The 144,179-nt window shown below is 34.1% G+C and overlaps 7 protein-coding genes across 8 annotated transcripts in view; 6 read left to right on the forward strand and 1 right to left on the reverse strand.

The window, feature by feature from the left end:
• Positions 1 to 9,899, forward strand: part of Smp_187350 (hypothetical protein) — a gene marked incomplete at both ends in the record, with an annotated part of 10,353 nt that extends 454 nt beyond the window's left edge. The window contains 6 exons of the mRNA XM_018792582.1: positions 1 to 4,217; positions 6,602 to 6,760; positions 7,409 to 7,567; positions 7,987 to 8,074; positions 8,210 to 8,346; positions 9,480 to 9,899. The exon at positions 1 to 4,217 is cut by the window's left edge and continues 454 nt beyond it. Of these exons, the coding sequence (XP_018644572.1) occupies positions 1 to 4,217; positions 6,602 to 6,760; positions 7,409 to 7,567; positions 7,987 to 8,074; positions 8,210 to 8,346; positions 9,480 to 9,899 (5,180 nt within the window). The remainder of the gene's footprint in view (positions 4,218 to 6,601; positions 6,761 to 7,408; positions 7,568 to 7,986; positions 8,075 to 8,209; positions 8,347 to 9,479) is intronic.
• Positions 9,900 to 12,378: 2,479 nt separating this feature from the next.
• Positions 12,379 to 12,717, forward strand: Smp_120140 (hypothetical protein; the record flags this gene model as incomplete). Its single annotated transcript, XM_018792583.1, has 1 exon — positions 12,379 to 12,717. The coding sequence occupies one exon, from the start codon at positions 12,379 to 12,381 to the stop codon at positions 12,715 to 12,717; it is 339 nt and encodes a 112-aa protein (XP_018644617.1).
• Positions 12,718 to 25,208: 12,491 nt separating this feature from the next.
• Positions 25,209 to 81,875, forward strand: Smp_138620 (hypothetical protein; the record flags this gene model as incomplete). The annotated part of the gene is made up of 27 exons (XM_018792584.1): positions 25,209 to 25,496; positions 27,227 to 27,436; positions 28,852 to 29,109; positions 29,996 to 30,214; positions 30,841 to 31,122; positions 31,940 to 32,065; positions 34,555 to 34,838; positions 35,685 to 35,928; positions 37,386 to 37,838; positions 39,520 to 39,604; positions 40,935 to 41,398; positions 42,267 to 43,001; positions 45,405 to 45,842; positions 50,532 to 51,158; positions 53,609 to 53,834; positions 54,683 to 54,945; positions 58,753 to 59,016; positions 59,432 to 59,602; positions 59,728 to 60,216; positions 61,445 to 61,746; positions 63,854 to 63,995; positions 64,437 to 64,694; positions 66,784 to 67,104; positions 70,359 to 71,259; positions 78,041 to 78,324; positions 79,827 to 79,938; positions 81,355 to 81,875. 27 exons carry the CDS (start codon positions 25,209 to 25,211, stop codon positions 81,873 to 81,875), a joined length of 8,967 nt encoding a protein of 2,988 aa, XP_018644196.1.
• A 5,271-nt stretch (positions 81,876 to 87,146) lies between these two features.
• Smp_138630 (hypothetical protein) lies at positions 87,147 to 91,071 on the forward strand (the record flags this gene model as incomplete). The annotated part of the gene is made up of 3 exons (XM_018792585.1): positions 87,147 to 87,270; positions 87,877 to 88,359; positions 90,666 to 91,071. The coding sequence occupies 3 exons, from the start codon at positions 87,147 to 87,149 to the stop codon at positions 90,986 to 90,988; spliced, it is 930 nt and encodes a 309-aa protein (XP_018644197.1). The 3' UTR covers positions 90,989 to 91,071.
• Positions 91,072 to 95,299: 4,228 nt separating this feature from the next.
• On the reverse strand, positions 95,300 to 113,059 carry Smp_138640 (chromatin regulatory protein sir2, putative; the record flags this gene model as incomplete). Its single annotated transcript, XM_018792586.1, has 7 exons — positions 95,300 to 95,707; positions 97,739 to 98,200; positions 100,463 to 100,615; positions 100,808 to 100,909; positions 103,597 to 103,744; positions 105,238 to 105,635; positions 112,813 to 113,059. 7 exons carry the CDS (start codon positions 113,057 to 113,059, stop codon positions 95,361 to 95,363), a joined length of 1,857 nt encoding a protein of 618 aa, XP_018644198.1. The 3' UTR covers positions 95,300 to 95,360.
• A 5,971-nt stretch (positions 113,060 to 119,030) lies between these two features.
• Smp_138650 (hypothetical protein) lies at positions 119,031 to 119,876 on the forward strand (the record flags this gene model as incomplete). The annotated part of the gene is made up of 1 exon (XM_018792588.1): positions 119,031 to 119,876. One exon carries the CDS (start codon positions 119,031 to 119,033, stop codon positions 119,874 to 119,876), a length of 846 nt encoding a protein of 281 aa, XP_018644199.1.
• Positions 119,877 to 128,715: 8,839 nt separating this feature from the next.
• On the forward strand, positions 128,716 to 136,237 carry Smp_030500.1 (glycerol-3-phosphate dehydrogenase, putative; the record flags this gene model as incomplete). Of its 2 annotated transcripts, XM_018792589.1 has the most annotated exons (5): positions 128,716 to 128,869; positions 128,904 to 129,158; positions 130,886 to 131,074; positions 131,541 to 131,733; positions 135,586 to 136,237. In XM_018792589.1, the coding sequence occupies 5 exons, from the start codon at positions 128,765 to 128,767 to the stop codon at positions 135,897 to 135,899; spliced, it is 1,056 nt and encodes a 351-aa protein (XP_018644200.1). In that variant the 3' UTR covers positions 135,900 to 136,237. The 2 variants fall into 2 exon arrangements, with proteins under 2 accessions (XP_018644200.1, XP_018644201.1); XM_018792590.1 differs by lacking the exon at positions 135,586 to 136,237 and having other exon boundaries at positions 128,765 to 128,869; positions 131,541 to 132,013.
• Between the last annotated feature and the right edge of the window lie 7,942 nt (positions 136,238 to 144,179).

Consider the following 144,179-nt stretch of genomic DNA (forward strand, 5'->3'; position numbering starts at 1 on the left):
AAACATCTAACAACCACAAAATAGATAAGAATATCGAAGAAGACGCACTTCCCAAAACACTAAAACGAAACATGGCCAAAGAAAGGTCGTTTAACAAAGAGGCAGATGAAATGCCTCATTACGGTGTATCTGGTGTAGATATGGACGATGTTGATGTGAAGAGGCGAGTGATGCAAACGAGTGAGGGTGTTTTGTCGTCGAGCAGAGATGGTGTTGTGATGGGTGTGGGTTCGACGAGTGTATCCGAGTTGTTGTCCGACATGACAGAGAGACGAGGTGTGGACAGTGGTTTGGATTCGGACATGCTGTCGTCAGATGGTGTTAGGTATGGAGAAGTGTCTGTTCTGCCTGAGAAGCGTGGACTTCAGTTGTGTGAGGCGATTGACATGGGTCTTGTTGACACAAAGTCTGGACTAGTTCGTGATCCGTCTAGTGGCGAGGTGTTGACGTTGTCACAGGCTGTGAACAGTGGTCTTATATCGGGTGAGCAGTCGTTGGTTCGCGATCCTAGTTCCGGACGTCTCGAGAGTCTTGGTAGAATGATGTTGACAGGTTTGTTGGCGCCTGCAGGTTTGATTGCTCTGGCGATGAAGTCGACGTCCTCGAGACCAGGAGATGTGGTGTGTCAGTCGACGAGTGCTTCGGAGCCAGTTGTAGATGTTGGTGTGGGAAGGTTGTCTGAGGTTGGATCTGTCGTTGGTACGGGTGATTCATTGTGTGTGGATGGGATTGGTGCAAGTGTGGTCGACATGAAGAGCGATCAACTGGAGTCGGCGACTCGTCCATCCGACTTGATGATGACAGATGTGAGAGTGATTGAACGTGGTGAGATGAGTTTCGATCGTGACGTGACCCCAGTGCATAGAGGCGGTGATGAATCTGAGGGTGTTGTGTCATCAGAGACAATTTCTGATTACGGTGTATCTGGTGTGGATATGGACGATGTTGATGTGAAGAGGCGAGTGATGCAAACGAGTGAGGGTGTTTTGTCGTCGAGCAGAGATGGTGTTGTGATGGGTGTGGGTTCGACGAGTGTATCCGAGTTGTTGTCCGACATGACAGAGAGACGAGGTGTGGACAGTGGTTTGGATTCGGACATGCTGTCGTCAGATGGTGTTAGGTATGGAGAAGTGTCTGTTCTGCCTGAGAAGCGTGGACTTCAGTTGTGTGAGGCGATTGACATGGGTCTTGTTGACACAAAGTCTGGACTAGTTCGTGATCCGTCTAGTGGCGAGGTGTTGACGTTGTCACAGGCTGTGAACAGTGGTCTTATATCGGGTGAGCAGTCGTTGGTTCGCGATCCTAGTTCCGGACGTCTCGAGAGTCTTGGTAGAATGATGTTGACAGGTTTGTTGGCGCCTGCAGGTTTGATTGCTCTGGCGATGAAGTCGACGTCCTCGAGACCAGGAGATGTGGTGTGTCAGTCGACGAGTGCTTCGGAGCCAGTTGTAGATGTTGGTGTGGGAAGGTTGTCTGAGGTTGGATCTGTCGTTGGTACGGGTGATTCATTGTGTGTGGATGGGATTGGTGCAAGTGTGGTCGACATGAAGAGCGATCAACTGGAGTCGGCGACTCGTCCATCCGACTTGATGATGACAGATGTGAGAGTGATTGAACGTGGTGAGATGAGTTTCGATCGTGACGTGACCCCAGTGCATAGAGGCGGTGATGAATCTGAGGGTGTTGTGTCATCAGAGACAATTTCTGATTACGGTGTATCTGGTGTGGATATGGACGATGTTGATGTGAAGAGGCGAGTGATGCAAACGAGTGAGGGTGTTTTGTCGTCGAGCAGAGATGGTGTTGTGATGGGTGTGGGTTCGACGAGTGTATCCGAGTTGTTGTCCGACATGACAGAGAGACGAGGTGTGGACAGTGGTTTGGATTCGGACATGCTGTCGTCAGATGGTGTTAGGTATGGAGAAGTGTCTGTTCTGCCTGAGAAGCGTGGACTTCAGTTGTGTGAGGCGATTGACATGGGTCTTGTTGACACAAAGTCTGGACTAGTTCGTGATCCGTCTAGTGGCGAGGTGTTGACGTTGTCACAGGCTGTGAACAGTGGTCTTATATCGGGTGAGCAGTCGTTGGTTCGCGATCCTAGTTCCGGACGTCTCGAGAGTCTTGGTAGAATGATGTTGACAGGTTTGTTGGCGCCTGCAGGTTTGATTGCTCTGGCGATGAAGTCGACGTCCTCGAGACCAGGAGATGTGGTGTGTCAGTCGACGAGTGCTTCGGAGCCAGTTGTAGATGTTGGTGTGGGAAGGTTGTCTGAGGTTGGATCTGTCGTTGGTACGGGTGATTCATTGTGTGTGGATGGGATTGGTGCAAGTGTGGTCGACATGAAGAGCGATCAACTGGAGTCGGCGACTCGTCCATCCGACTTGATGATGACAGATGTGAGAGTGATTGAACGTGGTGAGATGAGTTTCGATCGTGACGTGACCCCAGTGCATAGAGGCGGTGATGAATCTGAGGGTGTTGTGTCATCAGAGACAATTTCTGATTACGGTGTATCTGGTGTGGATATGGACGATGTTGATGTGAAGAGGCGAGTGATGCAAACGAGTGAGGGTGTTTTGTCGTCGAGCAGAGATGGTGTTGTGATGGGTGTGGGTTCGACGAGTGTATCCGAGTTGTTGTCCGACATGACAGAGAGACGAGATGTGGACAGTGGTTTGGATTCGGACATGCTGTCGTCAGATGGTGTTAGGTATGGAGAAGTGTCTGTTCTGCCTGAGAAGCGTGGACTTCAGTTGTGTGAGGCGATTGACATGGGTCTTGTTGACACAAAGTCTGGACTAGTTCGTGATCCGTCTAGTGGCGAGGTGTTGACGTTGTCACAGGCTGTGAACAGTGGTCTTATATCGGGTGAGCAGTCGTTGGTTCGCGATCCTAGTTCCGGACGTCTCGAGAGTCTTGGTAGAATGATGTTGACAGGTTTGTTGGCGCCTGCAGGTTTGATTGCTCTGGCGATGAAGTCGACGTCCTCGAGACCAGGAGATGTGGTGTGTCAGTCGACGAGTGCTTCGGAGCCAGTTGTAGATGTTGGTGTGGGAAGGTTGTCTGAGGTTGGATCTGTCGTTGGTACGGGTGATTCATTGTGTGTGGATGGGATTGGTGCAAGTGTGGTCGACATGAAGAGCGATCAACTGGAGTCGGCGACTCGTCCATCCGACTTGATGATGACAGATGTGAGAGTGATTGAACGTGGTGAGATGAGTTTCGATCGTGACGTGACCCCAGTGCATAGAGGCGGTGATGAATCTGAGGGTGTTGTGTCATCAGAGACAATTTCTGATTACGGTGTATCTGGTGTGGATATGGACGATGTTGATGTGAAGAGGCGAGTGATGCAAACGAGTGAGGGTGTTTTGTCGTCGAGCAGAGATGGTGTTGTGATGGGTGTGGGTTCGACGAGTGTATCCGAGTTGTTGTCCGACATGACAGAGAGACGAGGTGTGGACAGTGGTTTGGATTCGGACATGCTGTCGTCAGATGGTGTTAGGTATGGAGAAGTGTCTGTTCTGCCTGAGAAGCGTGGACTTCAGTTGTGTGAGGCGATTGACATGGGTCTTGTTGACACAAAGTCTGGACTAGTTCGTGATCCGTCTAGTGGCGAGGTGTTGACGTTGTCACAGGCTGTGAACAGTGGTCTTATATCGGGTGAGCAGTCGTTGGTTCGCGATCCTAGTTCCGGACGTCTCGAGAGTCTTGGTAGAATGATGTTGACAGGTTTGTTGGCGCCTGCAGGTTTGATTGCTCTGGCGATGAAGTCGACGTCCTCGAGACCAGGAGATGTGGTGTGTCAGTCGACGAGTGCTTCGGAGCCAGTTGTAGATGTTGGTGTGGGAAGGTTGTCTGAGGTTGGATCTGTCGTTGGTACGGGTGATTCATTGTGTGTGGATGGGATTGGTGCAAGTGTGGTCGACATGAAGAGCGATCAACTGGAGTCGGCGACTCGTCCATCCGACTTGATGATGACAGATGTGAGAGTGATTGAACGTGGTGAGATGAGTTTCGATCGTGACGTGACCCCAGTGCATAGAGGCGGTGATGAATCTGAGGGTGTTGTGTCATCAGAGACAATTTCTGATTACGGTGTATCTGGTGTGGATATGGACAATATTGATTTTTCTGTTTCTCCGCTCTTGTCGCTTTCTGGTTTTTCACGTCCTGCATTTGTTACTAATCGTTGTTGGCGTATGTTTGATGAATTTGTAAGTTTTTATTTACTGTTTATATTTTTTCTCTCGTGTTCAATTTGTTTTTTATATTGTTTGTGAATTACTTGTTGTATTTCATCGTTTCATCTATGGTTTCCTTCTTGGATATCACTTTTCTTTTGTTTTACTCCTGCGCGTATTCTGTCATTTTCTTCGCTGTTCTTTTCCATTATATTTTTGTTTGCTAATTTGTTTTAATATTTGCTACTTGTCTTTCTCGCTCTCATTATTATTTTTCATATTTGTTTAACATGGTTTTACGTGCTAATTTGTTGGATCGTTTTGTGCTTATAAATCTTCAGTTTTATTAGGCTTCGTTTTAACCCTTTTACTTCGTGTTAGTTAAGCATGTATAAGAGTATTTTGTGCTTGATTTGTGATTTCCATCGAAGCTGAATATATTTATGATTATATCATACTGCTTGTTTGTTTACTTTATATGTATTATTTTGTAATCATCTTCATTCTCGTAATCAAGCTCTTGAATTCAAGTCTGAAATAAATATCATTGTTGATGTCCTAAAATATGAAGTAAAACGGTTTTCTAATCCATTTTTTGAAGTGCTTCTCTGGTTAACTGTGGTTTGTGACGAAAACTGTTTTTTTTGTATCCAAATATCTTTTTTTTAATATGAGTGATTTAGAAACCACTCGTAACGCTTTGTGACCCTTGTTTACAGTGAAGAAAGATTTTCATTGACTCCGAATTATTCAGTTTTCTTATCTTATTATTGAAGTTTTAGTTAATAGTTTATAGAGAGTGTAAAAATTTACTAATCAGTACTTGAGTCCCGTGGTATGAATGACTTACAACGTCCTAATAAATCAAAGCACTTTGTATTCATTAATATCTAACCTTCATTAAGTGACAAAAATTCTATTTTTTTTCATATCCATTACATGGTTCACCCTTAATTATTTGCTGACTGGCGTATATGATTGCGTGAGTTAAACTTTCAACATGGAAGCTAACAATACTGATGAATCATTCATATTTGAATTGACTTATATAGTCTTACAATCAATCACTCAGTTCTTGGTGACACGAAGATACTTGTTTCCATGATTGGTATTCCTCTTCTTTAAAATTTATCATTCTGGATTTCGATTTTACAATTTTAATATTTAACCCTTTTTGCATTCTGGTCCTAATTATTTTTCGAGTACTGCCCTAATACTAATTCATTTAATTAGTACATCATGGTATTTCCGTTCATGAGGACTGATGAATCCATGTTATTCATAACTTGTGTACATCGTTTGCCTGCTGGTGGTGGTTATACCGCTTTACTTATCTGAAAAACTATTTGCGATTCCTTGTATCTTTTGTGAAGGCAATAACATGACTCGAATAATACATAACTAAACACAATCGGGGATTTTCAGTAAAAAAAAATATTAAAATCTCAGCATAAATTCACTGTAATCCACGTTTTAATCTCAGTGATGCGATTGTTATTGTCCGATTAGTTTTACCTACCGCTTTTGTTGATGATTTGAAAGTTCAATTCATTTTTGAACTCTACTTGATAGTTATTGGTACTAATGGATTTCCGGAGGCACATATATTACTTATTACCCTTTTTGATGAATTACATGTTTTTTGTAGACTTCATAACCTCTTTTACAGAAAACAGTTTTAGAAAAATAATGGTCTTTAAAAATCAAGTAGCACTGAGAAATCGGTGATGACCTTCAAACAAATAAATATCCTAATGTGAATAAAATGTACCAGCAGTTCAACCTAGTTAGCAACTGGTTAGAAAGTCTAGAAGTGAATAATATTGGTTTTTGACTTTACTATTATATTTCTGAACTTGCATTACAAAGATTATAATTTGTTTGAGTGCTTAAATAATTTCTGGCAAAACCCTGTCTACTTCACAAATATAAACATAACAAGAACGATAGTATTTTCAGAATACTGTGGACTCATTGTATTACGTCTCTTTCTCTTTAGAAACAGTCTGTTGGTAATGATTTAAGAAATTTCATGTCATGATTTAGTAGTTGTTAATTTCAATTGGGTGACATTTTTTAAATGCACATATCGATTACATAACCATTCGTGAAAGTATCCAGGATACAACTTTTTGTCTCATTTGATAGTTGTTCGTCTTTATTTAGCTACCTAAAGTCTATATTTCATCATAAATAATTTATTTTCCGTTGCTATATATAAACCCTCTTTTCTATATACTACGAGTATCATTATAAGTAACATTGAAATTATATTATCATACTAAACACTTATCAGCTTTGAATTTGTCATCATTTAAACAAAAATATTTTCTTCATTGTTTTGTTATACGGAACATAATGAAATTGGTTCAATTACAACATATAAATAATTCTCAATGAAAACTAAACATCTATAGTCTGCCGAATCAGAGACTACAAGAAAGCTTATATCTCAACTTTCCACTGCCTTGGATAAAGAAGTTTCATGGATAACTGGTTTAGAACTAAAACTTTTACAAATGGGGAATTTGACTTTAGACGATAATTTAAACCGCCACCTCCTGGATGATCACCAAGTAAGTTTGTACAAATTCTTATACAACTATCATTTTCTGCTATGCGTACAGTTGCTCACACGTCCTCAACAATAAAAAAAACTACTAGGTTATGCAGTTTTTTGATTCACAGCTAACTTAGAAATGGTTCTTCTTATTAACTGATATCAGTTGAAGAACCACTAAAAAATGGCAAACAAAGGGAAATATCAAAAGTAATTATTTGTACTGATTTCTAATCTGCTCTTACATTTAATTATTGTACATTTTAATTCTACTGGCTTTGTAAATTTTTAAAATCAAATGACAAGATATGCTTGAAAATGTGAAGTAACTGCTCGCAATCAAATATAATCTCACTCATGAGATAAGCTGACTCCTGAGTTACAGAACCGTTTTCGTATTTTTAGTTGGGTTTATGTCCTTATTTGTTTATTACTTTATATCAACAGTCTCGCTTATTTGTTGACTGAGTGATTTACCACAAAGGATAACCATCAGAGTATGCAACATTTGAGTAAATAACAACACGTAATTCTTAATGTATTTGTATTTGATACACATCACTTTGTATCAAGTAACTGACAGCTTTACATGTGTGATCTTTGTGATAACAATAACCATTATTTATTAATTATAAACTATATATACATATGTTTATTATTACAGGAAATTTTAGATAAAATTCGTACTCGTCAATCTTCAAGTAGATCTGTATTATTTCAAGCTGAACAAGCTATCGAAACTTCACGACATACTAAGCAACCAGAATCTATTTGGAAACAATTAGAGGTAAAATGTCAAGAATTGCGAACACATTTAGAAGATGTAAGTTGAATTTATTATTTCAGTAGATTTTGAATGATATTCTGAGTCAAGATCAGTTTTTAGAAAGCTATGTTTGTCCATGATCAGTAACACTCTAGACGTCTATTATTTATAAACGCGGGTTTGAATCTCACGGATATTACCAGTTCCTTCAAGATTGTAGATGCGATTTGAAAACAATTACCAGCTGGACCAAGCTTTTCTACTTATTGGATCCAATCATCTTAGCCAGAACTTATAGAGCATGTGATATTGAGTCATATGGTGTAGGGTCCACACTTCAATTTGATCTATAAAATTCAACTAACACAATGGTTTAAATAACTATGACATTAGTTACTATTCTATGAGTAAACAGTGTAATAAACTATTGTCCAATTTTAATGTGTATTTTTTTTCTTGTTTCTTCTCATTTCAAGCTACAAACTGAAGCTGAGGGTCGAGTTCGAATTTTACTTCATAGTTTAGATTCATTGGAACACCTTACTTATAAATTACAAAGTCTTCGTAGTCTATTAGAAAACCTAGATTCTGTTTTAATTGTTAACACACCATCCGTAAATACTACTACTACTACTACTGCTACAACTACAACTGGAGAAAATCAATTGTCGAATAAACTAAATGCAATTAATCATCCAGATGAAATAGATTCATGTATTTTACGAATAAAAGCAGCTTTAAGTGAATCAAATTCATCCCATAATAATGTTATTAGTACATTGCCAAGTGTAAAACAAAAATTCATCGCATCTGTTAATCGTTACGCCGATAGTAAGGTAAGTAGAATGTTAATTAATAAATAAAATTATTTAAAAATTCCACTTTAGTTGTGAATGGGTAGGCGGTTGAATGGTCAAAGCACTTGATATATGCCAAACATATCTTCCCATTTATCATTTCTCTAATCAAAAGCAAATTACGTAATTTAGTTAGGGAAATAATAAATTAGTCACAAAAAATGTAGGATTCGAATAAAATATGCATCAGTCCAGGTTGATATAGTTTGTATAATAACAACATGAGAAGATTAACAAGACAAAAAGCTAAAATATGAAATTAATAATATCAATTTTAGTACAAACAACCTAATAAGTTTTGATTGAAGTTAATACTTTAATTCAATGGATATCAAGTCAGTGGTCTAAAGATTAGGCGCTAGCCACGAAGCCCGAAGATCTCAGATTCGATATCTAATAAGATTATGGATGAGCATTGCCGAGAAATCGCACACTAGAATGTAACAAATGTCCAACACTTGCTGATTCTTCACTGACTACTGTCTAATTAAAGTCAGTCCGCTATGTAAATTTACAATAAAAAGTAGGATTTAAAAATAAACAAATAAGTCGTATGAAATGATAACAAAGCACAAAATTTACAATAAGATAAACTATGAATTTATCTACACCATACAATCCGATTTCAAGTCATATTATAGTGAACAGAACACTGGTTGGGGGACAATCGAATGTCTTTAGACACAAATTACAGACTATCTTACTAAATTCTGATAACCATACAGTCAACAGTTAATTTGCAAAATAACAATCAATTATCTCAATCTTAACTGTTCCTTATGTAAATATCAGTCTGTCTTCTCTGATTTCATTATTCATGCATTTTCCTACCAATTGCGCATCATTTCAGTTCTTTCCTTATCGGTCTTCTGCCAAAATACATTCTATGTCTGACCATCACCATATACTACTTATGTGGATATAAGTAGACCACACCACAATATTATTTTAATATAAAATCTGTGTTTTATAGTTATTAATCATGTAATCCATAAGTAAGAAATAGATACAATGTAATTTATTCATCAATACTACAGTATAAACTTCATCTTTTATTAACTCTTTAACTTTTCATTATTGTTTTCTCTATTATTTTTTTCTTTTAACAATAGAAAACATATAATATCAAATTGAATCATTTCACTGGTTTAGATTGTAAACAATATGAAGATAAAATTCAAAGAAACAATAAAGAATTAGAAGATAGAATAGAGTATACAGTAAAAGAAGCAAATAATCGTCTTGTACATTTAATTGGTCGTTTAGAAAGTCAATCAACATATCTTACAGAGATTAATATTATGTATAAACAATATGAAAAACATTTATCTGAATTCATTGATCAGCTGGATAAAACTAAATTACAATTAGGTACAATTCAAAAAAGTCTTCTTCGACCTGATGAATTAAATACATTAACAGTGAATAAAATTAAAAAGATTAGTCAAGAACAATTAAATAAATTATATACATTACATGGTGATCTAAACAAAATTGAAAATGATTTGAAAGTAAGATTAATAAATTTATAAGTCAGTCATTTTACATAGTAGTAAATTTATTTAACTTTCAGTAAATTAATTATTAAAAACACGAAGGGATCTCTTTTCAACGAATTTATTATCAAGCTGTACAATCGTATATATATATATATATATATATATATATATATATATATATATATATATGAAAATTACCACAAAAACCCACTTCTGATAATGATTATATGCTCAATAGGGACTGGCTCCATGAGGTATTTCTTGGAGTTCTAGTAAGAAGCAGTAGTCAGTGGAGTTAAATCAGGTCTGTTGGGAGATATCAAATCGCTGAAGACAATTGGTGAATGGTTGCTCAATTTCGTGGATTGGTGGAAGTTAGACATTAACACTGTTAGATGCCGGCCGGCTCAGTGGTCTAATGGTTAAATGCTCGCGCGCGAGACTGATAGGTTCGGGCGGGATCGTGGATGCACACTGCTGAGGAATCCCACAATAGGACGAAACGGCCGTCCAGTGCTTTCAGGTTTTCCATGTTGGTCTAGCTTCAATTGATTCATGATCCCAACTATATAAAATATATGAAAATGTTTTGTTAAAGTACCAATTCCTTGAGGAAATGTGAACACGAATAACAAAGATGACGTAATGGAAAGATTATAATACTAGATTACGTAATACGAGTAATAACAATAGATTTAGTGAATATAATAAGATGAATAAAAGGGATAATATGTTTTTGTTACAATTATTGAAGGTCATAGAGGTGTAAAAATAAATAAGGTGATACGATGAGTATTCATGAATGAAATAATGAGAATGTATGACATAAGTAATAATAATAATAATAGTTACGGTCATGGTAACGATAACGATAAGACGTACTTCTTTTGTACGCACAGTTCTGGTTTAAGCTCATGGATGGTAAGAGCTTCGGCTTTTTTTAAGAGTTGGATACGAAGAAATCTAGGTAGATTTGAACGAATCATATAAACAACCTTAAAATCAGACTGTGGATCCGTAGAATGATTACAGTCGATTAATTGTTCAAGTATAGAACTCCTAACTGCTTTCCTTTCACCCTTGTAGAACCAAACTGGGATATGTTCTCGTATCCAAGTTGAAAGCGAGCGCTGGCTACGGCCAATGTACCTTGCTCCACAAGAGCAGGTGAACTGGTAAATTCACATAGAGGTGACCAGATGCGGAAGCTTATCTTTTATGGATACAGAAAATAAGTTCTTACTAGTGAAGGTTATTCTCAGTTTAGCCGCATTAAATGTCCTTTTCGTCGTTTAATCATTTTAATAATCTTATTATATTCACTAAATCTATACGATACAGCTTGATAATAAATTCGTTGAAAAGAGATCCCTTCGCTGAATTTCGTGTTTTTAATTTTAATTTTTAAATGGGAATTATGTGTAAAATAATTATTCCCATTTAGATACTAAGAATACAATTTGGGCGAATAAATATTTCTTTTCATTTAACTCTTTCTTATTTTGTGTGGAAAATATCTTCATGTCTTAAACAAAACGCTTACATGGGAATCAAAATGAGATTCACTTATAGAATTAGTCAAGGATCAGCTGACCCTGTTAACTCGGAAACTGATGCTGAATTGGCTTGGATTGAACAATTTTGCACCATCATTTAAATCAGTCTTAATTAAAACTCTTGAAATTCCTTTAGCCACTGCTCCAATACAGATTTAAGCTGCCCTGGGTAAATTGACGTGTTTGAATATATTTCCCGCCTAGAATTAAAAGTCCGTCGCCAGAAAGTGTTATCCTTTGTAGTCATCTGAGTTCGATACTGATATATTTATTTTCTCTATTCATACCAAAAACTAGCTACATAAGTAAAAAAACAAGAACGAGTAGAAAACTTTGGTTGGCTAACCGAATCTATGATTTATCTGTATTATGAATTGACTGGAAATTCGAACCAGTAAAATTCTTACTCGATGATTTATAAGTATCCCGTGGCGTCCTAGTTACTCAACTATGAAGAACTTCAAACTGTCCTGAAACGGTATCTTAACAGTTCTCTTCAGCATACCATTCTATGCAAGAAATTAACTTTAAGGTGTACAGTCTCTACAAACCTATTCTCTCAGGTATTTAATTTTTTCGTCTATCACGATGCTTTGAAGGTCAAAGTAAGCAGAGTGCAATTAATAATCAAACTCTGATTATTACTTAAACCGAAATCGAATAATTATCACCAATCTCGTCGTTCCATTTTTACTTATTCCCCCCCTCCATCCTCTTCTAAAGGAAACGTGAGAACGAAAACATTCTCGATTAATTTATCCTATTTTATTTTCCCTTTTTGTCATTTCTTTTCTCAGAATCTGAAATTTGTTGAATTACATTTAATTGAAGAGAAATTCACAGAAGCTAATCTCATTACAAATAATTCAATTAATGCAATTAATCAACCATTAGAAAATGCATTAAGTTACCAAAAACAATTAATCGATCAATGTGAAAAATTACAAAAACAATTTATGAAATGCCTATTGACAAATCAAACTACACAAGAATGTTTAAATGAATTTTTAAATCAAACAAATCGTATCGGTGATCAATTATCAAATGATTACACCGATAACAAAGCTGGTAATGTTGCTAAGAAACAATCTATTGAATTACCTTCAGATATGATTAAATTACATGAAACTTTAGCACAAATAAATTCTATACAATCAGCTTCACAAACAATAAGAAGTCGTTTAAATCAAACAATGGAACAAGTTAAAACAACTGATCCTAATAAATTACGATTAACACAATCGGAATTGAAACAAACTGATATTTTAGATAATCGGTATGATGATTGTATTTGATTTTATCTTTCAGTATTCTATGTAATCGAATATTTTGGACGAGACTATAATTTATGGACGACCTTTGAACGAATCTTAAGTGATCTTGAGAAATGTTAGCAAATCAGTAAACAGTCAGCATAAAGGAAAAATACATTATAACAAAATCAAATAATTAAAGTGGATACACTTCTGTTATATGGTCCAAAAACTTGTCAAGGTTAGAAAAAGATACAAAGGTTCCAAAATCGTAATGCATAAGTAGAGGAACTCATCTATATGACTCCATTTTTATAATGGATATGTCCCCACAACACTCATACCACTGAACAGCCGAAGATTCATTAACATCTGCGATTATTGCAGCTTTTATTATATAGTTCGCGGCAATTATTATAATATGCCTCAGTCTCAATCTGGATAGAGCGATAAAGGTTCCTATTCTAGCAAACATCTACCTTCAACATATATTACATCGAAGGATAACATCACGGTAGTCTGCATAGGGTCTTCAAGTCATTTGATACTCGTAATTACAAATACAGGAACTTCTTGGTAGTTTCATTTGTTGTAGCCGCTTAATTGTCAAGTCTTCTCTAAAATTCCCTGTAAACCGATCGTACTTGAGCATCAGGCACTGAAATAGGCGCTGTCACCTTGAAATCCCTCAAACGCTTCTGATTGGCTCGTCCATAAATTATAGTCTCGCCATATTTTGTTTTGTGATACTATCATAAGTTACTTCAGCGTCTGATTATTAGGTTAACTAAAATTAAAAATCTGAGTCATTTCATCCTAATTTTATGATTTGAAGGTATAATTTTAGCCCGAGAACCCTAATCTCACATTACGATAAACAATAATTTTTAGTTTAGTTACTTAAAACTCAGAATACAATTTATCTCATCGAATTTCTATAGGATTGATTGTCTTTAATGACGGATGTTTCATTACTAAACTAATCATTACTTACACCAAACCGTTTTCCTACATAAGTGAGGTTTAAGAAGATTGTGATATGAAGCACACGGCTGAGGGGTCCCATACTAGGACGAAACGGCCGTCCAGTGCTTCCAGGTTTAGCCCCCGAATGCCCTGGTACTGCCGAGAGTGGGAAGAGTCCGCTCTCCCTCTCGAAATACTCTCATATGGCCACGTGCATACAACCACTGCTTGAGAAATCCTACTCACTGCCTTCTCGTGGCATTACTGTTGTTTACGAAATTCAAAGGACGAAAAGCTAATGCCCGGTGCTTTAACAGGGTTGGTGGACACGGTGAGTTCACATAAGGAAGTTGGAAAACCCTGATTCCAAACCAACGGTGTATTTGGGCTTCAGTATACTGAAGAATCAAATGGCGTATGAATCATTCGTTGTTCACCGGCTACCATGGGACTGCATCTCCTCACGATACTCCATTGCCTTGTGGATCAGACCTTTGGTTCAAAGGCTCCGGGTATGGCCCCCTAAGAAAACCACCTGCTTCAGTTTGGACATCTGGGCAGTATCACAGCCATCACACAAATCGAATGAGATTTGTGCGGTGCATATGTATCTGGTGCTTCCTTGTACCATTATTTATGTGTTTAAATAAATAAATCAAATAAATAAATAATAAATAAGAGGACTGATCAAATAAATCTCAGTGACATAACACTTACCTAACTTCTACCCTTTTATTATACCCTTTTATTTGTACTCTCAACTCTCCAGTTTTAATTAATTCCGGTCTTAATAAATTTGTTAGTGGATAAATGAACATACTACTGAACTTCAGTATGTATTTTTTTCATCTTGAATTTTAAATAATTTACATCATGTTAATTGGTTTTCCATAGTTATTCAATGACTAACAATCTCCTATTGTTAGTGTTTTTTGATAAATTTTCAAATATCAGAATTATTTGTATCTATTTAATAGAATAATAATTTTTACAGTTGTCATCTATCCTACATATTATTTCTACTATTACTTTTTTTCGGCAGACTTGAAACGTTAAAGGATGATGTTATTTCACGAATTTCACAATTGGATACATTGAGAAATCAGTTGGCACAGTGTGATAATGAAATTAATGAATTTAATATATGGCTTGATGAAGTTGGAAATCAGCTAAATTGTCAAACAACTGCTCATCTACCAGAAAACTACTTAAAGCACAAACTTCAGTCAATTAAAGTAGGCTACTAATTTCATTCTATTCTGCTCTATTTTTCAAGTTTTATGTCAGTAGATTTACTTTGTTCAGTCTTTTGCTCATATTTCACAATACTCATAGTCCTCAATTTAAAATATATATTATATAGTGGCACATAGATTAAGGTAATTCACACTACTTTATATTATAATAATTATGCGTACATATTACTCTGACCAAAATTATTATTATTGTGTACTGAGATCTAACCAAACATTTTGTCTCTATAACCAGACTTTATGAGTTAACAAATTCACCAAACGTGATAGAATCCGAAGTCAAGTTGTCAGCCTAATTACCTGCTTCACCGTTAATTGTTGGACTATATATTGATCCAGACTGTTGCTTAACCTTCAAAAGTTAAGATAGATTGTCACTTAAAATATTTAGAAAAGTGCCTTTTTTCAGCATCTTTATGTAATAACACTATTTCATTCATGCACTTCAAGTCTCTGGAATTATCTCCAGACTAAAGATCAGTTTTTAAGACGTTGCGTTTAATAACTGTTATTTCTAGAATTGCATAATAAAATTGAATCGACGAATACTAACGAATGCATATTGTTTCTTTTTTCCGAATTTTCCTTTACCAATATTGAACACGATTAGATGCACATACCAAATCGTCAGCTACATTTAGATAATATACAACAATCCGTTAGTGCTTTATTAAATAAAATCCCTGAAAACGATGCTAATGCTAAATTGATGAAAGAAAATATGGATAATTTGAATAATCGTTGGTCACAATTACTTCATTTAATAAATACACGTGAAGATGATTTAAAAGCAAGAGAATCGTTTAATAATTCCTATGCACAAGCACGTAATCAAGTACAAGAAATGTTGTTAATTGCTGATGGACGTTTAACTACTTTATCATCACCTATCACTTTAAATTTGAATTCAGTAAAACAACAAATGGACAAATTAAATGAATTATATTCACTCCGAGAGACAATCAAACAACAATTAGATGAAGTGGACCAATTAGGCTCTGCTTATGATACTTTATTACATACACCAAGTGGAATTGATAAGAATTTCGGACGTGGAACAACTTCATCAAATGATGTTCACATTTCTTCTTCTTCAGGTACTTCGAAAATGTTAATTAATTATTTATACGAATGCAATTTCAGCTCATGTTCATATTATATTTACATCGTGTGGATAGTTATAAAAAAATACTTAGATGTTTCTTGATTTACTGAATATCTAAGATAAAGTTCAAAATTTAAATCAATAAGGGTTTATCAAATGTTAAACGAAACAATTATGGCAAACGAGATGTACACCTATAGTAACAGTTCTTCACATTCAGCACGTAACAAATCAAGTGATTAAACGTCTTAACTACTGTATGGTTTATTAGGGGAGGGTTATAATAAGATGTTGGCAAGGCAAGTCACACATAGAATTACAAATTTGAAGTTTAATTATACTCCCAATGACTCATAAAAATATGGGAACATTTTTTAAATATAAATTGTAATTATATAGGCGCGACTCAACATTCTCACATGGTTAATTAGGCTAATTTTTGTGTGAGGAGGTGCAGCTTTAGTGTTTCGGGAAAATAATGAGACCTTGTAAGTAGGCTTAGTTTTATATGGGGAATCAATCAGTAGGTGTTTTCGAATTTTTCTAAGGGTATACTTTAGTGATCTAAATAGCGAACTATCAGCAAGCGAACTGCAGGCGCTAAGTCACTTCAACCACAAGCTAATAGAGACTAATTTTTATATTAGGTTCTCATAAAACGAATGTAATTTAAAGCTTACCACACTATCATAATCTATAGAATGTTTCCCAGCAAATCGTCGTTGCTTATTTGGTGTGCAAAATTTCCCTATTGGCTAAACCCTGTACTGTACTACCACAATCCCGCCAATTGATGTTTATTCAACAGCACCAAGTCAGAAATTTGGAACAGTTGTCTAACTACTTATTTATTTAGTCAATAAGCTCACTATTCTTAACTTTACCTTATTCGGTATGTTCATCATCACATAATGTGATAGCATCTGCTGTAACCTTAAAGAAACGAAGAAATTTAGTCTCCTTCACAGCTGATAGAAAGAAAAATATAAAATTTAATAATCATATTTTAAAACACATTATTATTATTATTACGAAGAATCTTTAGATAAACTAGTGCTTTTTAAAATACTCTTTTGGGGTTGTGCTCGCTAGTATGAATTTCACCGTATAATTAATATTGGAATGTTAATCGTTTCAGGGTGACGGTCTATTAAATCATTTATATTTTAAATCCTTCAGGTGTCCAGTTAAAACAATAATAGTTTGTCAAAATGACTATATGTAAATTCGTAGCTCATGTAAGCGTATCAAATTTCAATATCTAAATTGTAAATCAAATATCGGAAATCATGTCCTGATGTATATTTTTGGCTTAAAGTTCCTTTCAGTCTAAGAATTTAAATGCATAAGTTATTATCTAATTAAGAAATTAGGATGACCTGTTACGACTTCAATTAGTAAGAATAAGTAAATAAAGGATTTCATGATCTATCAATATTATTTAGTCCGGTCAAAGTTAAGTTGTGTATGTACACGCAATGGTAGTGTAAATCGAATCGTAATGAAAACAATACTGAGTATAAATTACCCGGATTCAGTACTCTGCTAGGCTTCAGTTAACGGACAAATTTCATCAGTATTGTATACGCCATACTGTTTCGTACGTCGTTCTATAGTTATCTGTCTGGTTCATCTATACACTTCATATAACCCATAATATTCTGTGGAAATTTCTTTTTTTTTAAACATTCACTTTATTGCAACATATATATGTGTGTATGTACTATAACTCAACAGCGGTACCACGTGTATCCACTTCTGCTGCCTATAAACAATCAAAAGACAATAAATTAATGAATGTATTAAGTCCATTGGCTAGTAGTGGATCAAGTGGCATCTCCAGTGCCGATCCTATGTGTAATCTACATGGTAAGCTAAGCTTTCCAAGCATTATGTATTAATATATATATGTAACCAAATATAATCAAACGAGTGTGTTGTTTGCATGTAACAAAATAATAACCCAACATTTTGTGCATGTTTGTCGCTTTGTTTCTGTTTGCATTCTACTTTATAATTGATCTTTCGGTTTCATTTTTATTCATTTATTGTCTTTTGCAACGATTTACTCAAAGCGTTAGTGTTTTTTTATTTGACTTTAAAGATGTCCATTTTTTAAAATATCTAGAAATAGAGTCAATATAGTTTATGTTGACAACCATGATAGGTCGAATAACTGTTTTAACCTAGTTCCTAGTTCATCAATAGCGTGCAACAACGACCATATACCTACGTGAACATAGGACCTTCAGTTTCGTGATGACTACCATAACTTTAAGACCTCTGAAGTGGAATCCTACGTTCCATGTTTTCTAAAAGAGTGGTGAGTGCACACCGCTGAAAAATCTCAAGCTGATCTGAAGCATTTGTTCGCCTCTCTGCGGTTTATCAGTGATGTCAGCTTATTCATTAAAATCATATTCAGGTCATACAAGGCTCTCAGGCGAACACACTGATTAATAGGGATATCTTTACGTGTCTAATTTCACTTTTTTAAAACGTACGATGTTTCACTTTAGTCATCTGAGTAATTAGATTTACTTAGAGTCAGTAGTTTGTTTTAAATCATTAACTAGGTTAAGCTCTAGCTCTAAATACTAACTTTACCATTAAAAAGTTTTCGGAGATCATAGGTTTTTATCCTCCTGGTGTAACTGAATGCTAATTGATCACGTGATAGTAGTGTGATGTGTGCTACTAATGTCAGCAGATATAATTAGTATTTATCATCAGTCAAAAGTGAAATACCTGGAGGCAGAAGGCTAAGAAGATCGAAGGAAAGAGACTGAGAACGGAGAATGATTGGTATGAAGACGAAAGAACAATAAAGTCTATGATTGATTGACATTTTGTATATGAAGTATTTACCGTATAGCTCTCAGATTTTACTAAGAGGTTCTGTAATGTTGCATTCAAATATATTCCGTTGTCCCCACTTGTGTTCTCGTTCACTACACTAGTTCACATCTTATAGCGAACATCAGTTCCCTCAAAATTAATCCTACGCTTTAATTATAATAACCAATTACTGCGAAAACTAGATTCAGGGTTTTTAGCTAACTGTCTTAAACTACCTAATATATATATGTATATGAAGAGTACAGAGTTTCCATGCATCAAAACTATGTATTGAAAACATTAAAATTGTAATTTATAGTTCCATTTTGTAAATTATGCTTATTCTATCTTCAAACAAAATAAAATAACCATTAAATTCAAATCTTTTCATAGTTAAAATCATGAGTCGATTGAAGCTAGACCACCATGGAAAACCTGGAAGCACTGGACGGCCGTTTCGTCCTATTGTGGGACTTCTCAGCAGTGCGCATCCACGATCCCGCACTCGCGAGATTCGAACCCAGGACCTACCAGTCTCGCGCCAGAGCACTTAACCGATAGACCACTGAGCCGGCCGTCATCCAACAGTGTTAATGTCTAACTTCAACCAATCCACGATTTTGAGCAACCGTTCACCAATTGTCTTCAGTGAGTTGATATCTCTACAACAGACTTGCTAGAACTCCTTTAGTCACTGCTTCTCACTAGAACTCAAGGAAATATCTCTTGAAGTCAGTCACTAGTGAGCATATGATTATTCAAATCTGGAAATTTTTACAAGTAGTAATTTTTATTGTCAACAAAATATCACACAACATTTAATATCGGTGCCTTATTGATTGAAGTGCTTGATTTCTAATGCGTATGATCATATTGTATGTGTGCATATAACATTTTTATCAGTTCAAGTGTTATTTCTTTTAATGAATGTCAAATATCATATCTCTAATATATCTGCCTATGCATGTACATTGCAGCTTTGATTCTGGTGATGAATATTATCATTAATATTATTATTTTCTATGATTTACACAATTAAATTTTTAACTTCCCGCTGTAGATTAGTTATTTATTCAAGTTTCTCTTAACTATATGATTGCAAATTTGTTTAAATATTAGTCAGTTATATTTCATTCTTTTATGTGAAACATTATCATGATTCCTATATATAACCTCTTATATCTAATCATCCTCTTTACGTTGTTATTGTTGTCATTATTATTGTTATCGTGGTCATCGATAAAAGTCTGTGATATTTATGAATAATTCAACCTTCTATTAACCAATTCCTTACACTAACAACCAAATCCCTTTGTTTAAGTAAATCGTTTCATTGTAAAACATGTGTAATGATTGTCGGTAATGGCTAAGCACACCTTATTGTAATTGGTTAAAACTTATTGACCGATATGTTAGTGATGAATTATTTTGATTATAAATATTTGATTTATATATTTTTCTCTGTATTATCACTTTTAAGCATGATAAAAAAGATATAACAATTAGCATTAGTCTGTATTTAAAGTTTGTTCAGCTATGAATTTGTAGTGAAATAGTATCCAGCTTTTCTTCAATCTATTCTTGGAAAGATCATTGCCGATCAAATGCTAAATAAGTGATTACATAATAAAAATGATAATCTATACTCATTAATTAATTAGTTAAATAGTTGTAAATAATCTTGACTATATGAACACTAAAGTCAAAAGTTCATCTAGATAATTAAGTGTTAATAGTTGAACTCATAAATCGATCTAAGCTAGACCACCATTGAAAACCCGTAAGCACTGAATGGCTGACTCATGATCTTGAGCAGCCGCTGGATGCCGGCTCGATGCTCTATAGGTTAAGCGTTCACGCGCAAGACCGAAGGTCCTGGGTTCGAGTCCCACATACAGGACCGCGGATGCGCACTGCTGAACCGCTGTACAGTGCTTCCAGGTTTTGAATGGTGGTCTAGCTTACATCGACTCATGAATTCAACTATTAAAACTACTGTAATCTCTACGATCCCACATTCTGAGAATTAAAATACATGTACAAGTATTAATTTATGTTTTAATTGTTTATTATTATTATATAATAACAAGAAGATGCCAAAAAATGTCCTTGATTAGTCAGAATTGGTTTAAATTACAGCTTACATCAGACTTGAAAACATTTTCGACTAATCAACAATGTCATCAATGATTCGGACATGAATCTCATTGATTCCAACTTTTTCTTCCTAACGAAATCCTTTACTAGAGCTGTACAATCGTACTCAATATTTTTTATACCCAATGGTATATTCACGTCGATGTGACCCAAAGCAACATTTTATCTTTGACATATCCTTGTATCAAGTGTCGGCTGATAAAACATAATTCGTAGTTCAGATAATTAAGAAAGTCTTTTTCTAAGCATTAGACAGTCGGTTTCGTAAGATTTGTAATGTTGTATCCGCATCTAGATCAATATTCATGAACGAATGATAAAGTGTTCTTTTGGTTGGGTTGAAACGTCTTCATTATGTCTAATGACCCAATGTGTTTCTCATCAGTTTCTTGGTAACAGATGAAGGAGGATTTAATTCGGTGGCTTTATCCCTAAATTTCTTTGAACATGTAATAATGTAGCTTGAAAAAAGTCACTAAGTATGTGAGCAGTTCCATCCTTTCTCAATATGCTGAAAATAAACATACAATTTATAGGATATATATATTTTCCATATAACTGTATGTACGAATGTATAGCTTAGGTAAATGATTTTGCCGAAAAGAAACTTTTCTTTGCTGAATTCTCTTTTTCATATATCATTTTCCTAAAAGTTAACCAAAGAACCTACGATTAGGTAGTCAATATACAATGGAAAGTATGATAGTCAACTCAAGGAACGATTAATATATTTATTTCCTTTAATATCCATCACAATAAAACTACTCATCTCTTAAAAAATCGAGATACAAAAATTTAAACTGAAATCTTCCACTTCTACTATTCTACCGTTTGTCTTTCCATGAAAAAAAAAATACTATAATTATGATATTAAATGATATTCTTATCTCACACAATGATATATATTTATAAATAGTTATTTTCTATCCAGAATCATGATAATAATCCATGTTACATAATCAGTTTTTATACTCTTAAACAATCAATACTTTTAATTGTGAAATAATACTTACTTACTTACGCCTGTTACTCCCAATGGAGCATAGGCTGCCGACCAACATTCTCCAACCCACTCTGTCCCGGGCCTTCCTTTCTAGTTCTATCCTATTTTTGTTCATTCTTCTCCGCCCGTAGCTCCTCCGGAGGCTACTGCCGGATAAAGGAGGAGGTTTGGGCATGGAGTTAACGACCCCAACCCGTAGAAAACCAACTCGCTAAAAAAACGCTAACGAGAAAAAATTATTCAAACCAATTGTGAAATAATACTTGTCTATTAATAGTTCCCATTAAATTTCTCATTAAATTTGCATAAATTTTCTTTAAATCAATAAAGAAAATGAGGTAATAAATCCATACACATCAGAATTTGTTTTACAATAATTAATTCATCTTAGTAAAGAAAAATCAAGAGGACTTTGTAATAAATGTGTTTTAAGGTATGACTTACAATGATATATATATATATATATATCAGAAGGGGTTTTGTGGAGATTTAGTATTTTGATAGTTGAAAGCGTGAGTCAATTGAAGCTAGATCACCAATGTAGACCTGGAAGCACTGGACGGCCGTTTCGTCCCATTGCGGGACTCCTCAGCAGCGCGCGTCCACGACCTCGCCTCACGAGATTCGAACACAGGACCTACCAGTCTCGCGCCCGAGCACTTAACCAATAGACCACTGAGCCGGCATATATATATATATATATATATATATATAAATCAGTTATTCATTTTTCTCATATTTTATTTAAACGTGACAAACTTTTATTTTTCATACTTTTTTTGTTTTCAAAATTTACACATACTGAAGAAATTAATGAAGTCAATCGTGAATTAGACGAGCTACATGAACGTTATGATCAATTAGGTAATTGTTTAAATGAACGCCGTAATGAATTTAAATCTTTAATAATAAATTTAAATAATTTTGAAGAAAAACGTTTAGAATTAATTAATTGGCTTGGAGATTATATGAAAACAATGAATAATCTTAATAGAAATATTCCTACTATACAATCTGTAAATCAAGCTATTAATGAATTAAAAAAGTAAGTTATTATTACACTTGTCGTCCTACTATCAACTTGTACTTTTATCTATTATACTCGGTGATGTATTCTATTTCATTGGGATTATTGACTCAAATTACCTTGATGAGTCCAAAAAATTTTCGTATAAATATTCATGTATATTAGAGTAAAGCCTGATGATGATCTAATTGGAAACAATTGTTCGCTTACATGTGTTCTAATTTTCACAATGGGAATCTTTAATATGTTTATTATTCATAGTTTTCTTCAACTTAACTGTATATATTTGGTAGAGATTATTGTTTTATTTTGTAGTGTACAACATTCATCCGGAGTCTATTCAAAACTGTGTCATATTCAAAGCAATTAGTCCCTTTGATAAATTTTGATAATGTAATAAGAAGACGAAGATTTTCAGAACTATGTGATATATTAGCGCAATACATTTCGAACAATCTGATCACACATAATATACTTGTTAAGAACATTTATATATAAAAATAAAAGGTCAACTAGACTAGAAATGGGGGGGTAAGAGTAGACAAGGATAATAATAATAATAATAATAATATGAAAACAATTTGTAACCTCATCACTCTGGATAATAAGCTAATATTACCAGGGTAGGTTTAAGGAGAGAACAAACTGTTTTTGAATACACAAAGGGGGTTTGAATTTTCGTATGGCTAAATCTTCAATAAACCTCAGTGTACGCCCTTTTACACATTTAAACAACACAACAAAAGCCGAGTTAAGATCAATCTTATGACCTGTTTCGATTATATGTTTGGCAATAGAGGATGATGGATGTTTGTCCTCTACTCTTATTGGGTCATTCGTTATATAATATATAGCCACCAAGTAAAAATACCTAAAAACCAAATAACTATATACTTTTATTTCTCAAACACACAACTCAGATTGTTATGTTAGTAAAACAGAAAAATATGAATTATTAAACATAAATCTCAATAGAGATGCAACCAGGATATCTTTGACACAGTTTGTACAATATTATTTTCATTTAGATCATTATCAGGCTTAACTGGAAATACAACAACAATAACTTGTGAACTGTAAATGATATAATAATAGTTAATCAACAAAAATTAGCTTGCAATTTGAACTATTTGGTAATGCTATGAAACAACTTTTTGGTAAATGCTCATTAAGAAATATGCAGACTAATTTACGAAAGAATAGTTTCTCAAGCTTCAGATTTTTCTTCAGCGTTATAGCAGTGGGACCTAGGACATATGTAATCCTTCTGAGGACTCGTCAAGAGCATACACCTGCATCACACGGTTTAGATCTTTATTCTGTGTAAATAGAACCTAAACTCCTTCGTTGTAAACACCAAGCCGTTATCTAGTAAGTTCCTAGCGTACTGTGATCGTCTCTTACTAGTAGGGTGTTGGTTACTGTTAAAAATTGTACCTTTCGCTTTTGATCTTCATAGCTCCATTGAGAAGTCTCTGTTTGCATATGAAAGCCACGTAGACATCTTTTATTATTGTTTGTACTTATTTGTTAACAAATTATTCTCCTTCCCCCGTGCTCTAGCTACATAGAAGATGAACTCAACCTTGAAAAGTAAAACTGCCATCTGATGTTTCATCATGATAATCTAACAAATGAATACTGTTTATACGCATGAATGTTCTCTGTTTCCTCATGTCATTTAGTGTCGTATTTCATACAATTTGCCTCAGATGGGATTAATAAGTACATAATTAGACTTTCACTAGGCTATTTTAAAAGAACGTTTGATCTGATAATTAGATATCGTGAGTAGTTTTCGTTGTAGATATTTGGTGAGAGATAGCTACTGCTAATACGATATAACCAAGAGATAATTGTATTGAAAAAGTGAACTTAATTTTGTTCGCCTTATACGTTAGTAGTTTCCTCTTCCTTAAATAATTATATTCCTAAGAATAATTAAACAGTGACATTTTACTAACTACACTGGAATTATTTCTAAATTTTTTACGTAAACTCGAACAAAAACTGGGATACCTCAGCTAGTCCATTTGTGTAAATAACCGCCGAATTCCTACTCTATAAACGAAATACTTAACTACATAAATTGTTGTGTTCTTCCTAACTATTATTTACGACTGCTTGGTTAATTTTAAATTTAGATATCGTGCTCAGTTCAATGAACAAATACCGAAACTTGAAATGGTTCGTCAAAGTTTTACACAAGTTTTACACAATCGTGATCATATGCCAGGTGCTGTAGAATTAAGAAATTCAATGCACTCCCTTGAACAACAGTGGAATGAAGCGGTTGTTTTAAATGATAAATCACAGCAAGATTTAAACAAGTTACAACATGATTTAAACGAATTCCGTAAACTTGAAATTGATCTCACACGAAAATTACAGCAAAAAGCGAATCGAATACATAGTGTACATGACAAATGCCTTGTGGATAATACTATGGGAAGTGAAATTCATTTGAACCAAGTCAGTTGTATTACTTGTTTATGTTTATTATAAATAATATCAAGAGATTAATCCGAAGCCGAATGTCCTGTATATACTACATGTTTCAGAATAGATGACCTGATCAATCTATATTGTTTTTTTACTAAGCTTTACTGATAGACTGACCAATTCAGTGTTTGTCTACCAGTTGACCTACTGCTGTGGAAGCAGTTATGTAGGTCGTTCGTCCAGGCCACTTTTTTATCGTATACAGCAGCATCTACCAGTACGGATTAACAAAAGAAAACACAAATCGATTGCATCATTTATACTGCATTGGGATATTTGGATTCGGATTCATCATTTGACATGGTTACTATACTTTACATTTCATATTGGTAAAAATATGACTGATGTCCTATGAAGCAGTGAATAGTTAAAACTCTTCAACAGGGAATTTAATTTACTTCTATCAGGGCACAAACTAAAAATTTTAGATATTTATTAACGATTCCTTGAGTTTGGGCAGATACACAACCATATATATATTTGCAATTTTACTTCTGGCTATCGTCGTGCAACACTCTAATTTTATCAGTTACGTGATCGAACTATTTGTAATGACCTAATCTATAACATTTGGTTCATTAAATCAATAAAGAATTGAAGTTAAGTGTTCTGGTGTTAAATATATAATTAGTAGGATATTGTTTATTTATAAAACTAATAATAAAAACGATCCTATGTAACTGATAATTACAGCTAACACCACATTCGATTATATATTCATCTACTTTCTTTCCATTAGATTTCTACACTTCGTCAAGAACTGGACAGTGTTGTTCCAGAATTAAATAAATTTAATCATTTAGTACAAAATTTCAAAAATTTACTTCCTGAATCTTTAGTAAATCAATTAGACTTCAATTCTACAAATGAACGTGTTCGAAATGATTTCAATCAATTAGTAAATGAATTATCAAAATGGGAGAATGAAACAATGGCTAAAATTGAACCTAAAAATAATTATGAACAATTAGTGCAACAATTCGATTCACAATTGAAAACAATTAAAACGAAAATGGAATGGTAAGCAAAAATACTGTGTGATTCCTTTCCTATTGTTATTGTAACAAATTATATGAAGTTACAGACAAGTTATTTACAAGATACAGAAATATTTGTGATTGGGGGGGGGCGGGGTTTGTTAATAATGTAGAATTTTCATAGTTTACACCATGAAACGATCTTAGTTAGATCACCACTGAAAACTAAAAATCACTGACCGGCTATTTCGTACTAATATAGGACTCCTCAACAATTAGTACTCATGACCTCACCGCAATTGATTGAACCCAAGACTTTCGGTCTTCGGGAAATGTTTATTCTCTAGACCACCGAGGCCTAATTCAATTACGTACACTTCTAACTTCAACCAGTTTGCGATACTGCTCTGCTATCTTATACTGTTAGATAAGTCAAGCATACTTTGTACTAGGTTCTAAATGTTATCCTTTTGTTAATGTAATTAATAGACAGTCCAACTGAAATCTATAAGTGTAGTGATAAAAAAAATCAAATTAAAGTTCAGTAAAAAGCTTATTTAACGTTGTTAGTAGTATATTTTAAGGATAGAAAGTTTAGTCTTTTAGCTCAAATGAAAATTTTAAAATGTATGTTCATCAAAAATACTGATTATTATTTAATAACAATCAATGATATATTACACTCATTAAAATTTTAGCAGTTCAGAGAGAGAACCTTTCGAGCAAACGAATGATTTGAATGAGATAAATAAGAAAATTGAAGAAATAAAACCAGTTTTGGAAAAAGCTGAACAATTATGTACACAATTATGTGAACACTCTGCAAATCCAACAGATCAGTGTAATATGAAAACGAAAGTAAGTATGATATTCCTACCTCAAATTATTATTGCTTCATATTCAATTGTCTTTCAAAATTCACATATTCATTTAGTAGGCTTTTCAGTACGTAAAGAAATAAAAAAACAGCTTATATTAGCAATTGGAGCTTACAAATTTTCATAGATTAACTTTCACTACCCAACCTGGAATATGATAAGATTCGTATAAGCTCGTTAAGTTTTATAGGGATGGCTTTGTCATCCTCCGAAATTCGAGATGATTCACTTCTACGAGATTTTTTATCCAACCAAGTGTTGAAATCTTAACCAAAATAAACTTAAACTGAAAGGATAATTCATTGTTAAATAAAGGCAACATTAAGTTGGCATTTTGTACTCTTTAATTTATTATTTAAATTGATTATCAGGTTGGCATTCAATTTCTTATTACTTTCGTCATCTTTTTAACTTCCTCTAAACAGATATAAAATTCAGTTGAGATTCTGTCAGATGAATAGTGAACACATATATTGCTAGAGCTTAAAATTTCCAAATGTTAGCATTTAAATAGACGAGTGTTATGTTCTATTCTCAGCCAGAATAGCAATGCTAGTTTAGATCCTAACACTTCAATATAAAAACCTAAACATAGGCTGAGATTTTGCTAATCATTAACATACATTATCAGGAATGTACATTTTTAGCTTAGGACTTGTAAGGCCAACTGTTTACCTATTCATTTACTAAACCTAGGGGCTACAACTATTTTTCCGAATCGTACTAACATTCGTAAAATTTAAGCCAATGGTCGACTGGTTGGAAGTTAAGTGACTAATCCAATAATGTAAGACTCTAATTATACTGCAGAAGTTTGTTAACAATATGTTTTATTTGCATAGCGTGTCTGATAACTATGCCATATATTTTAATCCTCTAAGCGTAGTTAGAACGAATAGGTGTCGTCATAGAAATTGGCAATCACAGATACACTTCATACACTTACACTTTAGTTATCTTCAGTGTAAATAAGGATTTGTTTTTAAGAATTATGTTGTTTATGATAGGCAAGTATGTATGGAATTCTTTTTGTTCAGTATCAAATTAACTATCTTACCTGTAATCAGAAATGATAAGAAGTTATTAAGATCCAGTTTATTTTTTTAAGCTTGATTAGATAAGCTGTTTTAAACTAGCTCTATCAGTAGTAGTTAAATCAAATCACCATTAACGATTATTCTTGTTTTAAGATGATTGTTCTGTAAATTTGTGAATTTCACGTTTGTTTATTTATTTATATAACTGTGTAAGGAAATGATAGATTTCACTCCAATTTATCATTGGGAAGTTATTGACCTCTTTTTTCACACACACACACACACACGCACACACAGAAATGCATTGAGCAGCATGGAAACATGAACCTTGTAATCCATGTGCCATTTAAAGTACAACCAGAATTCTAATTACTTTCAGCTGCAAACCTAAGTACTAATAACTTCTGTCCAATTTTGTTGACTGTAATTCTAGCTTTTAGATCTTCAACATTCATATGATCAATTAATTAATGAATATCATAGACGTGAAGATGGGAAGACTGAACATTCACCATCATTGCCCAGCAAATCTGAAATAAGTCCAATAAATAAACTAGGTGAATTAAATCAATGGTTATCAGTGAAGAATAAACAATTACAGAATATGTCTCATGATCTATTAAATTCCAGTGTATCACATACAAGTATACCAGAGACAAAGCAAATTGAAAGTGATTTACAAAACTTAGAAGTGAGTGATTATCATTATTGTCAGTAAAGTTTAACACTTACATTTGTGGTTTCAAACTCAAACATTTATATTTCAGTAATATAAATGTAGATCATATTATAAAATACATTGTGAAATAATAAGAAAATTGTTTAATTCGTATGTTAGAGAAACTCCAAGTTTTACCATCTAACCACATTTGTAAAGGGAAGACCCCAGGCTAGAATGTAAAACAAACAGTTTCAAATTAGATACGGTTCATTAAAAATGGTCGATGAAAAGAGAATATAAAATACAATCACTTATATTTTACATTGAACTGGGTCAGTATTCTGATTATGTCAACAACACGGTTTATTGAACAATGAGTAGTTAATGATTATGTGCATATTTATTATCTTAGCACACTTTTCATTACAAATCGAAATTAACTGGTAAATGACCCAATAATGAGGATTTACTTGACCGTTATTCCCTCCCTGTTTGAAACTCATTTGGTTACTTGACTCACTTCATACATGACCAAAGTCAATGATTTTAAGGTTCAAAACAAACTATTCAAGCAACGAGTTGGGATACAATAGTTTGAAACTGTAACAGTGTTTTATGAGATTCTGATGAGGTGATTGCAAAATTAATTTGCTAACAGACACGTAGAAATTTCAGATTGTTTCTATACAGAATGAAGATTGTGTATCTCTGAGAAGCTTTGTAGTAGAACATTTCCCTGGATATTTTCTAGTCCCTCAACTGACATCAATTTATGACGTAAGCGGCTTTCGAACTTCAAAAGTATCTACAAACTACTTTATCGTTCATATTTTTAAATAATTTCTTCTTTTCCAATATCACTCTAATTTAATCATCATCCTTCCTATCATCACTATAAATTCCCTATTGTTTATAGTCCATGTCAGAAGAATTAAAAATTAAACAAAGAGAATTACAAGATTTAAAAGAAAATAATAAATTAAATTCATCATCACTTCCAATGGATCCTAAAACTATAGATTTATGTATAAATCAAATGAATTTATTACAAAACGCTATGACAGCACAACAGCACCAATTAAAATCAAGAACCAGTAAAGAATTTCTCTTATCTGAACAGTTGGAACAATTAGAAGTAAGTGACTATATCAGTCTTTTATTGAACGTATACATATATATATATATATATATATTTGCACCTTGTATCACGATTATTAGAGATCATTTCCAATAGTTGATTTGTTGCACATAATAGAATCTGGCTAATTGTCTCCTAGATCTAGTTTGTCTAGTTAGTATTCCAAATTAATAATATAATATTAATATTGTGTTATATGATTCGTAGTGTTAACAGAATCTAATACTTAGTCAAATGCCTCATTTTATGAAGCCAGTTTATTTGATGTTATCTGATACAAATGATATGTTATAAGCTGCCCGTTATTACATGACGCTTTGAACAAAACAGTTCAACTGGCTATATCCATTCTGGTGAAAAGCTATTGAACATGAATTTAATGTTTTACGGGACCCCTCAACAAGATATTTTCACAATCTCGATATAATGAACCACACTTCATAACATTTAAACTTATGTCGATTGTCACTGGAATCACAGCTAATTACCACTGATCTATTCAAAGCAATTAGCATCTGTATCCATTTGTTATCTATCACTTTATAGCATATTTTCTTTAGTTTGAACGTGTACCAACTAACAAATGAATATATTTATATACATATATTCTATCAACAATTTAGGTATGGATAACTAATGAAGCAATTCAATTACTTAATGAACCTTTAGCAATAAATGGGCAGTATTTAGATGAAAAACCGATTCCACTAACAAATCAACAACAAACATTACAAAATCGTATACAAACTATTCATAATAAACAGAAAGAATTGAATTCATTGAAAGAAACATTGAGCAATCAATCAAACATATTAACTGAAGATCAACGAAACAAATTACAGATCAGTACAAACTGTTTACAAAATAAATTTAATAAATTGGAGAATGTTGTAAAATTAAAACTTGTAAGTTTCACTTCTTCTTTCCTTTAAAATACTTGAATATTTTAGACTACTGAAGGTGCTCGATATATAAGTAGTTGTAGACGATACAATTTTGCAAATATGCAAAATCTACTATTTTATCGATAGTAGTATATATGTTATGGGCAAAAAGTTTCTTTATTCCCAGTTATAGAAGACTAATTACCTATGTTGTTTGTTGTTCAAATTTATCAGTGGAATTAGCGAATGTCTTAGTAAAATGTTAGCAATCTTTTATTTGACACCTTCAATTGAATAGACAAGTTTATACTTTATAAATTAAATTTGATTGTAATCTGACCTCAGATTTTTAACAAATAGAAAGTATAAAACAGTCATATTGTTATAGACTTAATCATATGTGTCGTTATTAGATGTTCACTGGTGAAAAGTTTCAAACTACAAATAACTCTGGGCAGTTCCCTTCAGTTGTGGTTATTATCCAACTGAATTATATATGCTACTTCTTAAGTCTTAGTTATCGTATCGATATTATCTAGCTAGTCATACATAACTTGTATTTAGAATCATTTTCTAGATTATTATCTAGTGAATGAAAGTCAACAGTTTGATTTCTTCCCGTTGATCATATACGAAAAATCACTAAATTTGTAGGGTTTGTAATAAGAAATCATCATTCTCTCAAGATACTTTTGATAAAGTAAAATGTAGTCACAGTATGATGCATGTTGTTTTACGTTTCCTTCATTCTCTTCACAAAAACCTCATATTTATTATTTGATGATGATTATTCCTGTCCTTTATTGTACATTTTTCCTTTTGAATTTTTTATTCAAAGTCTCATATTGATAAGATTCAAAAGGCTTATTCAGCGGCACAAAATTCACTTGATAATTACAAACATTCATGTGATGATCTAGAGACTCGATGGTTAAATCTACAACAAGTTTTATCTAATATAGAAGTAAAAGATCTACTCAAATCATCATCTTCATCACCAATATCATCATCTCCACCTCCTTCACCATCCATCACAAAACCATCAAATCAAATCAAACAAATACGTGGTCAAATGATTGAATTACAAGCTGAATTATCAGAACTAACTAATCATTCACCGAAATATTTCGATTCAAAAGATAATTCATCTAATATTAGTTTAGTTCATCAATTAAATCAATTAGAATCACTCATTCAATCAAATGGTGATACAAAACCACAACAATCAATGCAAAAACTATTCGATGAGTTACAATTAACAACTAAACGATTAGAAACTATTGGACAAGCATTAGAAATGAATTTTGAAATGTTTCAAATTAAAGATATGGATCCATTTTCTATACATTTTATTAAAAAATTAAATAATATTTATGCTGAATTACAAAATATTCAGTTAAATATTAATGAAAATGAAAAAATATTTAATTTAAATTCAGAGACAACACAACAAAGAATTGGATATTTTAAAGAGTTATTAAATCAGGTACCTTTTTTGTATTGTCATGTTTTTGTATGTTCTAAATCTTGTGCAGTTGTATCAATTTTTAATTGTGGATACATTCATTTTGTCAGCTGAGTAACCAGTTAACTTCTCTACTCCAAATGCCCTGGTACGGCCGAGAGTGGGGAGAGTCCACCCTCCCTCTCGTAATGCTCTCACATGGCCAGCGAATATATAGCCTCTGCCAGGGAAGTCCTACTCATTGCCTTCTCGTGTCGGGGGTGTTATTTACGAAAGTGAGAGGACGAAAGTGAATGTCTGGCGCTGTAACTAGGTTGGTGGACACGGAAAGTCCACCTAGGGGAGTTGGAAAACCCTGATTCCAAACCAATGATGCACATGGGCTCCAGTATCCTGAGGGAACAAATGGCGTATGAATCAATCGTTGGTCACCGGCTACTATGGGACTGCATCTCCTCACGATGCTCCATTGCCTTGTGGATCAGACCTTTATGTCAAAGGCTAGGGGTGTGACCCCCTAAGAAAACCACCTGCTTCAGTTTGGGCACCTGGGCAGTATCACAGCCGTCATACAAATCAAATGAGATTTGCGAGGCGCATATGTATCTGGTGCTTCCTTGTACCAATATTTATGTGTTTAAATAAAATAAAATAAAAATATCTACTTTATCATATCACATATGTGTGGCACATATATATCTGGTGCCCCATTATACCAATATTTATGTATTTAAACAAATAAATATCACATATAATTAAAAATTTACCATAAATATTTTTGTTTCCTAAACCAATGATTAATTTCGATGTCTTATTTATAGTTCTGCTTAATTTATTTCTCTTATTTAAAATTTTCTCACTTTCAATGCATACCTTTGGAGTAATTCTTTCAGACTATCCTTTAGGAAACTAATGTTTAATTGGTTTTCCGATAAACTTAGTTCCGAGACCTTAATTTACTCAACGAATCGAAAGGTGTTCACGGTCAGTAGGACTTAGCATCAGTTTGTTTAAGATTTCACGGCGCAGATGATATTGTTTTGTTTAGAATAAATTTAAATTATTTCTGGTATTCTCAGAAGGACTCAAAATTGACAACTCTCGTTTTAAATACAAATTCATATTTACATTGATTGACCACTAAATAGTGATCACTATAATCTTTGTCTAGTCGTTAAGGCTGATTGAATTCTCTTGATCAAGTAGCAATGTAGTTACGAGTCTAAGTGACTTGATACTGTGTGTTGCTAGGTAGTGAAAAGGAAATCCTTGACCTATGTTTAGTGACGATTGGTACTCATCTGGAATTTGTGCCTACAATCTCTAGGGAATCGATGCTCCCTGTGCAATCCGAACATCTCAGACTGTAAAGCTAGATGACTATTGGGAACAATCTAAAAATAAAGTCATACTGCTTCCGTTCTGATTATTTTAACTATTTGTCCTCATTTTATTCATTTTTACTACTGTAAGCTGATAACTTTTATGCTATGAAAATCCAGCTGACCTTTCAATTCAACATACAAAATGTGACTTTGACGCCTAGAGTTGCTGACATTATCTATTTATAGTTTTACGGTAATCATGAGCTTTTATAATACTCTCAATTACATTTTGCTAATGAGTACCAGTTGTCTTTAACCACTGATTTCTGTAGAGCACAATGTGAAGTCATGTTAATCACAGGGCGTAACTTTATTAGTAGATCTTGACAATGTAATATTGGTTACTACTAGATGACCTGTTCATCCACGACTATCGTGGAGCTGATATACGCTTTAACCAAGTATTTATTGATGCTCAGTCCATTAGAAATGGTATTCTTCACAAAATGATATCAACTAGGGAACCAAGGGAGAGCAAATGATAACTCATTAAACCCACATTGAATTATATTTTTATTCCAATCTATTAATTTTCATATTATTTTCTTGTTAATTCAAAGTTCTACTACACTGTATATCAGTTTACATTGATTTACTCCACAGCTTAATGACTGCAAGCAAAATCTGAATGATGGACGAGCTGAATTGGCTGATAAAATGGTATCATTACCAGATGAAAGGAAACTTAGTCCAATTTACTCCAATTTCTTAACAACCATGAATCAATATGACACTCAGTGTAACAATATGTCGAAACAAATCAATAACATTATTAGTGCATTAAATAATCGCGTTAAACAAACGGAACAAATGGCAACACTTCGTCAAAATATTAATAGTTCATTGAAAAAAGTTAGAGAATCTCGTCAACTACCTTTAAATGAACAGTAAGTTAACATTATCTTTAGTGCTCTCTTCAAGTGACACATTGTATTCCCTTCAAAATTTGTTCATAGGACCTTCGAAAGTAAAAAATCGCCTCCAATAAGCGATACAAGGCGTACATATTTTTAAAGATAGGTAGATTTTATCCGTATGTTTGCATCTCGAAGTTTTCAGTTTCCGGAACTATTCGTTCCGTACAAAGAAAACAGCAGACGTTGGATGTTTGGATAGGATTCATGATAAACATTAGATGTGATGATTAAATTCGTACAATCTACTGACCATTTAAAGATGAACACGCTAACATATCACAACACTCACTTTTCTTGATTTCTGAATGATACGAAGTTTCATTAATCTAGATATTCGTTGTCTGTCTCTAGTCCTTGAGAGCACTTCATGGAAATACGTAATCCCCATGTCCTATTTTTGCACATTTGACCAGTTGTTCATTGATGATTGGATAATCAATAATATAATTTTGTCTAAAGCGGCATCAAGACTATCTTACATAAATCTGAAATGCGGTTACATTACAGTCCAACTCTATCTGTGATAAAGTCTTTAATTGAAGCGCTCACTAACAGTTGTTTACATTTTCAAAGGAGCATTCGTCTTCTTGATAATGAAGAGTCCCAAAAATATAAAATATTTAAAATTTATGCAGTTAGCACACACAATGAGTCAGTTAGATTAAGTCTTAAACAGGGATATTCGTTTCAATCAAGATTTATTTAGCACCTATTTGTTTTTTAATGATTATATTGTATAATATTAACTCGTAATAGTATTTTGTTATTGTATTTTGTTTCCATTAATTTCTTTTCAACTTTTTTCTCTCCTCCTAGATATCTTCAAAAAGAATTAGACTTATTAGACTCGAATATGAAATCGTTGAAAGAATTAAGTGAAGAGCTGTGTAAATCACCAAATGATTCATCTGATAAACAGATTAGTTCACATCAATTAGAATATGAAATAAAATCATTAGAGAATGTAATTCATGGAGAATTAGCCAATTCAAAATCTGTTATATCACCTGAAAAACAAGCTGAACGACTGATATCACATTTACGTGATACTCTAGTTGAGGTAGATGTTACATATCATAATCATATGTACTATTTATTGTTTGAGTATGTTTTCCGTTTTCTTTCCTTTGAGGGAATTTAACAAAATAATTTTTAGAAACTGATGAGTTGTGTATTTCTCAGTATTATGTAATTAAAACCCTTACCAAAAATTGGAAGCATGTTCTATTGATGTTACAATAAGCATTTTTCCATTCAGTTAGCGGGCTTATAACCTAACCTTCTTACTTCTTAACTAAATTAACAAACACCATGTATATTGAAGATTTACTTTCTGAGTATTGAATTAAATAAGTAAAAAAGCGGTAGAGTAATAACTTAATGTGTATTATGTTACTTTATCGCTCTGTTGATATCTTATTGATTTAAAATGACATTCCTTACTTTGTACCTTTTTTTGTTTAATTTCGCTTATCTTTCCGTTGTCTTATTTCGTCTGAATGTGACTTCAATGATGCAAGAGATATTCAATTAATGTAAATTCAACATTTTTGTTAAGTAAAATCTAGTATAGGCTATTTAATGAGGAATTATGGAGAAAAACCAACAACTGAGAAAATAAACCATTGAACCGACCAAACCTTTAATCCACTCAACTAATATGACTTTCTTGACTTCATTTTACTGCTTTTAAACACCAGTAGTATTATTATTGGATGGATCCAGGATATTCCTCGAAAAAAACCCAGAGGGGCCCTGAAAACGCTGCATTGAATAGAAGTATCTCAGAAACATCTAGGATGTGAAGAGTCAAGTGTCACATTTCTGACTGAATGATTACCTGTCCTGCTACTATGTCTAGTAGGCTTCCAGAATCTTCCAGAAGCCCAAAGCCATCTAAAATACTACAAATACCCTCGATTTTCTGTTTATAAACTAACCTTGGAGTGAAGCGTTCCTTACACAGTTCGTACCTTTTCTCTTGTTTTCAAGTTGTCGTGTAGATTTAGCCTGTTATGATATGAAGTAATTGAAATGTAAATATCAAGAAGAATATGATCTTCCTGAATGTTTCAATGTAATTGAACAATCTCCGAAATCAACCCCTTACTAATTACAAAACCTCGATTTTAACAGTTCTACATATCATGTGCTAACTAGTGACTAGCTTCAAGATGTAACTCCTGTAATTCTATTGAGAAGCCATGGGCAACGGTGTTCAATCCGTGTCAGGTGTAAAACAGTTATCGACTAAAAGGTTAAGTGTTCGCGCTCAAGACTGAAGGTTTTCAGTTGGAATCTCGCGTGAAGAATCTTGGATGTGCTCTGCTAAAGAGTTTCATACTATGACCAAACGTTCTAGAGTAGGTTAACTCGTGATTTCAACTGGAAATTCTATATATATTCCTCAAATATTTATTTTTATATTTAAATAACTTTGGAAAGTTATTTTCAAATTAATTATTTGATCATTCAAGTGTCTAATTGTCAGACGATTATTTTTGCTTACATAACTAGGTTCAACATGATCTTCATATACTTGCAAGTCAGTTATTATCACCAGATCTGTTATCATCATCTTCATCATCACCTAATCAAGAAATGATTACATCAATAATAGATGATTATCATACATTAAATAGTCGTATACTTGCAAGAAAAGATAGTTTTGAACAATTAGATAAATTAATTCAATCTACACAAAATATATCAAATCAAAATAGATTGAATTTTGAAAAACAACTAATAAAAGATGATTATGATTGTGTACGTAAAGAGATACAATTTAATTTGAATAAATTTCGTTTATGTAATGAAAGTGAAAAATTATTTAATGAACGAATTCATCAAATATTAAATTGGTTAAAACAAAAACAATTGTGTTTAAATGAACCAATACAAGTAACTAAAACAACACCAGGTAATACAACAATTTTAATGGATTTAACTGAAGAATTAAAAAAATTAAAAGTAAGTCGATTTCGTTGAATTAATCTAAGGGGGGCTTTTTTAATATTTTGTTAACATTAAAGTTTACTATGAAACAATTCTGATGTTGAATGAATTTTTACATTCACTTGTAAACTGATTGTAATAATTTACTTTTATGATTTTATTACGATAATCCCTTACTTTTGCTTAGATATATAACATTAAATATAAAGTATATTTACTTACCTAATTGTGCCTGTTACCTATCGTGGAGAAGTATAGACCGCCTATCAGGATTCAAATTAATGGCAACATGTGTTTATTCAACTGCGATCTCGAGAGAACATATTGTCTATTTAATATTTAACCATGGTGGTCTAGCTTCAATTGACTCACGCTTTCAACTATTAAACATACTAAATCTCCACAAAACCACTTCTGATAATTAATATAATCATATGCTCACTAGCGACTTCGAGAAGTACATCCAGGAGCTCTAGTGAGAAGCAGTGACCAGTGGAGTTCAAACCACGTCTGTCGTGACATAGGAACTCACTGAAGACAATTGGTGAATGGTTGCTCAACTTTGTGGATCAGTTGAAGTTAGACATTAACACCGTTGGATGCCAGCTCAGTGGTCTGTCGGTTAAGGGCTCTGGCTCGAGACTGGTAGGTCCTGGGTTCGAATCTCGCGAGTGCGGGTTCGTGGATGCGCGCTGCTGAGGAGTCCCATAATAGGACAAAACGGCCGTCCAGTGCTTCCAGGTTTTCCATGGTGGTCTAGCTCCAATTGACTCACGCTTTCAACTATGAAATATAGGAAGAGTGCTTAACAAATGTATTGCATAGCTGTACAATCGTACTCAGATATTAGGTTTTTTTCTTCCAATTATCTTACTCCATTCGCATTATAATCCGTTGTTAACTTATTAATTTTATAAGGCTTTTTTATTTTCACACACACAATCTTTTATTGTCATTATTCGTATTATGTGATCTAGTATTATAATCTTTCTATTACATCATCATGTTTATCCTTTATTCATATGTTCCCATATATATATAATATTACAAAAACAGTTTATTTAACCTTGCAGAGTCGTGTTAGAACTTCTAAAGATTTATCGTTCTATATGATGAAAATAATTTCAGGTATATTTATTTTCAACAATCTTCTTTAAATTTACCATAGATATATTGACGAAGATTACTCCGTTTATCTTCAACATTTGGCAACTAGAGATCTTGTAATCGATTTAAATTATACCGACACAAAGAATGAAATTATTTCAGTCTATATATGTTATTTCTTATTTGTTGAATAGGTGAAACAAAATATACCATATATTCTTCGAAAGTTTCCTAATATCTGTTCACGAATGATTTATTTTTGGAAACTTTAATGGAATAAATTCACCCCATTGCACAAGCAAGTGGCTATCAGGACTCAGTAGCTCAATGGATAACGCGATGGCGTTTGAAGCGAAAGGTACTAGGTTCGAGTCGCAGAGTGAACATATCAACTCTGAGATGCAGGTACATCCATCTGACGAGTCCCGAATAGGACGAAACGTGCGTCCTGGATTCCACTGCTAGCCACTATCCATCTTTTTTTTAAAATGGAATATAATAATTTATTTTAACCAAAATTTCTCTGCCATCTCATTATATACTGTTTATTCATTTTTCTACTGTTTCCTCTTTTATTTTCCATATTCAGAGTTTATCAGAAGAGATTGAAAATTATCAATCAACTATTGATGAGATTAAATTAAGCGGTGAACAGTTATGTAAATCAGGTAGATGTAAGTATTAAAATGATTGATTCTTTAACTAGTGATATTTTGTCATATTTTATAATATTTTTTTATTCATAACTTAAAATGATACTTCATATTTGATAAAATAGAGAAATTAGGTAAGATAAGATTGAAAAACGTCGCTTCAAATAATGATCTATGGTCAATTATTACACTTACCTTTATAGTAATCAAACAAAAAATAGTTCAATTAGGGAAAATCACATTCTAAAAAAGTTCCATTACATTTGTATAGATTAACGCGTGAGGCTATAAGTTCTCTATCTATTAAATAAATAATCTTACCTTAACTCACAGCTTAACGATTATACTTAATAATGTAAACTATAACATATGAATTGTGATAATCGAATTAGTACTTAAACTATTATATTCATCTGGCTATCAGAAATCATGTTGGAATATCGATTTCATGAACTAATAGTTTATCCTTCTGATGTAAACATGATTCTATAGTTAGAACACCCAACCTATAACAAATGAGTAGAAGAATCTATTCATAAACTTCCATCTATATAGTCTGGTATTGTTGTGGTTTTACATGATTGACTTTGATTGGGCAACCATCAAAGAACAGGTGAATTATTTCATCGTAGTATGGGAGTTCTGAATTGTAAATACTCATGATCTCATCAGTTATCCAACTCAAGACCCCTAGATCTTGTGATAGCATTATTGGCTCTCACACACAAAAATCGATTACTCAAAGCTGAGCACACAATGTTGTACTTAGGGTCTTAGTTATATCAATCAATATAATTTAGCTTAACCTTTAAACTATTATTCTTATAACATTGTCTAGACAGTGAAAGCAGACAACTGCATGAATTCTCACATGATAAATAGTTTAATTAAATTCTTTTATATGATGTCTAGTAGAGACTATCTGACTTCTCAAAAATTAGCAGGTGAAGTGAACAGGAAGTCCATACTATTCTATGTTTAAAATTTAACTCATCTAACCACTTGGCTTTTATCTACACATAAAGAAATAAGGCATAAATTAAAACTGAATCTTTTAGAGTAAATAGATTGTGATCACTAGTAATAATAATAATAATAATAATAATAATAATAATAATAATAATGACAGTGGAATCCAGGACACATATTTCTTTCTATTTACCTACATTCCGGTGTTAATGTTTACGCCGGAACTCAAATGAAATGGAATTTATCTACTCAAGAAAGATGTTATTAGATGTAAAAATCAAAGTTATTAAGTAGTTTAAAATTAACTTATATGTCGGTATCAGCAAATCATGAGCGAATACTATCATTATAAACTTTATTCCATGTTTTCTTTCCACCATAGATTTTGTAAATGAAGATTCTATACAAAATCGTTTAGTAAATCTAAGTGATATTTATGAAGAACTGCAATCAGATACAAAACGAAAATTGTTTATTTTAGAATCTAGTTTGCCTGTAGCTCAATCTTTAACATCCTCTGTGAATACACTCAGTTCACGTTTGCTTAGTGTTGAATCCCGGCTTAATGGATTACTAGAAAACAATACAAAAGAAGTTTATTCAACCCAAATAGAGAAGTCATTGATAGATCAATTAGAATATGAAATGATCAATGGATTAGAACCACAATATCAACAAGTTCATAATTTTTGGAATCAATTAAAACAAATTTGTAAACCTATTGATTTGTTTACTAATCCTTCGACATTGACAACAACACATTTCCCTAATCATTCAGATGGTAAACTTGGACATGTAGAACAAATAGATAATGAATTAAAACGATATGATGAATTCAATGAAAAGGTTAGTTTAAATTAGTATTATATTTCGCAATTCATTCTATCAAAGACGTTATGGAATTCATGAATGCAATATTGTTCGTCAGTTACAGTAGAATGCCAGAGGTCATCAACATAACTTATTAAACATAACTTTCACCTCTAATTGACCCAGTAGCAGAAATATTGGAAATCAAGAGCTATGAACAGTTGTGTCGTCTTAAGTTGGCATCGTCAAACGTCATACATTTATAACCCTACACAAGATGGAAATAATGTGCTTCAGGTCTCGGAGCTACCAAAAGGTGTTTAAATCACTGATTCAGAATCTACTGGTCTGCATTTTGAAATTCAGTCAATTTTTACCATAAAGTTATTATCACTTAATACTTTTGTTTGGCTCCTCTCTCACTCACGACCCAGGTAAATCCGTAAGTAATTGTCTCTCATTTGGAAATTCATCGAAAAGCTACTCATCAATGGCCGCACGATCATTGCTCACTTTCAAATACAACGTGATACGATCGAGCCAAGCAACACTGAATGTTCTACTTGGGTAACATGTCCTAATCCGACCGTTGATTAACGAAAAAAAATAATATTAATGAGGAGAAATATTATTTGATAGTGCTTGCAAAGGTGGACGAATGTGAAAATGCTAGATTAGCTATCGAACAGATAGTCGAAAAACTACTCAGACTAATGAAGTCAACATCAATTTTCCAAGTATCTTGAACTGTTCTCTTTTGTCACTAAAATATCCTATAAGTAGCAAGTAGTTTTCATCATCACTGTACTATGTAAAGCTCAGTGCATGTCATAAAATCTCACACTGTATCTCACTTGTTTATTCTACATTGATTTGTTTATTTTTATCTTTTATTTGTTTATAGCTTACCGATTTAGCTAAAATTGTTGGTAGTAATCGTCAAAAAGCTAAACAATTAATGCATAAATTAGAAATCAAGGCGCAATGGTTAGATTTAGCGTTGAAACGTTTTGATCCAAAAATATCCGCTGCACCATCATTAGATTGGGATAATTATTCTGATGAAAATCATTTTACAATTAATGAATCATCGGTAAAAATGCCAACTATACATTCACTTGGTACTGAATTTCCTTATTTAGCTGTTCTACCATATCAACCTGTTATGTTAGATAAACTACATGAAAGAATAGAACAATTTCAAGGGAATTGGAAAAAACATCAAATTTATTTAACTCAATTATGCGATCAAATTCATGACATAATACAATCATCTGCATTATCAACAAGTTCGGGTAATCAGAATAGTGCCATAAAATCATCATTATCATCATCGCCTATAAAAACAAACAAATCTTTCGTACCATTTACAACAGATAAATTTTATCATGAATTGAGTGATGCTGTGTCTAGTGTTTCAAAACAAATGATAACACTTGATAATCGATTAAATCAAACAGAAATTAAATTTGCTGAGGTGTATCCATTAGCTAAATGCTTTACAACTGATATGTACGAATTTCAAAACTGGCTTCAACATATTGAAGAAGCGAAGAATGAAATAGTTGACAATTTATCAGATTTCAGTGTTACAGTTGATGATTTAGGAGATAATCGTAAACGAATTGAGATGATTAAGGTAACTTCTAATGTTTTAAATTTAAATATGACTGAATAATTTTGTTGAAAGACGAATTCGTTAGTTATCTAAAGTCAATGATATGGTAGTAAAGCCTGATAATCAGGTCTCAATGTCGTTGGTTGGTAGATGACCTGATAAATTTGATTTCTCTATTTATTTCTGTGGTGAAGATTTGTATATCTGTTGACCAGTTTGCCAGAATAAAATGCCTTTTCTTCCTGACCAGTTTGATATACGTTTACTTTAGATTTTGAGATCAGTAGTTCAATTTTCGAAAGTATTGGACGCTCAGCTGTTATATTCATTGTCTGCTTGGGCGACCAGTAACATATACACTTTATCAATATAACTTTCCTCCATTACAGCGGTTAGTCTAAAAGCCTGGTTTGTAACATTTCAAACATTCAGTATGACTCTAAAATTATTGACAAAACTCTAAAATACTGATATACTATAGTCAAATCAAATCGAATTACTGAAATGAATGAGGATAATTTATTTACATGGAGCCACTCAACAAATCCCTTATTATTCATTTAATGACTGAAATGGAACTCACAGTCACACTATTTTCGTTGTATATTTCCCGTATAAATAACAACTTTAATTTGCTAATATATTCGCACATACTTAGTCAACCAGTTTAGTCACCTTATCCATTTCATTCATTTGTACACACCATAAAAAATTCATTTCTCTCAGTCACTTAAAATATCCTCCACTGTTCCATGATATTTTGAAGTGTCGAACCACTAGATATCATCACATTGAGGCTGTTTGTACATGAAGTCTATTTTACCAAGAATAAGCTGGTAAAATGCAACTTTATTTTTATCGTCACTTTAAATTGTATATATTTCTTCAGGTCTCTCTATTTTCTTACTGATTTCTTAAAGGACCAATTTAATGTCATGAGTTAGCAACCAATGACCATTTTAATGATTGATTTCGCATTATAACCTATCACCTAAGGTGTTTAATTAGAGGGGAGCGATAAAAGAGTCATAATTACATTGGTTTACTTCTTATGGGATTAGAACTATCAACTGGACAAACACTTAGCTACTAAAACTTGACTATCTATTTTTTTCTTTTTTAACCACTATTGATGTTTTTTATAAAAGGCTCTTCAGTGCGTTGTTGTTTCATCGCCATTGGATATACATGTGAATCTAGGCGTAATCCTTTTTCCCGAATGATTGGTTTATAAGAATTTGTATAAAATACTTATTTTCAGTTCATGATATAATTAATCTATACCTTACGTTCATCTCTTATTTTGTAATAGACAATTTTCGGATAACTGTTAAGTATAGGTTTTCAGGTTATTAAATTATTTAACTGAATATCATCAATATCAGATATTTTTATAATTTAGATATCTGCTTGTTCAGGTTTAAGAAATCTTGTTAACATAAACTACCTACATTACAGCATTCTATTCTTTAAGTCTTATAATATGCATGTTATTAGCTGGCTATGTACATCAAAGTGTAGATGTAATAAGTTTGAAAAGAAAGTCCGGAAGATGATATAAATCATTGAACTACACTTCTTGAAACTTTTTCTCCATATCAACACAAGAAATATCACTAAACAATCAAAATATACGAACTAATTCATTATCACCTAACATCTGACCGAAATGGACCCTATATGAAACCACTTAGACTAGTGGTTATATTGGTCAATGATATGTGATCAGCGTTGAATACCAATGAATATTCATCGTAAATAAATATCAAAATATCATTTCTTGTTAAAATATTTTCTTAAATCTTCCTAATACTTATGCATTACTGATCGTCTGTTTGTTCAGAGTTTAGATAATGAGATTGAACGCCAAAAATCTGTATTGGATAGAATTTTAAGAACAAGTGGACCATTATTATCTTTAATTGCTCCAAATGAAGCTAACACTGTTCGTTCGCAAGTTAAACAAATCTGTGATAATTATGCTAATTTACGTAAATTGATTAAAACTCGTGCAATCAAGGCAGAGGCCAATTTGAAACAATCAGATGAGGCAAGTTTATGTATTAGTTTTGTTCCATGTTGTACATCTTCATCTAATTTTACTATACACAGTAAACAGCATCTCTAATATCGTTCGAAATACATATGCTCTTGAAGGATTTATAAATGTTTCTCTTTTTTTCTTAAAGTAATATGGTTAGGGTATCTCATTTTATAATCTATCACTTCAAAATCTCTTACGTTGTTTTATCAATCATAAGTTCTAATATAGATCTAGTGTCATATCTTTCTTCGTCCATCTATGATTTTATATAGAATATTTTAAATTCGAATGAGTAGATTTGAACTTGGACAATCACGAAAACCAATAGTATTGATAATAATAATAATAATAATAATATAACCGTATACTTCCTCAAATGTATCATAATTTTCATGTTTAACAATTGCGTGAATATCTGTTCTGTAATATTTCAGTTTGTCGAGCAATTACATTCAATGTCAGACCTCTTTTCTGCTATATCAGAACAAGCTGTTCGACTAGGTGTTCCTCTGGAAGTATCCGGTACAACTGTTAAACCGTCCATATTATCTAATGTTCAAAATGAAAGTTCAAAACAGTTACTTGACCAACATCAAGCTTTAGATATGTTGGGCAGAATACATTCAATGACAAGTGTTCAACCAGATCATTTAGAAGAACATATTAATGGAACATCTGCTCTTATGGAAGCATTGGAATGTCGTTTACCGGAATTGGAAGCACTTACTATTAGTATTCGTGCTCAATTGGAATCAAAACCAACTGTTAAAGAGTCGACTACCACTCGTGAACCGGGAACAGTTGAATTAATTGAATCAGTTGATTTAGAAGCAGGTTAGTGTGATTGTTGTATTGTATTCTCCATATTCCCTACTTCAGTGTTACTCATGTCCTGTAAATAAATTAACTTATTCTTTTCTCTTTCGAATAAAAATTGGTTCACACAAGATTCATCTCAAATCACTACTGAAGAGTCCACTACCTAAACGAAATAGGTGTCCTGTGCTCCTGATATTCAGTGATTGTCTAACTAAATCCAGTCCATAATGTAAACAACAAACTGAACAACTTCCACGAACCTCCATTACTTATTCACATTATTTCCTGAATTAGTCCTCTGAAAATATGGCTGAACTCTGGGATCTTTCCTGAACGTTACATACATTTCAATAGTATCTACTGTTTATTATATCAGGATTTGAAGCACCGCTAAAGTTGAAGAACTCTAGTACTACTTACCGATTAGCTAGCTTAAAAATACTGGTTGTTACAGCTTCAAAAATTAAGAAGCTATTGACTTCCTGCAAAACACTATTCCTAGATGTACGGGATTATGTTGTAATTGTATATCAGATACTACTCGTTAATAAAACTTGTTAAAATTTAGAAATTGTTTATCCGTACAGGCCAAATTAATTTATTAAGTCAGGTTTAGTAGAAATTTTTGACTGATCTACTATTTCTCTTTCTAAACTTACGTAACGCATTTATTTTCCAGGCCAACTGTATGCTTTACATAGTTCCAGTAAGCATTTATGGTGCATGTTTTTTATCATTTAGATAGTTTTGTTTTCTGTTAGCGTTTATTTAAAGAAATCGCATATATTTATAGATATGCATATATTCTTTCTTAATAGTTATTGAATTGAATGAAAGCATGTAAAAGCATGCTTAATTGGTGATAATAATTTTATTTAATAGTTAATAATTAAATGTAAACACGTGTTATTAACACAAAACTAACTCGATGTAAAGATAGCTTTCACACCATAATGTAATTAGCTAGAAAACCGTCTGAAACCAAACTTTTCCTGGTACCGACAACAAACTGATACCTCTGTAATTCTCACATTTGCTCAGATCTCCTTTCTTTGGTATCTTGATGAGGTGTCCTTCTATCCAGTCCGTTGGCACTTGTTCTTCGTCACATATCTTCTTGAATAGAAGGTGAAGCATGTTTGCTGTCACTTCAATGTCTGATTTCAGTGCTCCAGCTGGTGTATTGTCAGGTCCCGCTGCTTTCCCGTTCTCGATTTGCCTGGTAGCCATCTTGACTTCTTCTATCGTTGATGGAGTGACAGACATAGGGAGGTCTGTGTGTGCTGCTTCGATGTCTGGTGAATTCAATGGGGCTGGTCTATCCAACAGTTCCTCGAAGTATTCTGCCCATCTTTCCCTCTGTTCTTGAGTCTCTGTGATCGTCTTCCATTCTTTGTCCGTGACTCGTCTCTCCTGATACGTTGAAGTCAATGCTTTTTTGGTCCCTTTCCAATTGTTCTCTGTCGTAATTTATCCTTTCAGTAGATCCTGTAGAGCTTGGAACCTGTTGTTGAGAGTTATCATGAATTCGTTGAGTTTGTCAGTACGTGGAAGGAAGGCTGTATTGAACCTTTGTAATGCTGATCCCCCAGTTTTCCGATGTTTCTTTAGCTTCAGTTTCATCTTGTCCATAACCAGGTGGTGATCTGAAGCTATGTCAGCTCCCCTCCTTATTCCCACATATTCCATTGTCCTTCGGAATTTTTAGTTGATTCAAATATGATCTATCTGGTTCTCCGTGGTGCGGTCCGGTGAAATGCATGTAGCTTTGTATATGCGTTTGTGTGGAAATATTGTGCCGCCTATAACCAATTTTTTGAATACACATAGATTTGCAAATCTCTCTCCATTTTCATTTCTCTCTCCCAATCCATGTCGTCGAATTATATCTTCATATCTTGCGTTGTCCACTCCGACTTTGACGTTTTGATCTCCCATCAGGATTGTGAGGTCCATTCTTGAGCACTTAGCTATGATTGATTGCAGCCTCGAGTAGAACCGATCTTTATCATCGTCGTTGCTATCATTGGTGGGTACATAACATTGAATAACATTCATTATGATCCCCTCCTTTGTTTTGAATGATGTTTTGATAATTCTGGATCCATGAGATTCCCATCCTACAAGTGCATTTCGTGCTTCTCTGGACAGCATTAGAGCAACTCCCAGAGCGTGTGGAGCATTTTCCTCTTTGTGACCGGAGTACAGCAGCATCCCTCCCGTATCTAGCCTTTGTTGTCCAGCTTGTGTCCAATGAGTTTTACTTATTATAAATACTGCCAATTTGTAACTCCTCCATTGCTATTTGACTGGTCTTCTCGGTCTCCCACATTGTCCGGACGTTCCATGTATCTATAAATAGTGTTGCTCTGGTTGTTAGAAGGGGCATCGGCCTTGTGACTTCCGAAGAATCTCGGCTTTCATCATTAGGCGTCATAACTGTTTATAGGAGTTTGTAGGTTGTTCATTGAAACAAAAATACACCAAGCGTTCTCAAACTACTGAGTATTATTAAGTAGTACTAAGTTTACTAAAATAACGCAAAAACTGCTATATAGAAAACGGACACCTACATATCATTTTAACTCAAAGTTTTCGATGTTTCATTATTGAGGATTCTGATTATTCAACTCACTATTATCGACAGAAGTCGTTTATGCCATTTCGTACACGATCGTTTCCCTACTGAAAAAAGTTATTGCTTTCTTATATCTATCCAGTCTGTTTTTATGTATCGAGGTTTATCAACATATAATCACTATTTTTTTTCTCTTTATTCCTGAACCAATTTATAAATATTTTGCAGTTTTAAAATTCTCCGTAATCGATCTTTTTAACGATTCAAGTGTAACATATTTCTCATTCCTACATTCAATTAAAGTCTCTGCATGTTAAATGGACTGATTACTTATCGATACCTTATAATTTGGATGGATGGGAATTTCATTTTCGTTTTAAGTTATTATTTGTTGTAATTTTTGCTTTATTAAACGTTTTGTTTTTGTACTGAAATGTTGTTAAAGGAATACTTTTTTATGTTTATGCACACTTTTATTTTATAAATCTGTACTTGTGAATGTGTTTGTGTGTATATATGTGTTCTACACGATTAGTTAAATAGTCTGTATGGAGTTGTGGAGATTGTTCAATTTCACTGAAGCTATGGACCGATCTAAGTTAGATCAACACCGAGAACCCGGAGGAATGGCATAAAACAACGGTACAGTGCTTCCAGGTTTTCAATCGTGGTCTAACTTAGATCGACTCATGATTTAAATGTAGTTAAACAATGTTTTCTAGTCCTTAATTGACTCCAGTTAAATAACGACGAATAGAATATAGGATTTTATTACTTCGTATACGTGCACTTACTCAGACGCATTAGTAATTACAGTATAAAATTAGTTAAATGCAATGTGTGTTCAGGATCCATATATTTCATACATCGGAACATAAGAAACAGAAACAACATAAGAGATGGCATGAATAGGGTTAATCATTGGAACTGCTAACATACACTAATTTTTATACCCAATCTACGAAATACACAAGTACTAGTGTGCACACATGTATAAAAATGCTTAGGATTACAAGTGAATAATAAGTAACTAAGTTGAATATAAGGTATATAGAATAATCAATAGGATCGAAATGATTCGCCTGTCCAGAAACTGGAATAAACTCATATAGGAGTTATTGTAAAATCACTAGAATTGTCTGGCGTATTCATGAAGACAAATAAATAATATAAATTAAGGTAAAGTTGTCCAGGTTATGCATTAGTAGTTGTAGTTTCATGTTGTTGCTACTTTACTGTCGTCCTCGCTATTTCATTGTTGTCGTCTTTGCCATTCAAATCATTAATACTTTGATCACAACCTCTCTCTACTGATGAGCCTAAAACAAGACGAAATAGGCATTGCTAATTTCTATCCCAACCAGCGATGATATAATTCAGTTTGACTTAAAAAAAGAACAATCACTCATAACTTTATATCATCATACTAATGCCGGGATTATCATGAAAATTTAACTAGTTGAAAAGAGTATATAACTAACTATTTTAATGGAAGATTACTTGAGTTCACATTATGTTGAAGCATAAAAAGTAGCCACTCCAACGGTCCATTACATTTAATAGCATGTTAGTTGATTTCCATCCTTGATGAAAGCTGAAGTGAATACTACTATCATTGTTCATGCTAATTAGTATTAAAAGAGAGGAATAATTATAGTGTGGTGTTTGCAACTGATATCGACAGATATAGGTAGTGTGTATCACCAACCGAAAGTGGAATGTCTGGGGTCAGAAGGTTGAGAAGATGGAAGAGAAGAGAACGTGAGCAGAGAGTGATTGGTATGGAAATGAAGGAACAACAAAATCAAACAATTGATTTACAATTTGCAAATAAGATATTTACTGTATAGTTCCCAGATTTTACTAAAAGATTATGTAATTTCGTGCTCTAATACATCTGTTCGTCCCCGCTTGTGTTCTTGTTCACTACGATAGCTTCTATAAAACTAATAATTACTTCCTCATGACCATTAAATAACCCACATTTGTAATATGTGTATCTTTCTGAGACTGTTATATATATAGTTTTAGGTCAACTTGTCGCAAAAATTCATTACCACATAGTAAGACAAATTTCAATATCTACAGTATTCTTTAAAAAAAAAATAAGATTCATATAGTTTTCTTTATTCTACTTCTCATTATTTATCATTATCATTTATTAGTTTTGAAAAATGCTGAAAAACTTCAAACAGATTGGATAAAATTACATAATAAATTAAATTCACGTGTAATTACACTACAATCAGCTTACAAAACATCATCAGAACAATTTTGGCCAATTATATCAGATCTAAGAAATAGATTAGATAAAATTAAAGAATCATTAGACATTATCGGATCAGGTTGTAGTTTAAATGATCCATGTATTCGACGTGATCCACTTGATTCAAATAGTTATAAAGAACAATGTAAAGATTTATTTGAATTAAGAGAAGAATTAAATGATGTAAATCAACAATTGAATGAATCCTATGAAGCTGGTCAGAAATTGATCAATTTAATTAATGGACAAATAACTGACAATTCAACACCATCATCGCTATCACAAACATCAATATTGCCAACAATAATGACTGATAGCTTTGGTTTAAGACGAGATGAAGAACAAGCTATACGTAATGAAGTTGATTATGCTTTACATGGATTAAAAGTATCACATGAACATCTGGTTGATAAATGTGAACGTTTAATTAAACAACTCAATGAACGTGAAATATGTGCCGCACAGTTTAAGGTAGGCCAATCAATAATTCTTTTCTTTTTTTAAAGAAGTAATCATATTTAGTCTATATTGATTTATTAAACTGTCTTCAATATTCTTTGTATGTGAAAGTTATATTTGAAATTATCTTGAAATTTAAATAATCCCCATCTATCTTCCAGCAAACTTGTCTGGACTTCTTCAGGGTTATAAACAAAATCACCAAAGAAATATATAGTGTGTAACAATTAGATCTATACCGTTCTAATCCAATCATATTTAGACGTTGACTTTAGTAAATAGGATAACATGAGTCAATTAAATACGAATTATGTGAAAAGTTCACGATGTGATAATAAATGACTGAGTGAATCATGTGTGTGCTTTTTATGTGTAAGATTGAGTTATTAATAGTTGAAATTAGATGTCAATATGTTGTATATGAAAGAAAAAATAAAATAAAAGTGCAAGTTGAAGGTTGGAAAATTGTTTATAAATTATTAATGTGTGTGTGTGTAAAATGTAACACTATCGCCGACTTATTCTCAAGTTTCTTTATGTCAACCGAGGATTTTGGAATATTTTTCGAACATTGTTTGTGTCCCTTCAACTTCACATTCAATTGTCTGGAAGACTATGAAACCAACTTAGTCACTTCTCCGACAGTCTGTAAACTTCTATCGTCAACTTATTACTTACATCATAAACATATTTGTGCCAATTAGCTTAGTTTCATCGATCATCTGAATATAATACTTTGAATGATGATTTTCATAAATGATTCTCAGTATTCAAAACACATCCTTTTCAAAGTTTTCAATTGTTGTGAAGAACGATCTTAACATTTTAAGCCCTCTAACTGTAAATGCTTTAAATTATGGCTTCATTGTCATAGCTTACAGCTAATTCTTTGTGCATCTCGTTAGGAAACATGAAGCATCAATCAAACTCTATTGAAAATCTACATAAAAACACATTATTCTTGCTAGGTTTCATTTTTTAGTTCCAGTGCTAAAATTATTCATCACCTGTTTTCTATAATAATGGGTGGCCTATGCTCCTCCATGAGGGGTAACAGGCGTAAGTAAGTAAGTAAGTGTTTTCTATAATCTTGCATCTTCAAAAAATAGCAAAAATAATATATTTGTTAGGTCCAAATGAGTAGAAAATTAAATTTCTGACATCTTGTGATTTAGCATAGCTCATTTCTCCATAGAATAACAATAATAAGTAACAAATTAGCACAACTTTAAGTAGTATAAAAAAAGCAAAACAAAATATTTTTAGTAAAATCAAAATTAAATCAGTTTGATCAAGTTATTTTGATCAAAGTTATTCTATGTGAGATCCAGCTGAGTGTATTTGTGTGGGTGTGAAAAATGTACTATTTGTAATGCGGATAATTAAAGTTAACAATATTTGTGTGTTTGTTAATGATGTAAGATGTGAACAGGATTAATTGTATTGATAAATGGTCCATATACGATAGATCATTAAGTGTGGTAGCATTTAATGGAATTTGAAATACTTTAGCCAATCTCATTCCCTTATAATTAGAAAACGTTTTTTGAATTATCTTGATATAATTAACATCAAGTTAATGGTTGTTAAAGATAGAATGTATTGATAGCGCTAAATTGATTTGTAGAAATTCTAGTTCTGCAATATTGTTTGGAGGTTTTTTTTGTATAGATTAAATGTTCTTTGGCACGAGTCACGAATTCATGAGAAGTCTCCAGACTATATAAATCCTTACAGTCTACACATCCTTGTCTGTAGACACATTCTATTTTGGAGAGTAATGACACTAACAAATATAATAATTTGGATGCCCTCTACAATTTACTAACAGAACATGAAGATGATATCCCCTAAAATTAGGGGTCCAAATGATGTAACTCTTCGAAGGTTTCTTCGGAAATGTTACCCCCCCCCCTAAGTACCAGTCTGTGCCATACAAAAGTCGGTACTTTCAGCATTAAAATTTTAAACAAAACCTAGTTACCTTGGCCTATGTAAATAATCATATGTATGAACTTGTGATAGCTAGGAGTATTTGAATTATAGTATAAACTAGTAATCCCAGAAACAACGCAATTTAATCAAGAAGTATCAGATGAACTCGAACGAATGTATTATATTTGGAAATCAAAATCAAGCAATCATCAATACAAGGGAATCATTGGTTCATTCAAACACCACAGAACTATGTTCACACAAAGTTTCTATCTCATAAGAGTCCTAATAATTATAACTTAGAATCATATTGTACATTCAATTCAAGTGTTTCGCTTGAGTTTTACCATATTAACAAGTCTATCCACCATGTATACACTTCAAATTTCATTATATATTCTTTAGTTACTTAAATGTTAATAAAGTAGTATACATCAAATAAACAAAACATATACGAGTGATGGAATCATTTTTCATCATTGTATATATATATACCTTTTTCCCAATTTTCTTTCTTTTTATTCCAGTCTGATTTAGTAGATTTAATGAAATGGTTGACAGAACAAGAAAATATATTCGATAATTTTCAGCCTATATCAAATGATGTTGATATTGTTACAAAACAATTAAGTGAAACAGTTCAATGGAATGATAATTTAATGAATAAACATTCTGATGTAGAAGCATTAAATTGGTTAGCTGGAAAATTGATGTCTAATACAGATAATGAACGTTTCACTTTAGATGATACAAGTAAGAAAAATTAATTAAAATTTTTACCTATGACTAATTCATATCATATTACTTGGTTTGAATAACTTTTTCTGGTTAGCGTTTTTTTTAGCGAGTAGGTTTTCTACGGGATGAGGTCGCTAACCCCATGCCCAAACCTCCTCCTTTACCCTGGCTTGGGACCGACAGAAGCACCAGGAGGAGCTACAGGCGGAGTTAATTCATATCATATACTTTGGTTTTTTTAAATAAATGGTTTCCTTTGTACTATTTAAACTTGTGTTAATTTAATGTCGGTTATCTATTTACCCTTAAGAAGTGAAAAAAACGTAATTAAATAAATCAAATACGAGAATGAATTTTTGAATTCGTATATTTTGTACAACCGTTGCTCGAAAAGCGAAGCAAAGCAAAGTGAAGCGCTATGGTGAAGGCGAGTCAACTCGATTTATCCAAGCGTGAATCAATATTTAAAGTTAAACAAAAAATAAGCTACAGACATGTGATGAGCAAGATAAGAAATGCACACACGTACGCTTACATAAAAACAGTCAAGGTTGATAAGCGAATAAGTGACAGGGAAAAATGTGGCTTGAGGAGAATGAATAGATTGGTCTGTTCAGAGGCTAGAATAACCTATGTACGCTTGACATAGTACCAGCCCATACAATCTATCCTTTTCATTCTTCTCTCCACCTTGCTGACAATGTGCGGAGTATTATTCTGTTACTGTTTGATTAATATGTGGTAGTTGTATGAAATTTGTACTCGGAAGTGAATTAGCAATTTATCCACTTCATATCCAATAGATTACTATGCACATTACATGCCCATTACATTTTATTCCATTTTACTGATTTTTTTTATAGGCGATGACGGAACAGTTCCAGTACAAAATACTACATCATTACAATCTGATCTAACTGTAGCTAATCGACGATGGGACAATTTATTAGATTCCGGCAATAGTAGACGTCATCGTTTACAAACTGTTTTACTTGGTTTAGGTGAATTTGAAAGTGCTATTGATGGATTAATTAAATGGATTGATCAAATGCAAACAGCTGTAGATCAAATACCTATACGTCGGGCAAATATTCGAGGATTAGAAGCTGATTTAGCACGCATTAAAGTAAGTCATTGGTTTCTTGAGTTCGATAACCTTTCTATAGTAAATGTTTCACCAAACTTTTACTTGTTTTGTCATGTTGCTAGTATGATGAACGGAAAGGAAAGAAACGTTAGTGCTATAAATCTTATAAGCTTATATTAATTACGGTGAAGTGTTCATTTTTCTTGTTGGGGGAATCCAGAAAACTCGAGAAAAAAGCCAAAAAGGCTCTGAAAACTCTGAGAAACATCTTATTCAACCAGCATTCAATAGAAGTTTTGCCGGAAACATCTAGAAAGTGACAAGTCACATGTCGTGTTTCTGATTAGATGATTACTTATACTGCTACTCGGTTAAGCAGCGTTTCAGAAATTTCTGGAAGCCCAAGGCCATCTAAAATATCATAAATACCCTCGATTTTCTGTACACAAACGAACATTTGGAGTAAAGCGTTCCTTCCATACTTCGCACCTACTCTCTCGTGTTCAAGTCTCTGTGTAGCCTGGGGGTTACTAGAAGAAATTGAACCAAATCTAGCGTTCAATCAGAAGAATTATCAGTTCGAAAATCATTTATTTCATTGATCAGTAGTGACGTTAGTTCTCATCAACACTTTATTTAACTATTTATACTAATCTCTCTGAAAAAACTGCTTATTTCCTTATGACAGATGGAAAAATGCTTATTAGGTTATTACGCTACTCAGTACGCTTTGGTAATACACATATCTAGTTAATAGTTCCTGTTAATTCTTTTTTGTAAAAGTGGATATCACTGGAACATACTTAAACAATTTGCTTAACTTATAAAATGTCTTCTGGAATTCATTTATATTTCTCAACTCATTCTCGTATACCTTAATTCTGTAAGCTTTCTTTATGTTTTACAATCAAAAATAGAACTATTCGTTTTGATCATTCAGACTGTTTTGATGATCAACAAGATTATAATACACGAATTAGAAAACAAAAATGGTGACAATGATTATACAAAAATCTTGGAATTGCCGATATAATCCGTTGTAATGTAAAGCCTTACCAGAAACTGTAGAAAATATTTGCCCATGTTATGTATTTAATTCATCATAACAAAAATACCCAAATTACTCTTGAATATTATAAACAGGAATTTCCAAAAAGATGCGGGACTTAATAATATATATCTTAATATTTTTAATGTAGAATCTCTATACAGTAATACACGATTGTGGTAATAAAAACCACATTGATTTATTGTCTTGATCCGGTCAATTAACGGATTCGACCATCTAAGTTGGAATTTCCTGAGTGTTTAATCAACCATTAAAATTCGATATGAACCTATGTGAACGAACAGTTGAGGATACTAACTTTTAATAGCAAAAGTGACTGAGTTTTTTCCGAGTGTTATAATTTTATCGGGCTTTTGAAACGAACGAATTCAAACTCGTAATACTGTTGTGTAGCCTTTTCTCTTAAAAGTCTCCGTGTTAAGAGAGGTAGATATCAGAGTTAATAGTGAAGTTTTGAACTACTAAGGCACAAGGTTTCTAGAGTGAGACTATGCTAACAAGCATAAAGTTGCGATTACAGTATTCCTGATTAGTTTAATGTACAGACTTAACATCTTTGTCTCCATAAACTTAAGTTCAGCATTCAGTTAAAAACCAGTTAGAATTCCTGATTTGGCGAGAAATGTGTTTCATGGCTATTTACTTTTGACTGAATGTCTTTTTAACCTCAAATAACTCATCATTTCTCACATTTCTCCCTTTTTCTACCTTTTTCATATTCTTTTGTTTATTTTGTGTGTTATCACTTGGATGTTGCATAATTTACTCTATGTGGGATGTGGTGTCAATGTGTGCCTATTTCTGTGTGTCTTTATGTATATTCTTTTATGTTTTGTGTGGTTGTGGACATAAAAATTGGCTTGAATAATAATTACAATTATTATTTTGGTCATAACTATCCATACTTAAACAGTTATTTGTCAAATTTATTACACGCTATCAGTACAATGTTATGGTCCTAAATCGTGTTGATACTGAAAACGGAGATGAAGTAATGAGTTTTGATGGTACCACATTCATTTACCAGTCTCGTAGACTTATAGACTACTCCATACGATCGTTACATAAATCTTGGACAATCCCCTTGAAAATTTCTTAAGTATATCTACACTACTTACAAGTAGTTAGATCTATTGAGACTATTTTGAGTGCAAAAAAGAGCTTTTTTCTCAAATTAATTAACAAGGGATGTTGTTAACGTTTTGTGAAACACTATTCCTTACTTTCAGGATACTAAGACTGCTTTCAGTACTTATTCAATTACAAACAAGTAGGTTATAAGTCATACAGCATGCTTTCTGTTTATAATTCAGAGATGCAAATCTGATTTACAATAATGCAGAACTTATAGGAACTCGCTAAGGAATTGGACTACATTGTTATAGACTGTTGGTCAAAAATCCCTTTGGGTTAGATATTCTTCTAGAAGCTGCAGTATGCTTTATATGTGTTAACTAAGTATCCCATACTCTAAAATATGTATATGCTAATATGGTGTGATGTTATTTTAACTCTTCTCAACACCACATTGTATAGCTTCAATAGAAGTAGGACAACATTGAATGATATATATGGAAAGGTTAACATGAAAAATCTCTAAGCATAAAAGCTTCTGAAGGAGTACTTTATTAGTAATGCAACTAACTGACCAATAATTCAGTATACTTTAGTTATGAAATAGTAATGTCTAATCATAACATTTTGTACTTTAGTGATTGTTGTCGACTCCATAACGATCGAATGACCTTGATGTTATTGAAACATATATCTAACTTAATTTCGTACATGTTATATCGACAAGTCCTGTTAATAATAACATGGATATAAAAATTCGAATGTGAATGTTTCGGATCTCTGTAATTCATGTATTCGGAAGACAGACGAAGAGATGGGAAGTGAAGAAAGCAGATCTACTTGAAATATTACTCATCACAAACGTGAATATAACAGTAGATAATGCATAATGCGATAAGGAGACAGGGATTAGATGAAGAAATAAGATTACAGATGCACACGAGCATACATGAGATGTATATGTATAGATTTACAAGGAAATGAATCTATGAAGTACAGGTACTGAAAGTCATAATTTCCTATGAAGAGAATAAGGTTAGTAAGAAGGCAAAAATGAATCAGTAGTCAAATACTATCTGAGTTATTAAAGTTTGTTCATGCCGACGTTTAATAACATAGAAGCTGTTAAAATACCATCAACACTACTAAACCTATTTAACTATAGTTACTAAAGTATAACATTTCTGTATGTGGGTTTGCGGAGATTGTATTAATTTAATAGTTGAATTCGTGAGTCGATTTAAACTAGACCACCATGGAAAACCTAGAAGAACTGGACGGCTGTTTCGTCCTATTGTTGGACTCCTCAGCAATGCTCATCCACGATCCCTCCCATACTAGGGCGAAACATCTGTCCAGTTCTTGTAGGTTTTCCATGGTGGTCTAGCTTAAATCAACTCATGAATTCAGCCATTGAAGTTTCTGTATGTGTAAAACGTTTCAGGCTGAAAATTTAAAGATTATCAATAGTATGCCCTTGATCAACTTTTAATTCTTATTTATACTCATCAACTTAGTAGATTTTTAGTCTCAGTTATCGCGATCTCAGTTTACAATGCTAACAACTGAAGCTGTTTCCACTACAGAAGTTAAAGTTATCAAGTCTGAATTTTGCCTATTAATCAATGCTTAACATTTATAAGTTATGCAGTTTTATAATTTTCTTGGCTAATTATTTTTCTCTCTCTTACTTTGTCACTAAGATAATTCATCACAATATCAACAGTCATCAGTTAGCTGTTGTAAGAATAGAAGAACAAGCAAGAAAATTAGAACGTGCTGATTGCAAGAAAATCGACAAATCCTCTGGAATAGATACTAATAAAGATGTCAAAAGAAAATCACAGACTTCAGATTTAAAAACACCAGATATCCGAGATAAAATTATTCAAATGAATAAAGCATGGGAACGTTTGAAACTGAGTGTACGCAATAAACAAGCAGCATTAGAAGAAGCATTGAGTGAGGTATGACGATCTGTACGGATAGTTTTTTTTAAAAAATAACCTGTTTCACTCAAAGCATTTACTGTTTATGGCTAATTCATATTAGTTTGAGTAAGAGAATTATTACTAATTTACATTCCACTTAGGGTTCCACGTTGTCTATAACTGATGACACTCTACCTTGGAAGTAAATTGTTGAGAACTATCATAAGCTTCATTTTTATTACTTCAACGATAATAAAAAAAGATGGGTACGAGACACGACTTTTAACTGTATAGTAGGAACCGGAAGAAGGCAATGGATTAAAATTCAGTAAATTTGACCTTACCAATAAACTGCATGGAACAAACATGTTGATTGCCTTCAGGTACAACTTTTGCAGTTTTCTTACAGACATCAATATTTTAAATGATCCCAAATGTTTTTATTTTGTAGACCTTTAATTTTCATGGTCAGTTGGATCAACTTATACGTCGCACTCGACAGTTAAAAAGTCGGATGCCCCCACCAGGTGCACGCATTATGGGTGGTTTACCAGATAGTGCACGTGAACAGTTACGTCGTTTCATGGAAGTTTATGATGAACTTGTAAAAGTTGGATCAGAGGTAAATAATGTCTTTACTTCAACTATTTGTCATATGCTTATTGTAGACAATGGTAATTACTACATTTTATTTATGCATGCTTAAGTTAACTCGTGCTTTTTTACTCTTTTTCCCTACGTAAACAGCTTGATGAACTGCGTCGAAATTCAGCTGCTTTGTTAGTTAATCAGTCTGCAGCAGAATCATCTAATCAATTAACTACTAATCTTGAACGTTTCTCTGAACATCATGCTCAATTGTTAAAACATGCTCAAGATATTCGTGACCGTATGGAATTAGGTTTAAAACAAGTCGAAGAATTACATGATCATTTATCACAAATGATGCAATGGCTTACACAAATGGAACGTATTATATTACAACAGAAACCAGTCAGTCGTATTGTAGCTCGCCTATTTCAATTAATACGTGATCACACTGAATTACGTAAAGAAATTACTGGACATCGTGATGCTTTAATTAATTTAGATCGTTTAGCAAGTCAAATACAATGTCAATCACAAAAACAAGATGTAATATTGGTAAAAAATCTTTTATCTAGTATTCATACTAGATGGGAGCAATTAGTCTCACGTAGTGCAGAACGTACACGTCAACTTAACACTGGTCTAAAGGTTAGTTTGTTGTTCTTTGCTTTCTTCCAAAATACCATAGTAACTCTTTTACTTTCTAAATAGTTTATTTCCTATAAAAGTCATTTTGTCAACTGTATATCATTTCCTTGAAAATGAATGTATGATAGTGAGTGCGGTAAATATCTCTTGACAAATATAACAGAGTATTATGTTCACATGGTTCAATTTAGCTATCTACGATGCAAATATAAGATAAGGCAGTTTTGCTCTATGTTTGTGAAACCTGGCCTCTCCAAGTTGAGAATGTTAGACGACTCTCTGTGTTTGATCATCGTTGTCTCCGAAGGATTGCTGACATCCAGTGGCAACACCATGTTAGTAATGTAGAGGTTCGGCATCGTGTGTTCGGGTACAGAGACGATAATTCAATTGGTGTCACTATCTTGAAACATCGACTTCGGTGGCTTGGATATGTTCTATGAATGTCGTCCCAGAGAATTCCACGTCGTGCGTTATTTGCCGACGCTAGGACTGCTTGGAAGAAGCAGAGAGGATGTCAGTGTATGACATGGTGTCGTGGTATGAAAGAAATCTGCAAAGGGCTGGCTTCTGTTGGTCCTTCACGACTCCCTGGCTGGGGTCCGAGAGATAGTGCAACACAGTGGCCAGAAACGTTATCAGATATGGCCCAGAATAGAAGCCAGTGGCGAACCTGTTGTAACCTTCTTTTACTTTTTTTCATAAAAAGTGGTTATAACTTCCTTAACTAAGAGAGTTCTTAGGGTTGTACATTTCTGTTTCCCCCATTATTATTATTAATATTACTATTACACTAACATACACTAACCTGTGGCTGTTATTGTTCTTTTCTTTTTTCTTTTTTTCTTATATGCACCTTACCCTCTTTTTCCCTTCCCATTCCCATTGTTTTGTGTGGCGCATATATATATATGATGCCTCCGTGTACCAATATTTATGTGTTCAAATAAATAAATAAATAAGATACTTTAACCGAAATTAACAGTAACAGCATATGACAGTTTGAACTATTCTTGCTTTTTGAACAGAAAGAAAAGAATGGATCAAAGTGTTGGCAAAAATAATCAGTTGACTAATTATTGTATAAAAGGCATGACAAAGTTTAAATGTTCTAGTACGTTTTACATTGACTGGCTACTTTTGCTTATAATGCTTGAACACTTAAGTAACAGACGAATGATTTGATATTCTACTTAAAGGAGACATGATCTTTCCGATTAATTTTTAGGAGGCCAGTAACTTTCTGGATAATTGGACATCGTTAACAGATTGGTTAAAGGAACAGTTGGCTTCATTGGAGGAAGATGGTGATCGTGTCGCTACAAGACCTGAGAAAGTCGCTTATCAATTAGCATTACATCGTGAATTACAACGAGCATTAAGCACACGTACTGTGGCTTATGATGGAGTGCGTCGTTACGCTAGACAACTACGTGACAGAGCACCAGTATGTGATCATGATGAATTAGATGATATGGTCAGTGAATTAAAGCATTTATGGCAAGCAGTGTGTACAAAAGCCTTAGCCAGGTAATTTCATAATCTCTAATCTATTAAATATCAAGTATAACTAGACCTGAAATTCCTACTTTAATCGTAAATTCAAACGAACGCATTTATGCCGTCAGTTTTTATAAACTAGTCTTTAACAAACAATGAATATAATCTAATACAAAATTTCTCATTCATAATTTATACATACATTATGATTGTTATATTCCCCGTATTATATTCACGGTCAATGATTTAAACTAATTTCAGCAGTGTTCGATCTACTCTCTGGAGGAATTAGAGGATTGGGATAAAAAACCTGAAATAGACAGCTAAAAAAATAAGGTGTTGACAATTGTATATCTTCCACTTATATAGAATGCAAGAACAGCACTCTATAAATAAAATGAAACTGAGATCTATTTAGCTGTAAGGCGTTGCGGTATAGTCAATGGAGGACTGGGTCAATTGTCCGATGACCACTTTTTTGAGTTTCGTTATCGTCGGTCTATCGGTCATGATCATTTCAAATAGTCTATGCAACTATTCATTGCTTTAATCTTCGCGATATGGTATTATAGTAACAATTGTTACAAGCAAATCCAAAAATGAAAGACCTCATATGTTGATGAACTAAGGCCAGAGAAAGGGTCAAGTTCATTAATGACCTTTCATAGTTTAAGTGAAATATGATAAATTTAGAAGGGTTCAGTCATCTTTAAGACCTAACAGTTCATATTCTTTGAAACACATACACAGTGAGTTGATTTGTAGAAATTTGCCTACGTTGAAGATACTTTTAATTGCAAACTGACATCTGAAGAACCACTAAAAACTGAGGATTACCGAACAGTTTTTTCGTTTAGATATTTTGAAGCAAATACAGTTTTCGATTTTGTGGTACATCTATCGATTTTTCGATGTAACATTACTGTAATTTATGGATCAGTAGGATTTTTATTAACGGTTGTTTGGGACCATCAAGCTGGTCTTATTCGTTTTTCGTATATATTTTTACCAAGTTGTTAAAAGCTTATATTAAACTTAATAATGCTAAGAGTTTATCGATTTGAAATTTTCAGAGTAAAGATATTGACTATTTTAGGTTCACTGCTGATGCATGGTTTGGGCAATAATCTCACGAGACACTCAATAGATGTAGTTTTGTAATCTAAATCACAAACTGACTGTTGTGACGTGTGGTGTCCAAAATCGGATACTGATACACGGTATGCTATGTGATAAACTCCAAAATGACCATTTGGGAGAGGACACAAGAGTGGACGAGAAAGTGTGTTGCAATACTGAATGAAATACTCAACTACTCACTCATATATATATACCACTATGTCCTTAGGAAATTGGCCCATTGACCCCAATGAAATGCACTTGGCCTTTAGGTCACTTACGGATGCCACCATCGATTGGTCTTTTTCTACTTCCGATTGGTTCTCCATATGATTGACCATAGTTAGGTGATCGTTGAAAGTTGAGAACCACTGAATAGCTGTTTCGTCTTATTATGGAACTCCTCGGGAGTGCACACCCACGAACCCACCGGAAATTGAACCCAGAACTCTCAAGCCTCGTGAAAAATGGCTTAGCTTTCAGACTACTGAGTTGGCATTCAGTAGTTGGCATTCAGTAGTTGGCATTTATAACTTCAATCAACTCATGGTATTTTGCAACCACTATCCATTGTTATCAATTAGTAAATACCTCTCTACTAACATGGTCGTATCCCACTGGTCACAGATTCTCACTAGAACTCCTGGATTTAGCCTTCGCAGTTAGTCACTAATGAGCTCATGATTTAGTTTCCATAAATTGTATACAATATAGGATAAGTAAAACTTTAAAACTCCTGACCTTGATTTGAACTTCTGGAATAACAAGTGATACATGATTTAGCCGCATGTTTCTAGATTTCAGAAATACAAACGAATAACGACTTGAATTGAAGCTAGCAAAATTAAATTAGTTACAGAGCATTGTACGGTTATTTTATACCGGATTAAAAAGTGACTGAATTGTCAAAATATGAACTTATGGATTCTATCCAATTAACTGACTTGACACTATTTGAATCATTGATTTTCGCTATAGATATACACTTCATCATCCAATTTTTTCCTTTCTCTTTTAGACAACGCATTTTAGAACAAGCTCTTTTGGCATCTGGTCTTTATAAAGAAGCATTGGAAGCTTTACTTGATTGGTTAAGTAAGATTGAACCACAGTTAGCTGAACAACAAACTGGAAACTATGGTGATGTGGATATTGTCGAGGTTAGCCACTTCATAGTTATAATTATTGATTTGCATCACATCCCCAGAAGATATCGAGTATGAACATTATTTAAAAGTTTTGAGCTAACTTTACTGAACTTCTTTGGCTAGTTATCAGTTGTTATTTAACCAATACCAACTTACCTAGTTCATCAGTTATGATCCAACCGTGCTGTTAAATAATTTCTGTGCTCATGGATTTGATCGATGCTAATTTCTTCATTTCACTGATAAGTTGTGTACGCTCTTCTTCAAGGTTGCACTTAGCCTTGTTAGTGATTACTAATCTAGGTGTTAGGTTTACGATTAAATTAACTACATACACGGCTATTGTTTAAAATTAATTCAACTAGGTCACATTTCCTGCAATTTCAACATTAGTTTCCTATAAAACCGTGTTATACGGATAAAAATGTAAATTATTTGTGTTTCGTATTTCAGCAATTATTAGAATCTCATCATCGTTTCAAAGCTGAGCTGGAACAACGCTCCACATCTGTGAAATTAATACATCAAGCTGCCAGTGATTTAATGAATAAGGCTTCATCTACTACTGACTCTGGAGCTGGTTCATCAACTAGCAATCAAGCTGATGTGTTTGCTATGCAAGCTCAATTAAATCATTTATCTAAAATATGGGATCGTGTACAGAATTTAACTCAACGTCGTAGTGAACGAATGGATCAAGCATTAAAAATGGTAATAATTGAGTAATCACCTTATAATATTTGCATTAACTGGTATGCAAATATTTTCTAATGATCTTAACCTACTTCACAATTTGTTTTAATTCGTTGTCACATAATCTACCAATGTAAAAGCCATGGATCGATAGGAATTTAACACACTATTCCAAGATATTTCCTTTTTCTGGAATACATTTTAGAGTTGTTTATAATAATGGTGACGTTACTATGTTTGTATAGTAGCTTGTCACGAGATCCAGTGTAATCATGATGTCACCAACACTTAATAATTATTAATAGATATTTCCGCTTGATACGCAGGTGGACTTTTAGGAACTCCTAATCAGCTCAACTATCTCGGAGAGTTCAAATCATAAAGCCAATAATGAAAAACAAATCTTTTGTGTTAAATGTTCCACTTTTCAGTTTCTTTCACTTCTACCGACTCATTATTTCATACTTATTCTCACTTACTTACACCTGTTACCCCTCGTTGAGGAGCATAGGTCCCCATAATTATTCTCAGGTTCACTTTAAATGTGAGATGTACCATATTAGGTCTATATCATCTCAGACCTCGCAAGTAGTAGCGACCTCCAACCGTAGCTATTACCTTAACTCGACGGTCTCCAGATATATTGAATACAACACTTGTTCTTTCAGATCCTACCACTACAGATATACTAGATGAAGGATACCTTGACCAAAACCAGAATGTTCCATTTTTGAGGACAAGATTGTTCTCTGGACTTTGCCATAATCCTGGAGTACTAAGTTGTTCCTCGGCGGATAACTCACATATCCATTGATGTTGATATCCTGGAACCGGAAAGGAGAGTTAGTCTTTTTTCAATAAATAGCGAACTTCTCTGTGACCCTCGACGTTTTGGTGCAGGTCGAACTGTCAACCTCTTTTTCTTCTCCGTTTCTTATATTTTCGTCTATTCTTATTGTCAATCATCCCTTTCTAGTTTCATATTCTCCCTGATTTGCAACCAGTGCTAAAGATTACCGTCTACAAAGTATCATCCATGTCTCAGACACTAAAGAATGATAACTATATATAGTAAAGCTTCAAAGTACTGACCATTTGATTACATCGTATTGGCCTAACAGTAGGGTGCTCACTATCATAACTGGAGGTTTTGGGTTTAATTCTGAGATAATTTAACTTATGTCACACTATGTAGTCATAGGGTGTTAAGAACAGCCTGTTTAGTATTTAGTGGCCCGATATCTGACTCCAATTGGATCGTACTAATGATTGTCATCGAGTTATCGAAGTATACATCCTGGCTACCCTCGTATATAGTCATCAACATAAATCAAATACGAGAATGAAGTTTGAATAAGTATATTTCATACAATCGTTGATCTAAACAGACAGTCAGGGAAACGGAGTGAAGAGGAGAGAAGCGAAAATAAATGACGCGCCATGGAGAAGGCGAATCAACTCGATATAGCCAAATATGAATCGATATTTATAATCAGACAAAAGTAAGTTACAGACATGTTTTGATTAAAATAAGAAATGCACACACATACGCTTACATAAAAACAATCGAAGTTAGTAAGCGAATAATTATCAAAGTTAAAATGTGACTCAAAAGGAACAAGTAAACTGGTCTGTCCGAAAGCTAGAGTAAGCTAAATGAGCTTGATATAGCACACGACGCTACAAGTACACCTTAAATTCCAGTAACTGCTTGTTTTTGATTAAGAAACCGTTTTTAATTTGTTCAAATTCTCAAGGTTATTTAATTCAAATTATTTATTTTTATCATACAACTTTATTACCTTTTCAGATAAACTCATCGTCATTGCACTGTATTTTAGATTACTTACAGCATTATAGCTTACGAATTGTACAGTGAAATATTAAATATTAGGTAGTTGAGGCACTCAACTTGCAATCCGTAATTCACGAGTTGAAGACTCAACACACACACATATCAGTTTGAGAAGCTTGATAGTTTTTTAGTCCACATAGAAAATTTGTATCTTAAAGCCAAATAAGTTAACTTACATTTTATTACAGACTTACATTATCAACATCCTCTAAAGTAGACACGTTTCACAAATACTGTTGTCTTCATTTACAGGCGCAGCAATTTCAGGATACATGTCGAAGTTTAATGGATTATTTTGCTGGAGCAGAACGTGTCATTCATCGTTTGGCTGCTTTACCTACCTTCGATGATGATGGTGAACTGGAAATTGAAACTGCTGGCACTAACAATCCACCAACTAATTTAACAGATGCAATTACAGCTCATCGACAAACACATTCTAATTTAATGAATCAAGCTGATCGAGTTGAAGCTGCTTTACAATTAGGCAATAAACTTTTATCTCAAGCTCATCCAGCAGCTGTGAAACGTTTACGTCAATGGGTTAATACTATTCGTACACGATGGGAGGAGGTATGCGTACTGTATATATGGTTATTATTATTATTATTATTATTATTATTATTATTATCGTTATCGGTGAGACTATAATTTATGGACGACCTTTGAACAACGCTAAAATGACATTGGAATATCGACCTACTAACTAGGACTAAATGAGGGTTATAAAACAGTTTGACGAATAAGGATTATGATTTACAGTTGATGGTTAGAATTAGGAATTTGATTTAGGATTTTCATCACGAACTGACATCAGCTATAATGCGGAAATAGTATTTAGCCAAATGAGTGGATGAATTTCGCGCTAAGATCCAAGACCTATTATCTTAAAGCTGATTGGTTCGTCCATGAATTATAGTCTTTTCGAGTAAGGGAAATTAAATCTCACCAGAAAACAGAAAATAAGCATAAATAACTATCCTGAGTTCTCTTTTTTTTTCTCTTAAATCTATCTATCTTACTGTTCATGTGTTGCAAAAGAAAACTGTAGTGTGCCCGTCTCTGGTTTTAATTTTTGATCATTAAGCATCAAGGATCAGTGGATACATTGGTTTCCATAAAGTCAATGACAACTGGACTGAACCACCTGGTTAAGATCCGCGTGATTACCATAACTAGTGTTTAAAGACTTTGAATAACATGGCTCAAAACGGTTCTCAATGGCGCATGTGCATTCATTTTTTGTCTTCTCCCAAATTCTAAACTTCTCAGTTCCTCATAGTTCTTTTTACTTCTATTTATATTTTCTTCTCTAATCGTATCTTTGATGACTAGCTTTTTTTATTACCACTAATACTGTTGCTACCTCTAGTACTCTGGGATTCGCCCTAAAGATTTGATCTCGTTGTTCTAATGGGTGTGACTACTTGGACCGATGTACATATATACCAAGTTCTACGCTACGACTGAATTCTGAATAGAAACTTACCTCTGAGTGATATGCAATAAATACCTGATAAGTCTTGATGATTGAACTCTATATTCGGATCCTAAGCTAGTTTCGTAAACCCTAAGCTAGAACTACACAGCGACTTGAACACGAGAGAAAAGGCACAAAATATGCGGGAAGCACTTTACTCCAAAGGTTCATTTATGCACAGAAAATATAGAGTTCTTATAGTATTTTAAAAGTCCCTCGGTTTTCCTGAAAATTCTAGAATACTACTAAACATAGTATCAATGTAGTAATCAGCCAATCAGAACCTCTACATATGACTTTTCATTTTCGCGATGTTTCTAGCAAAACTTCTAATCAGACGCTGATTGGATAAAATGCTCCTTAATGTTTCCTGAGCTTTTCATGTCTATTGCGAGAAATTTTCAGGATCATCCCAACAATACCCTACTTAACAACCTTGAACATTTGCAGGCTGATCTCTTATTAAATATATGGGTTTATATTTCATTACAAAATAAGATACTTTTATCTCTGTTTTCGATGTCGTTAATTCCCTTACACATTTCCCTCAAAACAATTGCTAGAGTATTGTCGATAAGAAAGCAGAAAGTAACACTAGAATCAGTTAACTACATATAATTCCATTGATAGTTTTGTGTAGTTATATACTTTTATTGTTTCCGATGTATTGGGTATTTTTATGTTGCTTGTTCAATGAAAATTTAGTTTCTTTAGTGTTACAAGTTTAATTAATTGGCAATTGAATAACTGAAGCCTGATTTCAATATCTCTGTAACCTGTTACTTATTTGCTGATTATCTTGTCATATATATGTTCTGAATTATGATAACCGTTTATAAGTACTTCACGTACTCTTAATAGATACTCTATTTTAATATTCACCTATTTAAACACGAATAGAAAACGAAATCAAACCATAGGATTAAGCAAAGATGAATAGTGGCTAGCAGTAGAATCCAGGACGCGCGTTACGTCCTATTTGAGACTCGTCAGCTGGATGTACCTGCATCTCACAGTTGATGTTCACTCTGGGATTCGAACCCAGTACCCTCGCTTCAAACGCCATCGCGTTATCCACTCAGCCACTGAGTCCTGATAGCCACTTGCTTGTGCAATGGGATGAAGTTGAAATTCACTTAGTATTGTTTGTTTGAATCTTCTCATTGATGTTTTAGGACTGCAACTGGTCAGTCTCTAATTGGCATAGGATTAAGGTTGATTGGTTTCATTTTGTACCACATATTAATAACGTATCAAGCCACCCAGTTTTATAGCCCTTAAATTCCCGTATGAAGAATAGTAGTTAAAACACATTAACAAGTGTTGACTAAGAATAACTTTTAATAACTACAAGAGACCTCATTATTAGCCAGTTATTTATCTTTTTCTTGACCTCAACAAACAAATACGGCAGATAGAGTTTATCAAGTAAAATGTCATAAATGAAATTCATTTCAATCATTGAATTTGATGTTCAAGAACTTGTTTTGATGAAAAACGATCTGCTGAAATGCTCACATCATTGAAAATCAAAACTAAAATCATTTTGTAAGACAGATTAAGTTCATTTAATCAAACCCAATTAAATAATGCCAATGTAACATAGTGTATCAATATTTCCCATAAATTAGGGAATGGTTTTGAATTTAACTTGATGCCAGTTGAGTATAGATAAAATTATGGTGAGTTGGATAGCTAAATTATCACATTTTTGTGATCTTTCTCTATAAGATAATGAAAGAGTTTTGTTTTTAATTTAGTAAATTGTCCTACAGTCAGATGAGACGTTTACTAATTTTACATCCTATTTTCAGCAGGTGTTTAACAGATATAGAAATATCATGGAGAGTTGCCTGGAAAAATTATGCCGTCTTGTTAATCAGATCGACTTAGAAAACTAATCCTTTACAACAGTAAAATGAAGACTCGTTTATTCAGCTTTAAGCCGTAGGTTTTACGTGACACTCTTCGGTGGTTCAAACTAAATCAGACAGAAACTGATTCAAGCTTGTAAACTAAAGGATTTATAATTTTAAATGATGATGCATTTGGGTATGAATCGTTGATTTTGTACTTACTTATTTCGACTAAAATAAATTCATTTCTAAAGACTTTAAATATTGTGACTTTTTATGAGTATTGAACTCACAATCTAAATGGATCAGATGACCATTTTTAATGAAAGACGGATTAAAGGAGATCTTCTTCCATTCCCTCGTGATTACTATTTTGCAATACTAACATAAATGTGTCCATAACCTAATCCAACTAGTATGTCTAATTGCATTTAAATTAATTTCACTAATTATTATTCATTAATTTTTTCCTAAACAAAAAATTTACCCAGTTAACTTCATGGTCGGAACAACGTGGAGAACGTTTGCAACAAGCTTTAGAAGAACAAAGTAAACGTAAACTTCAACGTGAAGAACTCATGCAATGGATCCATGTAAAAACTAGTGAATTAAAAAGTATTCCAACATTAATACCGATATCATCATTGTCATCTTCCTCAACTAATCTGCAATCAGCTAAGAGTAAACTAGACTCAAATGATTCAAAATCAATAGACTCCAAAGACTTATTTTCCATAACTCAAGAGCGTATTGCTATGTCACCTGTAACTTCTTTAGTTCGTCAACCTAACGTTGTTGTCAGTAGTAATGGTAATATAAATAGTAAAGATTCAAAACAACCTGAAACCCTTACTGATTTTGCAACATTTTTAAATGAAATAAACGATTCAAAAATCATTGGACAGTTACTCAATCTACATAGTCATTTAGAAGAAGAAGTGAAACAAAAACAACCTATTTATGAAAATATTATAAAACATGCTAAACGACGTACACCAGTTAAATCATCTCATAACATTAATAATAATCGCCGAAGTCGTTTACCAATACGATCCAGTGGTAATCTATCCAATCGTTCTACTAATATAACAAATCAACAACATAGTCCATCTATATCAGTTTTCACTTCACCGAATATTAATCAATTATATTTAAATTGGAAAGAATTATGGATTGCAATGTTAACACGTAAATCTCAATTAAATGAACGTTTAGCTTATTTAAATGAAGTGGAAAAAATGAAAGATTTTCATTTTGAATCATGGCGTCAACGTTATGTTTCATGGTTAAGTACAAATAAAGCACGTGTTATTGACTTATTTCATCGTAAAGATCGTGATCGAGATGGTCGACTTACAAGAGCTGAATTTATTGATGGTATTATAGAAATGAGTAAGTTTTGGATGGGAAAAATAAAATCCAACTTATTATTTCTTGATTGTGTAAATATAATGAACAATAGTTGTGCTTTTTTACAATTCTAAATGGCAGTTATTAATATTATGATATATTTTGTTGTATAGTAAGTATATTTAGCTTGCAAATAATTGTTATATATTAGGTGTTTTAGGAAAGGAAATCCAATTATTTCACATCTTTCGTAGTATATACTTAATCACTGGGCAGTGAATAATGAGGCTTTACTACATAATCTGTTTTTTTTTAAAAAACAAACTTGAAATTATAATTTTCCCGTTTCCAGTATCTAATTTTATCACTACTTGATACATCACTTGGTAACAATGTTATATCTTCAATAATCCAATCTAAAGATATTACTATTGAAGTAACACAAACTCCGACAAACTTATACAAACCCTCAGTGGTATAACTGTATCACTCTTTGTCTACGGCTTGAATGATTTTTTCTGGTTAGCGTTTTTAACAAAGCTTTTTTCTATGGGCTGGGGTTACTAACTCCATCATCAACCCTCCTCCTTTATCCGGTCTTAGGATTGATAGTAACCCCAGAAAAGCTTAGAGCTCTTCTGTTTCATCGCTGAATAGTCTAGTCAAATGGTTGTCAAACAAATACAGTATTTGACTTTCAACAGTCAGGTTTTAGGTTTGAACTCCGTACTTCTCGGTTAAAAGTGGCTCACAAGAGTAGTAAATTTTATGGTTAATACTTGCGAATTGTTTTAAACCTTTTTTAGTTCACTGAATATGGTAGTTGTAGAATAGGTCATCTTGATTCTTGGTACAATTCTCTGTGAACTGATCTACTACTTAGTGATCATTATATACACTATTTTCCCTTTAATCCTAACTTAATTTTTCTACGTTTAATACTAAATAGACAGTACGAGTCGTAAAAGTAAGTGTGTATGTGCGTGTGTAAGTATATGTATATGTATGTGTACAACTTGATCGATTTTTTTCTTTGTGTATTTTTCTATTGTGTTCAACATGAATAAGTTGTGTACTTCGATTACTTTTTTTTTCTATTCTTTTAAGTTTAAAATGTTACATTTGTGCTTGTATATTCAAATTCACTGTGTACTTTTTTTCCGCTTGCATCTTCTCGGGCAAATCTTTTAAAATGCTTTCTGCATACAACACAGTTAAATGGGTTGAATTCAAGCTAGTGTTATAGTATTATTAAATTTTTCTTTCATCTAAAGTATATGTCCTTATTCTGTTGGGCATGTTACTTTCGCTGTATTGATATATGCTTTTGCTTTCTGAAATTATTCTCATATTATTACTACTCAAAATGTTTATCATTGCATAAATAGGTTGTTGATTTCAGTTAAAATATGTGGATGGCACATAAATCTAACTCATCATTAGATATATATTACTGAGTTAATTCATAATTATCTTGTTAGTATATTTATTCTACTTATCTACTGAGCTTTTTAGGATAATTATATTGTACTCGATCTCTGTCATCAGCATATATTTTTACTGTTTGTAATGTACAAATTTGATGTCCAGGTAGCTCTTCGTAACATTGGACAGTATTCTCATTATCATACATACGAATATAACCTGTCTTACCTATAAGCTAAGTTTATTATCTAGTGTATGCACAACACACTTTTTGGAAGGTTTTGTGTTTTATGAGCTTGATGGGTTAATAGTGAAGCTTTCACTGTTGTTGCTTATTTCTGACATCATCAGTACATACTTTAAATAAATGTTAACTATCAGTATTTTTTTTCCATAGCTTGTTCTGTTGACGTTGAATTTGATATTGAAACTATCAATTTCATGTAATTGGATCTCGTAATACATATGAGATCTCATTTTCTATAAAATATCTCAGAAATTCATATCCAGGTGCATATATATGAATTCCATATAAAGATAACCCTGGTGTTCACTTACTTCTTCTGACATATCGCTGTCTTTGTTTAATCATTCAGTTTCGGCAACTAATCATCAAGTTACATATTTGACTTTTGCTTCGCTTACTAAAACTCTGTCAACCAGCTAGTATCATTGGCTCTTCTATAATAATCGTGACGAATAGCCTAGTACACTAACTTGTATATAGCTTCTGAAATGCACATGTTTACATATTAGACGGAAGTTCGTCAGATGTCACAATGTCGAAAAAACACGTCTATCTGGCAGCTGACTTCAAGGAAAACGGTGTTTCAGGGATTTAGTTCTTTTTAACAGATGGAATCAATCCGATCAACGCAATTCTAGTCTAAATACATTATAAAAAAAAACAGGTGCTTTAGAAAATATTCAGTAAACGATGTACCATTAAAAACACTTAACTAGAACATACTGAAGGTAGGTTTTTACCGCTACGAAAATTTAAGCATTCTGTTCATTTCCAGTTACATTTAGAAAGCCGAACGAAAGAATATATAATCACTTATCATGTAAATTTCGTAAGATCTCATCTACCTAATTTAAATCTCATACTCAATACTGAAAACATAAATTATGTGTGAAAACTATAGTTAAAATACTAAGCAACTTTTACTCAAAGATTTATTTGATTCTAAAACAGAAAAATATATCGTTGACGCAATTTTAATAGTGACAACAAATTAGTTTAAGAACCGTTTGGAGCCTAGAACGACTGGACAGGGTTTTCGTCCTAGTACATGGACTTCTCATCAGTACATATATATATAAATATATATATATATATATATATATATATATATATATATATATGAGTTCAATATAAGGTTTAAAATTTTAAATCCTCATAGTTCATTATAAGCAATATATCATTGATCTGTTGAGTTACAACCAAATCTCTAATTTAATTGACTCTGCAGGTCATAATAAATTACTTAACGCAAGAAATTACTACCGTACAACAAAATAAACACGCTAAATAGTATTGGTTTGAAAAAGATAGTCAACATTAAACTACTAGGTGTTCCAAGTAAACTTTCATTTACTTAGTTGCTCAGTCATAAAAAACTGATTATTTTAAACATCAAAATATTTATATTATATTATATTTATTCGTGTATTGTGCCAAAAATACTGTCACAGTTCTAAAATTAACGTAACATATTTACATGAATAATAATAATAATAATAGTAATAAAGACAAAATAACAAGAAAAGTGGACTAATGTCATTTACGTGTCACTGTTACACTAATTAGAAATATATGTTGTATTTATCGATACATTTTAGTAAGTTAATGTACATAACGTAACAGACAAAGAATGTAAGATGGTGGTTGGAGGTGGTTAACAGGAAACCCTTGATCGATAGGATTCGATCAGCACTAAGAAGGACTTGACATGCATGACATTGATCACCACCCAGTGATCAATCAATTGTGAGAAAAAGAATGTATTCGACTAAACGTTGAACAACTCATACAGAACAAAGTTCTAGGAATAAAAAATTGTAACTAATTAATTTAATTCATTGATTTACCAAATTTATTTATCAACTACAGATCATTGTATATTCGGTTTTAAGCTATATTTTAAGTGTAAGGGCTAATAACACTATCCAACTGCCCAAACTGAAGTTAGTAGAGTGTAGGGTTTAAATTTGTTTATTAGTGTAAATAGTCAACTTTTAATACAACAAAATCATAGACTCAAATATGGTCTAATCTATATTGAAAATGTAACAATATTGTAAGCTTCCATACAATACTCAACTAGTAAATTACAATTAATGTTTTTTGAAACAGTAAATTGGTAAAGTTGAATTTTTCCCATACTTTTACCATTTTAAAAGAAAAAAGTTGAAAATTTGGAATGAAGTTTATGGAATACTTTAATCCGAAACTAATATTGTATGAAAGATTACTGCATAGTAAAGAATATTCTGTATCTGTTCTGTTCCAGTTATCATTTCAGTAGTGTACACGTACTACCACACATAATATAGAAACTTATGCATTTACGTATTTCCCGTATGATTGATATATCCTACACGACACTCATCTGATGTTTTATCGATGGATATTTAGTTTCTTAATTTGACTGATTCTATAGGTCATTGACATCCACTATGGCTTATACGAATCGAAATAAATCTCTAACAAATAAACGATTATTACTTTAATGATTTTATGATGATCTGTCCACCACCATGTTTGTTACTGGTCTCTGTAGCTAAAAAGTAATCAAACAAGTTTTTAATGAGACCTTCCTTTCGATATTCAACTGTTTTTCCTACGCTACTGGAAAAAACTTAAACTTGGTAGCGTTTTATTCCTACCAAGTTTAATCTTATCGAAGTGAACTAAAGACAAGTACGATAAACAGGTTTATTTTGTGTGAAATCACACAGTGCCTTTGTAAAATATGAAAACCACACATTAAATACATTATTTGCATATCTTCCTTGAGTTGCCCTTTACATTCCCTATCATTCTTCCAGTCATGTTGTTATTTTGGTTCTTCTCTGTCTTTCTTCATCTCCTCTTTATTCCAATTTTCTGCTGGTGAGCATTCCACTTCCTATTCCTTCTATATGTTACTTATATATGTCCGCCTAAGTAGCGCATACCACAATATGCTTATGTATTATACGGTACTTTGTATCGTTGGATAAAAATGTCTCTTACTTTATTCAATCACCTTTCTCGATTTTTTCCACTATCCTGAAGAAGTCCAGATAAGATTGGAATGACCTAAATTTTGACTGCTGAGATCATTTCAAATCTACACAATATCTTTCCACTACTGTTATTATTTCAGCGCCTGAATTTCTCGCTCATCGATTTCCTCCTCTTACATAGATTTGAAATGTGACCACCAGAACTGTTACACCTTTGTATCAGGTCAAACTTTGTTTATATTTGTCTGTTTATATTGATTCTGTGACTGGTTAACATAGAAAACAATTATTTTGACCTTGACTGTATTCCAAGATTATCGATTATTCCTACTATTTTTTTGCTTTGCTCAAAGATAATGTTTAATTTATGAGCTGATCAAAGTTTTACACCAGTAATCCAGATTGAATGGCTTTCTGAGACTGGTAACTGTTTCCTTTGCTGTTTTGGTCTTTTCATAAAAACTTCCTTTGATATTTAGATAGACAGACAGGCGAAACGAACTGCAATATAGGGGCTAATAAATTAGTACACCATTGTAACTAGACAGAAATAAAATAGCGAACAATAAATTTATAAACTACAATAGTTAATTTCATTTAGTATTGTTTGTTTGAATCTTCCCATTGATGTTTAGCACTGCAACTGGTCAGTCTCTAATTGGCATATCTGCATACTGTGCGTATTGCCTCGATATAGCCTAACTTCACAAGCATTGTAAGCAAAGACGGATAGTGGCTAGCAGTGGAATCCAGTTTGACGCGCGTTACGTCCTATTTGAGACTCGTCAGCTGGATGTACCTGCATCTCACAGTTGATGTTCACTCTGGGACTCAAACCCAGTACCTTTCGCTTCAAACGCCACCGCGTTATCCACTCGACCACTGAGTCCTGATAGCCACTTGCTTGTGCAATGGGGTGAAGTTGAAATTCATTTAGTATTGTTTGTTTGAATCGTCTCATCGATGTGTTAGGACTGCAACTGGTCAGTCTCTAGTTAATGATAATAATAATGATTATCATTATATTTATGATGATAACCCAGAACTAACTCGGACGAGCAGTCAATAGTTGTAGAGTGAAAAAAAACAAAATAAGTTATTACAATCGATTTTGAAAGTTGTGTTTTTTCAAACTTTCATTTCTAATTAGTTCTTCCTGTGTTTTCTAAGTACATAAGTGGAAGAAAAAATGGTTCTAATTTTGTTTAATCTTTCAGGATATATCCGTACAAGTTAAGAAATAATCATAACTGATAATTTATCACAATGAAACTATTGAAACTATTAACATTTACGTTATTTGAATAGGATTAAAATGTGTTATATCCCGTGGAGATTTATGGATGGTAACTTTGAGAACCATTTGTGGACCAATATGATATGTATATTTCCTATTGTATAATTGTTAAGTAACTAAACTATTCATATTCGTGTCCCTCTTATTATAAGCTTTATTTTGACCTATAGACTATTATTATACGATTTACCATTCTTGAGTTATACCCAGTCTATTAATTACTGTTACCCCTATTCACAGCCACATTTGGCCAAATCTTGTACAAATGTTATTTTCCATTATATGGTACGATGTGGTCTGTTTAATTGGTATATAAACCCTGTATGTTTAAGAATAATGATTCATATATTGCAGAGGCTGTTATTGGTGTTCTGGATTTAACTGACTGGGCTAAGCAGGAAGCAGGACTGATAAGTACTCAAGACTGCTCATACGGTTTTTTGTGTATTATTGATCCGGTCGATAAATCATTGTTCTCTAATAGGCGAGCCAATCGATATCACAAAATGTGTTTAATTTTTAATAAGTCATTTATAGATTTATTTTAGTCTAAGTAGATTGTTATAATAGTTGTATTCTCTGGTTCCCGAATATCTTTTCTTTTCTCCTATCTACAAAATAGTTTAGCTTTATTCGATTATCTTTACATGAATAGATTGAAATTTAACTTTTGCATTTTGGGAAATGCTTTAACTGTTGATATATGTTATTTGTAATTTTTTTCTGGAAAGTAAGTTTCTTTTTCATAATTCTCTTTTGATTAAATTATCATCTCCTATCAAATAATAAATCATTCTCTAAAGATTCTTCTCAATCTTTCAGGTCTTTTTTTTCTGAATAAAGTCTTTTCTCTTTCTATTTATATAGAATTCCAAACAAGTCGTGTTGAAATGGAAACAGTTGCAGATATATTCGATGCTAATGGAGATGGATATATTGATTATCGTGAATGTTTAAATGCACTAAGAGCTAATTATACTAATTTAGATAGAACATCATCATCGAATACTAATGGTGGTAGTTCATTAAGCTTAAATCGTTTCGGTCCATCAGATGAAGAAACCATTAATGATGAATTAAAACGTCAAGTTGGATTGTGTACATGTCATAACACATATAAAATTAAGAAAATGGCAACAAATAAATATCGGGTTAGTTTTAATTCAGTATCAATAAATATAGTGGATTTACAAACTGAACACTTCCTTTTTATGAATCTGACAATATCACAGTAATTAATAGAATTTTTTCTTAAAACTCAAGTTTACAATTTGACTTATTTGCAAATCTTGAGAAATTTGACTCAGTGTTATTCACTGTTGATTTAGATTACAGTATCTCTGGTTACAGGGTGATATTTCAAGACTAACAAAAACACAGGGAAATTATGGAGTGTTTTGAGATTGAAAACATATAGTTTTTTAATGCTTAACAACATACACAATACCTTGGTCCTTGTAGACTGACTACTACTGTTTAAAAGCGTGAATTCATTCATAGCACTTGGTTAATAAAATGGTTGTATAGAATAAGTAATACACCTTCCGTTATTCTTCGAAACTTCCCAGTTACTCATCTGATATTCCTGGCGGGTACAAATTCATTATCACCGGGCTCTATAAATTCCATATCTCTTTTTTGAACAGTGGAACAAGTTTCATGTTTATGCCATACACAAATTATTTTTATAACTAACTTTTAAAATTCACAATATCATTCAGAATAACCTTGTATTTATTTTCATCTCGTCAACTCAAAGATTATAAATACTATCCGTTCTTCAAAAATTTTATATTTGGAGACTAGTTTTCATAATTAATAGTTTTATGCAGGAACAGATAGTGATTTTACTGTTATAAAGTAAATTTAAGACTATCGTGTTATTTGCAAAAGGACTTAAATCTGACGTAATAGTACTAACTTCATGTTAACAAGTACTTTTTCATAATCGTTCCAAGAAAACTCTCCACGATAATTATTCGTCATAAACTTTGAGGATAAAGTTTCTCCATAGTTTGAAAACATGTAAAACAAAGAATATACAGATATTAGAAAATAATGTAAATACATATTACTAATTACACTGACTAGTCAATGAGTGATGACCAATGTCATATCTGTCTACTATTTGGCGGTAAAGGAATATTAGCGATCAAGATCCAATGTAACCATTAATCTATGCAGTAGACCTTCCCGTTGACTACTTCCATCCACCTGAAGTATCTCTGATAAATACTAAAGTGAGTAAAATTAGGTATTGAATGCTATCTCTTGGAAATTTTATCATTTCAGTGATAAACTTTTCAATGGTATAAAGTTGATTTGTTTTCAAAAGGCTGAGAAATATCACTAATATCCCTATCTTACCATTCATATTATGTATTGAGGATATTGTTTTTTGCATAATCACTCAATAAACTAGTCAAATGACTCAAGACCATCATGTAAACATTTGTGACTCATTCTGCTTTATTTTCACTTTGTTAGCTGTATGAAAACATCGACTAGAATGTATTAGGTTTCTTGTATATGTCTTGCTACATAAAATTCCGTTTAAGTATCATATTGTATTCTATATAAGTATTCTTTTGTCTCTTTGCTTTATGATTTCTTATAATGTAAACTGATCAATGTTTTTTTTCCTGATTTTCAGTTCGGTGACTCACAAAAATTATGTCTAGTTCGCATCCTTCGTAGTGCTGTAATGGTTCGTGTAGGTGGTGGCTGGATTACACTGGACGAATTTTTAGTGAAAAATGATCCATGTCGAGGCAAGTTTCATTCTCATATTCCTCTCCCTCTCTATTATATATATATATACCATAGTCTAATATGGTTGTCAACCGAAGGGTCATTTGTTTCCAGTTCCAAGGAGTTTCATGCCTGGAGGAAACAGATAATCAGTGCTGCTTAGTTTTCGTTAGTTGTTTTGTTAATACCGGTTCGTGGATGTTTATATACGCGTGGGTACAAATTAAGAAGGTCTATAAAATCTGAAGTGTATGCCGTATGAATCTAAAAGTGTACAGATACGTTTATGCATATATTTAGTATAAATGTTAGATATATGAGAATGAACGAGGCCTAACAAGTCCCGTACTTTGTGTTAGCACCATAAAGAAAATCAAGTAAAGATTGAAAGGAATAAAAAATATCAATATCCACACTGGAAAAGAATCATAAAATTGATAGGCTATGGGAAAAAAATTACAGCGAAGAACATAAATATGTAAAATGATGAGATATACCTTATTTGGACCGGTCATTAAGATTAATTGTAAGCCATGTATTTTATTTATTCCTTTATGTAGCTCAGTAAACAAACACAGAGATTAATGTGCTCACTTCAAAGCCACACTTTTCATTTGGAAACTACCAGCACTACTTAACTACCGAAATTGAAAGAGGTGAAGCTAAGTTCGAATCTTAGAATGAATTATTGAAAGCTGATTGTTTTAACTATTAGGCGACTATTCCACTTTAATTCATGTTACTAAACGTTCACTTAAGCTATTGGGTTGGCTGCTATAATGAGGCTCATAATAAACTATTGCCACAGACTACATAGATCAGTGTTGTGTAATTGCCTGGTTATTATATAACATAGTTTTTACTATCAACTAGCATGTCACGCTAAAGTAAGTAGAGTTGCAGTATATGTAAAATATATCCCACCTAGTTTAACAAATATAAGTTGACAAATACATTAGTGAATTTTATTTTACTTAGAATTCTGTCGAAACTCAACATTACCCAGTCGGTGACTGGACGTCTTGGGAACAGTGCTTTGAATAGTGCTTACTTTCTAGATAGTTCGTAGTAATGTACACCATAACATCAGACTTCAGATCATTACACCCATCTGATAGATAGATAGATATGTAATTTCTAATAGTTAAATATTTTATGTATTTTATATTGTTTATTGCTTCTAATTGTATGAACTTTTTTTCTTTTGCTTTTCTCCTATGTTGTTCATTTATATTATCCTTTCCATTCGACACGCTTCTCTCTTTTTATTGTACACATAAAATCGTATATGTATATGAATTTCGTATATGAAATATCAATTTTACTATTGCATGCATACGTCCATGTGTATGATTCTATTCACTACAATATGTGCACATTCTGCTCTATTATGCATGCATATACACACACGCGCATATTTATTATTTTAGATGCCTGTGAACGCTTAACTAGTATAGCAGATTTAGCTAAAGCAGCCGGTGTTGGTCACAACTCATACTGGTCTCCTTCATCTGTTACTTTTCAACATTCATCTTCAACAGTAAAATCGAATCGAAATAATAGTGCTAATAATTATAAATATAATCATCCGGTGATTAGTTCAACAAGTAGTTGTAGTGAAAGTGGTCATAGTAGTAGTTGTCATGATAGTAAACAGATTACTGATTATTTTATATCGAATACAATGACTAAAAATCCTGTAGTTAAATCTTCTGAATCATCTTTATCCAGTTCATCACGTTTAAAAACTGTTCATAAACGTTCACGTTATGATACTCATAATTTATATCAATTAATGATGAATGGTCCTGGACAAGACAATGCATTTTATTTAGTTATGCCTAGTACAAAGCCTAACCCAGCAAATCATAATAACTGTAGTCATAATAATAATACGACTAATTCTCATACACTAGGAAAGAAACACCAATCATTACATAATAGGAAATAATCTAAACTTCTTAATGAACAATGTCAACTACAAACTATATACATTCAAATATATACATTTATATGTTTGCATATATTGACAATTTATGCGATATTTCTTCATTTTACACGAAACCAACTTTTCAAATTCTTGGAAGTCATCTAGTTATCAATTCTGTAAATATATAAAATGTTTTCTTTGAAATCTGACATTCATTACATTCTTTACATTGACCAACACTGGAGTAATTATTGTCCTTAATTTGATCCAATGGAATCTAGTCATCTATATTTAAATTTGTTATTTCTATCCAGTAAGCATACATCATAATTACTGTTCGATATTGTGTTGTGCTATATGTCGTTAATATTGTTTCGTGAAATGCTTAGATATTACCGTCATCACTGTCATCATTTATGGCACTATCGTCATCATCATCATAATGTTTGTTGTTAAAGTATGTTGTGATTGTTCTATTGCTGTTGTGAAGCATATCAAATTTATTCAACACATTTGTTTCACTGCACTAGATGTTTATTTTTATATATCCTGCATGCTGTTTTTAACGTGGTCGTATACAATTAAGTTGTAGTTGCTATGCCTATATATATTGGTATGATTATATTATGCGGCGTACTTTCTTAAATATGTATCAACCTTACTTTATGAATCAAAAATGTATGAGAGGGTTTGTAGAAACTGTAGGCTTTGATAGTTTGAATCTTGATGCTGGTTCAGTGGTCTAGAGGTTGAGCATTCGCAAATGAGATCAATGATATTGGGACATCTTGGATCTCCATCTCTGAGGTGTCTCATAATAGGACGGAACGACAGTCTAGTTCTTTCAGATTTCCAACGGTGTTCTAGCTAAGATCACTTCGTGATTTAAATCAAAAATGTTTATCATAACTTGATATTTATTAACTGGTATGAAATACTAATTAAATATTTTAGACCTGTTGTACTAGTGACAATTATTCTCATACAAATATTCAAACTTCTATTAATATTACACATATTTTTAAGAATATAATTACTTATGTGGAACGATAATCAGAGATTAGATAGATACTTATGGCTCGAACATTATTTGGTGTGCTTTATCACTGACAGTACATAGTATTGGAAACCATGCTTAAAATCCAAGTTATATAAGAAGTCTTTTCGCCCTATTCAGACTGAAGAAAGGATTCATACTACATTAACTTCTTAGGAATTAATCCTTAGTAAAAACCACTTAATTTCAGTCTTATATTGATTAATATTCATCAGCAAAGCATATAACTGCAATAAATTACAAATCCCTAGTTGGGTGACCATCATACTTACTATTTCTAATAAATTATCATGAAAGCGGTGAATAATAGTAGTGACCTCACTTAAGTTGGTAACTAATTTATACAACCAAATCGATGACATTCAGTTATCATTAAAGACAAATGAACATTAAAGATTTTCAACAACTGACTAGTAAATGGTATTTTGATTTGATTATTCGTTACTAATGTATTATCTCATCAAATAAACCGTCGGATGCCGGCTCAGTGATCTAGAGGTTAAGCGTTCACTCGCGAGACCGAAGGTCTTGGGTTTCAATCCTGTGTGCGGCATCGTGGATGCACACTGTTAAGGAGTCCCATACTAGAACGAAACGGTCGTCCAGTACTTCCAGGTTTTCAATGGTGATCTAACATTGATCGATTCATCACCTCAATCAGAAACATGAAAATCTGTGTTTATGAATCTGTAGTTCAAATTCATTCTGCTTCACTTTGTATACACATTAAATCCTTGAAATTCACTTATAATAATTTACAGTAAAGATAATTATCGGATCACGTAAGTGTATAATCATTATAATAGTCCTAATTTCCATCATTCTTTACAATGAGAATAATCGATGTCAATATAGAAAATCAGGTCACAACCAGATAATGAATTAACCAGTTTTATTGGTTGACCTACAATCATATCAATAATTTTACACTTTAATTATTGAATTTTTATTGTCACTAAATAATTGGTTGAACAAGTGCTAAAATGATCGAAGTGGTCGAACTGATAATTTGATCATACAATTGACCGCCTAATCTCAAGCAAAATCTAAACTACTGACCAACTGAGAAAAGATGTTCGGAAATAAAATCTATTTTTCTGTATGGAAAAAAATACCACCAAAATAGTAAGATTTTTTCTGAAAGAAATAAAGAGTACTCAACAACTAAAAAGTCCCTTTTCTACAATATCTTTCACTAAAACTGTACGGTTTTATTTATCTTAATCTGATACACATGATAATTTATTAGAAAATAGAGTGATATTACGTCATAAATTGACATGATATATAGAATATCAAAATAAGGTTATGTAATGATCGAATCATTAAAAGAAAACATTAAGACAGTTTATAAATGAGAAATAGTTGTCCATTTGATAAATATGAATAACAATTAAATGTTGCGGTAGTAACTAGTTAACAGTTATGGAAGAAATTAGAAAAATTTAATAACAATTGATTATTAGATATATGAGATATGAAGCAGTAGAATGAGGGACTAAAAATGTTGCTTTTGTATGCAGAGATTTGCTAAACTCTCTTCAGCACACAAGTTTGTCGTTTGTATTATCATTCAATCTATTCATTTGACTGAGTGGATAATTCTAAAGGAAGATCTTGATAGATCAGTGTGACCAAAGTTTACGAACTGTTTTAAAATCAAGTTTTTAACTGATTTGCAAGTTTGCTTAAACAACCAGACAGAGGATTACTCGGAAATGCGTTCCGTAAAACCTCGCTTTATGCGATCAATCGGACACGTTTTAAAAGAGCAAGTAAACTTATAGATACACGTTCATATGGATTAAACTGGGACCCTATCCTCCACACACGCTCGAATCAAAAGCCGTCTAGATAAAGCAGTACGAAATTTAACTCAATTTTATGTTTTACTCAAGGATGTTGACAGTTTGTTTTTAGGATCTTTGCTACACTCTCCTTTAGATCCAGTTTATATAAAAAAAAACATCTTTGGTAATATGGACACTCTTACCGTTTTTGTGTCTAGCAGACTAATATTTATGTACATTAAAACACCACTCACTAATTAAAGTTACCTTCAAAATATTCATAGCATTTTCTCAAACTGTAATGTTTGACTTGGTTGTTTCTGTTACCAGTGTACCTTAACGATATGATTCGTTATTTTCCATGTAATTTACGTGTGATTCAAGCTTTCTTTATGCGTGTTTTCCTACTGACAAGGCCGTTCATCGTGCGATAAGGTACTGTAGTAAACTTTCAGTTGTTCATTTTATAGGGTGATTCGAACCCATGACATTCGGTCTCGCGCGCGAACGCTTAACCTCTAGACCATTGGGCCGTTACCCAACGGTGTTGATGTCTAACTTCAACCAACCCACGAAACTGCACGACCATCTTCCATTTCCTGAGACATATACCCGTCTCTACCCGACAAGTATTGGCTTCACTGAGAAGTCTCAAACTAGAACGAAACGGCCGTTCAGTACTTCCACGCTTTTAATAGTAGTCTAATATTGATCGATTCATCATCTCAATCAAAAAGTTATAAATTATTCGATTACTTTCTTGATACAGACTATTTGTGAAAGCTGATTAATGCGATTCAACTAACTGAATTAAAATTCTTAGTTTATACTGTCTATAAAATCAAACTGAAGTGATCGAGACCTTATTCTCATGTTTCATATGCGCGAATCTTATTGATCATAGTTATCCGCTAATTATGTTCACTTTATAATGTACCTACTTTTATGAAATGTCAATTTTAACATCACAGACTGAGGGTTGCAACAAAAATTTTATTTACTGCACATTTAAATGATAATGAGATATGTTTGAAGTATAGGAATTATTTGTAGAAATTGTATACTGTGTTTACTATTCAGTTACTTAAAGCGGTCATCAGGATGCCTTGTGTCTATAGTTCATGATAGTTAGCATTTGTTAATAATCCTGAGAGAAAACTCATTTCCTTCATCTTTAGTTTTAAACACGCATCACACAGTAATAACATATTTAACTATCAAACTGGGTTTCACGAGTTCAAATACTGGAAAGAACATATGTTCCGTCGAAATGAGCAGATATGTTTTTCTGACAAGGGTGAACTACCAGGGGACCTAGATCTAGAACTTTTTACAAACTGTTTTTAATCGAATATCCAATTATCTGATATTGGTCCACTTGGACTGTTAGTCATACTGCGTACAGATCAATAGAATTTAATCATTTTTCAGGACTAAGCAACCTGATATTGATTAATACTAAGTTATCGATTAATGTGGTTTGTGATCACTTATTTCTAGCTAAACAATGAAGATAACTTAATACTAAGTTATCGATTAATGTGGTTTGTGATCACTTATTTCTAGCTAAACAATGAAGATAACATATCTAAGACCGATTCTTAAAAAAAATATTATTCTTGAAAAGAACACGTTTCCTCAAATCAGCGCAAAATATTGTGGAACATTCTTTTTTAAGATACATGAATTTTATGGAATCAGGTGGAAGCACATTTTCAAAAAATTTTTTCCAATATTCTGTATCTAAAATCCATCTAAGCATTAATGTTCACATTGAGATTTAAATCCAGGACCTTTGTCTTTAAATTTCAATATATTATTTGCTGATCTACTGAGTTCAGATAGCCATTGACTTACACAGGGAACTTGAAATTCTTTTATAAACATTTTTGTTTTCCCGTTATTAATGTTAGGGACTGGGAAGTCGTTTAACCTCTATTGAGGATATCTGCACTCTGTGCAGGTTCCCTGGATATCAACATTAATTCACAAGTAAATATTAAAGCCAGATATTGGCTAGAGACTTATCAATTCCAACCCTTAGTATCAACAACAGGGAATTACAAACTCTCTCAAATAAAAACAACAGTCCAGTTTTGGACATTTGATTATTGTATCAGACGGCTCTGTGTTTAAAATATCCACAATTATTAAATAGGTGTTTCTTCATTCTGCTTTTAGAGATATATGAGCACTATCACCCATAGAAGTCATCCCAGCTGCTTCTAAAACAACCTAGCTCCATCCATTAGGAACCTTTATTTTCAAGTTCCATAAAAATGTGAGGAACTATTAGAGATAAGCCATCGATTAGTTTTGGAATATGATCCAGTCTCCACCAATCTCCACCCTATCAACAGTATGTCTCTAGTAGCTAATATGGAGAGGAATTCTTGAAGCTCCCTTGAGACATTGTAGAAAGCGAAATAAGGCCTATCAAACACAATGAATACATGTCATACCATATCACGAATTAAAAATATTAACCAACGTTCACCAACTCACCAATCCAATGGTGATACACTCTCTGGGAGACCCAAATATCATGGGGTTGACCCTTGTCAAGTTTGTATGTCCATACTGACGAGGAGTTCCAAATTTGTAAAAAGATGTCTGTCGGATGTTGCATAGTTTTCACTGGTACTCCAATTAGTTTCAGAATCTAAAAACAGCACTTTCAAAATAGAACTCTCTCTCTCTCTCTCTCTCTCTATATATATATATATATATGCGTTTATTGTAACAGATATCGATAACTATTTGGTCTATATTTTATTTTTTACAGTTTTAATAACAGACTGATCTTAGTTAGATAATTATTGAAAACCAAGAAGCACCGGCCAGTTATGCGCCAATGGCAATGGTTGATCATTGCACAATATCATAAATTGATTGGAGTTAGACACGTACACCATTAAGTGACTGTTCAACGATCTAGAGATCAAGCACTCGTCGTAAATCTGGAGTTCCTGGGTTCCATCCCCGGTTGTATCTTTCCTTGATTTTCAATGGTTATCTAGGGTCAGTCTATGATGTAAACTGTGAAAAATCAACAATCTCCACAAACCCCTTATATCTATGTTTTAGTTTCAGAGCATAAAATTATCGCCTGTGTTTTCACATGTCTGTTTTCTCCCTAATTTTTGTCTTCTTCTCTCATGTTAAACAAAATTAGCTTCTCAATGGAAACCGATTGATGATTTTAATGAAGACTTCCACAGTTCATCTGATTGTGCAATTGCACCAATCACACCTGGATTGACAATGCTTCAGCGTAAATCCTCTTCTTACACCCATCGTCTACGATCATCACCAATATCACAATATAGTACAACGTCAGCCAGTTCATATGCATCATTACCTACATCAAATCATGATTTGAATGTAGTTAAAAATAACGATGAAAATAATAATGCTGTCGTTGATAACACTAATGCTAATAATAGTAATAACAATACTAAATATAGTCATAATCGACAGGCAATGATACCATCTCGTCATTCTGTTGCTTCATTATCTCAACCTCATAGAAGTAGTATGCATGGTGAAACAGTTTTTGAGAAAAGTGTAGAGGATAATTCACATCAAAGACGTGCTTCAACACTTGGTATATCTTCCACACCAACATTTTCCAAAGAATTCAATAACAAACAATCTGGTATGTATAAATAAATAAACAAATAAAAAGCCTATTTCTACTTTCAACAATAAAATTTAATAAAAGTATTTCATTAATTGAAGGCTATAAAATATTTTAAAGTAGTCTTTATCACAAATTTACATCAAATATGAACCATATGAAAGCAAAACAACACAAAATAGGTTGTAACTACTCAACAGTACTCAATTATGAAATTAAGATTAAAACTTTCAGCTCATATGTGATGAACAACCAACTGACGAGTCTCAGACAGAACGAAACACGCGTCCTGGATCCCATTGCTAGTCACCAACCATCTTTGATCATAATACTGTTAAGACAAAGAAATAGAATTTAATAAATCAGTTTATAAGTGCAGTTTAATGAAATCTTCATATAATGTCATCATCGGCTTAATTGCAATATAATGACTGAGATACATGACGATTATATTTAGTAACAGAAGTAGTAGTATTTGATCTGAATCAAAAGATGAATACTATTATCAAGTAGTGAATATAATACATTTTCAGCTGTTATTGATTAATATCAAGAGCTTTTTACGGAAAAATTATTACTCAAACATGATTCTAAAAATGTTAAATATACAATTGAAACTAAATTTCGATTGCCTGATTGTTAACCTATAAAGTTCGTTAATATTATTCATTATGTATTATGTAATTTAGAATTTTGTAAGTGAATTACAATGTAATTAATTCTGGATATTCGATTTATCTCCTTGAGAACTTTCCACTTGGATATACATGAAACTTATTAGGTGTAAGTGTTCCAGTGGAAAATTTCAGGCAAGAATTTATTATTCCAAGCGATACATACTAAATTATTGAGTTCTTGTCTTTAGAAATCTGTTATACATCATCTAGTTACCGGTGAATAAGTAGTTTATGCACAATTCAAATTTGTCTGAAGTCTTAAAGAATGTTTTTATATATAGTTGAAATCATGAGTCAATTGAAGCTAGACCACCATGGAAAACCTGGAAGCACTGGACGACCGACTGCTGAGGAGTCACACAATAGGACGAGACGGCCGTCCAGTGCTCCCAGGTTCAACTATATATAAAAATTACTAAAAATCTCCACAAACAACCCTCTTAAACAATATCTTAATTAAATAGATTACTATATGGTTATAATTTCAGTTAAACAACTTTAAATGATTAAGAAGAGAAGTTAACTCTATATTATTCAATAAACGAAATGTTTATGATCACCGTCTAAACTATTCTACAAACAAAAATAATATGATTTAACAGAAAATTGTTAATAAATTTGTTTTAATCAAACGAATTATTAATTTAACAATATAGTTGCTGCTACCTTGACGTGGTGGTCGGGCTTGCCTATCGTGATGAACCAATCGATCTATACTGGCTGGAACAATCGTTCCTCAAGGTTCTACCATGCCAGGCAAGTCGGTTGAAGAGCGATAAGACTAAAAGCAGCAAACCCAAGGTCCGAAGGCGAAGATGTAGTGCTGACTGTACAGGGGTGTGACGGCAGTAAGGTGCTTCCTTCGGATAACCAGCATAACAACGATGCTGCCTTCCCACAAGGAAGGGTGGGGTTAGAAAAGGTCGACCCTAAAAAAGCACACCTCGCCTTATCCCACCGATACCCGTGTCCGGCAGTAAGGTCTCAACAAGTACGGAGCTAACACGAAAATTACTCATATAAAGGTCTTGTGTGGCCGACCACAAGCAGTTGTCCCTTGGGTACTGCGGTCACGCTCTCGTGTCATTAAGACCACTTCTAATCCAATTTCCTTTTCAGGTACCTTTAGAAGAACCCTTTCCGGGGGTGTGGGCAACCGGGAAGTGATAACCATCCTCATACCTCTAACAACACTCAAGACTGACTAAGTTAATATATGAATTTACAAAAGTAATTATTTGACATTCGAATCTCTTTTTTATATTCATCTGTAAGAGGACGATCAGTATCACTAATATTTTAATTCAAAATTGGATAAATCATAAATTTATCATGTTAAAGGTAATTTACTAATATCAAGATTGGATACATTTTGTTGATTAGATCAGGTTCCATTTAGTTCATACTGTAGATGCAAATATTTATAACAAAGTCTTGACTGTATATATCTAGTAATTGTTTACTAAATTTTATAGCTTTTATCATATACTCTTTATTCTTGTTGTTGTGGTGTAGGAATTGGAACTGATGTAACTTGGTACGAGGTGCTAAGTTAATTATGTTCGACTGACTTATTGTGTTTTTGTTGCCAAAAGTTGTAATGAACTCTTTCCCTTTTTTTAAATGTTTTTGTCAATACTTTTATAGGTGTCATTCAATCTGAACATTTACCTCAAATAAGTAAAACAATGTCCAAATCTCAACTTGCTACTTCCTCACTTAGGGATGATTCACTACCAACTGATTCTAATTTAATACAATCCAATACGAAAACAAACCAAGTTTCGGTAACTATGCCCGGTTCAACTTGTAGTAATTCACGTACAGATATGTTATCAAAGTCTAAAATCCCTTTATTACAATCTAATTTAAACACTGACAATTCAAACTATCGACAATCGACAGAATTAAATGACGTTACCACTGATGCTGACACCACAAATGATGATAATAATAATAGATCTATGTGAAAAACTGTTTATTAGTCGTTTATTTTGATTCAATTAAATATGTATATCAAAATTCATTTTGACCTCTTAAAAAAAATGGTTTCTTTTTTTTCGTTCATTTATTTTCGAATTTGTTTTCTTTTATTGATCACATTATCGTTTATTTTATGGGAAGTAGAGATTTTAATTATTTGTTGTGTGTTGTATTATTCTTTTCTCTTTTTTTTGGGGGGGGGGTCATTTTACTTTACACATTACAGATTTGAAGATAAAAACTACTTACTTACTTGTACAAATAAATAAAGAAATAAGAATATTAGACATATGCACTTGAAAAATTGCCTTTATACGAAAATTGCCCTTTTATTTTATTTTTTTCATATAATCTTATAAAATAATTGATAGACCACTTAAATCTCTTCCTTTGCACTCTCTGTTCTGGATTACGTAACAACAACAACAACAATAACAAAAACATTTACATATCGTTAAAAAAAACGTATCTACAAAAGTTATTCCTAGATTATATGTGTTTTTTTATTATTGGGAATGGGTTAATTATTTCATCAATTGAATGAATAGGTCAAAGAGGTGGTGTGGAGGTGAATGGATGGTGATTAGGTCAATCAAACAGTGTTGTTGTCATATTTGTCTTTGTCAATTCCAAAATATTAACTATTAACTAACATACAGCTGCCATTATTTTTTGCTGATAACTTTGATTGTATTCTTAGAATATTTTATCTATTTAAGAATTCAAGTTAATTTCTATCATTTCATTTGTTCTTATGAATATTTTACCTTATACTCTTTTAATTATCTTTTTTTGTTTGTGTGATGAATTATTTAGTTGTTATGTATTTCTCTTTGTTTTTATGTGTTTTCTTAGATTCCTTCATACGCTTGTATCATTCAATTTCTGTTGTAAAAAAAAGTTCTTATTGTTATTATTCATTGTCAGTTTATATGAAAATAGAAATACATCTCTATTAATAATGTCTTTAGATTTTTTCTTGGAAGTAATCTTTCTAAGAGAAGATTGTTCATGAATAAAATTTTACACCGATCGATTATTGAAAAGTAGAGTGTAAGCTTGAATTCAACTTAACCATTCTTTCTAGTTTTCCGTACTTGTAAATAACTTTTTGTAAAAGCGAAAGGTAACTGATCAGTCAGTATCGCTAACTGACGTGAAACGTGAATCCACATGGGATTTTTCTCATGTGCCTTTAATCACTTGACATCAACAGATTTTAGATATTGATTGTTTCTGAGAAACGATTTGATTGGATTACTGAAAAATTATAATCGCCTAGAAGAGGATAATTATCTTCAAATATTGGAGTGAACTGGTTACTATGTTCACATTCTGAGAATGAATAAATTCGTATGTAGTTGATATACTTATATCTAAATAAATAGGATGATGGATTGAAGCCGTGAATTCACAACACTTTTATAGTTATCATGTGAATAAGATTTCATCATTATTTTAATTTTTGGAGGAAATTATTACAGGGCACATAAATTAGCTTCCATTCAAAGAATAAACATCATGTAAATTATAAGCCCAATTTTCTGTTTATCATCCGTTTCCTTACAAGTCAGATTAGGTTCTTTTCCTGTTCTTTTTTATTCTGGTAATTTCCTTTCATTATATATAATACGAAGGCCTGAGTCAATACATGAGACAGTGAAAATTTGCAGTTTGAATGGGTGATTTCGGTGAAGTCCTCCAACTCAAAAAACGAAACTCCACCAAAATGACACAATACACATTTGCGCTATATACTACATTTTTTGGTTATTATCTATACCGGCTCTATCTCACTTAATTCTTGTTGCAACTATCTTAAACAAATTACTTTTTGTTAAGATCTACATATTTTATTGTAAAAGAAGAAATTAGTGGAGACGTTCCCACTTTAAATTGAGGTCTAAACTCAAAATCATTATCATATAAGTAGGCATTCAACAACATAGAAAAGTGCTCTAACTTTAAATAGATTCGACAACAAAACTTTACTTTAGAAGGATATTATTGAAACGGTGAGATGATTAGGAAATGTTTATGGTAACAAGTTACAAGCATGATTACTACTACAAGTATTTTTAAGAGAAATGCTGGGATGATATTAGAAATAATTATGCGTAACGACTTGGAAATATCTAGTAGTATGACTTATGTAAAATATAAATAAATGGAGATTTGAATCGACCAATCTTCCATCTGTACTATACCTAGTATAAACAAAACTGAATAAAAATTATAATAAGTACCGGACTGTAGACGGGCTGTGTCACAGTTGTAGACACAATCCAGTTGCCCAAGCCAAGGTAGGCCGAACCACGTTTAAATACTACAGAAATCAGAAATTTATCACATTATAAGGTAGAGAGGCATGAAATCCTTAATGTATCGCTGACTTCAAAACGGCTGTTTTGTTTAACTCTAACGATAAATTTTGAGGGTACGAAAACATTTTGAAGAAATAGTGGTTAGTTCAAGTATTATCGAAATATTTGCTCTGAATATTTATGTGGACACTTTTCCCTCCGAAACATATGATATAGCATCCTCAGAAACAAATAATTTCTGGTCGTAACCACGTTTAAACTTGAATCCGTATTAGTGATAGAGTGATCACTAGAGTTCATTGTTATTAAGAAGGTAATCAGTGCACAAGTTATTGGCTTTTATATCCATCCCAAAACAATATTAAACGACTCTATTATTTTTAAAACTACCAATATTATCGGGCAATTAGTTCGAAGAGTAAAAAGCTGTGTATTAGTGTGGGGAGGGCTTGAACAATAAATAATAAACCACAGTTGTTTTATAACGTTCTTCCAATACAACAAATCGTTAAAAGTTAAACACGTACACCATTGAATGACTGTTCAACGATTTAGAGATCAAGCACTCGTGAAACTGAATGTCCTGGGTTCCATACCCGGTGTGATGTACATTACCGGGTAGTCCCATAATAGAAAAAAAGCAGATATCCAGTGCTTTTTAATTTTCTATAGTTATCTAAGATCAGTCCATGATGTAATCTATGAAAATTCAGCAATCTTCACATACTCCTATACTAATTAGAATAAGATACAACGCATGAGATTTTTTTTATAATTGTCAATACTCTATGATGTAAACTACTTCACGACTAAATTCACTTAGTATTGTTTGTTTGAATCTTCCCATTGATGTTTAGCACTGCAACTGGTCAGTCTCTAATTGGCATATGTGCATACTGTGCGTATTGCCTCAATATAGCCTTAATTCACAAGCATGGTAAGCAGAGATGGATAGTGGCTAGCAGTGGAATCCAGGACGCGCGTTTCGTCCTATTTGAGACTCGTCAGCTGGATGTACCTGCATCTCACAGTTGATGTTCACTCTGGGACTCAAACCCAGTACCTTCGCTTCAAACGTCATCGCGTTATCCACTCAGCTACTGAGTCCTAATAGCCACTTGCTTGTGCAATGGGGTGAAGTTTAAATTCACTTAGTATTGTTTGTTTGGATCTTCCCATCGATGTTTTAGGACTGCAACTGGTCAGTCTCTAATTGGCATATGTATCCATATACATCCAGTTGACAAGTCCCAAATAGGACGAAACACGCGTCATGGATTCCACTGCTAGCCACTATCCATCATTGCTTACTTCACGATTAGTTTTACGTCGACAACATGTACATAAATCACTAAATCATGACACATTATTCTATAAAATTTAATGAAGAAATATTTATCTCTTAAAAACATCTTAATATATAATAATTAATTGTAAAATAACCGAGAAAATGAATTGATAGTCTACAACAAATGCATAGAAAAACATGTTCAAAATTCATCATGAATAAATTAATAATAAGTGGGAAAGAAGAAAGAGAAGAATATTTAAAGTAAAATAAGTGAGAAACATACATTGAAATGTGTGTGTGTGAGAGAGAGTAAACACTGATAATAATAATTATGATAATAATCTTTGTTTTGTTTTTTACAGAATTCATATTAACAATGTGTGAATTAATTTGACTAATTGAAAAGTGATCATAATCAGGTGATCACGAAATGTTCCATGGGAAAAAAAAGAAGGATATACATATATATATATATCGGTAAAGAATAAACATAAATACACACATAAAAGAATTTGTGTGTGCATATGTATATGGATTTATATTCTTATTTACACGGACATTTATGGATATAAGCAACAATGGGATGAGCCGAAAAAGAACAAAAACAGTTAACAAGCTTTTTGTTATTGTCTTTGTTTTATTTAGATCCTTTTTAGTTGTTTTCTTTCTCACTTCTTTTCTACTCCTTTATTGAATGATTTCCATGTCTTCCACTTTACTTTTATGTTTTGTAATTATTTTTTTTTACATAGAACGAGGTTGTTTTAACGATGATTGTTTATTCAAAGACAGATTCTCATTGGAATTATGCCGTTTTAAAGATTTACGTGAATCAGATGAATGAATACTGGACTCTTCTTTTTCAGTTATATCAATGGAAACAGATTCATCTTTAAGTGAATCTCTTAACTGATCTAAGTCATCATTATGACCGGAAGTAGATGATGCTGACGATGATGATGACGCATTCGACGTAATAGAGATATCTGAGGCATTACATGAGATCGTTACTTCACCGGGTTTACTCTCTAAATATATTTCAGCGCCAGGAAAAACATACTGATTTGGATAAATACGAGTAAATGTCCCAGCTGAAAAATTTAAAAAATATGTAATATTAACTAATTGAAACAGTGAGAATCGATATTATTATATTTGGAGATAGAATACATTACAGATTGACACCTCAATTAGGGTACTATTGGATCCAAATTTAGTGGCCTAAAGGTAACACATTCAATGTGGAATTCGAAACTCATAGATCCGACCAGTGCCAAATCACTAACTGCAAATTTACGTACTCGGCTTTGAGCTGCATATTATGTCTGAGAGGTAGTGACATTACCCAGCTGCTCAAGTCGAAATATATGGAGAGGGACTCGGAAATGTGGCCCATTAGTTGGAAGTCAACGCTTTAATTATTAAGCCATCATTATCCAAGGCACCACCTACTAAATGATATCAATTTGTGATTAACACCACCAACAAATTAAGTTAACATCCACAAAACCTTAAAACATTAAGACTTTGATATTAATCATAATAAGCAAACTTTGTTAATAGATGAGTGTTATACAAGGACTCATTAATGTTGATATATGTTACATCCCAAACATTGCTTGTTTAATAATCACGACCCGATAGCCGGGTGAATGGAGATGTTCACGAATTCGAATTAAAAAGATAAGGTTCACTTGTTGACAGAAAGAGCAACATTTATAACATACATCGTAACTTAATTACTACCCCTATCCCTACCATCAAATAAAAAGGACAAGAACGATTCAAAGCAACTTGAAAATGTGATGTGTATTTAGGAACACCGCATAAAAATTAGCAGGAAATAACCACAGGTAAGTTATTGATCGCTCATTAGTGGAAAAATACTGTAAAGTATCAAAAGGAGAAATTTATGTAATGAAAATCCTATTTCCACGAAAAAAAATAGTATGGCTTTCGTTCATGAAAAAAACGACTGTTTTTTCATCTTTAGAATAGGAATCGCGTATTTTTAGCATATAACTGGCTCCCATTATGATAAATTTGAGTCATTAGAATTTCAGGAGTTGAATTTATTTACGAAAAAATCGTACTACAGTACAAAAACGGCTCTGAGACTGGTTTCATACCTAGCCATGGATGTAATCATCAAATCTTTGTTCTTCGGCGGGCTTTACAACACATACTAACATTCAACTGTAACTAGAAGTTGATTTCATCAACTCAGAAGCATTGTGAGTGTTTGTTATTGGGAGGTGTACCAAAAAAGTGTACACACCTTCTATAGACTCTTGACTTGAACACCTGATCGAATTACATCTTACAGCAAACTGTCATCGGAATCAACAACTTCACAAATCGCTAGACAGGGTTGTCCACTATCTTTACTTTTTCAATTAACTTCATCATAATAGATGTCACAATTTTATTCTATTGTTACATTACTTATTTTAGAACCATATTCTATATGTTTAGTATTTCTTATTATCATTATTACTGCTCATTACTCTGATCTATTGGCTATTCACTTAGTTGTGACCACCCATACTTGCTCCAGGCTAAATGACTGACTTGAACCCACAGCTCTGTAATTGGAATTCAAATATCCAAAATACTAAACCATCAACTTCTGATTTTCAGGGAATCGGATAACTGATACCAGTTTTTACTAAATGGATCACAAACAAACACAATTACACCCCAGTGTAAGTCGAGATCACTGCTTTTTTGCTTCACAAAATAACTTTATATGATGATTTAACAATAACTAGCAATGAGAAAATAGAACTACCAATGGTAAAATGGACCATCTATGTCATTTAACTTAAAAGAAAAGGTACATCTATTGACTATTCAGATAAAGAGTGCATTTTATATCAAAAAAATGTAATTAGTCCATTCTTTACAAGCATAGTTTAAATATTAATATCTTATTTAATATACTATGGATACTATGTAATTGAATTTGTATACGACAACAATGAAATTATTACAACAAATAATAAAAGATATAAAAATATGCCGGTTAGAAAATATATTTAAAAACCGTAATGCTGATTTTTCAACATATAGTTAGAAAACATTTTTGTAATAGTTATATATTAAAATGATAAACTACTAACGTGGTAAACTTGACGCTACCTCCCAAACACACTCTCCATCTTCCTCATCTTCACTAACTTCAATTACTGCATCATTTGAAGAATTCTTATTCATCAACTCTGAAGAATTATCAGATGAAGAAACAACAGTAGAGGTGTAAGTCTTTTCATTAACTTCTGAATTATCATTTCTTTGAGATTCGTCGTTCACTAATTCCGAAGACACTGTGTCCTGAACAATGAGATGAGATACATTTGGAGATTTTTCATCAGCTTTTAGTGGTTCGGTTGTATTTTTTAGCGAATTTAAAGGAATTTCAGTAAGGGGTGTATAGTCTGATAATCCGGAAACTTCCCAACCCAATCGATGACATAATTCGCTAACAATGACATCACAATCTCCAAGCAGTTCAACATCAAAATCATGATTAGATAAAGGTTCTCTGTTAATAAGTATTTGTGGAACTTGTCTAGGAACAGCATCTATGTTGAAAAAAAAGAGATAAAATGGGTTTGAGGTAGAGGGTAAGGTAAATTCCGAAACATTAAGAAGTGCTAGAAAAAGTTAGTACGAAACTAATCTTGCAGGTTTTTAAAGTAACATGAAGCAACTAATTTGTGCATCTTCTTCTGTACTTGTCTTTAAACTAAATTCAAGCTAGTGAATAGTCAAGATAGGCACAGCACTACACTATTCATTGGTCCCATGTTTCAGAGTTAATACTTTTGAGGTGTCGAATTCAAATTGCAAAATCTGATAATAATCAAGTCGAAAATGGGTGGCACAGCTAATAGTGCTGAAGGAAGTTACAAGAAATTGTGAAGGTATGATCTAATCAATGGCTTAGGTGGATCAACTGTCAGTCAGGCTCAGGACTACACACCCTACATAGTTTATAATAGGCAGTCATAATAGTTAACCCATAAACACAATAGTTGTAGATTATAGTCCACTAAGTAGAAGTAACATTAAGCTATTGTGTTTACAAAGCTACTACAATTGTGTCAAGAAAAATATAATAATATAATGTAAATGATCTTGCAAAAAATATGAAATAGATTTTTATACGACAACGCGTAAAGTCACAGAGAAGTATAACCACTAAGTTTCGAATGGCAGCAGTAATTTTCAATCAGATCACTTGTACATCACTTTACATAGATCATATAGAAAGCAGTGTACGGATAAATTATATTGATCTATTTCCGGGGCCAAATAAATCCATATCATGCAATTAGTTCCCTTTATGAATTTGAATAAAGACAGAACAAATATTCATGCAGAATAATATGAATTCATTATATATCGTGGTTTCTCATCAGTTGCTTACAACCAAATATGCATTAGAATTTTAGCATTAAGATAATAAATAGTGTGGAACAATTGACATAAGTGAATGTAAAGGATTGGAATGACAAAAGGTTATATACATATATATATATATATGCAAGAAAAGGTCAGAGGTTATTAGGTATTAGAATCAAAGAAGCATAAAGGGTGGGTGGTGTAATAGTTGAGTGGAGTTCAAAGGCAGATAAGATAAAATGTGTGATAATTTTAGAGGTAATGAAGGAGTCATGGAATTAAAAACAAATAGGATGAGTTACGTAATAATTGAATAGAATTTGGAGAGTTCATATAATTTAAGAGAGACAAGCGAGTGGAAATGTGTGAGAGAAAGGGTGGTGGTCAATTGTTCCACACTATTTATTACCCCAATGCTAAAATTCTAATACATATTTGGTTGTAAGCAGCTGATGAGAAACCACGATATATAATGAATACAATGAATTAATATTATTCTGCATCAATATTTGTTCTGTCTTTATTTAAATCCATATCCAGTCTTTGTAACAGACATAACAGTGGCTATGGAAAATAAATTAATAATGTCAATATTAACAGAGGAGCTCCAATCCATTTTGAAGTGGCAAAAGTAGCTGTTCGAAGCATCTCAGACGATAGTAATGGAGAGATTGGAGAAGTTCGCTTCAACAGTGTCCAGTCCAATTCAGTCGTACGGCCTAGGGTTACTGTCAGCTAAATTAATGGCCAGTAACAATGTCAATTCACATTTAGACCCAAATCCAGCACGCGATGAAATCTCAAATGCCATGCAAGATATTGCTAACCATGATGATGAAATCATCGGATGCTCAGATCCATTGGTGTACTATTCAAAGGTATTTATCAATTTAATAGTCATATTATCAGTCATAAATGTTGTATTACTTTTCATTCATATAATCATGTTGGCGATAAAATATCTTATAAATTCATATTAAATTATAATCATCCAGTTTTAACGTTCAGGTATGTCATCAGATGATGGGCAGAGCTACACGATGCTGACCACTGGAGTCAACATACTCCCTGAAGGTTACACATTCTTCAAGAGAAGGAGAGTGATGTGCACCTATTCTAACGGTTTCAATCTAACTTATTTTCAGGAGAGGAAGACGATATGACAAAATCGGAAAGAGAAGTCATCCAGTGTAAGAGTTGATAAATATGATAAAATACGTATTCCTATAATAAGTTACTGATTAATTGATGTTAAATACTATCTAGTCAAATTGAACAAACATGATCGTCAATCTGACCGTACATAAATCATATAAAAAGTGATGTAAATGGTGTATTTCATTTGGATTTATTTCCGAAGTCAAGTAAATCTATTTCAGTAGTCTTTATGACAGAAACAACAATTAGTTTTATGGCAAAAACAAAACAATAATACTTACTAGGAATATGAGAGACAGGTCGAACTTTTAACGATGACCCAATAACTAAAACTAGATCCGTTTGTTTTATATCATTGGAAAGAGAGTCATGAAATTCATTTGATAAACCTTCACCGAAAAACACGATATCCGGTTTTAATACACCATATGAAGCTAGTCTACGTCGAGATTTATTAGTTCGTTTCGATTTAACTTTTGGAGATGTATCAACTGACATATTATTATTACTATTATTATTATTAGGATTTTCTTCTACAGTAGACAAATCGGATGAATGATTTGTAGATTCAGAATCATTCATTTCATCTGGTAATAATGATGATGGATCGACTTTTGATGGCCAACAATTTGTACAACGTGGTATAGACTGAGTAAAAATAGCCTCTTTGATAAAATCAGATGAAACTTTAAGTTTACAGTTTGTACAAGTGGCTGATGCAAATGAACCTAATAATGTGATAAATCAATAATATTTTAGTTAATAATGAGAAACTATTTTTATTAACAAAAAAGAAAACATTCTCATTTTAAAAATGGCAAACAATAACAAATAGATGTGATAAATATGAAAGTTATGTATTTCTGTCTGGTTAAAACAAAAAAATATGTTCATTCCTTTCTAATGGTGATCAAGGTGTGACAAATGAAAAACGACATCAATACGTTTCTAAGCTTTTTCTGATTGATTGATTGATAGATAGATAGATAGATAAATCAATAAATAAATAATTGGGGAGTATTGGAAAATATATGTACAATTAAACATTTCAAATAGAAATACCTATAACAACTGTTATTTTTACTTTCATCTTACATTGGATTAACGTCCGTAATTCTATGAAGATCATCAAAGATTATTTATAAATATATATGCTTGATGCCTGCTTCAGTTTGGGCACCTGGGCAGTATCACAGCCCTCACACAAATCAAATCAGATTTGTGTGGCGCATATATATCTGGTACCCCCTTGTACCAATATTTATGTGTTTAAATAAATAAATAAATGCTTGATGAATAAAGGTTATTGCAGAAACTAATAGTTTTATGAACTAATTCTGATTAGATTTGAGCACGACAGTGAGCTGGAAAAATCGAATTTAGCAGAACAAAAGACATTAATATTGAGCGTAACTGATTGAAATTAGAGCCTTGTTCTACTCAAAGAAAAAGAAGTACAGAAAAACCAGCTTCACGTTGTACAAACATACTGGGGTCATGCATGAGACCTAATATTCACAATAAGTAACAATGGGGAATATAAACCAATGAAAAAAATCCCAGTATTAAAAGCTAAGATAGTGTGAAAAATATGTTGGAGATCAAGGTACCCACTCAGATTGCATATATCCAGAAAAAGATTGGTCAAAATTTAGTTCTCAATATCAGAAATAGCAAAACCCAAACCATTAGGAATAATAGACTTTGAAGATCAGTTTGACGAGATTTTGATCGAAACTCAAACATTGAGCAGAATGTTGACCCAGGTCATTTTGTCGCAACTGATTTTACGAACAATTTAACGAAATTAACACAACAGGTTTGAATAAGTTGTCAGTCTTTCGGCTGATTACTGCATTCGATGAATTAAGAAATTCAGGCTGATCGCTTATTTTTTGAACATTTTGAATGACAGGAAAAAACATAAAATAGTACAACAATCACAATGGCACCTGATATATAAAAGCTGATCTTGGTTTTCATCGGCCGAGAAAGATGAAATGTAGTCCCAATGACCTTGAATTAACAACTATGAAATAAACAGACATGTAAATTAAGTGTAGCAAATGATTGATTGTAAACCCTCTACCTTTCCAGATTAATTCTGTCTGTATATATTTACTAATTGTATAGCAATTCTTTAAGTTCTAGAGATGATCAAATTGGATGCTTTTGGTCTCAGCTTACGCTTCTACCGACTTTACTATAGCTACTTAGAACTGACAGGTGGATATCATGTTCCTCAGGCTAATACCTCTGAATTTCGCGAAAAATTTATTTTAGATATTTGCTTTCTCAAGTTCAACTGTCTGAAATGTATTCCAAACAAATACACTGAGATTATTATTTAATAGGATATTTTTAAGATAACCAACTATTTTTTTTAATTACGAGTTAAGCATTAAAAGTGACCAAATATAGATTGGTGCAGTAAACCAATTACGTAGATCAGGGGTTTTGTGGAGATTTTAGTAATTTTATAGTTGGATTCATGAGTCAATTGAAGCTAGACTACCATGGAAAATCTGGGAGCACTGGACGGCCGTTTCGTCCTATTGTGGGACTCCTCAGCAGTTCTCATCCACGATCCCGCCTCACGAGATTCGAACCCGAGGCCTATCAGTCTCGTGCGCGAGCACTTAACCTCTAGACCACTGAGCCGGCATCCGACGGTGTTAATGTCTAACTTCAACCGATTCACGAAATTGAACAACCGTTGACCAATGTCTTCGGTGAGTTACTATCTCAAAACAGACCCTGTTGAACTCCACTGGTCACTGCTTCTCACTAGAACTCCAGGAAATACCTCTTGAAGCCAGTCACTAGTGAGCATATGATTATTATCAGAAGGGGTTTTGCGGAGATTTTAGTAATTTTTTTGTAGTTGACTTCATGAATACCTATAATATTGATCTCCGCTAAAAATGGAATAAAGACAGAGTTGAAAGCAGTAAACTAAAATAAAAGTATCGAATGTTCAAACCAGTGGTGAGTCAGAATAAGAACAAGTCTAGTATTGGTTTTATTTTGAGACGGGTTTTACATGAAATTGCCTAAAATGACTCAGTTTACCAGTGCTCCACTCCTCTTTGATTCAACCAACCCATTCTTTTAATAATTAATACTTACGAAAACTCATCTAGAATCTCTAAAAAGTTCAATACTGTTCTAACTTCGATAATTGAAACGTATATTGTAAAAGTAATTGGTTCCGTAATAAATTCACAGACAAAATTGTCCCACGTCTCTTTTAATACTATGTCCGAACTTTATAAAAATAATGAAGACCAAAAAGTCTGAGTTGTTTGAGACCGTTCACCGCATTGTGTTTGAACATATAAATGAAGACAAAGAAATATTATACAGTAAAAATATTATAGTAAACATGAAACCTAACAAGTAATCCCTTACACACCATGGCACTGAATAAGTCGAGTAATTCCAGCAGCCTGCTCCAAAGTATCGATATTCTGTGTGTAGTTACGCAATAATTTGTCTTTGGACTCTAATAAAGCAATCATCCGGTGAGTAATCGAAGGTGAAAACTGACCAGGGAAGAGCTCCTAAAGTTTTTCAACGGTAGAGACAGAGAAATAAAATGAACATAATCAACATAACCATTTTTTATATAAGCATCCTAAATTATGTAGCAAAAAATTGTCCAGTATTGCAATATTTGCAACAGTCCTGTACCATAAAAATGGTAAGTTACAAATTCCTTAACCGTTACAAACCAATGAACTAAATCCCTACGTGAACAAGCGTAATTTTCAAAATGTCAGTTTACGTTGTTTCTTAAAAAACCGGCCCAAAATGTTGAATAATTGTCTGTCGTTCTGTCTCTCAGGACACAACGATATAGTCAATGTATTTGAGTTCCAGAAGTGTAATTTCCTGCCTTATTTAGACTGTGATATTGGCAACATAATATTTATTTGCTTTAAGTGGTACATATTAACCACTCCTATTTAGTCCAGGCTAATCAACATATTAGATCAGTTAATCAAACAAACATATCATTCATAAGACCTAAGTTGTTTATTTGATAATGATGTATGGTGAAAATAGCATAACAAAGTAAACAAATGTAAAACAATATGGTGTATATCTCCCACTTGATATGACAAGTATGATTTACAAATCAAACAACACTTCTAATAGTCGGCATTATCTGGAAACATTATGTACTTGTTATTAGTTGACAGCTTGAAAAAAAATCAAACAAGTATATTTAGTCAAGAGGCTTCGAATAATGCACAATTTCTCTATCTTTGATGTTGGAGATTTAAATTGACAATTTATGACGCAGTGAAAAAGAAATGGTTGTAAAATTCAACGAAAGTTACGAATGCTAATTTATCTACTATTCTCAACTCTATGAGAAGAAACCAGCGAAACCATAATCCATGGACAAACCAATGAGATTAAAGATAGCAAGTCTTGGATTTTGGAGCAAAATTCAATCATTTATATGATTAAATAGCATTTTGCCATCATAACTTATTTTAGTTCGTGATGAAAACCCTAACTCTAATTACTAACCCTATTTTCTTACTCTGAACATTAATCCTATTTCCTAACATTGATGCATAACCCTCTTTTGACCCTAGTAAGTGGCTCAATTTTCTCAGGATTACTTTAGCATCGCTCGAAGATCGTCCATAAATTATAGTCTCATCAGGAAACCTTGTGAAAGACAAAATATCTTAAAAATATTCAGGTGATTTAGAAGAAATGACAAATATTGCAAGACTACCTGAAGGTATTCGTTCATTACATTTTAGTAGTTCACCAAAGTAAACAAAATTTGTAACATTTGGCTAACCTTGACTGAAAGATACAAGTGATAATTGAATTACATTGTTTAAATGTTATCATTTAAACAATTATAATCCATTTAGATGAATTAATAAATATTTGTAAAATGATCCTCACCATGGAGGTAGAGTATTACAGCTTTTTAATATCTATTTCAATTTTAATCAGTAGATTTTTATCACACTAATTATCAATGTTACTTGTAGTAAAATAGGATTTCTATAAAAATAAACCATACCTTAGCGAATTTAAAGAAAGGAATAGGATTTCGCTTGAAATATGACATGTCAAACATTGCCTGTGGACTTGATAGATCCGGATAATCCCGAGATAGGCGAGCATAAATACCATCACGAGAACGAAAATCAGGAATTCCACATGACACTGAAATACCAGCACCAGTGATTACGAGGATTGATGTACAAGTAGACAGAAGTGATAGAACCTTTTCTAAACTGTTTATACGGCGCAGTCTACGTCGTGGAGCAGGTTCGGCCAAAAGTGTCAATAATAAGCTTAATAATTGGTTAGGATCAGATGGTAAAGAGTTTTCATCCATCCCGAAAACACGAACCAACAATAGCCGTGGATCATTAAAGCCAGCTTGTATGAGCCTGTTCAGTCGCTTGAAGGGACCTGATGCGATTTAGATAATAGGAACAATTAGTACGTACACTACATCCAATTAGAAAAAATGAAAAGTTTAGATAAAACATCATGATGAATCTACTACAGAAATATTGGACATGATAATCATGGACAGAACCTATGCGAGATAAAAACATTAAATTAAAAGTATAAGTAGTTGAAACGGTTATTCGGTTGAAGCTGTAGCAGAGAAAGAATAACGAAGTAAAAATGTGCGATTAGAACAAGAAAAACGTAGACGTGTGATAAATGAATTTAGAATAATGGATGTCACCTATCAGAACAGCTAAAATAATCAAGCTCTTTCACTTGATAGCTAGGTGTTCCTAGAGCATTGCATGAAACAGCTAGTCCTGAATCAGCAGTTACACGAAAATATATTGGTATAGATTTTGACTATACACTTGAACACCATTTATAACATTAGTAATCTAGTTTATTAATAAATGGATATTTTGTTACACACGTACATTAGTGGGATTAGTGTGAAGACAGAAAAGTGAGAGTTGACCGTAAAACAACACTTTAACACTCAGCAAAAAATATTGAGACTTCTTAAAATCAGTCGTTTCTGAACGCAAGTATGCAGCGTAAATAACAAATGAAGTGTAATCGCTAGAAGTTTGATCTGTGATATGTTTTACTCTACGTAGGACCCATCATACACAGGAATCTGGTGTTTCCAAAGACCTGAATACAGCACCTAGAAAAAACTCACTTTATCTGAGAAGAAGATTGGTAACCAGGCAGAAGTGGGGTGCTTTTACTTCTAACTGTATTGATAGACATCAACAGGTTCATATTCCATATAAGAAAATCTTTATGGTGTCGTAAGTCACCTTCCCGTTGAACCTATCCTAAGCCTATTAAAGGTTTTAACTAATACGTCTACGAATACTGATCGAAGCACATCAGTCAGTCAGCCAGCTACCACGTAGGACCAGGCACATATATGCATCGGTCCAAGTTGCCATACCTCATTAGCACAAGATCAACACCGAATTCATAGTAGTTACTTCAATGGGAGTAATATATAAAAGAAAGATTGTATATAAGGATATAGTATAGGAAGAAAGAAAGATATAAGGAAATTTTAATCTCATAGTTTAATGGAAGACAAAGAGTGTATAGACCCACACCATTGTGATCGATTCTGAGCCATATCACCCAGAGTTTCCAATCATTGAGTACGAGATAGTCACGCGGACCCCAACCAAGTAGTCTGAATCTACTAACATGGCTCAGACCATAAGTTAGTGATTTAATGGACTTATGCCATGCTTTGGTTTGGCCGCCACAAACTTTCTTCCAACCATCCCCGACGTTAGTTAGCAACGCGCGTCATGGTAATCGGTGTTCAGGCATACGCAACAGGTGGTCCAAACATTTCAGTAGATGAGGATTCACAATCATTTCCTAATACCCTGTGTCTAACCTCACTATTACTTACCTGGTGATCCCAGCAGATGCGAGCAATAATTCTAAGGCATCTGTGGTCAAACACTAGTAACTTACGAGTATGTTCTACTCTTAATGACCACGTTTCGTAGTCGTAGAGTAGAACAGAAAGGAACAACGGCGCAGTATACTCGTTTTTTAATTGATAGACGGATATCTAGGCTCCGTCATAAGTGACATAACTTGGCAAAAGCCATACGAGCTTTCTGAATCAGATCACAGATTCCGTCAGGCACCAACCCATTAAAGCTGATCAGACTCCCAAGATAAGTAAAGTTGTCGATTCGTTCAACTACGTCACACACTCTGCATTTTATCAGCGTCTTCATCAAACAGGACTATATCATCTGCGTATTCTAAATCAACAAGTGGACCTCCTGGAAAGAGATCAATTTCTGGAAACTCAGTCGACGAGTAAGTTATTTCCAATAGTACGTTGATGTGTGGGCGAGAACGACAATGATTGGTTGTCTTGATGAGTTAGACATGTAGATAGTGTGACAGGTGTTATATATTCCCCTATCCTGACTGTTATTGATTGACTGTTCCTTGTTGTTGGATTGTGTCGGATTTTGGTGTGGAAATATATTGACGTTATAGTCAGGCTAATCTCGTGTTCTTGATCTGAGTTGTGTTGAAGTCCTGTAGAGTAGACACTGGGTGGGAATCTAGTGCAGATATTCGTCTAAGGTAAATTAACGTCCCACATACGTGTAAAAAGTGAAAGGACTATTATAACAAGAAACCCTAGCGTTATAACTAGTAACCTACCTTTATAACATAGGTCTATGGTGAAATTGAACAAAAAAATGGAGATTGTGGACAGCCTTGACGGACACCACTTGAGGGTGAGAAAGTGGATGACAGTTCGCCATAGGCTCTGACTCGACTAGTAGTATTCGAATAAAGGGCCTTCACAAGGCCTATGTACTTCTAAGGTACACCTTTCAATGACAGACACTGCTACAAAACCTCTCAGTCTACAGAGTCAAATGATGATTTCAAGTCAAGAAAAACTATCATTGTCGGACACCGATAAGCATGCCTGAGTTCTAAAATCTAACAAATGGTGAATATGTGGTCGATTCAGCCACGACCAGGTCTGAAGCCAACCTGGTTTTCTCGTGTTTACAGTCTTAGTTAGGCGCCTGATAATTATTGAGGCTAGTATTTTAGATGCTATGTTAGCCAAACTAATCCGTCTACGGTTATCATAGGATGATTTTGACCCCTTCTTATATATTGGGACAATCAGTGATTGTGACCAGTCAGATAGGATTACGTCCAACTCCTAGATTTTAGCTAAAAAATTAGCAAACTTAATCGCTAAGACTGGACCACCATACTTAAAGACCTCTGGAGCCAATCTATCTGGACCAGCAGCTCTTCCTCGTTTCAGACTAGCTATAGCTTTTTGAACTTCAATTAGAGTCGGGGAACCCACTTCAATGTTCCATTCAAACTGTCTGGGAATGATGGGTAACTTTAGAGTAGCTGAAGGCCAGCTGAACTGCTCCTTGAAGTGTTCCGCCCATCCTTCTAGACGTCTGGGCTGAGAGCAGATAAGAGTTTCGTCTTTTTCCGAGATTGTCTCACACTTGACTCCTTAATTCCTGTTTTTTATTAATCTTAAAAGCTGTCTGGTGTTACCTACAGCCACTGCCCTTTCCATCTCTTTTGCCTTCGTTGCCCACCACTGCTAACGATCGTTCCGTAGACTTTTGGTTAACCTAGATCTGATTTGTTTTGGCTTGCCATCGTGTTCAGAGCTTGGTGGGATGAGTTGACGAGAATCTATCAGTGCAATAGACTTAGGAGAAATCCATTGGTTTTTTTGTAACCCTTTGGTTCAAATCACTAATAGATGTCGCTGCTGTTTTCACAGCTGTTCGTATATCTTCCCAAGCAACATCTGGGTCAACGTCGTTTACAGAACTGTCTAAGTGTGAACTCAGTTGTTACTGGAACTTACTTTCGGCTTTCTCGTCCTCCAGTTCAATCCTAATGGGTCTTCTTAGTGTGATGAGATTGATGCACGTATAATGAAAGCCAGAGCGGCTTATGCCAATCTGGGCCATCTTTGGCACCTTCGTGATGTTAGTCTGGCTGTAAAAGGTCGGATCTACAACGCGTCGGTGAGAGCAGTTTTGCTCTATGCTTGTGAAACCTGGCCTCTCCGAGTTGAAGATGTTAGACGTCTCTCTGTGTTCGATCATCGTTGTCTCCGAAGGATTGCTGACATTCAGTGGCAACACCATGTTAGTAATGCAGAGGTTCGGCATCGTGTGTTCGGGCTCCGAGACGATAATTCAATTGGTGTCACCATCTTGAAACACCGACTTCGGTGGCTTGGACATGTTTTACGAATGTCGTCCCAGAGAATTCCACGTCGTGCATTATTTGCCGACTCTGGGACTGGTTGGAAAAAGCGGAGAGGAGGTCAGTGTATGACATGGTGTCGTGGTATGAAAGAAAGCTGCAAAGGGCTAGCTTTTGTTGGTCCTTCACGACTCCCTGGCTGGGGTCCGAGAGATGGTGCAACACAGTGGCTAGAGACGTTATCAGATATGGCTCAGAATAGAAACCAGTGGCGATCCTGCTGTAACCTTCTTCTACTTTCTTCATAAAGAGTGGCTATAACTTTCCTAACTGAGAGAGCTCTTCTGGTTGTACATTTCAGTTCCCCCCATCATTACTTTTCTCCTTTTCTTCTTTTCCTTCTTTTATATATACACATCTTCTTCCTTCTCCTCCTATTCTCATTATTTTGTGTGGCGCATATGTATCCGGTGCCCTTTGTACCAATATATATGTGATTAAATAAATAAATTCTTAGTGTAGTTTTCCTGCGTCCAGTGAGGCGCAAGCAAATGCGTGCTCGTATTAGAGCATGATCAGATTCTAAACATGTATTCCAGTACTAGCGACAGTCTTCTGTCGAGCCTCTCCAACGATGACTGACAGCAATATGGTCTGTTTGAGTCCACCGTTGGTTTGGTGCAGGTGGTCGCCATTTTAGGTGATGTCTCTCCTTATGTTTAAAATTAGTGTTTGCTAAAAATAAACGATTGTCTGAGCATAGTTGCAACAGACGATCACCATTATCTGTTCGGTGAGCCGGGATACTAAAATACCCACTTAAACGTCTTTCTGTTTGGTTTAAGCTACATACCTGGGCATTAAAGTCACCTGCAACGAGTACTATGTCTGAGCGTTTAGCTTTGTGAAGAAGTTCGGGGAGCTCTCTGTCAAAGTCATCTTTCACTTCATCCAGGCTGCAGTCAGTGGGAGTGTAGACAGAAACGACGAGTTTTTACGGAGCCATTTAGTCGAACAGCATATAGGCGACTGTTAACGGGGATCCACTCTAATAGTGTTTGTTCTGATCTCGTAATAAGTACTATACCTACACCTGCCAGACCACGAAAATCAGCTATCGGGTCGCCAGATAAACGGAGGGTGTACCCCTTGGTATCCCCGTTTTGAAGAGGTGAGGTCAAGTGAATGACCACACTAGGATTCTGTATGCGTGTTTCGGAGACACAGCATACATCAACGGTACGAGACTATAAGGTTTTAGCCAAGGAGGCTTGCTGGCCAACTTGACATAGGGTGAGTACGTTGAAGGCTCCAATGTGTAGTTTGGAGCGAGGTTTCAGTAGACCTGGGACAGTGTTTCGTGCACTAGATTCGTTTGTCATGGTGACACTTAAGGAGGAAGTATGGAGTTGATAGTCGATGTAGGAGGAATAATAGGAATTGAAGCGGGAAATCTATTATGAATCCAGTGGTCTTGAGTACTGTTAGAGGTATGAGAATGGTTATCACTTCCCGGTTTCCCACACCCCCGGAAAGGGTTCTTGTGGAAGTACCTGAAAAGGAAATTGGATTAGAAGTGGTCTTAGTGACATGAGAGCGTGACCGCGGTACCCAAGGGAAAACTGCTAGTGGTCGGTCACACAAGACCTTTATATGAGTAATTTTCGTGTTAGCTTCGTACTTGTTGAGACCTTACTGCCGGAGACGGAAGTGTGTTTTTAGGGTCGACCTTTTCTAACCCCACCCTTCCTTGTGGGAAGGCAGCATCACTGTTATGCTGGTTATCCGAAGGAAGCACCTTGCTGTCGTCACACCCCTGTACAGTCAACACTACAACTTAGCCTTCGGACCTTGGGTTTGCTGCTTTTAGCCTTGCCGCTTTTCAACCGACCTGCCTGGCATGGTAGAACCTTGAGGAACGATTGTTCCAGCCAGTATAGATCGACTGGTTCATCACAATAGGCAAGCCCGACCACCACCTTAAGGTATCAGTAACGGGCGGGCGATGCACATCTTATTGTCACCAAAAACTAATACTAGCCACAGAACCATCTGTTCTGTTTGGGTTCTTGTGCAGCCTCTACGCCATATGACATACAGGTTACATATCTCAAACTAGAAGATAACGGCAGTTTAGAGACTGTCATTTCAACAAATTTTTCACATATCTTACGATAAAACGTTTCTGTAGAATTCGAAATTCTCAGTAAGAACTGTTGTACTTTTAAGGGTAGAGTTCCAAACGAAGTTATGAGAGCAGGATAAAGAACAGGACCTTACGTGATGAAGATCATTTAAAGCTACTCTGTTACCACAAGTGAAAATCATCTACCGAGTAACATCTATTTTTGATCGGCTCTTGAACTAGTGATACTGCATGGCTGACTAAACTGAAGTAGGTTGAATGGGACTTGAACCTGTGATCTTTTGGGTTGGAAGCTATGTGCTCAAACCAATAGTAAAAATGTCCCAAGAGATTAAATGGTTCAATACTAAAGTGTATGATTACGATAACCAACTATTGTAATATCCATTCGGTTGTTGATTATTCAGGAGGGAAAAATTTAAGGAAATGGTGTTAACTCAAGTAACTAGAATATTATTACACTGAAAAAGTTAAGATATGAGACGATGGTTTTTGTTGTTGTTAACTATCTTTTAGGTAGTATCATAGAAATGGTTTTTTATTTAAATTTTTATAAAGTGTATTTGGCATAAATACTCCTAACAAAATAGTTTTAACTGTCTCAGACTAAAAAAAGACAAACTGTAGGTGCATAACCATTTCTAATTTCATGAACAGATTAGAGAATCAAGAAATCTTAAGAAATAAATTGGTTCTTTGATGAAAAACTAGAAATAGAAGATATAGGATATAGGACTAGTCCATAAAACTATTGAATATTTTTCTCAGCCCTGCGTGGAAGTACAGACGTTCTGAACGAAGAAAAAGGTAGTTGAAGGCCATAGATACATAGATCAAACTTGGTCAGAATGGAGCAAATATACTATCCCTTCCTTCTTTAGATCATGAAAAATTCATTACTAGTTCGTTAAGTTCCCCTCTTCATTTATATTTTCCTTTGATTTAATGTTTTTTGAACTTTGTTGATCCTCTTTTTAAGCTGTCGGGAACAGTGGTGACGTGAACTTACATACTTTCCTATGTTTGTAACATTTATGGTTTGTTAAATAATCTAATTACTCTTCAATTGCCATTACATACTCCAGATAATTAATATGAAGTAACTGAACGAAGTGTACTACTGTTAGTGATAAAGAGCATAGAAGAAATTTAAACTGGTCTTCACTAAGGTTTGTATAAAAACCACTTCAATGATTAGTGTTTAGATGTCATGAATGAAATATTAGCGTTTCATAGACATACCATGAATATCACGCCACTTCTCTTCACCTTGCAAATCTTCAACATTTAAGATCTCACAATCGCTTTCGGCAGACTCGTCATTATTAGTGTTATTATCATCATCATCTTCAATAGATATAACACTGCTTGAAAGTTTTTCATTTGAAATATTGTCATGAGAATTCTGCGAATCATTTTCATCATCTGAACTAAGGACAACTATTTCTGAATTGTCTATGCTGATTGACGGCTCTTTTTTAGTGTCCATTGGATAAAGCTGAAAAAATGTAGAGAAGTTTTTCAGTCAAACTTCGAAAAAACAACAAACGAAACTTCTGTAATTGTACGATAAAATGGTACAACAATGTAATATATGCCAGATTAATTATTAGTCCTGATATTAACAGCTGAAATTTTTACTTTCAATACAAAAATTTTGACTTGGATTTTTAACACCGGTAGACAGGCAAAAAATATAGGATATACTACAGATCAGTTACACCCCAGATTGCAGAACACAAAATACCAAGAAGAACTCGACAGGCGTAAAAGCAAAATTTAAATTATTAAGACCAACAGTGGTGGGGATGATGAAAAATAAGAGGTAGCTTGAAGAATCAATGGAGTCAAAGAATAAGAAATATGAAGCAACGCCATTCAAAGCTAAAAAGCGGAACGAAAAATGAACACAGCTTCATCACTTCAACCGTAAATAACAACTATCTCGCAAATCCGTACTTGGAAGATTGAACTTTCCAATACGATTTAGCTTATTATTTAATAACTTCACATACCAGAGTCCTTCTGATGCAACCACTTGGTCTTGTTTTAACATACTTCTATGTTAGACAGTGTATTGTTGTAGTTATTGGCAACTATGTGTGTGATGTGTCCTGAATACCATACAGACCAACTTACCACCTTTACTTCATACTCTGAGATGGAAATCGTAGTTCAAACGACGTGTTTGGATCCCATGTACAAACGGAAGACACGTCTCGCTAGCCATAAATCAAAAGTGTTACTCCTCAACTTTACTTAAAAGCACTTGATCAATGAAGTGAACATCCGTAACTTGCCAAGAGGATTTTGTGATGATTCAATAGGGTCATTTTACGCTACTGTAAATGTGGGTTTATACGTGAGTTTGGAAGTAGAATTTGCACTCGCCAATAGGATCGCAGTAGAAAGTCATTTACCAACTACACAAATAAACGATAGCACTATAAATCCGTCAAGACTTGGCACAAATATTCATCAGCCTACTTTGACACATCACACTATCACAGAGGAACGAAACCAACAAAATGCATGGGAGATGAATCGAATAGTACTGTCAATGATTATGGAAAGAATAAAACATGATTTCTGAGAAGGAATGAAACAGAGGAACGTAACGTGTGGTGTTGAAATTTGAAACTGATAGGAAGAAGAGAAAGAATGAATAGATTTTCACCGATACGAACAAATTTTAGCCACGTCAACTGACGTCTCCAACCAGGAGGTTCTCAATCAATGGTCTCATGGACTAATGTTATGTCCTAATTTTACTGCCGCTAGCTTTCTTGTAATCTAGTTAGATACCGAAATGCCTAAGGGCCTCGAATCTAATGATGCTTGGGGATACATAATACACCTCTCAGCCAATGATTTACAACCTCATCAAACAATTAACCATATTGCATGGTACGTCTAACCTCATGACAGCTCACTCGGTTGTTCTACAATACGCAACCAGTGCTTCGAAGATACGTATAGTCAGAAACTGGCAGCCTACACATTTGCTTTCACAGACTATGTCCCATAAACATAGAGCAATACATAGAGGACGAGTGTGCAACATACTCACCCCCTGGTTGACAGACATAACTAATTCCCAAGCGACACAAGTTGGTAAGAACAAAGAAAAGTTATTGAACCTGTCTCAAGACTTTGTTTGCTATCAACTTATCGAGGTTTATACTCAACAGGAAAAGTGAGGGAGTTAACGTGCACAACAGTTTTGCTGCCTATGGTCAGTCTAGATGCTGATGAAGATCAGTTTTGAATTTAAGTATTACAGTGATAAACACACCCTAAACATCCTTACATTGTTACTCAAAAGATTCCAAGGCTACATTCTGTCACCATCTTCATTAAACAGGACTGTAACCCGGGAAAGTAGTAGGTAGGTCTCAGAAAGTAGACAGGAAAAGTGTGTATATATAATAGAGTTAAGTGAAAATATAGGACAAATATCCTTACAGAATGACACCTCGTATTACTGACTCGGCCAACAGTTTTTTACAAGTTTTAACGCGACCAAGCTTTTTAATAAGAGGATTTAGGAAGATTTACATACTTTTAGCGAAGCTTTCAAAGACAAATACTACCACAAGACCCTTTGCTTGGAGTCATGCGGAGCTTCTAGGTAAAGGAATATTATTAGAGTCATATATTGGTGTCTTATACATGAAACCTGGCGCTAACAGTGAATAAATAAACTCGCAATTTTGTGGATTACTAGTTACATTGTAGTCTTAGTTTCGAAATCATAGGCCTAGTTTAAACACTGAAATCAAAACCACTAATGCTGATTCCGATATTTGCACTTGATTGATTGGATTTATTTTCTGTTGCTTTTAATACCTATATCATCTAGATATGCGGTTTTCCGTTTATCTATTTATTTTATTTTATTTAAACACATAAATATTGGTACAAGGAAGCACCAGATAAATATGTGCCTCACAAATCTCATTTGATTTGTGTGAGGGCTGTGATATTGCCCAGGTGCCCAAACTGAAGCAGGTGGTTTTCTTAGGGGGCCACACCCCGTTTATCTAAGCACAACAAAGTTTGTGTCTAAATGACAAGCTGGAGATTCTTTGTTAGCTAAAATTCAACGCAATTATTTTAGTGCATGTAAATTAATGCTTCCTCATTGGTGAAGATCATATAACAGTTTTCAATCAAATATTTGTTTATTTACCACATCCAAAACTGATTGCAAGTGTATCTATAAAAAGACTGCGGTAAAGTGATATGCTTAAGGGTAATTTCTTAGGAACATTAGTTTGTTCTAAGTAAATAGTCTGAAAGTTGAAGAACTAACTGGCTAGTCTGGACATTCAACCATACTACCTGTCAGCTAGTCTTGAGAAACAAATCAAGGTTACGAGATTATCTCGATGTAACTCGTAATTCCTACAGCATAACAATAAACCTTAATTTTCCTTGAGCATCAACCCCAGTCGAATCTAAGCAGTTTGGTGGTACAGTTAAAAAAAGCCTACCTAACTATTTTATTTATTTAGACACATAAATATTGGTACGAAGGGGGGGGCACCAGATATATATGCGCCACACATTTGTTAAAAACGAATCCCTTGTCTCTTTCCATCACATTGTGTTTCCGCCTCCCCACATTTTTCAATAGATTCAATTACACTAGTTGTGAAACTGAATACTATTGGTAAAGTTAATAAGATAGTATGCCTACAGCCTCACAGCTCTTCGTCACCTATTGTTAAACGTTCTAACTACCTCGAATTTCATGTAGTTGACACCATGTGATAACTGCTGTCTGAATCGCTACATTCCACGTTCTGATGTTGTAGAATCCTGAAGAAATAAGTCATGAACTCAGTATAATTTCAAGGTTCGGTTACTGCTTAGAGGTCAAATGTTGTTCGGGTCATATAGACTACTTGCAACAGTAACATGACACTTGTCTATGAAATGTTACTATATACTCTTAATTAGTCTACGTCATCCATCCCTTTAGTATTTCCCATTATGCTTAATTCTCTTCATCAATGTTATCATGGTTTTGACACGTGCCTCTCCACTTTTCGACTTCTCCCCACTCTACTGTGAAGTAATGTAGTCTAGACTGTCATACATTTGTAACAGATACCCTACACCGACTAGGCAACCAAGTTTCATCGACTGGATCTTAGTTGGAAGAAGATTTCGTCGAAATCCAATGGAACCTAACTTCTAGAGTAACTCTGGTTAATTCTTTGCGCTGCAAAAAATGTGAGGACTACTCTATTTGTAATAGTGGTCAACCAACTACAATGAACGTTAGGAGTTAGTAAACTTTGAAGCAGTAACATAGATCAAAATTGTCCCACCCACTTTGGCCGCCAAATATTACTATAAATGCGAGACAAACAGTCAGGACGCATGATATTGTGTAATGCTAAGCTTTCTTTTAAAGGTTCATTTATTATTCATTTTCTTTCCCCATCCAATCACGTAAAACTCTCATCTTTATCTTAAGAGTGAATTTATCCAGCCAAGTCAGTACATCTTAAATCTCTTTGAAACACATGAAACATGTACACATCCTAAGTAGTTTCAAAAGACGGTTTAGCGTATTGGCGACGGATCTATTTTACATAACACAACATATAGAAACAAACTGCATCTGTTAACAATGGTCTCCCATAGATTTCAAGATTTTGGCAAACAATTACTATTAGGCACTTATAGTTTACGGTCGTCGTATTTCATGGGATGGTCTGGAAAGTTGTGTTAACCTTCATTTTATCAGTACACATGTTTCACTTAGTTTGCCTTAACATGCAGATCTCAGATGTAGTTTTCTGTTTTTCCATAAAAATGGCAGTGGCTGTATAACTAGCAAATCAAAATACGATGTTGACGTACCGCGATTGACAAAATGTTGCGCGTACATTCATCAGTCGGCAGTACAAAAAATAGAGTTCGATTTTAGTATAGTGGTAAATATATTCCTACAACGAACGGTTTTTAGATCCTCAACATTTATACTGACTCTATTAGTTTTGGTGGACACACTCCTGAGAGGAGAAGCTCAGTCAAACACTCGGATCGGATTATGTTTGGTAACGCTCTTCTTCGCATCTCTTACAACTTGTCAGTTTGTGTTGGATATACTTTGATGCACCAACTGTCATTTAATTGTGTCTTCCAATCCTTCGACTTTTAACTTCTGGTTTGATTGGCTTTGAGGTCCTTGAATAAAAAACGTTTCGGACAACAGCGTTGATAAACAATGATGATCTATAACATCTTCATTGGTGAGCATAGATGTGGTATGGCACACTAAATGATATGATGTCAGTCTCTTCCGTGTTATAATGTTTTCAGTCTTCAGTAATAAGGATAGTAGGTTGATGAACCTGTGTTAATCCTGACAGTTTGCCTTCCAGTGAAGGTCCAGCTTCTCCTTGAAAATGTTCACTGATGGGGCTGATACCACTTGTCTGGGTAAGGAGTTCCAGTTCTTGACCACTCGATGAGAAAAACGGGACCCCACCTTTAGTTTATTAGATCGCGGTTTCTGAACCTTCTTGCTATGACCTCGGAAATTATTAGTACTGGAGGGAGCAAAGAGATAAGAAATATTAACACCCAAATCGTAATTAACGATACAAGATGCCAGTATAAGGTCACCTCTCGTCCTACGATACGACAAGAGGAAGAGGTTTAGGCGTTTTAAACTCTCATCGTAAGGGAGTTTAAAAAGACCCTTCACTCATTTTGTCCCCACACGCTGGACACGCTCAAGCGATTTAGTATCCTTTATCAGACATGGGCTAGCTGCTTGGATACAGTACTCTAAGTGTGGCCTTACATAAGTAGGATATAAAATTTGAAACGTCTCGTCAAAGCATATGAATGCTCTGCGAAGCGACCATAACGCACGATAACTTTGGCAGCAGCTGCGTTGCAGTGCGTAGTTGTTTTGAAGTCATGACTTATTATTACTCCTAATTCTTTATGTTCTTGAACGCGTAGAAGAGATGTGTAATAGCTCAGGTTGGTTGGTTAAGAGTTGACCCCAAACAACCAAGCATATGCTAAAACAGTATTGTTCAAGTATTCATTCACTTCCTTACCTTTTGTAAGCGTTATATTCCCTATTATCTTATATGGAATGTTGAGAGCCTTTGTTTGTCTGAACAGATAATCCCACGCTCGACTGTGACTGCGCGAAGATCGAAATAAAGACCTATTCACTACTTCTCTGGTTTCTTCTATCAATAGCACGAGGGTTACCTATAGGCACGAAAGTGGTGAGCCCTTTTTGAACACAATTTAACCTCATTTCTGTTATTAATTTTTTTTTACTTAATCGTAAAAGTAGACCTGATTATCCGTAAACTAAGTTGAGTATATAACTAGTTTATTCCGTATTATCTTAAGTTATTCGTGTTATAGTAACCATTTTTCGTGCTAACTTTATTGCTATATTTGTCACATACCTCATGTCACACTCAATAGAAACCCATAATCTGGAGGATTTGTCACCAGTGGTGATGGACACTGTTATAACTACGAAATCCCGACTTCCAGAATTTGATCGTAGTGATCCTGAGTTGTGGTTTGCTCAACTAGAGCATTATTTCACAAGACACAATATCAAATCTGAAGGGATTCGCTATAGAGACTTGTGTTCTATCCTTCCTCCTTCAGTTGCCAAAGAAGTCCGTGACTTGATTTTAGATCCACCATCACCACAACCATACACCATCTTAAGACGAGAGATAATAAACCGTTTATCATTATCAGATAGTCAAAGAACCCAAAGACTTTTTCAAGGTGAAACACTAGGTGATCGGTCGCCGTCACAGTTTTTGCGTCACCTCCAAGTGTTAATGGGTGATAACACGGTGGGTGAAGCAGTCCTAAAACAAGGATGGATACAAGCTCTCCCATGCTACGTCCAACACTGTTTGGATGCACAAGATCCTGAAACCTCATTATCTCATTTAGCGCGTATAGCCGATAGAATAATGGAGAGAGGTCCTCCAACTGGACCAGGCACAATAAATCACACACAAAAAGTAGAATCAGCAAAAGACCCCGTCATAGAAGGACTCATTGCGAGTGTTAAGAGTCTCACTGAGGCTGTCACCAGAATGCAAATGGGTCATAGAAACAGGAGCAGGTCACCACAACGACCACGATCCAAGTCACAAAACAGGTCACAAATGTCCAGACAACCTGGGCAGTTTTGTTGGTACCACTGGAAGTTTGGTGTCAACTCAACCAAGTGCATGCAACCATGCGCCTGGCCTAAGCATAATTCTAAGACAGCGGGAAACGAGTAACCCCTCCCCAGGTCGCGACGACTGAGGAGGGGCGCCAAAACAGTCGCTTGTTTTATGTTAGAGACAGAAACTCTGGCTTGAATTTCTTGGTGGATACTGGCGCTGCTCTTAGCATCATCCCTCAAAATAAAACTGAGATTAGTCGAGAAACATCATCAATTACACTTCAAGCTGCAAATAAAACTAAAATTGCGACATTTGGGCAGAAAAACTTAACCCTAGATTTGGGGTTCAGGAGGCAATTCCCTTGGGTTTTCACGGTAGCCGACTTAGATCTGGCAATACTGGGGATGGACTTTCTAGAGAGATACGAATTTCTAGTTGACACCAAGAAACGGCGATTAACACTAAAAGAAACTTCGTATTACACAAAAGGCAAAGAAAGTCACATCAGCTCTCTTAACTTGATTCAAACTCCTCCAGTAACAACAGCGAAATTCCAAGATATACTCGCGGAATTTCCAAACTTAACTAAACCGAACCCACAGCCTTCTAAAGACAAACTAAAAGTAAGTCACACTATCAAAACCGAAGGTGCACCGGTTTTTGCAAAACCCAGGAGACTAGCACCAGATAAGCTCAAAATCGCTAGGGCCGAGTTTGATTATATGCTACAACTGGGTATTATCCGTCCCTCTGATAGTCAATGGGCATCCCCTTTGCATATGGTCCCAAAGAAAAATGAAGGTGACTGGCGACCGTGCGGGGATTACAGAGCCCTCAACCGTCAAACCGTACCAGATAGGTACCCAATACCGCATATCCAAGATTTCACAAACGGTTTACAGGGTATGAACATATTCACTAAAATTGACTTAGTCAGGGCATATCACAATATCCCAGTGGCTGATGAAGATATCCCCAAGACAGCTATTACAACACCCTTTGGCTTATTCGAGTTTATACGCATGCCATTCGGCCTGAGAAATGCGGCACAGACATTTCAAAGATTCATAGACAATCTACTTCGAGATATGCCATTTGCGCAGGGGTATATAGACGACTTGTTAATTGCCAGCCCCGATTTGCAATCACACGAACAGCATGTAAAAACAGTGTTAAAAAGACTGGATGAACATGGAATAAACATACATCAAAGTAAGTGTGTTTTCGGTGTTCAAACTTTAGAATTTCTCGGTCACACAATAAGCCCAGAAGGGATTAAACCGATCAAAAAAGAAGTAGACACCATTAAACAATATCCCATACCTAGTTCTCTGACACAACTGAGAAGTTTTCTAGGTCTAATTAACTTTTATCGCAGATTCATACCAGGTTGTGCACAATTAATGCAACCTTTGACTGCCGTTTTTCCGCATCATACTATTGTGTTCAGCTTGGAATAGGGTCAGATTTATGTCCGACGTTTATTAACGGACCGGACTTCTGATTTTGACCCTATCCCAAGACCACAACAGCCAGTTGAGTTTGTCAGCGTTAACTCCGATAGCTGGAGAACTAACCGGTTATGCTCTTGCTTCTGTGGAAGAGAAGTATATACTGTGTTTGGAGGACAATGTTCAATATCAATACATACTCAGAAGGGTATGTTGCAAGGAGCTGATCTTCCTTCTCTTTACTTCTGATCTTTCCACATGATCTGCCACCTGCAGAAAACACGGGTTAATTATAATAATGGTCGCACTGTGTGCACAACAACCTCTACCTCTTATAGTCTCCTTGAAGTGAAGTTCTTTTCACTCATTAAACAGTGATCTGTTGCCAATGTTCTTACATATAATCCCTCTAAATATCACATTGCTAGCTCCCGCCTGAGACATGAGCATCACTGAAAACCCCGTTGGAACCCCACATAAAACTAATATCTAGGGTCATCTATCATGGCTTTGGTTTTTCGTCTGACCTTTCCTGGTTTTCTAATGTCATATTGATATGGAAGACATTGTTCTGTATGAGATCATATAAAGAGGGCAAGAATATATAAAATTACCCTAAATTTACTTAAACGAGTAAGAAATTCTTGTATGTTACCTATTATTCTCTAATCTCCTCCATTAATCTTTCCCTAGCTTTTGAGGAAATATTTTTCTGTTTCAGAGAATGTTAAAGGTAGTTGACAGGGTGTATGGCAAGTCTTTTGAGGCCATTGTGAGTGCGGTTTTGAATAGAAATTTACAATGTTACAAACTCCCGAGACTTCGCTGTTACGTTTTTCTTCATATATCTTCTGATGGAACAAGACGGTATTTTGTGCATTCATACCATATTGACGCTTCTTCTCCCTAACCTATTATAATGCTCTTGCTTAAAAAGCACCTTAATAAGAGAGAATTAAACAAAGTAGTCCTACCTTAACTATTCCACCACAATTGACTGGACTTCAGTCACCATGAACATTGTCCGCTCTGCTTCTCGTCCTCTTTTTATCACCCTTCTTTGCAGCCCCCTCGAGATATTCCATCAAAAACATATGGGATGGGTGACTTCGTCCTACACCATCATTAATGCCAAAATGTTCCAGAAGGATATAAGGTTGCGGTTCCTAGGAGCTCTCAACTTTATGTGAATTTATTCTCGTAATTGAATTCAGTCGGAATTTAATAACTCTTCTTCATAATAAATGTAACCCTTTGCAACGGTCGATTTAGGTGTATCTCAGATTTCTCGGTACTGCAATCCAATCGATTTATAGTCCTCTTTGTGCGGCAAATTCTAGAGAGCTATGGCCTACGGTTACGTTAATAGATAAACCTCTATTCCTGGTCATACACCAAGCCCTCCAGACCATTCCACCAACCAGAGTTTAGCACCCGAAAACCCACGAAAAATAGGTGCTCTATCTTGAGCAATTAGCGTCGCTCAGATGGAACAGATGATTGCTCACACAACAGTGTACTGCATTCAACATCCGAAACATATTTTCTCAGAAAATCAGACGGGACAGAATAACTCACCAATCCTGTCTAATAAAGTCGAATGATAGTGGCCATAAGTCTTCATACAACCTTATGAAGAGAGTGCACGAAACTCCGAGTATCCTATCTAGAAACTCTTCAATAATACACAGCTCTCACTGTAGGAGGCAATTTCTTACAGGTGCAACTCTAAGCTATTCTCTGGACTGTCGAGCACAGAGTCTCGGTTTGGCCAAAGAACAAGTAAGCCATTTGGCTTAATAAACTTTATCTGTTTCTAAAACGTAAATTAACAACATAAGTATGAAAGTAACCAGTACAGTCTATTACATAGGGAAAAGGGGAGACATAAATGACATACCGAACAGTAACTGGAGACTAGGGAAAATGAGTCAACAAGACGAATATTGTTTCAGAATGAACATAAAATTGTGATTGGTGGATAAACAAGGCATACTCGTACAAGGTCAAAGAAAGTTAGCGTGGTGGTGAGCGTGTCACCTTGTCATTGGTGTGTTCGTTTACCGATCTCACTTTACGACCACAACGCGTCCACTAAGCTACCAACTGGAAAATTTCGATCCGATTACTAACAGCCTGTTATACTGTAGAATTATGGTCTAGTTCGGTATAAATTCACTTATCTTTGTTATCATTATAATAGACTTAGTCCCAAAATTGTAGGCTTGTCATAACGTCACTACCTAACCTACAGGATCTTACTTGGAAGTCACATCATTGTCTATTCTGACTCGTGTCATGAAAATCAGTAACATGATGTTTAGCACTTACGAAGAACACATTTGGGCCAAGGACAGAATAGTAACTTTTAACGTGAATAGGGATTTGTCACAAGGATGGTCACTCCTGCAAGGCTGAGCCGTGCCATACCGATCAATTGTTCCCACGTTCCTCGTCGTTGTCCTTCTCCCAGCGTTACATGGTGAGTGTAAACATTTTCAGTAATCATAAGCTTAGTTTTCAAGATTGTGTGATTAAGAACTGATGCCACTTCAATATCTCTGTTAAAAAAACCTACAGCGGCCTGCTTGAATATCTGGGCTACCTGTTTCCACCATCTAAATACTTCAACAAGTTGTCTGTTTCTTTATTTGTTTTAACACCACATTATGTCTATTAATCGCATAACCTATACAGGCGCGTTTATGAGAAGCGTACGTTCTGTCGCTGAAAAAACCACCAAAAAGTACAATAAGAGACATCGTGGTGGCCGGCAATATGCATTAAAAAGAATGAACATTGATCAAATGTCGATTCCCGAACTGCTAAATTCTAACTGCCAACCACTAATTAACAAGGTGTACTATCTCGAGTTCTTACTAAATCAAAACATGTATCGTAATTGTGGTGTCACCACAATTCAAGTATATTGGCTAACTGACTTACAGGACGATTGCTGAGTATCACTACGCGATTTCAATATCTATCGTCAAGGTCGATCAAGCAATAAAAAGTGGTGTGACGGCAGTGTGGCAATGTTTGTAAACGTGAAATGGTTTAAATCTGCTTTTGCTTGTTTCAAGTTTTAAAATGCTTTTATCGACTGTCTAGCTTTAAGATGCCTTCCAAAACACCTGGATAAATACAAATATGATTATCTTGCCAACATCTACATGACTCCAGACTGCACATCATCTGTGCAATCTATCTTCGCTGATGAATTTATTGAATTCGCTGTCACTGCCTTCAGTGGTTCACTTTCAATTGTATGTGGTGATTTCAGTTCATGTGACTGTAGCTTCCTTACATCATTAGGTCACCTAAATGTAACAGAATTTCCTACTCGTTTGGATGCTCATTTAGAATTAGTTTTCATTAATAATAATAATAATAATATATTCTGAAAATAATATTTACAGAATTCACACCAGTTTACAGGCATGATCAGATTGTTATGAAAATCAACATTTAATGTAGAGAACAAACATGAAATATAAGAAAGTTTTATGTTTGCTGGTTTAGTAATTGATAAATAGTTTAAATATGGCATATGTTACGGCAAGCCAATACAACACCAGGGAACTTGTCATTTTTTTATTAAGTGGATAGCCTGATGATTGATCACCATTGTTCTGTAAGGTTATTACCAGTGCCAGAGCGAGTTATTATTAATTATCTACAACTAGAGAAAGTAAGATTAAAGCAAAGAGCACGGAACACCAAAACAATGATAGCAAGTAAGAGGTTAAACGTTTAAAGTTCCTATAATCTCACTTGTGGAGTAAGATACACTTGCAGGCGCTAGAGCATTTAATGCATTTTCAGAGGAGCAAAAAGCATTAATTGAGCGAACAAACAATGGGAGAGAGTCTAACATACGGATAGTTTGGGGTAAATTATTCCAGAGTCTAGAAAACTTACAGGTAAAGTAATTCATATAGAGAGAAGATCTAGAATATGTTTGTTTCGCTAAAGACAAGGAGTTACGAATGTCGTAATGTGAAGCCTTAGCATATTGAATCGCCTGGCTGGATGTGAAGGAGAGTTTGTTAGGTATTTTGAAAAAGAAGATAAGGTTAAGTTTGAGTCTCCTCTTCCATAAAGGGTCAAGCCCTAGTTTAATACACCTCGAATTATATGTCAAGACACTATCAGGTCCAAGAGTACGAAATGTAAATCGTCTCTGTACTGACTCCAGTCTTAATTTATCCTTTATGCGCGTGCTACTAAGGAGAAACGCGCAGTATTCGAGGAGTGGTCGAACACAGACTTTGTACATTAGAATACGAGATTCGCTGTTATGAAGGTTTCGAGTTATGAAACCTATAAGGCGTTGAGACTTGGACGTTTGTTTCATTATGTGTTCAGTAAACGACAAGTCGTCAGAGTACCTAAGTCCTAGATCTACTACTGTGTGTAACCTAGATAACATTTCCCCATTTATGGTAAGATTAAGGTTGAGTGATGTATCACCGAAGCATAGCCAACCACATTTAGCTGTATTGAGCTCCAGTTGCCATTTCGAGCACCACTGTGCTACCTTGTTAAGCTCCGTGCTGATACAATTTTGAATATTGCTCAGCTCATGTGGGGAAAATGAGTACACCACCTTAAGATCGTCTGCAAACAGAAGGGACTTACCCACACTAAAACACTCACAAATATCATTAATGAAAACTAAAAAGAGCAAAGGACCTAAGACACTACCCTGAATTACCCCACTTCTAACAGGGACTGCGTTCGACAATGAAGAGTTGATTTTAACTATTTGATGTCGATTGCTGAGGAAGGAATCAAAGCAGGCTAGTAACGGGTTTTGGACCCCATAAGATGCGAGTTTACCTACGAGAAGTTGGTGGTTGACCATGTCGAAGGCCTTAGAAATGTCCAGGTATAGCACTAATACTAGATATCCTTGGCTACGAAGCGAATAGACTAAATTAAAGAAGTCAAAATGACATGTCATACAGGATCGATTTTTAAGAAATCCATGTTGCGAATCATCAATAAATTGTTCAGTCAATAAATAGTTGGATAGTTCGTCACTAATAATTTTTTCCATAATCCTAGAGATAACTGGAGTAATATTTATTGGCCGATAGTTGTTCATGTCAGTCTTATCTCCGGATTTGTAACGTGGTATGATGTACGCGGTTTTCCAACGGTCAGGATAAGAGCCTGATTCCATAGAGAGAGTAAACAGCTTAAGGAGAAGTTGGATATCTGGACCACCATATTTGTAGAGAAATGATGAAATCCCGTCTGCACCGTGACCTTTCGAAACCTTGAGCTTATTTATAACCTTACTAATTTTCAGACATGTGAAGGAGATAGATTTAATTGAGTTACCAGTCAAGCATATAACTCTAGAAACAGAGCCATTTATGGATTCTTTGCCATTTGCAAAATTACCACTGAAAAGGTCTGCTATAGTTTTTGGGTCATATATAAAACTATTATTATGCAGGATGCATGGTATATCAACATTTTGAGTTGATTTAACACGTTTATTGTAAAGGTGGATAAGGTTTTGCACTTTTGAGCTAGTACGTAGTGCTAATAGCTCTTCATTGATGGCTTTTAACCTATATTTCTCTCTAATTTGGTTAAAAATTATTGTTATTTGTGTGACTGCCGTGAAGTCGTTAGATTTAAAATAACGTTTCTTTAGGCGTCTTAGTTTATTACGATATTTAGCTGGTATATATAATTCGTGATGTTTACTAATCCTGTAAGTCTTAATTGGTGCACAGGAGTCTAGACAAGAGTTAACAATGAAATAGAATATGTTGATGGCATCTGTCAGACTATTACATGAGAAGAATTCATCCCAGTCTGAGAGTTTGATCAGTGAGCGCAAGAGGTCCCAGTCTGCATGCTTATAGTCTCTATAATTGCAGGTTCTTTGAATTGGTCGGTTGTAGGAGGGATAGATAGGGAATTTCTAGACAATCTAGACAATTTCTAGACTTTCGAACATCAAGAGCAGTTTGTATTTCGGCACAATATCAAATTCCTTGCTGAAGTCTTAGTGGATGACATCCATCGATTTCGTATTATTTAGAGCCTCATTCTATTCCTCTCCCTCTGTAAGGAGGTTTTATGTGAAGGATAATCTTTTCCTTAAACTATATTTTTCGCTGTTTAACAATGTTTTAGTTTTCACTAATGTCGTTGTGACCTTTTTGATTTTTACTTCCAGTGCCATAACTGATACATTGGTGAGGACGACAGGTCTGTAGTTTGATGACAGTTTTCCTGATTCTGTTTCATGTATCGTAGTGACGATTGCACCCTACCAGTCCGTAGGTAACTGATCTTGGTCAAGTGGCATATTGAATGTAGTAGTCCATGGGGCAGCAATATATTGTGCGACTTACCTCAACATTTTTGGGTGCGTCCCATCTGGTCTTGTTGATTTATTCGTGCCTAAAGCTTTAGTATGTCGTCTTGATGAAGATTCACAATGAGCAGCCGATTTTGTGACTTTGTATTTTGGTCTGGTTTGTCGCCTGGAAGAGACTCTTGAGTGAAAAATGTCCCGAAATAGTTTGCCATGACCACTACATTGCCCTGATCTTTACATTTTATTCGAAGTCTACCCCCTTCAGTAATTAGGCTGGAAATCCGGTGATGGGTTCTTGTTCTGTATTTTTTGCACGAAAACAGTCTGGTCGACTGCTTGATTTCAGATTGGGCCAAATTTCATTCAGTTTTACTCTAAGCAGCCCGGATTGTAATTATACACTTCTTTTGGGCCGGTATGTGGCGTCTCATTGTAATCACAGTTTCAAGACTCGTGATTACACTCCAACATTTCGTCGTTTGTCTTAGTAAACGTCAAATCTCCTGGTTTATCCAGTGAAGGTTGTTATTTTTCTTTTTTGGAACTGTCCAGGTTATATATGGTTGAGTCACTTGATTTTATAACCGCCCGAAAGAAGTCCATGCCTCTTTCACTGATGCGTCTGATTTTACTTCTCGGTTTTCGGACGAGGCTGTGGTGTTGATTACCGAAATGAGAAATGCTTTTGATACAGTTAAACTAACAAGTACAGTATAACAATCGATGGTACAATCGGTTATAATAATAATTGTTCCTATTATACTGATCGCGTTCTCGCCGTAAAAACAGGTTACTACAAATTCGTTATCAAAAGATGTTTTTTAGTAATATGTGTGGAATTTCTATTGAGTTTCTTTCTACAACAGAAGCAGATCAACTTTTAAGAGGCGGCTTGAATGAGTACTTTTGGAATCCACTTTTTGTCCTGTTCTATATAGCTTATGAATGCAAACTCCTGCTACTGTTTCTGAAAGTAGCTTGCTCAAGAAAAAATATTGCTAGAAGTTTTCTGGGACCTCTGAGATTGTCTCCGAGCTGTGTATATTTTTAAACTAAAGGCAAATGTAATTGAAGTTTTGTGTGCAATCAGTTATGTTTTAACTATCTAAATATTCACCTTGTCTCGAATCCAAGGCCAAGACAGTTTTCGTTTGTCGTCTCGCAGGCTTTGAAGGCTGCGCGTCAGACGTCTGATATCGCGCACCATGTCTCTTAGACGTGTTTCGGTTATTGGATCAGGCAACTGGGGGTCAACGATTGCTAAAATAGTTGGTAACAATATTAAAAAGTTCCCCGAATATGTTCCAGAGGTACTACCAATGATTTTTGTTAATATATTTCTAGGTTCGTATGTGGGTTTTTGAGGAGTTAGTCAATGGCCGTAAACTCACAGAAATAATTAACACATCTCACGAAAACGTGAAGTATCTGCCCAATGTGAAGCTTCCAGAAAACGTTGTTGCTGACCCAGACGTAAAATCAGTAGCTCGAGATGCTGACGTACTTATCATTGTTATGCCCCATCAGTTCCTTAATAGGACATTGGCGGAAATGAAGCCTGTTGTCAAACCAACGTCTTATGCTATTTCTTTAATGAAGGTAATTGAGACGTCTATATGTACTGTATTTCACTGTACACCAAGTAATGTAAGGTGACGTTCACTTCAGTCTTGAAATGTTTAATTTACTCGGTATGACAAACTAACGTAAACAGAGCTTTATTTGGCAAAACCGACCTGGTGGTATTATTGACGAGCTTCTGTGACTGTCGCGTATTCTAAAAGAGTTTTTATTCAATTTTCCACTCTCCTTGAGAAAGTTGGTTTTATTAATCGACGCGGGTTTTTGAGCAATTAAATGAGACACGCTAACTCCTAAATTATCATTCAATGTACGCAATGTCAATACGAAGTCATCTCGCGTTCCGCAGTAAGATAAGGAAAGTTTCAAGCGTCTAAATCACTTGTCACAGGCGAGTTTGGTAAACACGTTACTTGTGTGGTTCCCAGTTCCAACACGCTTGAGCGTGTTAGACATGAACTAGCTGGTTGAATGCAAAGTCGAAGGTGGTATCACATGTATCTGGTTTATAAAGTCCGAAAACAAATTTGCATGGGCATTTGAAGAGTTGGCAAAGAAATCGAAATACTCAAGGACGTTTCGCGGCCGCCGCATTGTGGTTCAGTTTTTTTATGTCGTGACTGACCAGTACTCCTAGGTCTTTTTGTCCATGCACTGGTGGAAGTAGTATTCCTTTAATAGTACATGAGCGACTATTGTCTCATCCAATGTGCATTAGATCATTCTAGAACTGAAACCCAAACCTCTAAAACACCTAATTCATCGATGTCTACGTTTAATTTCAAAGTTGAAATCATGAGTCAATTGAAGCTAGACCACCATCAAAAACCTGGAAGCACTGGACGGCCGTTTCGTCCTATCATGGGACTCCTCAGCAGTGCGCATCCACGAACCCACTCTCGTGGGATTCGGACCCAGGACCTACCAGTTACGAGCCAGAGCCCTTAACCGATAGACCACTGAGCCGGCATTCAACGGTGTTAATGTCTAACTTCAACTGATCCACGAATTATGAGCGACACTTCACCAATTGCCTTCAGTGAGTTGTTATCTCACAACAGACGTGGTTGAACTCCACTGGTCACTGCTTCCCACTAGAACTCCAGGACATGTATCTTGAAGTCAGTCACTAGTGAGCATATGATTATAATCAGAAGGGGATTTGTGGAGATTTCAGTATATTTCAAAGTTGAAATCATGAGTCAATTGAAGCTAGACCACCATCGAAAACTACGTTTAAATCAAGGTGGTCAGCCTCACTACTCATTGTTCTGCAAATTTTACCATTAGCTTCGAACAAGTGTTGGTGACTTTAGCGGTCTCGGTAAGTTTTTTCGCTTTCCATCACATTGTTTCCGCCTCCCCACATTTTTCAATAGATTCAATTACACTAGTTGTGAAACTGAATACTATTGGTAAAGTTAATAAGATAGTATGCCTACAGCCTCACAGCTCTTCGTCACCTATTGTTAAACGTTCTAACTACCTCGAATTTCATGTAGTTGACACCATGTGATAACTACTGTCTGAATCGCTACATTCCACGTTCTGATGTTGTAGAATCCTGAAGAAATAAGTCATGAACTCAGTATAATTTCAAGGTTCGGTTGCTACTTTCAAGTCAGATATAGGTCGCGTAACAATGCTCTATTGAAATAGTTTTCATATAATCCTCTTGTATAATCTGATTATGTACATAGTGAACATCCAGATTCAATTCTTTTTTGTAATTATTGTTTGATCAGGGGTTGGCACTGAGTGATGATCATGGTATCAAGCTATTAACAGATTGTATCAGAGATGTACTGAGTATACCTTGTGCAGTCCTTATGGGTGCTAATTTGGCAACTGAAGTTTCTCAAGAAAACTACTGTGAAGCAACTATTGGTATCGATAATCCGAAGATGGGGTCTGAATTAAAAAAACTTTTCCAGGTATGTAGTACTTGTGGTTATTTACAGGTCTGACGTATTCATGTAGTTTGTTTACTCAGTGATTTTGTTTCATAATGCCCACTAGTCTTAGTTGATTTGTTCAGAGAGATTATTCTGAGCTACTACTCCCCGCTTTGTCAGAATAAAATTTTGTTACCCTGACTTATAGTTTAGTCTTGAAGTATTTTTCAATATTCTAGTAGCTCAGATCACAGGACACAAGTCATTATATCGAAGGTACTTTATTTTTTTGTCTTCCTGTCAACATGTCAATATGTTTCGCTAACGCTCTTTATAGATAATTTTGTATTCTGAGCAATAAACTCTGCTAACTATTATAAGATTAAGAAAATTAGTACTCCACCTTAAAATTTGTCTCAACATCTTGAATTATTAATCAAATAACCCAATATCCTATCTTTACGTTGATGTAATTTGGTATTTTGAAATTATTTGTACTTTTTAGACAGATTACTTCCGAATTGTGGTTATAAAAGACGAAGTTGCCACAGAATTATGCGGAGCTTTAAAAAACATTGTAGCAGTTGCTGCAGGTGTGATTGAAGGTTTAGGCTATGGCGATAACACTAAAGCTGCAGTTATACGTCTTGGGTTCATGGAAATGAAAAGTTTCATTTATCAATTTTTTGCTGATCGCCGTAAGTGTTTCACTTTACTATCCACATAATATACCGTATTCATATTCTTGATTTTGAATTCCTGAAATTCTCTACAAGTTAATGGATTTATAAGGAAATCACAGCAAAAGGCACTAAATAAGTTATCTGAAAACAAAATTTAGGTTTAACTAAGGTACTTTCTGATCTGTTGTAACGAGTGGCATGTGTATGTTAATTGTCATAATTAGTTAGTTACTATTTATGACATTTGTTTAGTTCTCTTAGGACCATTACATGATTGTTATAATTTATTTATTTGAACGGTTTTTAATTCTTTTGATATAGTTGGACAGTAATGTTTTATTGTAAGAATTTCGAACTCGTAATTTGACGAAACATACTCAACATAAAGCTGAAGAGAGTAAAATAGTAGTTTTTGTACATAAGCCTCAGTCAGTCATCTACAACAACTCCGCATGTAACTCTTCTAGGGCTACTGCCGGTCCCAAGCTCACACAAAGGAGGAAGGTTGGGCATGTGGTTGGCAACCTAACTAGATCACATCGCTACCAGCCACCGATGGAGGGGCTCAATAGAAGACTGTCGCTCATTCTGGAGCACATGTTTAGATTCAGATCATGCTCTAGTGCGAGCACGTATCTGTCTGCGTATTACTGGATGTAGGAAAGACACTGCAAGGAAACCTCTTAGGGTTCTACTTAATGATAGGCAAGCTAGGAATATATTCCAGGAACAATTAGAAAAGCAGTTAGGCAGCCATGTGAGTTGTGCCCACCCCGAGGCAGCGTGGAATGACATCCGTAAAGCTGTGGAAACAGCAGTGATATCCCCTAGTAAGGTGAGCCATAAGGTTAGGGAGAAACAATGGATCTCAGCAGCATCTACCTCACTGATAGATGCTCGACAACTCATCCCATCTGGCTCTGAGCATAACGAAGAGCGGAGTCAGCTTAAGCGCAAGCTAATAAGAAGCCTACGCAATGATAGTGAACAGTGGTGGGTAGCGAAAGCAAGAGAAATGGAAAAGGCAGCGGTATTAAGGCAACAGCAGAAAGCTATTCAGACTTGTTAAACAAACCGGTATTAGGAACCCAAATATCAGTGAAACTATCTCAGATAAAAATGGACATATCATTCATTCTCAATCCAGGAGATTGGATCGATGGGCAGAACATTTTAGGGATCAGATCAACTGGCCTTCAGCCACACTTCGGTTCCCCTCGATCCCCAGTGGACCTGAATGGCAAATTAATGTAAATCCCCCAAATCTTTACGAGGTTGAAAAAGCTATAGGAAATCTAAAGCGAGGGAGAGCAGCAGGCCCTGACAGGTTTACCCCTGAGATTTTTAAGGATGGCGGTTCAGTACTACCAGCGAATATACTAGTTTTCGACCTGGACGTGGTTGTGTAGACCAGATATTCACTCTACGTCAGGTCCTAGAACATAGACACACATTTAGACGTCCCACAATAGTAGTATTTCTCGATCTTAAGGCGGCATTTGACTCTGTTGATCGTGAGGTTCTATGGCAGTGTTTGTCACTGAAAGGAGTATCAAAGAAGTACATTACCTTATACACTCTCTCTACTCGAACACAACTGGTCGAGTTAGAGCCTATGGCGAACTGTCATCAGAATTGATTACCTCAAGTGGTGTTCATCAGGGCTGTCCACTCTCCCCATTCTTGTTTAACTTTGTCATCGACATGCTTTTACAGCTAACACTTTCATCATCTAAATCTCCAGGAGTTGAACTTTCAGCGGGAGACTCACTTGTTGACTTAGAATACGCCGATGACATGGTTCCATTTGGTGAAGACGCTGACAAAATGCAGAGTCTTCTGACCACTATAAGCAACTATGCAGGCATGTTCGGGATGCAATTCTCTCCCTCGAAGTGCAAAAGGTTACTTCAGGATTGGATTGCATCAACACCCAAACTAATGATAGGGAGTGAAGTAGTTGAGCGTGTTGACCGCTTCACTTATTATGAGAGTCTCATCAGCCCTTGTGGTCTGGTGTGTGACGAAATCTCAGCACGGATACAGAAGGCTTGTCTGGCTTTCACCAACTTGCGTCATTTATGGCGTAGGCGATATATCCGTCTAGCAACCGAAAGACGGGTTTACTACGCAGCAGTTCGTTCCATCCTACTTTATGGCAGTGAAACATGGCCGGTAAGAGTAGAGGACATTCCTAGGCGACTAATATTCGATCATAGGTGTCTTCGACGCATTGCTCGTATATCCTGGGACCACCGGGTAAGTAATGCAGATGTTAGGAAACGGGTACTAGGTAAGGATGGCAAATCGGTTTATGAAGTAGTGAAACTTCATCAGTTGAGATGTCTGGGACACGTGTTACGTATGCCCAATCACCTACTGCCCCGACGTGCAAGGTTTTATGGTGTAGGAGTTAGTTGGAAGAAAGCTAGGGTCGGCCAGACCAAAACGTGGCACTAATGCATGAAGTCACTGACAATCGGACTGAGCCATGTTGCTAGCTGTGGACTACGTGGTTGGGATTCGCGAGATGATAGCAATCGATGGTTAGAGACCTTGAATGACATGGCTCAAAATCGTTTGCAATGGCAAAGATTCATCCACTCCTTGTGTTCTACCAAATTCTAATCTTCTGAATTCTTCATGTCTCTATCTTTATTCTCTTTCCAAATTTATTACACTGAATTATACTCCTTGAATAACATCTTCAAACCCCAATCTTTCGAATTACTGCTTATACTCTTACTACCTCTACCACTATGGGATTTGAATAGGCTAGTGCATCTATGTGCTAATGAGGTATGGCAACTTGAACCGATGTACATACGTACGAAGTTCTATGTTGCGACTGACTGACTGATGAAAGAAAGCTGTACAGGACTGGCTTCTGTTGGTCCTTCACGACTCCTTGGTTTCGGTCTTAGAGATAGTACAACACAGCGGTTAGACGTTATCAGACATGGCTCAGAATAGAAACCAGTGACGATCCTGCTATAACTTTCTACTTTTATCATGAAAGTAAACGTAACTTCATTAACTGAAAGAATTCTTCCTGGTTTTATTTTTCCTTACTGGACTGTTTCTCCCATTGTTATTATTGTTACTTCACTCTCATACACTAATTTCTGTTCATTGTTGTTCTTTTTATTGTTTATCTCTTCACATTCTCATTAGTATTGTGTGGCGCAGATGTATTTGCTGCCCCCTTGTACCAATATTTATGTGTTCAAATAAATAATAACTCATGTTTTTAAATATTGAATACCGGATATACGGACGTAAGAAATCAAAAAAATAACTGTAGATGTACTTAATTGTCTCAAAAGGATAGCTTTGGTAAAAGACAGTTGTATAAAAGAACGTAAAGCGGTGGCATACTAAACGTATTAGACGTCAATTATATGAAATAAGAGTAAAGTGTGTTGCAACAACACTTTTGACATAGAATCAGAAGATAAAACTGGGGAATATTCTTGAAAAAAATACTAGCAAACTTTAAACTAGTTAACAGCAATTTATTTCCAGCAGTAAACAACCTGAATCATTTGTTCCAAGTTTGTCAACCTGTTTTTCGTGTCTTTTAACTGAAGTCAATTGATTTAATTTATTTTTAAAATGATACCCTGAAGTCTTAAGATTTATAACAATCTTCATTTCAAACCCTATTTTATCTAAGTTTAATAGTTGTTGATACTCTTTGAAATGGCACTTGTTTGATGCATTTTTCAATCACCATCTGTAAAGCTTGGTGTTTAGATTCTCTTTCAGTTTTTCATATTTTACTTGTACAAAAATCACATGGAATATCAACATGTGCTTACATCATATACCTTTTTTAAACTATTCACTCTACATTCTATTTAATAGATCCCCAAGAAGGGACATTTCTAGAAAGTTGTGGCGTTGCTGATCTTATTACAACTTGTTATGGTGGTAGAAACAAGCAAATGGGCATAGCATTAGCCACCACAAATGAGCCTTTAGCCCAATTGGAAAAAGAACGTTTACACGGTCAAAGTGCTCAAGGTCCTCTCACTGCTGCAGAAGTCTATGCAATGCTGGAACGCAAGGGTCTTCTTGAGAAGTATCCTATATTTACAGCTGTACATAAGTTGTGTACACGTCAGTTTGATCCAAAGAACTTTATTTGTTGTTTGGCTAATCATCCAGAGCATCGTTAAAAAAAGCGTATGTAGTGAAGGATTTTTACTTAGTCTTCCAAACCTTCATTTATCTATGTACTAGCTGGAACACTACCAGTAGGCGGTTTCAGTGACTATAATAGATGAAAACGCAAAATTTCATTATTCTAGTGAATTTATTGTTTCTTCTGTCACTATTTTATTTTAATTTCTTATGACTCTTCTGTATTACTAACTGTAGAAATTAAAACTAAGATTCATTTCATCTGTAGATCATACTGTCTATTTGTTTTATCATTTTCTCAGAAAATGTTTGCGTTTGTATATTATTGGTTATAGTGATAAGAAATAAATCTCTAGAAGATTCATCAGTCTCTATGTTTATTATTTTCTTATTCCTGGAGTTATACTCTTATTCTCCTGCTAGTTAATATCCTGTAAGGATAAAAAATGGCATGTGAAATAAGTTGCGTTTAAATGTAAAAAGTAGAATTTGAGAAATTCATTTGATTGTTATATGCAGTATAGGCCTGTGTAAAAGCTTGTGCTGTACATTCACCATATAATGACTTTTTATATTATCATAAATAATAGTATTGATTAAGTGTCACTACAGTAATTGAGGTGTCGTACATGATCTACTACCTATTAATGAACATCGAGTTATTTGATTCCTATGCAATAATAAAATATGAGAAATATATATTAATTTGCTACAACCCTCCACAAACGTTGTAACATTTGACAATTGATTAAAAAGAATAATTTCGAAAGATATTTTAGCAACAAGTCATCATATAATTAATCATAATAAACAATAACAGTAAGGCTAGCGACAAATCCAATCATAAATGTCATGTTCATTTGGTCCTTATTCTCTATCGAACCTTATCGAATATGGGGATTAGCTGTTCGCTATATTTTGATGTTAAGTGGTTGAGAGCTACCGAAAGAACATCGTTCATTACTGAGTGGCTAGTTAATGTGACTTTCCCGATCCTTCAACAAATCAGTCGAAAATCCAATAGACCAACAGAAACATATCCGTCATTAACACTGTTGAAAGTAGATTTAATCCTATAAAGAGTATTATTTTCCTTACAATTACAGACAAACGTTTCTAATGATTATCAACTAGAACAAGAATCAGGTTCAGGAATTTACAGCAACACCGTTATTCATTACACAGTTTTTAATTTATGATATTGACAGTCTTTGAAATAAAAGTGCATTATCCGTCCCAATATTAGTGACCTAAATGTATTTTAAACTACCAAGTGCATATTTCCTTCCTAATCATTATATTTTGAACATAAAGCAAATGGTAATAAGTTTATTTAGTAATTTATTTGTTTATGCTTACCCACATGCGTCTCAAGTGAATTACAATCTAGGATTATCTGGTATTATTTTAATTATAAAGTAAATGATTAATTATCATAGATGTTAGGAAAGTTTACGTTTTAAGTAGTCCGTAGACGTAGAAAATTCATCACAATACTGTTCACATTCTTTGTTGTCATAAATGAAATTGTGAAATACAGCAGTAGATTAGGTACCAATGTTACTAAAATGCTTCCCTTCTTAAAGTAAGGTTTAGATAAGAATATTGTCCAGTAAGTATGATTCAGCCTCGATGAAGCTTAATCTTCGAATGCCAACTAGTGTATCCGTCACTTCATTAGTACGCTAATACAGTTATACTACTGTTGAAGTATCATTATTCCAACTGCCATATTAACAGCATATGCTTATTTAACAAGTCTACTTAACATATTCAGAATATCGTTGGAAAAATGATAACATAAGTAGTGTTACTAAGTTGTGAATACACTGTTCGTTTCAGCAGACAATTTAAAGAATATTCAAATGTTATGTGATACAACTACTGAAGTAGTTTTTATCATGATGATATCGAGATTTGTGCTTAAATAGAAGGTTAAAACTTAGACGAAATACGTTTCAACTTACTGTTTGTATAAATAATTCAGTCGGTATTCGCTTCGTTTAGTCCATCTATACGAGTATTTCGATATCTATCTAATCCTATGAAAACAAACAAACACTCCAACCAAACATATACTTGTAAAGATCATCTCAATGCCAAACCCTACACATAACTTTCACATATTACTGGGTCACTATACTAATCGTCCTGTGTCAAAGTCACATCCAATAAGTATAAATATTATTTACAAATGTGAATTGATATTTGTTCACTTGTCATTGTTATTGTCAGTCTCAAATGTCCACATCGTTCGCATAGTTGATGTGCATTTTGGTCAAGGTTCCAATGGACAATTTCACATTGAATGACTCATATTCACACCATTCACTAAACCCAACATCTGAATATGATTGGACGATTGTTTAGTACAGATTAGATTTGACTTTATTCACTTTCGATAAGTAATTACCATTGAGGCTCGGATCAGACTGTCGAGTGTAATGTTAAAACTATGTTATTTCGATAGTTGAGAATTCTACACATGTAATTTCATGTTGTCATCTAGAAATAACAAGACCCCTCTTCCAACACACAAACTCGTCTGCATAACAAATTATGATGACTACATAAACATTTTCATGATTCCATCATGACTTTTAAGGCTATTTTCATTTTGGATGATGACTAGTAGTGGGATCCAGAACACGCCTTTCGTTCTATTTACAAATCATCAGCTGGATTCCAATACTAGCCACCATCCAACTCTGTTTATAATGTTTATGACTTAATGACAATATCGAGGCGATCCTCACGGGATTCGTATATACCAGGAGGGACTGATCAATTGGAGTGCTAAACATCATTGACAAGATTCGTGCGACCAACACAAATTGATTTGTTTTCGTCGAAGTTAATTAGATGAGAAGTTGACGAATGTGTTTGTTTATTGTTCATGTGTGGATTTGTTTGAGAATTACATTGTTAGTATACTGTGTTCAGTATTAGCATGAATGCTCTAACAAACAATAATTTAGTGTTAAAACATAGCAAGAAGGACAATATTTTCAGAATATGATGAATTCCTTGCATTTCGTTGCATTCTCTTCAGGTACATACAAACTAATATGCTCAATTATTTCGAATTATTAAATAAGTGTTGAATTCGATTGATCATAAGTTATGTGTAATATGAAATAATTTGAGTTTTGTACCTGATGATAATGCGTTATCTTTTTTTCGGAAGAAATATTCAATTTAGGAAATTCTGTTGTATTCATAATGGTCTAGAAATCAGCGCTTCATGGGTTGCTCTTACTAATATTTTGTTGCCAGTTTCTTGAATGAGTTGAAACAGGTTGCGTCAGTTACCAAATTCAGCTGCTACTTCCATGTCATCATCACACTTCGACCTCCAGGTTTATCGTCCCTCATACATATTTTACCTCACTTCCTCACGTGAGGATCTATGTTCATCGTCAAACTATCTGTTACCTGATGTAAACGTTCGTGGTTGAAGGCGTTGTAAGAAGTTTACAGCAACATAGTGTTTCCAAGTTGGATGTTCCGCAAAGTTACCGCTCCGGTTACTCAGTTCGCCTTGTTTTGTCTGCTTCATCTGTTCTCCAGCTCTTGTTGTAATCTTTGAATCTCTATAGTTCGGCGACTTTCTCATAGGAAACACGATAATTGAAGCTTGATGATTTATTACTCTAATTCAATTTATTGCCCTAGTGACCTATTCGAAATAATTGAAATATTCTTATATGAATAAATTAACTATATTTGTGTTTTTAATGTCAGTTCATCATTTCTATCGGCCTATATATCACCAAGTAATATTTAACAGAATTAAAAAATCTACTTTTCATAATTCCTTTTTTACGTAATTATTAATGATCTTAAAAGTGAATCCCAGAGTGAACATCAACTCTGAGATGCAGGTGCATCCAGCTGACGAGTCCCAAATAGGACGAAACACGCGTCCTGGATTCCAATGCTAGCCGCTATCCATCTTTACTTATAAAAGCTTGTGACTTCAAGCAATATCGAGGCAGTCCACACAGGATGCACATATGCCAACAAGAGAATGATCAATTACAGTCCTAAATAACAATGGGAAGATACAAGTAAACAACACCAAGTGAACTTAAAAAAAGATAGTTTATGTAACATTGTATATAAATAAAACAATATAGATAGATAAAAACACGTTCCATTATATAACCTTATAAAGATTACGACGTATTATTTACAAGAGGGGAGAGGAACTGGTTTCAAAAGTTATGTATTAATAAATGTTAAACAAGATAAAAATAATACTTCTAAATTCCTACTTTTTACATACATAAAGTACATACAATGGTGAACTTAGCTTATTCATTTTGTACTAATAAAACATACATCACGTGGTTTACAACATAACCTTGATATTTTATGGTGGGAGTTGTGGGCATTATTGAATAATGTAGTTTACCAATAATGTAAATGATAATTAACCCTTCTTATATAACTAGATACGAATGATGAAAAATTTCAAAATACATTTTTAATAATTTAAAGAAGTACTTGCATTGAATAATATTGTTCGGAATACAGTGGGTTCTGTGGACTAATGTCAACAAGATTAGAATATACCAATCAACAAATCCTTGTGATTTACAACTAACGATTTAATTAAAGTAAAATCTATTAGATTCCATTAAACGACTACATCCAAATGGGATAGAATCCCTCAACTAGTAATGTCAATTTTAAAAATACATTTCTACTTTTAGAATTAATTGAGCCAGAATTATAATACAGATGTTGTAAAAATGACTATTTGGATAAATCATCATTTAAAAATCAAACAATAACTAAGACAGAAAGTGCTTCAGAGACGAGATCTCATTTCGGCGTTTTCATTCCTGAAAATAAGAAATCGCATGCATGTTTAAAGTGCGCAAATGTATTACTATTATTCACAGAATAAAAACGGAATTTTAATTGAGTTCATGAACCGACCAATGATAGACCACAATTAAAAACCTGGAAGCACTGGACGTTCGTTTCGTCCCAGTATTGGACTCCTTAGCAGCGCGCATCCACGATCCCGCTCACTACTGACTAGCTTTGAGAAGTACTCCTTGGGGTTTTATTGGGGAGCCGTTACCAGTGAAGTCCAGTCGTGTCAGGTGTGAGGCAGTTACTCACTGAAGACAATGGAGGATGGTCGCGCAATATTGTAGATTGCTTGGAGCTAGACATTAACACTGTTGAACGCCGAATCAGTGTTCTTGAGGTAAAGTCTTCACGAAGGTTTTTGAAGTTTACCAGGACTCGTTGATTTCTGCTTAGCAACATACTTTCAATTCAACAATAAAATCTACGAACGAAAGGAACACCGATGGGATCACCAATATCAAGACTTATTTCAGAAACAGTGATGCAGAGACTGGAAGCGTCGATCTTACCAGTGATCAAATGAAGAATTCAGATTCGTTATGTGGATGGAAAGGTCGCCATCGTCAAAAAAGACGAGCTGGAAAACACCTACAATCTGATCAATAACGTCTTCGATGACATAAAATTCACAATGGAGGAGGAGTCAAACAATAAACTACCATCCTTGGATGTATTAATCACCAGAACTGACACAGGAAAACTTGAGACTCAAGTATATCGGAAGCTGACCCACACAGACCAACTTCTCAATTACAGTAGCAACAACTCAATAACTCACAAAATCAACCCCGTACAAACTTTATTCAAGAGTACAAGAACACACTGCAACACACTTGCAGCGCGGAAAAACGAAGAAAAATATCTTAGGTCTATCTTTCAAAAGAACGGTTACCCAATCAACTTCATCAAAAAGTATCAACCCAAAGCATCAGCAGAAACTAAATACTATCATATACAAAAGACATATCACAAATTACGAGATTATTGAAGCTGTTTGGAACAAGTGTAACACACAAACCAGCAAAATACTTCAATCAATCCTATGCAAACCAAAGGACGAAGTGACAAAAGAAGAAAAACCGAATATCATCTATGAAATAAATTCTTCCAACTACATCGGACAAAGTGGACGACCCCCTCATCTTCGCCTTCACGAATATCAGTTAGCAGTCAAACGCCATGACATATCCTCGCTTATATCAATGCATGTAGACAACTGTTAACAACGGAATTTTATGAAATATTGGAAAATTCATCAAGACTATCGTTACAAGAAGATCGACATCAGGGATAATAAAGATGATCCAAACAACATGATAATACACGTTCGATAGTGAAATGCAGTCAACAACAGCATTTTAACAAGAATGTACTTGGCTTGGGCTAAAGGTCTAACAGAGTGACCGAAAATGGAGATGGTTAATAAGATAATTGTAGGAATCAGTGATAAACCATATGAATAATAATTCGAATTTAATCCATCTCGATAAATCACTCAACTGTTTGAATGAAGTTTATGAATTTATTTTAGTTAGAAATACATACTAGTGTACACCATCCCGAAGGTTTTGATGATTAGGAGATCTGACGAAATCTGGGGATCCTGAATCCACTTCTTGACAAAGTTGTGAAAACGAAATGTTAAAGAGTGGGATACTAGGATGATTATTCTATTTATTGAGCTCTGGTTTGCAGTGGTATTTTATTCGGTTCAGTTTGTGACAAAAACCAATGACAAAAGAACCCAGTCTATACAAATCCTCTTCATCAATTTTAAGATATTTTCATACAACTGGTTCCCTTTAAAAATTTGAACAAGCCAAGAACGATAATAATTACAGAATACGACGAATTCATCGTATTTCGTTGCATTCTCTTCAGTTATATACAAGCTAATATATTCAGTCATCCCCGATTATCAACATGATGTTTATTTCAGTTGATTATGAATAAGTTATATGTAGCGTGAAAGAAGCTAAGAATTAAAGTTTGAAAAACGGGCCTTATCATACCTGCTTAACGTAATAATTCTAGATGTTAATATTATCCTACTGATTAATATAAAGGCAATTTTGAGATTTTACAAAGGCAAAGTGAACATGCCAGGTCAACTCCCTAAATTCTGACTACAATTAATTTAAGAGTGGTTAAAATGTTACCATGGTAGTTGAGTGTCGAATTCTAACTATTTTTAAATACAATGGTCAATTTTATAAGCCTTGTGATTGCTGTGGCTTCTGGCAGTTATAGCAACGTAGAATTAGGCTACTTGTTAAAAGTTCTGATAACGTTCGTTAGATCCACATTATGTCCCATATCTAGCAAGCCGCATGATATTGAACTCCATAAGCAACTTTCTCCTTGGATGGGTACGTTTTTAGGGATATGCACATATTAATAAGTAGATGCCCTTCTTTCTGTTCTTCTACTGTACACACTTTTACATGTACATATACACATACATTTGAAGGTAACATATGATGGATATTTATCTACTTTTATGTTATTAGGCACAGTGTTATGTATATTGGCATTAACTTTGAAGCAGGGAATGTGACTTTTAGAGTTGTTTTGGGTCTTTGATTGATTTTATACATTATTTGACTACCTTTAAATGAAAATCTAGTGTAAACATTTTTTTCTATGTTTGGATTCTTCCCTCTTGCTTCAATATTCATCACCATATTTGTTCATAATAAATTGAGAGTACCCATTATCTCTCAGACTTTTAATTGTTATAGTATATTCTTCCTCGAGGTTTTCTAGTGCACATAATTATCTGGCTCGATAGAAGTGCTTTCACAAATCCATAAGCACATAAGCTGTGGATATTTAGGTACTGTGTACTCTAGGTTTGAAAAGTTATATCCTTTCTTCTGGAAATACCTAAATCGAGGAAGCGAAAAGCATCGTTTCTTTTATTTTCTATTGTCAATTTAATATTGGGATGGACTTTGTTAGAAGATTCAAGTATTGTATTTGCATGATTTTCATCTTTATACAATACAAAGACATTGCTAACATGCCTTACATAAAGTGTAGTTTCACTTATTACATGTAGCAGTTTTGTTATTTACAAATCTCCAACAGATATGTCGGAAAAGATAGATCCTAGAAGACTGCCCATGGTCAAGAGACCTGCTTGACAGAATAAGTTATTGTTATATAAGTACTGAGCATTCTAAGTGTACAGCATCAGTAGAGTTTGAGATAAGTTTGTGGTATAGATAAAATCATACCAATATTCGAGAAGTAATAAGTTAGACCGATATGATAAATCCCGGTCATTAAACGTTAACTTTTAAATTATTTCACATTGCATATAACTTATTATCAATCAAATTCAACACATATTTAATAATTCGAAATAATTGAAATGTGTTCCGAGTCGCTACTATCAAACACTAGGATCGAATTAACACTAAGAA

This window comes from Schistosoma mansoni (assembly GCF_000237925.1).
Source record: "Schistosoma mansoni, WGS project CABG00000000 data, supercontig 0246, strain Puerto Rico, whole genome shotgun sequence".
Taxonomy (NCBI): domain Eukaryota; kingdom Metazoa; phylum Platyhelminthes; class Trematoda; order Strigeidida; family Schistosomatidae; genus Schistosoma; species Schistosoma mansoni.